Genomic DNA, 144,179 nt, shown 5'->3' with positions numbered 1-144,179 from the left:
TAATATAGACTGGAGTGGGAATAGTAAATTAATTTAGTTCAGTGTCCAGCACCTACCCTAATTTAATATAGGTTGGAGTGAGAATAGTAAATTAATTAAGTTCAGTGTCCAGCACTTATCTTAATTAAATATAGAGTGGAGTGGGAATAGTAAATTAATTAAGTTCATTGTCCAGCACCTACTGTAATTTAATATAGTTGGGAGTGAGAATAGTAAATTAATTAAGTTCAGTGTCCAGCACTTATCTTACTAAAATATTGATTGGAGTGGGAATAGTAAATTAATTCAGTTCAGTGTCCAGCACATACTCTAATTAAATATAGGTTGGAGTGAGAATAGTAAATTAATTAAGTTCAGTGTCCAGCACTTATTTTAATTTAATATAGACTGGAGTGGGAATAGTAAATTAATTTAGTTCAGTGTCCAGCACCTACCCTAATTTAATATAGGTTGGAGTGAGAATAGTAAATTAATTAAGTTCACTGTCCAGCACTTATTTTAATTTAATATAGACTGGAGTGGGAATAGTAAATTAATTAAGTTCATTGTCCAGCACCTACTGTAATTTAATATAGTTGGGAGTGAGAATAGTAAATTAATTAAGTTCAGTGTCCAGCACCTATCTTAATTAAATATAGAGTGGAGTGGGAATAGTAAATTAATTAAGTTCATTGTCCAGCACCTACTGTAATTTAATATAGTTGGGAGTGAGAATAGTAAATTAATTAAGTTCAGTGTCCAGCACTTATCTTACTAAAATATTGATTGGAGTGGGAATAGTAAATAATTCAGTTCAGTGTCCAGCACATACTCTAATTAAATATAGGTTGGAGTGAGAATAGTAAATTAATTAAGTTCAGTGTCCAGCACTTATTTTAATTTAATATAGACTGGAGTGGGAATAGTAAATTAATTTAGTTCAGTGTCCAGCACATACTGCCAACTCAGTCAATTGTGGTGTACCAGAAACTCACCTCAGAACCCAGAACCCAGTCTCTGGCTAGTATTAGTGTCCCATTCGATATCCGAGATTAGGCTCAGAAATCAGAATGAAAAGACAACACAGAACTAGCGACTCAGTATCCTCTCAGGAATGGTGGGAATCCGAAATACCTGTCCGTATATTATTCTCACATCAGTCCACAAGAAGAATCAACAGAGACACGGGGAAAATAAAAAGAGTTTATTTTTATAGACCACGTGTCCTAAAATGCAGTAGGTTGGCTAATACAAGCAGACAAATGATTAAAATCAAAACCATCAGCTTCGTTACAATACCATAGAATATAAAAGGGGTGATCATATTATAATGACAGTGGATAATATCACCTTCCCTTTACTAAGAAGCTAATATTATTATTATGCTAATAGAAGGTCTCTTAGGCTTCAATAGGGGACCCCATACCTCAAAGATCAGCTTAGTGAAATCACATCACAGGAGCATCAGGAGTCTTCTCGCAGGAAGGCTCGTCTTCGGTCTGAATATTAAACATGATGTCTGCATTATTAAAAGCACCAACTTTCAGGTATTCGCAGCTGCCTGTGTGTTATGGCTAAATAGTGGGTCGATCAACCTGGAGTGGAAAACATGCTTTGTCTAACGACCCAGACTGTTTTGTCACGCCATGTACAGACCAAGGTCCCTGCGCAGAGCTCGGGATGGTAATAACAGATTGCTTCCGTGTGAGGCAAAGCTCGAGTCAGCAGTTTGTTTAAGCAATAACATGTAAACGCAGTGTCGTGCGCAAAAGCGGCAAGATGGATTTCTAACATCTAACGCGGTTATGCTAACTTCACAATGTATGTACGTATTAAGGGAGTCCTCACTACATGCCCCCTTGATGGAAGCACTATACAGTAGGCAAGAAAAAAGAGAATGCAAAGTTCAGTTTCGACAGAGCAGAACAAGGTGTATTCAATTAATAAACAATTTATAGTTCAGGCAAAAGCCGAAAACATGAAAATCGAAAAGGGGAGAAAAAAACCACAAACATGTGATGGGAAAAATTAAAAATTGTTTATGTGGACAGCAGTCCAAAGGCACGGGAGAAAAAACATAGAGGACCACAGTTTACTCAATCCATGAACGTATATGCAGCATACGTGGCCACTGCTTCCAACAAGAAATCGTTTGCAGAGCCATGAAAAGTTTCAGCCATCCAATTAATCAAAGAAAAGGAACATACATGTTCTTCAATGAGCGGAGCCTCTAGCACAATCAGAGGGCAACCCAATTGTTCCTCCAGATAGCTCATATTCAAGAAATTATAGGCTGCTCTTGCGATGTCCCAATTACCCAGGATACCATGCGCCGCACCACAGGCCATAATCCGAACACCAGAACAGGCAAACTCGTGAGACACTAAGGGCCTCATCAGTCGATCATAATCCGGCACCGGAGACACCATGTTGGTTAAGCACAAATCAAAAGGCCATTCAAAGGGACAATCTAGGCAGTGAAAGACTGGCTGTACGCAGGTGAAGTAGGAATACCGGAAGGATAATCCATACGCCAGGCTCAAAGTCGCCAATGGTAGCGTACCATAATATTCAAGCATCCTGTCACGGAGAAGATGCAGACGGGACAGGTTGTCGTGTGGCACAGAAAGAGCAGCCATTTCGCAGTATGAAAAGTAAAAGCAGCACTCCTGCCACAAGCGCCAGAATCAGCGGGACACCTCCAAAGATGCTCGAGAAAATAGAGTGAAAAAATGCCGCAATCACACCACAAATAGTTTGGAAAGAGGTCACGAGGCCCGAGCCCACAAGCTTAAAAAAATGAGCTAGGCCAGTCGTGGACGAGGAATTGAAAATTGTTTGGATCAAAGCACCAAAATGTAGGGGGAGGTCAGTATTCAAAAGCGCCTGTACCTCAGTACGCGTATTTGCAACGTGAAGGACAAATGTTTCACCGGAGGAAGTCAATGGCACCTCCTTTTTGGACAATAGCGCCTTTATTCTGCTCATTTTGTTGAACTCTGCTTTCAAGGTTGGAATCTAAGGCCAGATGGAAACATCCAGCAGCCCATGCGGGGGTGGAAATAGAACATTATTGCAGCAGACAAGTCTCTGCGATACAGTCACTATGTAAGGGATTCCCACTAACATCCCGCAGCAAGCTTCATTGTTCAGAATTAAATAACTACCGTTTGCAAGCAGCGTGAAAGATGGCGTAATCACTGACACTGGGATACCTTTCATGACGCAGGCCAAATTTGGAGTTTGTACATTGTATGCACTGTGTAATTGAATGTGTCTATATACTACAGAATGATCAGGTGTCGTTGTACATTCTTCACCTGTCAGAGAAACCTCAGTACCGTCCCTTGTACATCTATACATAAAAGGGAGGGACCAAACATCATGTATGAAAGCGGTGCCCAGCTGTTCATATCTACCCAGAGCATAGTTTTTTATACAGGACGTAAACTTGAAAAGCGCGAATGGGAGAGTGATCAACCCATGTAATAACCACACGCCTGTATCCAATTCCGCTACAGAGAAAGGTAAAGGTTCAAATTTTTCAATATGTAACAATGAATATGTAGCATCTTTCATGGACATTAATTGCTGTTTTTCAGTAAGGTTAAAGGGAAGCAATAAAGATGTTGTATTAAAATAGTCCCAGGGGACCTTCCCTGCCTTTAACGTTTGTAATGTTATTGGTTGTTTTCTGTATGTTGCCTTTCTATTGGATGGTTTGATTTTTTTTTTGTTAATTGGTTTCCTTTTATAGAAAATGCTAAGTAAGAGTATATTTAGTTTTAAAGGAGGAGAGTTTTAAATCATTATATATAAAAAGATTGTTTATAATGTGTAGTGAATGTTTTTTAAATGTGTTCGAAATGCCAATGTGATAATTATTTCAGTGTTTTTTTATTATGTTGTTAAATATTGAGATCGCTATAAATGTTATGTTTATGTTTAAGTAGAATCTCATTTGAAAAATGTATGTTTTGGGAAAATATTGTCTTTATGTTGTTTAAAATATTGGTTTTATTAGTGTTAGAATAGTCGATATTTTTTATAAAAACGATATTCTGGATGTCTATATTTTGGTTATCGATATTTGTGACATGTGTCATATTTATTTACTCATGTCGATATTTAGTATTGCGATATTAATGTGTGCGATATTTGTGTGATCGATATAATTGTATTACGATATTGTAGTGTCGATATTAGTGTAGTTTTTTAAATAAGTATACAATGTCGATATTTTTGATGTCGATATATTTGATGCGATATTTGTGTAGTTCGATAATGTGTCTGTCGATAATATGTCAGAGATCCGCGTTGTGTCTATGTCCCTTTATAGCATATTAGCAGCCTATCAATTTACATTGCTAGCCCCGAAATATCTTGCAGCCTATGGACCATGAATGACCGTCTCTTGGGAACTGTTCAGCCATCATGTAGGTCCAGTAAATGACTGGCTGTTCATTGCACAAACTTTTTATATCATAGATGCATTGCACACATTTCCCTCTACAAATCTAATTTTAAACTTCTCTTTAACTATCAGTATCTTTCCTTCTGATGGAGCAATTCGTTTCTGTCAAAGAATAAATAATCTGCTTTTCATGAGACAGGCGTGTTTCCTTGCGTGAGCAATTTTCGCTGCAAGGCTGAACAGCAGGCAGGGGTTACAAACATTTATAGGAACAATATTAATAGCGTTTTAATTTAGTTTCTGCTGGAACTCTTCCAAAAACATGCCTCTGGGATTTAAATGACAACAGGCGAAAAAGTGAGTATAATACAAAGAAAATGCTCTCTTTTTTAACACTGCATTTCAGAGGAAAAGGTAGGTTTTGAGTGATGGTGCACTTGCCACTTCTTCCTAATGACATGATATCATAACACAAAGCAATGGCACTCATTTTATCGACCTAGAAAGGATGAATGGGTGAGTAGGCCTGCCAGAATTTAAACGTGTGACTGTAAGGTTAAGCACAAATCTTCTGAGCCAGTGAATCCTGATGTACAAATGCAAAACATATTGAAGTTGCGTCCGTTAAATGCCTGTGGCGTTATGGACGCAAAATGCACTTCTCATATAATTGATTGTTTTCATAAAAAGGTAACAATCAATGCAATCAAAAGAAAACATCGAGTTTGTAAAATCAAGGCACATGAGGGAGTTCTACAGACCCTGAAAATCGATGTAGAACATGTCAAACATTTTTAGTGTAGGAAGAAGTAAATGTGAAAATCTTTACCGCTATACTGGTATGGACAAATAATAAATACGTTAAAAAGAAAAGGTGGATTCTGCTTGAATAAACACGAGTGAACTCTATAAAATCTCTGGTTGTCCAATGTCATGAGCTCATCCAGTGTGATTCGCTTCTTTGTATATTGCTTCCTGTATTCTTGCATTTATGCCAAAAGCAAAAATGTAGGAACCAGTGTTGTATTTTAGTCAGCCGTATTGAGGATGAGTGAGTCTGAGATCTCCCGACATTCAACACGCTGTCTTCAAAACCCATAAAAGCTGGTGCTACAATCGTGGTAGGGGATGGATAGGGGTATTGTGGAAGTTGGAGGGTAGCTCGGAGGAAGGGCGATATTTTGAAAAGTAAAAAATTAGTCTTGCCCTTTAAATCTATCAAAGGATTGTGGTGTTTATTTGTTGCATAATTAATTGAAAATAGCTTGAGAAAAATTGGCAAGAGTCAATGATCCGAACAAATAGTGCAGAAACAAGGATATCTGCAAAAGGCAAACTCCAATTCCAATGAAATAGCTCTTAAGGTGCCAGATGTACTAATGCATTTTATTCTCACAAACCATGCGATTCGATAAATCGCAGGACTTGCTGCACAAAAATGCGGACTTCAAATGTACTAAACCCATTTAGCGATTCAGTAACATGTTACTGACATCTCAAAATAGGCGGTAACCCATTCGCAAACAGGAATTTTTGTCTCCAAGAGACCAATAGGAAATTTGGCTACTGGTTGAGGGGAGGGACCCCTGCTGAAGCAGCAACAACAGTTATTCTCAGGTTGGAACACAAGCAAATCCCAAATTAACCTGTGCACAACCCTCTGGCAGCTTGGCACAAGTTAAGTCAAGCTTTACAAGGAGGTAATATATAAAGTTTTTATGTTTAGTTTAGTTTAGCCATTTATAGAGTGCATGGTTACAGCACCGGTGTCCCCGCGCTGGAACAAGCACTCTGAACGGGTATGGAACAACATTATTTTCATATCACCGCTGGTCACTCACTCTGGTCAGCATGCTAGATTTAGTATGCTGTTAGGAATAACCATGTCTTCAGTTGTTTGCGAAAATTAGTTTCACATGGTTCTGTTCTTAGGGTCATTGGTAGAGTGTTCCACGCTTTTGCTGCAAGGTATCTGAAGGAGCGTGCCCCTATTCTGGCTTTAGATATTCTTGGTACAGTCACCAATGCCCTACCCTTAGATCTTAGCTTTCGGCATGGTGTGTACTGTGTTAACAGTGGTTGTAGGTACCGTGGGCTTTTTTCTGATAGAATACAGTGACAGTGGCACATTGCCTTGAACACGATTCTCTTCTCCACTGGTAACCAGTGCAAATCTTCCAGGGCTTTCTTTGCGGAGGCTCTTCTCGGGAGGCTTAGTACCAAGCGAGCTGCCGCATTTTGCACCGTCTGTAATTTGGATAGCCCTTTTCTTATGGCACCTAGGTATAGCACATTGCCGTAGTCCATTTGGGAGGTTACCATGGCATGCACTATCGTTTTCCTAGCATTAGGTGGCAGGAGATCAAGAATCTTTCTCAGGATTTCCATGGTCCCATAGCATTTGCCCGCTACTTTCCGAATCTGCCTGTCAAATGCCAGTTCGGAGTCAAACCATACTTCGAGATTTTTTACTTCTGATTTCGGTGTAGGTAATTGGCCCAGTGTCTCAGGCCACCAGGCTGATGACCAAATGGTTGGGGCCTTGCCCACAATCATCACCTATGTCTTATTCCTGGTGAGCTTAAGGCAGTGGTTGGACATCCTTGCTGCCACCTCTTCTAGACACTTGGAGAATTGGATTGCTGCCTGTTCCCTGTCTTGAGACACTGTAGCTCTTCAAACAGTAATAAAGTCAAAAGATGCGCAAGAAAAATCTCAGAGCAATTTAGAAAAATAGAGTACAATGTAACAAATTATTTGACACCCAAAAAATGTAAATCCAATTAGTAGAATTGGAGATATATAATTTTTTTTATATCAAATAGCAAAATAGTTGGGTGCCATACCGCATCCATACAGGGTATTTCCAAAGCATATTCATTGTAGAGTAAAAAGCATGCAATGCCTGAAACACAATGAGATATGCAATTTTAAAAATGTAGGTAAAAAAAGTGCTTAAAAGCAAAAAAGTGCCAGCTTTTGTGATCAGGGCGCACCGGGGCAAAGTCACAAGTTCAGGCTGACCGCGATGGAGTGCAGTCCTTATACAGGGATCAAGTTAGTTCCGCTGAGAATTGTACCTTAAATCCTGGTTGCGCCCAGCAGCAGTCCTGAGAAGCGATGCAATATTCACATCAAAGATGTTTTGCGCAGGAGAGGTTCCGATGAGCTGCGAGGGATGCGATGCGGGCTTGCACTGAGAGTACATCACATGGCTTCAGTTCCGATGAGGTGCTGCAAAGAGCTGCATCACAATGTGTTGCTTCTGATGAGACCACAGCTGGGCTGGCAGAGCACATTTAGCCCCACTTCCAAGGGTTCAGGACAGGAGGGGCACCAATTGGCAGGGTTAAGACTCACAGCAAGCAGTGTCTAGGTGCAGGGTTCAAGATGGTTAGAGCCTTCTGTCCCTGAGACTGACCAGGAGGTCAGCCAACTAGCGCTTGGAGTCACTCTGATGTTCCTGGGGTCAAGGTGCATGTTCAGTTTATCACACTCAGGCAGGAGGACAGTGGGGCAACAGGGCAGCAGAGACGTCCTCCTTGCAGCAGAGCAGCATAGCAGTCCTTCTTTGGATCTTCCACAGGTCCAGAAGTATACTGAAGATTTGGGTCTGAGGGTCCAATATTTATGCTTGGTGCCAACTTGAAGTGTGAGAAGCTTTCCAAGTTTTCCATTCTCAAAGATGTCTGGAATTTCTTTCCTTGCTGCTCTGGTCCCAGTTTGTCTTGGGGGCACAAGAGACTATTGTGAAACCTTTTATGTGTGTTCTGAGGCAGAGTCTTTGTGATGGGCTTGTGTCGTAAGTGACAGCTCCTCCCGCTCATCCTGACAAAGATGGCCCATACTTACATCACCTATTCCCCCTTTATCTCTGTGTCTGAGAAGAATACACAAAGACCAACTGCGAGTTATACCTAGTCATGTGACCCAGAATATGGGCTGCAGGCACCAAATGATTAGGACCAAATAAAGACCAACTTTTTCCATTTTCAGAACTGTGACTTAAAATCCAACATTACCATTAAAGACGTTTTTAAAATTACAATTATTTTGACACCAAACTCGACCTTATTACCTGCTCCCAATTGAAAGTTATTGCTTATTAAATGTAATAGGGTAACCCAATGCTATCCCATGGGAGAGGCAAGCCTTGCACTAGAGAAAAATGAATTTAAGAGTTTTGCACTACCAAGACAAAAACTTTAAGAACAATGTCCTACTTTTTAAATACATGACACCCTGACCTCTGGGCTGTGTACAGCCTACCGTAGGGTGAATTACATGTATTAACAAGCATTTGCAATACAAAAGGTCTGGCATTTGTGAGAGTTAAAGCAATTGGCGTTGTAAATGATAATGTTTTTACTCATGTATTTTGATTTGGAATGGAGTGGATGTGCATTGTGTGGGGTGGAATTATATGTGTTGGAGCGTAATTCTTTAGTTGTGGAATTGCATGTGGTGAAATTATGTGGTGTGTAGTGTATTTGTCTAGTGGAATTATGTGGCATGGTGAATAGATAGAGGTGAGAGTTTCACAGAATAGTTAGTAAGGAAGAAAGAGAGTGATAGGAAGTTTGTGCATGAAGCGGTGAATGAACTCCAGACAGAGGAGCAGAAAGAGTGTGTTTGAAAGAAGGGGATAGCAGGCTGTTATATCGGCCAATTCGGTCAGGAACACAGGAGACGCAGATGTAATGAAGATGAAGTTTATTTCTTCAGATACAAAGAACGGACCCCAGCCACAGCTGTTCGTCTTGAAAGCCTTCTCTCACTTCACGCAGGGAGCTCACCTCGGAACTTTCGCCATTGTGACATTCTACAGCATGTCACAGTGGTGTCAACCAATGTAAACACAGGGGTGAGTGGCAAGGCCAGGGTTCCCCCAACAGCAGAGGATACCACACATGCCCCTCCTTTACACAACCAAGAACAACTTGAAAACAAAGGAAGAGAATGCACAAGAGTACTTATTTAGTAACGTAATGCTCCAAATACCTCGGGCAGCAAACTCTCCTGTGACTTGTCCTGGGGAAAGGGTTGGCCTGTCCTGGACGGCCCAGCTCAGGCGTATCGCCCCTTTTCTGGGTTTTGCTCCCACCTCCTAGTGTGCTGTCGGTGTCCACCGTGGGAGCAGTGTACCTTACCACTCTCCCCAAATTCCAAATCTTCCCCTCTTGTGTCTTGACAGCATTCTTGAATAACTTTACAATCTTGGTAGGCTTAGTGAACTCGGACCAATTTGCCCTGCCAGTGGGTGCTTTGATTTTGACTAGATCTCCCACCTGAAATCTCACGTCTTTGATGGTATGTAGCCTATCAAACCTGGTCTTCCTATCACTCATGGCTTTGTTTTCTCTGTCTCGCCACTGTGACTCTTTAGAGTGGCCTGTCCAACCTTTGTACCACTTCATCAACCCTGGTACTAACCTTGTGTTGGGTTTTCTAGCTTTAAGCAATTCGAATGGTGTCATGCCAGTGGTTTGATGAGGGGTCAGCCTGTAGGCTTCCAGACGTTTCACGACCTCATCCTTCCAACACAGGCCACTAGCCCTCACTAGTTGGATCTCTTCCTTGATGGTCTTGTTGAATCGTTCGACCATCCCATTCGTTTCTGGGTGATAAAGTGCACACCACTTGTGTACGATCCCATTACTCTCTAAGAATTCACTCATTCCTTTAGAGCAGAGTTGCACCCCATTGTCCGTCAATAAGCTTCTTGGCAAACCTTCCCTGACAAACACTTCTAGTAGAAAGTCTATGACAACCCTTGTGGTGATCTCAGACACAAATTTCACCTCTGGCCACCTGGAGTAAAGATCTATGAGCACCAAGATGTAAGGTGTATGATGTTCCCCAGTCAAGAGACCCACAATATATAAAGCCACATCCACCCATGGACCCACAGGAAGGGGCCTACACTGCATGGGTGGTGTGTGCTGTTTTAGAACCGACCCTTGTCACTGGGGGAGCATGGCTCACAGTCTCTTATTGTCCTCTCGATTTCGATGTCCATGCTGGGACACCAATAGTCTAGCCGCAACCTTTGTTTGGTTTTGGTAACTCCCAAGTGGCCCTCATGGGCCAGGTTGACTAAACTCTCTCTCAAGGTCTCAGGAGGGACCAACCTTGTACCTCTGAACAGAAAGTCATCGGTGAAGAATCCTTTGTTTCTGACCATCCAGAATGGTCTAAGAGACTCTTACCGCTTGTCTTGGTCCATCCAACCACCCTTCGTCTTCTCACAAACTTTCTGTAGGAGCACATCAGCTCTGAGAGCTTCCTTCTTCAATGGCTCCTTGGGTGATGACGCACACGTTCTCCTCCTGCATCTCTTTATCAGCCTCAATATCCTCCTCCACATCGACTGCTTCATAACGACCCTCATTCGCCAGCCGAGAAAGACAGTCAGCTGCCAGATTCCTCACTCCAGGTACGTATTCCACCTCAAACGTGTACTCTTGGACGTTCACGACCCATCGTCTGATCCTGCTCGAGATGGAGTCTAGCCCTTTTTTGCTGAAGACTTTGACCATGAGCTTATGATCGGTCCTCAGGTTAAACTTCATTCCCCACACAAAATCTCAGAATTTGTTTATGGCCCAATACGCCGCTAGTGCTTCTTTCTCGATTACCGAGTAATTGAACTCGGCATTACGAAGCGAGCGCGATGCAAACGCTGTCGTTTCGTCCCCTCTTTCTCCGACTTGCATAAGAACTGCTCCCAATCCTTTCGAACTGGCGTCGGTGGTCAGCATGGTCTTCCTGCCAGGTATAAAAGATTTGAGATTCAGGACTTCAGCTAGTGCCTTTTTCGTATCTTCAAACTCCTTCTGGCACTCCACAGTCCAATCGAATTTCACCCCTTTCTTGGGTAGGTTGCGTATGGCATATGTTCGTCTGGCAAAGTTCTGCACAAATTTACTATAAAATCCCACCATCCCCATGAAGGATTTTATTTCATCTTTGCTTTTGGGTGGTGCAAGGTTGATAATTGTGTTTTGTAGATCTGCTTTGGGGCGAATGCCCTCCGTTGTCACCTTGTGGCCCAGAAACTCTATTTCAGCACTGCCAATCTTGCACTTTTCTTTCTTCACCATGAGTCGTTGTTCTTTGAAACTTTCCAGAACCTGCCTTACCCTGAGCGCATGTTGTTTGCCATCTCCTCCGAAGATCAGCACTCGTCTTGGTAGCACATAACCCCAGGAATCCCCTTAAGGAGGTTGCTCATTATCCTTTGAAAAACCGCAGCGGCAGACACTAGTCCAAATGGCATCCGCTTGAATTTGTATGCCCCCATGGGCGTAATGAATGCTGTGAGTTCTTGTGGGTCGGGGTGGAGCCTGACTTGGTAGTAGGCTGAGGTCATATCCAGTGTGGTGAATACCTTTGCCCCCTCTAACGTGCTCATCATCTGTGAAATGTTCAGCAGGGGGTACTTATCAACTATGACTTCCTTGTTTAACTCTATAAGATCAATGCACAAGCGCACTGTCCCATCCCCCTTCTTGTCTGCAACAATTGGTGCCAACCACTCTGTGGTCTCTACTGGTTTGATCACCTCTAACCTGCACATCTTCTCCAACTCCTCCTTCACAGCCTCCTGTATGGAAATGGGGAGACTCCTAACCTTGACTGAAACGGGCTTGGAATTTTCTTTGAGTTTTATTCTGTGGGCATAGTTTCTGAGGCATCCTAATATCTCTGTGAAGACCTCCTTGAACTCTTCCTCTATCCCCACCAGGGTCTTCCCCACCTCCTGTACTAGTATCTGGGGATTCTTGTTAGACTTGAGGCAGAGGCCTAAGTCTTTTTGGGCCTGCCACCCCAGGATGTTGTCCCCTTTTTTTGACACGTAGATCTTTGCGACTGCCAACCTGTCCCTGTAGCCTACCGTGCCCCAGAAGTAACCCTTCACTTGTATGGGCTGCCCACCATAACCTCCCGGTCGTACATCCATTCTCTGCAGCATCAATTTACCTTTTGATGCTTTCTCAAACTCTTCTGCAGATATAATTGTCAGTTTGGAACATGAATCAAACATTGCTTCAATTTTGGTTTCTTCCACAGCTATAAAATCCTTAGGATTGCTCACTGACTCACCCTGTACCTATAACACAATCTCATCACAGACACGGGTGGTACCATCCCTGTTCTGTTTCCTGTAATTGGCATTGCTTCTGCAGCATTGTCTGAAGTTTCCCTTCCTTCCACACTTGTTGCATGTTGTTTTTAGGGCGGGGCACTCCCTGTCATGTGACCCGGTTTACCACACCTGTAACAGTTTTCTTTGAAACCCCAACTCCCCTTAACCTCTTTCTGTTCCTTTTTTTGCCCTTTGACTGCGAGTAAACTTTCACTCTCCACAGAGACTTCACTCACTTTGGCTTTTTCTTCACTATCCTGCTTTATTTCACTCCCACATTGCATCCTGTGTTCGACTTGTTTCGCCGCGCAGAGGACCTCTCCAAGGGGTGGGTTATCTTTTAGCCATAACTCTTCACGTACACGCTCAGTCTTACAAGTTAAGAGAAATTGGTCACGTATCCGCTCCTCACAGGCTCCCCCAAACTTGCACGTAGCTGCCAATTTACGCAGCTCATAGACAAACTCCTCTACCGTTTCTCCCTCCTTCTGTCCTCTTTTTCTAAAATGGTAATGTTCCATAATGGTGCTTATCTTTGGCAAGAAATGGATGTCTAGTTTTTTCAGACTTATCTTACATTCATTCAACCCCCTCGCATCGTTGGCATTCAGATCAGGAAGATGTTCTAATATCTCTTGCCCTTCAGCACCCAGGTAATGCATCAGCAAAGCCACTTTCCATTCAAGCCTCAAGTTCGGTCCACATACTACTGCATAATTATGGAATACCTTTTTCCATTTTTTCCACTTGAGAGCTGGCTCCCCTGGAGTGGACAGAAAGAATGGCGGAGGTGTGACATTCTGCATGATGACTAAGAGGTGCTGTGTTAAATGACAGAGAAAAGGAGAGAGGGTGCCCTGCGCTGTTTCCCCTGACAATCAGTCAAACCTGCGAAAAACCTCACACTACCAGACTTTCAAACTGCTCTAATCTGATCACAAATATGCAGAGGACAGCAATATATATCATGAATTGAATGAAATCACTTCCAGTAGCATAGGAGTCATTGAAAACAAATTGGGGAAAAATAATAGTAGAAGTCCACCTGGTGGCGCTGTTCTCTAACAGATCTGTTCCTGCGAGTGACAGAGCTCCTCTCACGCTCTGCTCGTCGAGATTGACAGAAAAATTTCTCCCAGAAATCAAGGAAACACATCCAAGTCTCCTTTGTGACTGCCCACCTAGGTATCAGACTAGTTATCCCTGAAGTTTGTCCACACGCTGGTATCCGGAGGTGACAAGGGCTCCTGGAAATGACTCCCCGAGGTGTTGACAGTGCGTACTATGTGACTGTCAACAAAACGTGTGAAGGGAAGGCTGTGCCAGTCAGCGTGACCAGCAGCTTTTCACAACTTCCCTTGGCAGACCCAACAATTGTTTCCCTGGTAAAATCACTTGTAGAGCTGTGCCAGTCAACGTGACTGAACTGCCTTTCTTATTCGCAGCCCACTACCACGAAGAAAGGTGCACACAGAGACCTTTGGCACACACTTCCCGGCCACAGAGTGTCCACCCAGGCAAGGCGAACTTCTCTGAGCTGTCGCAACGGCAGAAGTCACTCCGTGAAGCGCGAAGTGAGCGGAGCAGGGCTCACAGTGCTGCCTCTAAACGAACTTCTCCTCAATACTCCACCGCACTGACTTGGCACGTGCCTGGAAAAGTGCCCCTAACCTCTGTCCTTTCTCCTCAGAGCCAAAGCACCTCTCGCCCAGGTGACAGCACATAGAACTGGCAGTCTGAGATACGAGTGACGAGTAGCCGGTACTTCCTAGGGTGAGATTACCCAGGTCTCTGACAGAAGGTAAGTGAATAACTTTCCTTTTTTTCCCGACTGTAATTAGTCTTCTGCACTCATCTAGTAAAATGTGCTCCACACTTTGCAGCATGCGTTTCACAAAAGGCAACAGGAAACTCACCTCGTAGTACTCACGGTACCATCTGAGTCTTTTCAGCGTGTTGAGGTCACTTTCTTTTGTGCTCCTCTGCTCCCAGATCCTGTCCTCCGTCGCCAGTGTTAAATCTGACAATTCGGTCAGGAACACAGGAGACGCAGATGTAATGAAGATGAAGTTTATTTCCTCAGATACAAAGAACAGACCCCAGCCACAGCTGTTCATCTTGAAAGTTTTCTCTCACTCCACACAGGGAACTCGCCTCGGAACGTTCGCCACTGTGACATTCTACAGCATGTCACAGTGGTGTCAGCCAATGTAAACACAGGGGGGGTGAGTGGCAAGGCCAGGGTTCCCCCTACAGCAGAGGATACCACACAGGCCAGAGACGCATAAAGAAGGAGTGCTTGTGTGTACAGCAGACACCCCAAGAAGAGAAGGAGAGAGTGGATTTAAAGGAGGGAAACTATGAAAAGACAAAGGAAAGAAACTGTGTTCGAAGACCTGAAGTGAATCAAATGAGAGAGGCAGGAAGAGCATGTGGGAGATTGAGAGGGTAAGAGATGGTATGAGAGAGAGAGAGGGGTGAGTGGGAGGGGCACCTTGGGAGAGGTGGACCAGTGTATAGCGTGAGGAGATACAGAAAGGTAGCACTCGTTTTTAGTGTACCCACCATTTCTGTGTTCGACAGATCAGTGTAGGCTGTAGGCAGTAAATAAAGTCAGGTTAAAAGTGAGTGTTTAGCACCTACACAACCTATTGGTGAATGTGCTGTGTGTCCCATGCATAAAATAACATGCACATCATCCATCTTGATGCTGATCACCCCCAAGTCTAAGAGTCAGAAGCCTCTATAATCATGGCATCTTAAACTCTCCATCCATGCTTTACCTATACAACATGCTCCTGTTTATGTTCCAGAGTATGTTATGTTTTGACATGTTATGTTACCTGTATTTTTATAGCACTATCACCCCGGAGCATATCCTAGCACTGAGCAAGTGTGTGCCTAGCCTAACGTAGGGCAGAGGTTTATTTGAAAAGCCAGATCTTCAGCTTCTTATAAAAATAATTATGTACATATATGCCTTCTCGGTCTTTAGACAATAACTTTACCCAGCAGGCCCTTTTATTGCTATTCAATACTGTGAGTTGCGAGTCACACACAGATCAGTACAGTACATACCCAACCTCGGTCCAGATGTCCTAAGATAGGGTTCACAAAAAGTGGCCACCAGTTTCACACTGACTTTTGGTGAATCTGTATTTTGCAAACTGCCCTATGTCCAGTTAGTTTTTACATTATGCATTTTTTTTCCATTACACAACCATACAACATACCTAGTGTAATATAAATTACTATGGTAAGAGCAAAAACTGCTTTTCAAATTGAGAGGAAAGGATAAATAGTCTGCCACTAGAATAGGAACCCACACACAGCTCGGGCATGTTTGCTCAATCACAGCCTAACTCGTTTAGACTCCCTTGGAATATTTTGCTGATTGGCACACCCTGACATGCCCCGACCTGAGAGGCTGACCATCTATAAATGTTGAAAAGGACTGACAGTTGTGCAAAATTGAGGATTGATTTAAGCACTGATGAAGGTATTACACCGAAAAGCGTCTGCTCAATAAATCAGTTTGAAAGACCCCGAGAGTGCTCCGAAGTCTGTGTAGTAGTTGTTGTGGAACAAGACAAACTCACCTGTCGTCTGCAGATGCACCCGCTGTGTGTTCAGCCACCTAGGTGGAACTGTTTTTGGGATGTAATTGGCAGGCCAGAACCACCGCTGCTGGAGCCTGCCGACCTTGAAGGTCGCGGACTATGCAAGTCTGTGGTGCCCCAACCATATGAGGGACACCAGCAGGAGCTGTGAGGAATTAACAGCGGTAGGCGAGGGAGAGATGCACAACCTTACAACTGGACAAAAGAGAAGCTACCAGCTTGGAAACGGTGAAATGAAATTTGAGTAGTTGCCGCAACGACATATTTTCATTATGGATGTTGCATTGTGGGATATTGAGGCCTGTCTCTATCATTATGTATGCCAACGCGAAAAACTATTGCCGTTTCCTGATTGGTGTGAGCCCCACCAAAGAAGTGAATAAATGTCTAAAAGGACTGACAGTTGTGCAAAATTGAGGATTAATTTAAGCACTGATGAAGGTATTACACCGAAACGCATCTGCTCAATAAATCAGTTTGAAAGACCCCGAGAGTGCTCCGAAATCTGTGTAGTAGTTGTTGTGGGACAAGACGAACACACCTGTCGTCTCCGGATGCACCCGCTGTGTGTTCGACCGCCTAGGTGGAATTGTTGTTGGGATGTAATTGGCAGGCCAGAACCGCTGCTGCCGGAGACTGCTGACCTTGACGGACAAGGACTATGCAAGTCTGTGGTGCCCCAACCATATGAGGAACACCAGCAGGACCTTTGTGGAATTTATCAGCGGTAGGCGAGGGAGAGATGCACAACCTTACAACTGGACAAAAGAGTGCTTACCAGCTTGGAAACGGTGAAATGAAATTTGAGTAGTGGCCGCAACTAAATATTTTCATTATGGATGTTGCATTGTGGGACATTGAGGCCCGTCTCAATCACTATATATGCCGACGTGGAAAAACTATTGCCGTTTTCTGAATGGTGTGAGCCCCACCAATGAGGTGAATAAATGTAGAAAAGGACTAACAGTTGTGCAAAATTGAGGATTGATTTAAGCACTGATGAAGGTATTACACCGAAACGCATCTGCTCAATAAATCAGTTTGAAAGACCCCGAGAGTGCTCCGAAATCTGTGTAGTAGTTGTTGTGGGACAAGACGAACACACCTGTCGTCTCCGGATGCACCCGCTGTGTGTTCGACCGCCTAGGTGGAACTGTTGTTGGGATGTAATTGGCAGGCCACAACCGCCGCTGCCGGAGCCTGCACACCTTGACGGACGCAGACTATACAAGTCTGTGGTGCCCCGACCATAGGAGGGACACCAGCAGGAGCTGTGCGGAATTTATCAGCGGTAGGCAAGGGAGAGATGCAAAACCTTATAACTGGACAAAAGAGTGGCTACCAGCTTGGAAACGGTGAAATGAAATTTGAGTAGTGGCCTCAACAAAATATTTTCATTATGGATGTTGCATTGTGGGACATTGAGGCCCATATCAATCATTATGTATGCTGATGCGGAAAAACTATCGCCGTTTCCTGATTGGTGTGAGCCCCACCAATGAGATGAATACATGTTGAAAAGGACTGACAGTTGTGCAAATTGAGGACTTATTTAAGCACCGATGAAGGTATTACACCGTCTGCTGAATAAATCAGTTTGAAAGAGCCCGAGAGTGCTTCGAAATCTGTGTAGTAGTTGTTGTGGAACTAGACAAACTCACCAGTCATCTGTGGATGCACCCGCTGTGTGTTCGGCCGCCTAGGTGGAACTGTTGTTCGGATAGATTTAAAAATATATCAGAATCAAACTTATGGTATTTCTTTTGGGATACTCACAGGACATCCTATTAGAATTTCAGTAGGTTTGCCCGATGTCACTAAATATTGGGGACCAAGATATGGATCAAATCACTACAACTTTGTAATGGGCCATATGGCCTTGATTGTACATATGACAGAAGCTTACACCAGAATGTACTTTGAAAATTGAACGTTACTTATTTTCCTTGCTTATCGGTCTATAATTAGCTGCACTTATGTGAAATAACATACTGTGGCATAAAAGGTACACAAATCTTATAATGATTATTTTTATAGTTAACTAGATTTACAATATGGAATGTATATATTTGTGCAAGAATTTTGTCTGATTTTAGACATGATTCTGGTTTATGTGTATAAAGTGTAACAGTCTGTCTTCTAGCTCCATGCATGAACTAATGCACATTGGTCCTTTTACTATTTCTTGTAAATACACAATAAAATGGTGGATTTGTATATTGCAAAACTGGCTTGTAAAAAAGACCATTCCGGTTGAAATGCGTCGCCAATAATATCTGATTTTGCTAACACGAACCCTGGTGTGCGAGTCCTTTTCTTTGAGCAAACGAGCCTACGGAATTTCCAAATATATATATGTGTAAAGGATTGTGATTTGATGTTTACATTTATATGTGTGGAAAATGAAAGGGAAACTTTTCCATTCTTTGTTTTTGCTGAGAGGTGCACAGTGCAGAGATTCTGTAAAAGAAAATCTGGTGTGTGACTGATATACTTCTTAATCTACAAAAAGGTGAGTTATTTAATTGTGAGGGGATGTATGTAGACTATTTTGATTTTAATCAGACTAATGTATTTCTCCTGCTAAAGTGTAGGGAGTACTTTTTTTCTCTACAATCTTATTGACAGTGTGTGTATGTAGAAACCATTCTGTGATAAGCATTTGTGTTTTTCATGTGTTTGCAGACAGATAACTGTGCTGTTTTTATATTTTGGTAGAATTAGAAAGCAGTCATTGTTTATGAATTTGTGAAATGAGTTATGTTTCTATACTGCAATGTAGTACTCCTTCTAGATGAAGAAATGTGTTTTGGTATAGTGCAAGGGATAGTGTTGTTTGTCTAGAATCACACAGTGAGTATGTGTGCATTTGGGAACCACTGTGAGAGAAGCATGTGGTAACATCGTGTATTTGCTGACAGATAACTGTTTTAAAACCTGTCATGTTGTCAAGTTTTAGTAGCATTAGAAGCCAGTCTTTGCTTATGCATTGAATTGATAAAATAAGTCATGCTTTGACACTAATGTGCTGTACTTTAATATGTAGATTGTGTGTAATCTCCTTACACCTTGCACAGTAGTGAATGAATTTTAGTAAGCTGCTAGGGATAGTGTTGCTTGTCTAGAATCACACTGTGAGTCTGTGTGCATTTGGGAACCACTGTGAGAGAAGCATTTGGTAACATCGTGTATTTGCTGACAGATAATTGTTTTAAAACCTGTCAAGTTTTAGTAGCATTCGAAGACAGTTTTTGCTTATGCTTTGATTAAATGAGTCAGGCTTTGGCACAATAGTGCAGTCCTGAAATATGTAGATTGTGTGCAATTCCCCTACCACTTCCACTGTAGTGAATGAGTTTTGGTAAACTCCTAGGGATAGTGGTGCTTGTCTAGAATCACAGTGTGAGTTAGTGTGCATTTGGGAACCACTGTGAGAGAAGCATTTGGTAACATTGTGTATTTGGTGACAGATAACTCTTTTAAAACCTGTCATGTTGTCAAGTTATTGTAGCATTAGAAGCCAGTCTTTGGTTATACATTGATAAAATGATTCATGCTTTGACACTAATGTGCTGTACTTTAATATGTAGATTGTGTGTAGTCTCCTTACCCCTTGCACAGTAGTGAATGAGTTTTGGTAAGCTGCTAGGGATAGTGTTGCTTGTCTACAATCACGCCGTGAGTCTGTGTGCATTTGGGAACCACTGTGAGAGAAGCATTTGGTAACATCGTGTATTTGCTGACAGATAATTGTTTTAAAACCTGTCAAGTTTTAGTAGCATTAGAAGACAGTTTTTGCTTATGCTTTGATTAAATGAGTCAGGCTTTGACACAATAGTGCAGTCCTGAAATATGTAGATTGTGTGCAGTTCCCTTATCACTTCCACAGTAGTGAATGATTTTTGGTAAACTCCTAGGTATAGTGGTTGTTGTCTAGAATCACACTGTGAGTCTGTGTGCATTTGGGAACCACTGTGAGAGAAGCATTTGGTAACATCAGGGAATTTTCTGGCAGATAACTCTTTTTAAACCTGTCATGTTGTCAAGGATTTAGTAGCATTAGAAGCCAGTCTTTGCTTATGCGTTGATTAAATGAGTCATGCTTTGACACTAAAGTGCTGTACTTAAATATGTAGATTGTGTGCAGTACCCTTACCTCTTCTAGACTAGTGAATGAGTTTTGGTAAACTGCTAGGGATGGTGTTGCTTGTCTAAAATCACACTGTGAGTCTGTGTACATTTGGGTAAGGATTGTGATAGAAGCATTTGGTAACATGGTGTATTTGGTGACAGATAACTGTTTTATAATCGGTCATGTTGTCAAGTTTTAGTAGCTTTAGAAGCTATTCTTTGCTTATGCATTGATAAAATGAGTCAGGGTTTGACACTAAAGTGCAGTACCATGTACTATTCTCTTCACTGTGCCAGAACTGAAAATGTAAAAGTTTTACCAAGGCACTGTCCTAGCAGTAGTCTGATGATTTAGTTAGTTTCCAAGTTCTCATGTTGTGAACCATACATTACCACCTAGACTGCTTCAAATGTCTATGCAGTATGCATGCAGTCTTCTAACATACTATACACTTGTCTTTCACATCTTGAATTCCCTAGTCAGTATCCATACAGTCCAGCAAACACCCTGTCAATCCCTTTGCACTCCTCTAGTGACCCATTCAATACCAAGTACTAATCCATTCCCTGCGCCAAAAGCCTACCACTTATAAATTCACCCAGGCACCCTCCTTGCTGTACTCTAATCATTCAGTCAGTACCCAAGTACTCATGCAGTGAGCCAGGCCTTATCACATAGACTGCTTCAAACCCCCATCCACTATGCATGCAGTCTTCTAACCACCTAGACACTTGTCTTTCACACCTTCAATTCCCTAGTCAGTATCCATACAGTCCAGCAAACATCTTGGCACTCCTTTTGTACTCCTCTAGGGACCCATTCAGCACCATGTACTAATCCATTCACTGTGCCAAAAGCCAAACACTTATAAATTCACCAAGACACTCTCTTTGCAGTACTCTAATCATTCAGTCAGTGCCTAAGTATTCATGCACTGAGCCAGGCCTTAGCACATGGACTGCTTCACACCCCTATCCACTATGCATGCAGTCTTCTAACCACCTATACACTTGTCTTTTACATCTTCAATTCCCTAGTCAGTTTCCATACAGTCCAGCAAACACCCTGTCAATCCCTTTGCACTCCTCTAGTGACCCATTCAATACCAAGTACTAATCCATTCCCTGCGCCAAAAGCCTACCACTTATAAATTCACCAAGACACTCTCTTTGCAGTACTCTAATTATTCAGTCAGTGCCTAAGTATTCATGCACTGAGCCAGGCCTTAGCACATGGACTGCTTCAAACCCCTATCCACTATGCATGCAGTCTTCTAACCACCTAGACACTTGTCTTTTACACCTTCAATTCCCTAGTCAGTTTCCATACAGTCCAGCAAACATCCTGTCACTCCCTTTGCAATCCTCTAGTGACCCATTCAGTACCAAGTACTAATCCATTCCCTGCGCCAAAAGCCTACCACTTATAAATTCACCCAGGCACTCTCCTTGCTGTACTCTAATCATTCAGTCAGTACCCAAGTATTCATGCAGTGAGCCAGGCCTTATGACATAGACTGCTTCAAACGCCTATTCACTCTGCATGCAGGCCTCTAACCACCTACACAGTTGTCTTTCACACCTTCAATTCCCCAGTCAGTATTCATACACTTCTAGCACACACCCTGTTACTCACCCAGTGTGTCTCCTTATAGTACTGTAATCATTCAGTCAGTTAGCATGTAGTCTTTTAGTGAGGTAGGCTTTAGGGCATGAACTGCTTCAAAGTAGTATGCACTATGCATGTAGTGTTTTAACGATCGTCACACTTGTGGTTCAGGGCTATAGTTTCTTAGTCAGTTTTTATATAAAATGTGTTTGTACAGTAATGGAATAGTATAAATTTGAAAGTTATTAATATACATTTATTTGTGATTCTTTTTTACAGATACAGAACAGGAGTGTTTCTCATCTGTTTGCACTCTTCTCGTGCAAGATTGTTTGGATGAAGGGACCTTCGGTGTTTCATCATACTTGCCGTACGTGTATTTCTTGTTAGGATCCTCTTGCAACAGAACTCTTTTGCAAATCTTGCACGTGACCAAGGTGGCATTGATCTTTGTTTGCCCCTCGGGAAAAGTAAAAAATTTCCACACCACTGAAGGAAAATGTTGTGGGCGTGGTGCTTCCACCAAAAATTCATCCTTAGATTCGGTGAATATTTTAAAGCGACAACATTTACAGTTTTTGTAAGTTAAACTTATAACATTTTGTTAGCTGTAAGCATTTTATATATCTGTGATTTGTATCTTGTGGTATTTTGTTGAGAATAGCATGTTGTTTTTTTTTAACAATCTTTCTGATTGTTTTTTTTTTGCCCGCTGTTAAGTGATGAGTACGATTGAAATCACAATTTTTAGTGAAATTCAATATATTCTGAGAACAGCAAAAAAGGCAAACAAATTACTTTGTGGAAATGATGCTGTGTTGTAAAAAATGTATTATTACATGTTATAATTTTTTTTCCCTTTTCTTTCACAGATCCAAATTTTAAAATAAGCAATTTATATGAATTTAGATTGCAATGAAAATCTGAAAAAAATGTATGCCATTTTTTATTCCTATTACTGTGAAGGTAAGTTTAACTAAGTCTCAATATGCAGAATGAGGAGCACTGCATGAAGCTACAAAGTTGAAATACGTTTCTAAAAACACTCTGTTTATACCTATGTAGTTTTAAAATCTGACGATAATCAGATATCATGTGACCTGCAAAAAAAGAGATTTGAGGGGTTCATAATATTTCCCATTGTAGCTATTGAAGGACCGCAATCATTTCAATCATTCTTCTTTGAACATCTTTGCAGACAAAACTCTGTGGTTACCTTCTATCATTCGCAAGGAATTTTAAAACCGAAAATATGTCACTTTTTGTAACATAGTTATTGCGCAAGACACTCTTTTATATTTACAAAGAGAGGAAAAGGCACTCTGTGTACTTTTTCTACTCCATGTAAATACAACCTCATCATACACACCACTTTGCGTTGAAAGGGTGTTCTATAAGTGTTGTTGTGCATGATTGCACTGAATACTCATAGAACAAGATATATCTCTAGATTTATCAGAAATCATAAATCTCGATATGTATGTGAATGCTGCACTATTCTAAAATTGGTGTAGGAAAGTACAATAAGGGAAATTATTTTTATTTCTCCACATTTTTATATCTTCAATGCATGCTAAAATGTTCAGCATACATTGAAGGAGAAAAATGCATTTTCTCATTGTTTTTGTGCAGGAAGGTGTGTCTTCCTGCAGAAAAACAAACAGCACATGACACAGATATCCTTGCACTATGGTGCAAGGGTGCCTGTGTCACCACATGGCTGTAGTTTAAGTAGCCGTGTAGAGAGAAGCACAGATTTGCAACATATTTATGTACATATGTTGCATCCCTGTGCTTCGGAAGTACTACAGCACACTGTAGTTAAAGAGGTTACTCTGTGATGCTGCAGCACTTCCTCATAGTTCTGCACTTATACATTCACCATACGCTAATAATGCATTCATTCGCTCAATTACGTACTACACATACAATCATCTAAACTTTCACACACTAACAAAGAAATTTAGCTCTTTTTTTAAACCAGGAAAGTTAGTTCTTACAAGAACTTTTTTTTTCTTCTTTCTTCTTTTATATATATATTTTTTTTCTAACAATTTGGTGATTTTTTTGGTTTTTCTGGAAAAAAACAAAAAACAAAAAACCAAACAGGAGGAACCAAACAATGAACTTCAGGGAACAAATTTTTTTTTTTTTTAAAACTAGCAAATGTGACTCTTGCCGGCGGCAGATCAGATCGATCGGCTGCTCACCGTAGCACAAAGTCGGATTGCACTTAGTGCAGAGCACTTTTAAAAATTGAAATTGAGGACGATGTCCAAGTTTTGGGCTGATGGATGCACTTTTGAAGTGCTCGGCTGCGATGAGGTGGAAGGCACAGGAGCAGGAGTGTTTCTCATCCGTCGACACTCTTGTCGTGCAAGATTGTTCGGATGAAGGGTCCTCAGGTGCTTCATCATACTTGCCGTGCCGCACGAGTATTTCTTGTTAGGAACCCCTCGCGACAGCACTCTTTTGCAAATCTTGCACGTGACCAAGGTGGCATTGGTCTTAATCTGCCCCTCGGGAAAAGTAAAAAATTTCTACACCACTGAAGAAAAACGTTCTTTGCGTGGTAACTCCTCCAAAAATTCATCCTCAGATGTATGAGGAGATGCAGATAATGCCTGCTGCCCTGAAGCCATTTTTAGTTGAGAAAAGTTAGATCTAAGTGTAAACTTAGTCTAAAAAATCTTCTTCTCTGCAAAGAGATGCTCCTCCAAAGAAGGTCAAAGAAGAATGATTGAATTGGGTGGGGTCTTTCAATAGTTAGAACAGGAAGTGTAATAAACCAATCAAATCTCTTTTTTTGCAGGTCACATGAGATCCGCGCACCCTGCGCTTACGCAGCACGCACCCAGCGCCGATTCGCGAAATTGAATAAAATTTATTTATAGGATTAGATGTAAAAATATATTAGTTTTAAGACTAGTTTAGAGTTTGTCTTCAATTAATATTCACATGAAATACATATATATGTTTATTTAAATGTTAAATATTTCGTGGGATCCACGCACCTACCGCGTCATAGACGCATATCACGCATCGCTGAAGCGCATAAACATCGCGTTACGTACATCGAACATGTCACGTATAGACTGGGAGTCGCGTACCAGTCGCATTGCAATCACGCACTAAACACATACCCGAGAACGGTGCGCATAGGGTGCGCGGATCCAAAAACATGGAAAAAATATATATAAAATAAAGTTTTGAACATATAGTTAAAAATATATTTTGAAAAATATAAAAACATATGTTTGAAAAACCCAATAAATTCAAATAATATTTTTTAATTTTTAAAAGAATTAATTGAAAAAATAAGTTTAAAAAATGGTGATAAAAAAGTATTTTAAAAAAACATAATTAATGAAATTGACACACTGAATTTGAAAAATGTAGAAATCCAATCAAAATCATTAAACATGATATCTTCAGAGATAAGTTAAAGATTGGAATTAGCATTTAAAATTTGAAATTCACTGAAAAAAACATAGGTTTCATGCACGTTATAGTTAGGAATTGGCATTTAAAAAACCTTTGAAATTCACTGAAAAAACCAAAGGTTTCAGGGGCGTTATAGTTAGGAATTGGCATTTAAAAAACCTTAGAAATTCACTGAAAAAAACATAGGTTTCAGGGGTGTTATAGTTAGCTGGACATTTCCCTCTTACAAAACCCTAGAAATTCCCCTGTTATAGTTAGTTCAGCTAACTATAACTCGCGCCCCCGCAATGCACTGCTGATGACGTCACATATTACATCACTCATGACATGGTCAGTGACATCACTCATGACATCACTGATGACATCTCAAATGACATCACGGATGACATCACTGATGACATCATCCATGTGATAAATTAGTGCATCTTCTCACACCCTAATATAACCTTTGATAAACCGACTCAAAATTTCAGACGGCCATTTTGAAAACCATAGATACTCCAATACCAATAACTACATACCCACTCATTAACTCTTAGGTCTATATACACCTCCACTCACTCACCTGTGCAGTCACTAATACTTACAGTCACTCCCTACAAGACTATCATATGCATTTATACACCTATATAGACACTCACACACTGCCGATCATCCATTGAGGTGCTGACACACCTAGTCAGTCGTGCAAGTAATTAAACACAGTCCAATTTACTCACCTATACAGTTAAACACACTCAAGTTTACTTAATCATAAAAATAGTACCACATTCTTATGCTCTTATACAATCATTGATACAAGCACACACTCATCCATACAGTCACTCTCACAATCACACACTCTCACATATACCCACTTATATACTCTTACACACATATATACTGCCTTTCACATATGTAGTTAGTCACACATGTACCACTGAGATATACATTCAATCCCTAATACACCCATACATACACTCACCCAACCATACAGTCCATCACAGATGCACTCTTAAAACCATGCACCCATAGAATCACCCACTCACACATCTATGCATAGAGTCACACACACCCTACCCACACAAACACTCAGGCACCCATACAGATACTCAGACAAGCAATCAATAACCCATATAGACACTCATATAGCTATTCACAAAACCATGCAGCCACCTATACACCTACACACAGACACATACAGACATTCACACAGTTTAGTCACTAGTCTGAAGTAATATACATTTAATGACTCACTTATAGTCAGTTACGCACCTAGAAAATCATCCATTCACACACTTGTACATCCACTCATTCTTCCACAGGCCTTTTACTATAAATATATAAAACATATTTAAACTTTACAGAAACACACAGTCACTGGATGACGTCATCAGTGATGTCATTTGAGATGTCATCAGTGATGTCATCAGTGATGTCACTGACCATGTCATGAGTGATGTAATATGTGACGTCATCAGCAGTGCATTGTGGGGGCGCGAGTTATAGTTAGCTGAACTAACTATAACAGGGGAATTTCTAGGGTTTTGTACGAGGGAAATGTCCAGCTAACTATAACATCCCTGAAACCTATGGTTTTTTCAGTGAATTTCTAAGGTTTTTTAAATGCCAATTCCTAACTATAACGCTCCTGAAACCTTTGGTTTTTTCAGTGAATATATATATATATATATATATATATATATATATATATATATATATATGTATTCGCTGAAAAAACCTTAGGCAATTTGGCCATTATAGGGGCATATTAACAAGGGCTTTATCTCCGCCAAGGAAGCGGAGATAAAAATATCGCCCTATCAACAACAGGGTGCTAACATGCAAAATCGCATGTTAGCACCCTTTTTCACTACACTTCTCTTTGCATCTCTAATGAGATGCAAGGTAGGCGTTCCAGAGCAAAATAATAGGAGAAATGTCGCTAAGCGACATTTCTCCTTTTATCAAGCTTCACGCTAACCCTGTTAGAGACAAAAAAAGCAGTGCTAACCACGGTTAAAGCTGCTTTTTTACGTCTGCTAATTTTCGGACTTAGCCATATAGACACTCATGTAGCTACTCACCAAGCCATACAGCTGCTTACACACTAACTAACAGACTAATAAAGACATTCACAGAGTTTAGTCTCTAACCCATGCATTCAGTAAGACACATTTAATCACTCACTTATACAGTCAGTCACACAACTACTAAATCATCCATTCAGACACTCATACACCCACTCATACTTCAATACACCTTGGCATATATATATATATATATATATATATATATATATATATATATATATATATATATATAACATATTTTTATACTTTATAGGCACACACATTCACTGGATGATGTCATCAGTGATGTCATCAGTGATGTCATTTGAGATGCCATCAGTGATGTCATCAGTGATCTCACTGAGCATGTCATGAGTGATGTAATATGTGACGTCATCAGCAGTGCATTGCGGGGGCTCAAGTTATAGTTAGATCTACTAACTATAACAGCCGAATTTCTATGGTTTTTTACGAGTGAAATCTCCAACTAACTATAACGTCCCTGAAACCTATGGTTTTTTCAGTAAATTTCTAAGGTTTTTTAAATGCTAACTTCTAACTATAACGTGCCTGAAACCTATGTTTTTTTCAGTGAATTTCAAAGGTTTTTTAAATGCTAATTTCTAACTATACCTACAAAGGTAGGACATGTGAAGAAAGAGGAAGAAAAGCTCAAAAAGAAGCAAGACAAATGCAGAAAGAGGCAACAGAAGTCCATAAAGACGAAGAGAAGTGCAGGAAGAAGAAGAGATGTGCAGAAAGAACCAACAGAGGAGCAGAAAGAGGCCTTGTTGCAAAATCATCCTGTGCCCACAACTTTTTCAGACGGGTACTGGTGGTAACTGACTAACCAGGCCTAGAGCCAGTGCTATGCTAAAAGACACTTAGAAAGTGAAAACACCTACATACACTAGGGAACACTATGCGTTTGGGTACCCCTATGATTAGCATGACCTCCTCTGTAAGCCCCTAGTGCATAATAGGGCAGGGGGATTAAAACTACCTCTAAGTCAGTTGTGCAGAAATATGCTACTTTAATTAGTAGTCACATTTGCAGAGTGGTGGAGAAAGGGCTGGGCGTCCAACCATCGCTCAGGAATTCCACTGCGTAGGACTTACAAGAGGTACCAGGAGGGATTCTTGACCCCCAAACTGCCTCAGGGATAAATTGGACTTCATCCCCCATCCCGTAGTCTGCCACGAGGCATGTTTGCAGATTGGTAGAGAAAGGGGGCCATGGCCTTTTAAAGATGTCTTAGGAATCCCACTGTGTAGGACTTAGTGGAGGTAACAAGAGGTAACTATTACCTCCAGTCACTCCCACACAGCAGCATTGGTAAGTACTCGTACCAGGCCATGCCCTCTTCGCCCACCACTCTACAAACGTGCTACCTGACATGCTCTTGGATGGGGATTGAAGTCCCCTTCACTGCTGGGGGTCCTTTAGGGGGCAACTAGCCTACCTTTTACCTCCAGTAAGCTCCACGCTGTGGGATTGGTGAGAGCTAGACAAAGGCCATGCCCCCTTTCTCCACCACTCTGCAAACACACCCCCTGTTGTGTTGTTATTTGTGGGATTAAGTCCCCTTGAATCCTGAGGGTCCCTGGGGTCCAACTAGCCCACCATGTACCTCCAATAAGCGCCACAGAGCTGCATTGAAGAGAGGTGTTAAAAGGGGCGTGGCCTGGACCACCTCTCTGCAACGCAGGCCTGTGGCGCTTACTGGAGGTACCTGGTGGGCTAGTTGGCCCCCAGGGGCCCTCAGGATTGAAGGGGAATTAATTCCCCAACTTAGAACACACCACAGGGAGTGTTTGCACACATGTCACCTCAGTCTCCGCCCCCTCCCTTCACCACTGTGCAAACATGCCCGTGGCACGTTTTAATTTGTGAGATTAATTCCCCTTCAATCCTGAGGGCCCCTGTGGGCCAACTAGCCCACCAGGGGCCCTCAGGATTGAAGGGGAATTAATTCCCTAACTTAAAACGCGCCACAGAGTGTGTTTGCTCACATGTCACCTCAGGCCCGCCCCCTCCCTTCACCACTGTGCAAACGCGCCACATGGCATATTTTAAGTTGGGGGATTAAGTCCCCTTGAATCCTGAGGGTCCCTGGGGTCCAACTAGCCCACCAGGTACCTCCAGTAAGTGCCACAGAGCTGCGTTGCAGAGAGGTGTAAAAAGGGGCATGGCCTTGACCACCTCTATGCTCTCTAGTTAGAAAATCAACAGAACCACCCCAAGATTGTTCCTTTTACCAAGACACCCTTTCTCTGCCCCTCGATTCAAACCAGAGTACAATTTTAGGCGTTATAGCCTAATTCAGTCATTCACAGTCACGGTCTTTGCTCCTTGTCTCGCCAACCGCGAGTTGATGACCCAGGAGCCACTTCGTCGCTGGGATTACCAGAGGGAATTTCTCACGGGGGGCCCAGCCTAGCCTCTTCCGGCTTCTGACGGCCTCAGACGGCCCGCCCTTTGTCCGGCCTTCGTCCGTGCGTGCGTCCAGCATTGCGGGTAACTGCACTCCCTCTTGTAGCGCCTCCAGGTGCTCTTCTGATTACCGGCAGCTGGTGATGGGCGCAAAGCACACTGGATGTCGTGGTCCTCCGGGACCGGACCAGAGCAGGAGAAACTTCATCAAGGGACCCACGCTGCGCGGAACTGCACTCCCTCTTGTAGCGCCTCCAGGCGCTCTTCTGGTTACCGTCAGCTGGCGATGGCCGCAAAGCACACTGGATGTCGTGGTCCTCCGGGACTGGACCAGAGCAGGAGAAACTTCATCAAGGGACCCACGCTGCAGGGAACTGCACTTCCTCTTGTAGCGCCTCCTGGCGCTCTTCTGATTACCGGCAGCTGGCGATGGGTGCAAAGCAAACTGGATGTCGTGGTCCTCCGGGACCGGACCAGAGCAGGAGAAACTTCATCAAGGGACCCACGCTGCGGGGAACTGCACTCCCTCTTGTAGCGCCTCCAGGCGCTCTTCTGATTACCGGCAGCTGGCGACGGGTGCAAAGCACACTGGATGTCGTGGTCCTCCGGGACCGGACCAGAGCAGGAGAAACTTCATCAAGGGACCACCTCTATGCAATACAACGCTGTGGCGCTTACTGAAGGTACCTAGTGGGCTAGTTGGCCCCCAGGGGCCCTCATGATTGAAGGGGAATTAATTCCCTAACTTAAAATGCGCCACAGGATGCGTTTGCAGAGTGTTGCTGGGATGATCGGGGTGTTTTTTTTTAGTTTTTTTTTTTTAGAAGGGGGGCTTTGTGGCCCCTCCTATTTTTCCTTTTTTGGGGCCTTGGGGACCCCGTCCCCCTGGGCCTGACCGCTTTAAAAAAAATATATATGAACGGGAAGGGGCCGCGTGGGCCCCCTCCCGTGGCTAATTCTGGCCCCGGGGACCCCATCCCCCGGGGCATGGCCACATTTTTTTTATTTAGGGTGGCTGCATGGCCCCCCTCCTGAGGCCTCTATTGGCTACTGGGATCCCATCCCCGGGGGCCGGCCTTTATTTATTTACTTTTGGAGAGGGGGGCTGCGTGGCCCCCCTCCCGGGCCACTTCTAGCCCCGGGGACCCCATCCCCTGGGGCAAGCCCTATCCGTTGGGGACTGTGGGGGGAGCCCCAATGCCCCCAGGGTCCCGTCGGCTCCCCGCATCCTTCAGGAGCCGGCATTGCTTTTCCACATGGGGAACTGCTGACATACAGCTCCCCATGTGGAAAAGCAATTCTGCTTTGCTTCATTGAAGTGATAGCAGGTTTCCCTGCTCTCGCTTCAATGAAGCAAAGCATTTTGCAATGACAGGGCGGGAGCCACGCGGCTCCCGCCCTGTCATTTCAAACAGCAGTGTCCTGGGGTGGGCACCCCGGGAGACTGCAGGAGCCGGCCATGGGGGATGGAGGTCCCGAGGGTCATCAAGGGCCCCTCTCCCAACATTGGCAAAGCCCTGGGAGGTGGTAGTCCCCGGGGCTCGGGGGTCCGTTGCGGTCCCCCGCATTTAAATACTTAGTGCCCTGGGGAGGTAGCGGTCCCCAGGGCGTGTGGGGGGGGCTCGAGCCCCCCCACACAGGTTCTTTTTAATAAAAAAAAAGAACACGGGGGGTGGCGGTCCCTGGGGCTGCGGGGGGACTAATCATGCGTGCCTCCAATTAGAAATAAAAGAGAGCCCTTCATCTGGATTGCGATAAGCAAGCCTCTGAAGAGATGCAAATTGTATCAAAACGTGTCAGGCAGTATCTTCTGAAGAACACGGCGGAGAGCAGGTAGATAAAATCCAAATGGTGGACTTTCAGCAGAGTGCCCGCCCGAAACAGCTTTCGGGCATTTGTTTTAAAAAATTATCAACGGCGGCCTACGTCATGGGGGGAGCACCATCTCTAATAAGAAGGACGGTCAATGTGATGGGAAACAGAGAGGCTGTGCCACGAGACTGTCTTATGGCATACAGTGATGAAAGACCGAAGTACGTAGTCTATCCAAAGTGGTCCGAATCCTACTAAGGAAATAATCGCTTTCATAAGTGCAATTCCAGCAGAAACCCACTTAGGGAACATAACACGGCTCTCTTTTGGGACCACAATTCCCAGCATGCAATACAGACTGCACTATGCAAATCCCACTTAGGGTTATTGAACCAATCATGCGTGCCTCCAATTAGAAAAAAAGAGAGCCCTTCGTCTGTATTGCGATAAGCAAGCCTCTGAAGAGATGCAAATTGCATCGAAATGCGTCAGGCAGTAACTTCTGAAGAACACGGCGGAGAGCCGGAAGATAAACGCCGAATGGTGGACTTTCAGCGGAGTGCCCTCCCGAAACAGCTTTCGGGCATTTGTTTTAGAAAATTATCAAGGGCGGCCAATGTCGTGGGGGAGCACCATCTCTAATAAGAAGGACCGTCAATGTGATGGGAAACAGAGAGGCTGTGTCACGAGACTGTCTTATGGCATACAGCGCTGAAAGACCAAAGTACGTAGTCTCTCCAAAGTGGTCCGAATCCTGCTAAGGAAATAATCGCTTTCATAAGTGCAATTCCAGCAGAAACCCACTTAGGGAACATAACACGGCTCTCTTTTGGAACCCCAATTTCCAGCATGCAATCCAGACTGCACTATGCAAATCCCACTTAGGGTGATTGAACCAATCATGCATGTCTCCAATTAGAAATAAAATAGAGCCCTTCGTCTGGATTGCGATAGGCAAGCGTCTGAAGAGATGCAAATTGCATCGAAACGTGTCAGGCAGTAACTCCTGAAGAACACGGCGGAGAGCCGGAAGATAAAAGCCGAATGGTGGACTTTCAGCGGAGTGGGAGTGCCCTCCCGAAACAGCTTTCGGGCATTTGTTTTAGAAATATATATATATATATATATTTTTTTTTTCTCTGAAAAAAACATAGGTTTCAGGGACGTTATAGTTAGAAATTAGCATTTAAAAAACCCTAGAACTTCTCTGAAATAACCATAGGTTTCAGCACGTTATAGTTAGAAATTAGCATTTCAAAAACCTTAGAAATTCACTGAAAAAACTATAGGTTTCAGGGACGTTATAGTTGCTTGGACATTTGACACATATAAAACCAGAGAATTTCACCCGTTATAGTTAGTTGAGCTAACTATAACTCGCGCGCCCCCAATGCACTGGTGAGGCCGTCACATATTACATCACTCATGACATGGTCAGTGACATCACTCATGACATCACTGATGACATCTCAATGGTTTTTTCAGTGAATTTCTAAGGTTTTTTAAATGCTAGTTTCTAATAATAACGTCCCTGAAACCTATGGTTTTTTCAGTGAATGTCAAAGGTTTTTTAAATGCTAATTTCTATCTGTATCGTGCCTGAAACCTTTTTCTTTTCAGTGAATTTCAATGTTTTTTTAATGCTAACTTCTAATTATAATGTTCATTTAGCCTATAGATTTTTCCGACACCCAAGAAGGACACAACACCCACTGCGACAACCCTCAGGACCTCCCCCCCGTACAACCCCTCTCCCTACTACCACCAAGGCAGTGCAGAACAGGACAGCGAACCCTCCAAAAACGGGATGGTCCCTTAGCCATATAATAGCTCAGTGTTGGGAAATGTGGCAATCATTTTTTCAGTGAATTTGAATTTCTTTTTAAATACTAATTTCTAACTTTAATCTTCCTGAGACCTATGTTTGTTTGTGAATTTCAAAGGTTATTTAAATACTTATTTCTAATTATAATGTTCATAAAACCTATGTTTTTCTCAGTAAGTTTGAAAAAAATGTGATATTTTGTAACTTTAATATCCTAAAAAATTTTTTTGTAATTTTTTATTTATTATTTTATGTCTTCTTGTTTTTTAAATATTAAACAACTACATACAGTATGAAAGGGAGCCCAGTCCAGAGCCACATCTGAAGACCAACACATGTCATAGACCTACTTATCAAGCAGCTCCGACACCCAAGAACGCCACAACACCCACCACCACCCCAAGGACCCCCCCCACCACTGAGGCAGTGCAGAACAAGACAGCGAACTTTCCGAAAGCGGCATGGCCCCTCAGTCACTCAATAGCTGAATATTGGGACAGGTGTGAACAAACTATATGTGAAGGAAGCAATTCACCCATGAATAACAATGCACACAATGCAAAGTGTAGCGGTGATGTGCCGGACACATCTCAGTATCCAGAACACACACCTCTTCATGTGAACAAATACTACTGGTGCTTGTAGTGTTGTGGACAGTGGACCCAACCATATTACGTCAAACACTAGGGACGATCTCAGTCATGTAGCTGTATCGTCCCCCCCTGTAAGCATAAGCGTTACCGGAATGGGCTGGTCCAACGTACGCCACTTCAGTGTAGGAGTGAGAATAAATAGGCCGGGGCTCTGGGCGTGGTTCACTTGTGAACTGTGAAGACCAACGACTGTGCCAGAGCGGCAAGCCTCACCCTGCCACGAGGCCCCCTGCAAACCCAGCGGCACAGCACCGCAGACTTATGTCTGTAAAGACTACTGCCTTCGATCTACACTGTGGACAGCAGGCATCACAATTCACATGGAGTAGCGACTGCACATGACGCAGTCCAGTACGCAAGATACATTGCTCCCAGTGCGGCCCTCTCGGACAACGCATCATGGCAGGGTGCGCACACGCTGCGCGCCAAAGGTACCACTAACTCAGTGCACCACTAGTCATCGACACGTGGCCTTACTGAGGCAGAATTCAATAGACAAAAGACATTGCTCCGAGTGCGCCCCCCGGACCACGCATCATTGCAGGCTACGTACACGCTGAGCGCCAAAGGTACTACTAACTCAGTGCACCATAAGTCATCGTACGTGGCCTTATTGAGGCAGAATTCAATAGACAAAAGACATTGATCTGAGTGCAGGCCTCCCGGACCACGCATCATCGCAGGGTACATACACGCTGAGCGTCAAAGTACTACTAACTCAGGGCACATAAGTCATCGCAAGGAAGAGTGAACAGTTTTATGTCAGCAGTGAGGCATACTATCACTCGAAAATCACCCAAAAATACATATAATATAAAAAGAACAGAAGAATCGAAGTACATTAATGATTACAATCCAGTAATTTTGAAGATGTGGAATGCAAATATGGACATACAATATGTTGCAGATAACACAATTACTGTTCCTCGCATACTATCCAAATAGAAGTCCATACCTGGAAAACATATGTCTATATGAAATACTGCAACATTATAGTTTTAGAAAAAATGTTACAGAAAAAATAAATGAAGGGAAATATGCTGTAATTGGATCTGATGGATGTTTCTTAAAGAATGCCAAAGGAAATTTGATTAATCACAGGAAATTAAGCTGTGATACTCCAGATAAGAGAGAGTTTTTCTATTTAGCTCTTCTGCAACTCTTTAAAACTTGGAGGACTGAAATGGAATTACTTGGCGATTTTGGCTGCTATGAAGATTCTTTCAAATCATGTAAAGACATTGCTACCAGTGAGGCCCCCCCGGACCACGCATCATTGCAGGGTGTGCACACGTTGAGTGCTTCAGGTGCCACTAACTGACTGCACCACAAGTCATTGCCACGTGGACTTTTTAAGGCAGAATTCAGTAGGCAAAAGACATTTCTCCCAGTGCAGCCCGCTCGCACGATTCATCATCGCAGGGTGCACACACGCTGAGTGCTTCACGTGCCACTAACTCAGTGCATCACAAGTCAATGTCACGTGGCCTTATTGAGGCGGAATTCAATAGACAAAAGACATTGGTCCAGTGCAGCCCTCCCGGAACACACATCATTGCAGGGTACGTACAGGCTCAGTACCAAAGGTACTACTTGCTCACTGCACCACAAGTCATCGCCATGTGGCCTTATTGAGGCAAAATTCAACGCAAGCCGCAACACATGGTGCCACTAACCCTGTTTAACACAAGCCGATCGATCCCAAATGTGGAACTGTGTCCTGAGTCTTCAGTGGCCCCAAGTCCGTGGCAGCGACCACAGCACCAGACTCCCTTTGATCAGTTAGGCATATTTCCATATGCAAGGCCGGCGACACGTGATTCCACTAACCCTGTACAACACAAGGCGCGACACATGGTGCCACTAACCCTGTTCAACACAAGCAGATCCCACATGTGGAACTGTATCCTGATTCCTGAATGGCAGTGATCCCAAGCCCTTGGCAGCGACCACAGCAGCATGCTCCCTTTGATCAGTTAGGCATATTTCCATATGCAAGGCCGGCGACACATGGTGCCAGTAACCCTGTTCAACACAAGCCGATCCCACATGTGGAACTGTGTCCTGAGTCCTGAATGGCAGTGACCCACTAGGTAAGTAATTAAAAGAGTGAGGTGTCACCCACCAAGTCCTGTAAACATACACCACAGATCTTATTCAGCATTGAATTGTTTTGTTTAGATTAAACATTGCATAAAAACAAGACACTAAGATAAAGACCGCAATTAAATACAAGCATTGGCATAGCCAATAGGTCTCGCCTTTGGGACCTTATAAGTGTTTAGCCATGCAACAGTTGATGATGTTTTACCAATGATATTGTGCTGCATAACTAAATACTTTTAAGGTCCCAAAGGTGCGACCTATTGGCTATGCCAATGCTCGTTTTTAATGTTGTGAATCGTTTTTACAGAGGGTGTCAGTTACATTTGTGTGACAGCCCAAGGTCGTTGATTCTTTTGCAGAAAAAGAATACTTTTTATTGTTGAGCTATCTTATTATAGTTATACGTGTTTTAGTGACATTTTAGTGAGGTATTAGAATTATATGACAGGTACATATTTGCTGCTTGGACAGTTTAGGTAAGGAATTTATTTGACTGTCAGGTAAAAAAATGTTGTGAGGAATATTTAACTTTTAAAATGGATAAAGAGAGGAGAAGTGAAGGAGATGTTGAGGGGAAGGTGCAAGAATGTGTGGATAAGGCTGTTTCTGTCCTGGCTTCCCAATTAGGGAAAAAAACTAAGATGACTATATGGATAGACTTGAAGGAAGATTTGCTAGGAAAGTGGATAAAGAACAATTCTAATTGGTGGAAGAAATACCGATGGTGAGAGGTATGAGCAGGGCCACTGGAATTATGTGACTGTTTGGCTGCACCAACTTTTGCACAATTATACATTTTCCGCATTTACCATATAATCCATCATCTGCTGCATAATCTGCAGATTTGAACAAAAAAAACATAGTTTCTAGCTCAAACAGCTCAAATGTTATCAAAAATGCAGCAACAAGTGTTACAGCGTGGTGGAAGGCCCTGTGTAAACCTAGAATGGTCACCTGTTACTTATTGCTAAATGTGGGTATTAAATTGGTACTAATGTAAACCATTCTTGCTTCTTTTTGCGCCTCTCTTACCTCTTTATGTGGCCTCATATGTATGCCTCCTTCTCTACCCCACATCCCCGGTACTACATCTCAGCTGCTTCTTTATGCTTTTCTCTTAATTGTTTCTGCACCTCTCTTGTGTCTTTCTGCACCTCTGTTGCGTCCTTCTGTACCTCTGTTGGTTCTTTCTGCACTTCTCTTGCTCTTTCTGAACCCTTCACGCCTCTTTCAGCACCTCTATTGCTTCTTTCTGCACTTCTCTTCTTTCCTTCTGCAACCCTTTTCCATCTTTCTGCACCACTCTTGTTTCTTTCTGGATCGCTCTTGCCTCCTTCTCCACCCCACTTCCCCCTTACTACATCCCTGTTGCTTCTTTATGCACATCTCTTACGTGTTTCTGCACCCCTCTTGCAACTTTCTGCACCTCTGTTGCATCTTTCTGTACCTCTGTTGGTTCTTTCTGCACTTCTCTTGCTCTTTCTGCATTCTTCGCTCCTCTTTCAGCACCTTTGTTGCATCTTTCTGTACTTCTCTTCCTTCTTTCTGCCCCCTCCTGCCTCTTTCTGAACCTCTCTTGCCTCTTTGTGCACCTCTTCTATCTTTTGCTGTATCACTCTTGCTTCTTTTTGCACCTCTGTTGGTTCTTTCTGCACAGCTCTTGCTTCTTTCTGCACCCTACTTGCCTCTTTCTGCACTTATCTTGCTTCTTTCTACACCTCTGTTGCTTATTTCAGCAATTCTCTTGCCTCTTTCTGCACCCCTCTTTTCTCTTTCTGAATCTCTCGTGTCTCTTTGTGCACCCCTGTTCCCTCTTTCTGCACCTTTCCTGCATGTTTCTGTACCTCTTTTGCCTCTTTCTGTACCTCTGTTGGTTCTTTCTGCACTGCTCTTGCTTCTAACTGCACCTCACTTGCCTCTTTCTGAATTTCTCTTGCTTCTTTCTACACCTCTGTTGCTTCTTTCAGCAATTCTTTTGCCACTTTTTACACTTCTCTTCCTTCTCTCTGCACCTCTCCTGCCTCTTTCTGTACCTCTCTTGCCTCTGTGTGCACCTCTACTACCTCTTTCTGCACTCCTCTTGCCTCTTTCAGCACCTCTGTTGCTTCTTTCTGCACTTCTGTTCCGTCTTTCTGCACTCCCCTGCCTCTTTCTGTACCTCTCTTGCCTCTTTGTGCACCTTTTCTACCTTTTTCTGTACCACTCTTGCTTCTTTTTGCACCTCTGTTGGTTCTTTCTGCACTGCTCTTGCTTCTTTCTGCACCTCACTTGCTTCTTTCTATACCTCTGTTGCTTCTTTCAGCAATTCTTTGTCCTCTTTCTGTACTTTTTTACTTCCTTATTTCTGCACCCCTCCTGCCTCTTTCTGTACCTCTCTAGCCTCTTTGTGCACCTCTCCTACCTCTTTCTGCACTCCTCTTGCCTCTTTTTGCACCTTTGTTTGTTCATTCTGTACTGCTCTTGCTTCTTTCTGTACCCCTCGTTTCTCTTTCTGCACCTCTCTTGCTTCTTTCTGCACCCCTGTTCCCTCTTTCTGCACCTTTCCTGCCTGTTTCTGCACCTCTCTTGCCTCTTTCTGTACCTCTGTTGGTTCTTTCTGCACTTCTCTTGCTCTTTCTGCACCCTTTGTGCCTCTTTCAGCACTTCTCTTGCTTCTATCCACACCTCTGTTGCTTCTTTCAGCAATTCTCTTTCTCCACTTCACTTGCTTTTTTCTGCACCTCTCTTGCCTGTTTTGGCACCACTGTTACTTCTTTCTGCACTTCTCTTGTCTCTATCTGCACCTCTGACTTAGAGGTAGTTTTAATCCCCCTGCCCTATTATGTACTAGGGCCTTACAGGGGAGGTCATGCCAATCACAGGGATACCCCAACCCATAGTGTACCCTAGTGTATGTAGGTGTTTTTACTATATTCTAAGTGTCTTTCAGCATAGCACTGGTTCCAGGCCTGGTTAGTTAGAGTCAGTTACTACCAGTGCCAGTCAGCAAAATGTTGGGGGCACAGGATGACTTTGCAACAAGGCCTCTTTCTGTACCTTTCTTCGTCTTTCTGGACTTCTGCTGCCTCTTTCTGCATTTCTCTTGCTTCTTTCTGTGCTTTTCTTCCTCTTTCTGCACATGTCCTACCTCTGTAGGCATAGTTAGAAATTAGCATTTAAAAAACCTAAGACATTCACTGTAAAAAATGATAGATTTCAGGGACGTTATAGTTAGGAATTAGCATTCAAACAAACCTTAGCAATTCACTGAAAAAACAAAGGTTTGAGAGATGTTATAGTTAGAAATCAGTATTTAAAAAACCTCTGAAATTCACTGAAAAAAACATAGGTTTCAGGAACATTATAGTTAGAAATTAGCATTTAAAAAACCATTGAAATTCACTGAAAAAACCATAGGTTTCAGGGACGTTATAGTAAAAAATGAGCATTTAAAAAACCTTCGAAATTCACTGAAAAAACAACAGGTTTCAGGGACGTTATAGTTAATTGGACATTTCATTTGTACAAAACCAGAGAAATTCGCCTGTTATAGTTAGTTGAGCTAACTATAACTCGCTACCCAAAATGCACTGCTGATGACTTCACATATTACATCATTCATGACATGGTCATTGACATCACTGATTACATCACTGATAACATCGCAAATGACATCACTGATGACATCATCCATGTGATAATCTGATGCACCTCCTCATACCCTAATATAACCTTTGATACACCCACTGTAAAATAGACTACTATTTTAAAACCATAGACACACCAATACCAGTTAAGACATACCCACTCACTGATTCCTAGATCTACATACACATCCACTCATTCACCCATACAGTCACTAATACATGTAGTCACTCATCAATACAGCACTATCATATGCACTCATACACCTATACAGACACTCACACACCGCCACTCATCCATAGAGTTTCTCACACACCTAGTCAGTCATACAAAGAATCAATCACACTCCCATTTACTCACCTACACAGTTATACACACACAACCTCACTTATTCATACAGATATTAACACATACTTACTCTCTTATGCAATCACTGATACATGCACATACTTATCCATACAGCCACTCTCACAATCACTCACTGTCACATATAGTCAGTTATACACTCCAATACTCATATAGACTGCTTTTTAGGTCTCGCCTGAGCCAGCGCTTTAGCACTGCCCTGGCGAGAGTTTTACTAAGCGGGTTTTGGAAGTGTTAACTAGTGGCTTTTTTCAGGCCTTCACCTACAGTGCATGTGCGCCGGGCGTGTGCACCATTTGTCAGGCTGCGTGATCACATTTGCGGCTGCTTTGAGGTTCTCAGTGAGCCGCGCGGCCACTGAGAACATCAAAGCGGTTTCGAAAGTGCACACCATTTGCCAGCCCGCATGCCTCTCTCCGCCTTAGTGTGCGCGACGTGCCCTACCCCTCCCTTATCCCACTTCCTGCTTGTTTTGGGGGTCGTGCTCCTCAGTAGTTCGCACATACTTCAGTTATGCTTGGATCCACTATCTGAATGATGGAAGTTCTCCCCCTTGCTAAAAAAAATTTGAGTCTGAGATGAGGAATAGACCACCCTTTCGATATCCCTCACACTCTCCCACCTATAAGATGTTACCCCTATGCTTCTTAGAAGAGGAGTGGGCGAGGCTAACTTCTGCATTAAAATAAAACACATCTCTGTATCACGGGCGTGCATCGTGTTCTTGCCCGCCCACGGAGAAAGTCTGCTTCTGACTAGGTTGCTGCAGACATTGCTAGGGGTGTGCCCTCTCTTGAATGAGATGGTCAAAGGACATCTTCTCGCAGCCTTGGTTTTGCAGCCGGTGGTGTTTCAGGTGAAGTCTGCGTAACAATCAATCAACCAGAACTAGGTAAGAAAGCTGCAAATAGAGTAACTGAAGCGTACGGATTCTGCAATCTTTATCGTGATCACTCACATGTGACATGGCTGACACTTTTCAATAGAACGGTAATGGATTCGGCTTTATGCAACCGGTTGTTTTGCGCGCAAAAGAACATTTGATATTACAGTACCCAATATAATGTGCTGCATTTCCTAAATACTTATAAGGTCCCAAAGGCGAGACCTATTGGCTATGCCAATGCTTGTTACATATGTAGTTACTCACACATGAACCACTGAGAAATCCATTCACTAACAACAAACCCATACACATACTCACCAACCCCTACAGCCCTTCACAGATACACTCTTGAACCCATACACCCAGTGAACCACCCACTCACACATCTATGCACAATGTCAAACTCACCCCCAGTCACCCACACAGACACTCAGGCACCCATACAGATTCTCAGACAACCAATCAATAACCCATATAGACACTCATGCAGCTACTCACCAACCCATGCAGCCGCTTACACACCAACTGACAGACTGATACAGACATTCACACAGATTAGTCAGTAACCCATGAATTTAGTAAGACACATTTAATCACTCACTTATGCAGTCAGTCACGCATCTACTAAATCATCCATTCAGACACTCATACACCCACTCATTCTTTAATACACCTTGGCATATATATATATATAAAACATATTTAAACTTTACAGAAACACACAGTCACTGGATGATGTCATCGGTGATGTCATTTGAGATGTCATCAGTCATGTCATCAGTGATGCAAATGACCATGTAATGAATGAAGTAATATGTGACGTCATCAACAGTGCATTGCAGGGGCATGAGTTATAGTTAGCTCAACTAACTATAACAGCCACATTTCTCTGGTTTTGTACAAATGAAATGTCTAACTAACTATAACGTCCCTGAAACCTGTGGTTTTTTCAGTGAATTTCTAAGGTTTTTAAATGCAAATTTCTAACTATACCTTCCCTGAAACCTATGGTTTCTTCAGTGAATTTCAAAGGTTTTTTAGATGCTAATTTCTAACTATAACGTCCCTGAATCCTATGTTTTTTTTCTGTGAATATATATATCTCTATATCTATCTATATATCTATATCTATATCTATATCTATATTCACTGAAAAAACCAAAGGTTTCAGGGGCGTTATAGTTAGGAATTGGCATTTAAAAAACCTTAGAAATTCACTGAAAAAACCATAGGTTTCAGGGGCGTTATAGTTAGCTGGACATTTCCCTCGTACAAAACCCTAGAAATTCCACTGTTATAGTTAGTTCAGCTAACTATAACTAGCGCCCCCGCAATGCACTGCTGATGACGTCACATATTACATCACTCATGACATGTAAGTGCAGCCAATACCTCAGTGCAATACAATACAGGATTTTACTCTTTAGAATAAATCGCAAAGGTGCACCTCGTGTCTTTTTGCACGGGAACGGCTACTCTCCATTTCATTGTCAGCACTTTAACGGAAGTAAAGTTGAGATAAATCTAACACACTATTCAGAAGTTGGTGCAAACTGCAGTGATCACCAGTATTCCAGCGATAAGTGCCCCAAAATTGAACACCATGGTGGACTCCATCAAATAACAGTAATAAGAACAAGAAAGAGTCACACAGCAGTTAAGAGAACAACCAAAAACATTATTAATTTTTTTTCAAAGTTTATTTTTATAATAATAAATATATAAACGATAAACTATTTTCAAACTTTATTGTTTTATTAACATAAATATAAACAATAAACTAACAAACAAAATGTAACAACAATAATATAAAACAACAAGGCGGAACACTCCTGTGGGAAGCACGGATGTCGACGACCGACCTGGAAAATCAGAAAGATTGTTAAAAAAACAACAACATGGTAGTCTCAACAAAATACCACAAGAAACAAATCACAGATATATAAAATGTATACAGCTAACAAAATTTTATAAGTTTAACTTACAAAAACTGTAAATGTTGCCGCTTTAAAATATTTACCGAATCTGAGGATTTTTTTTTGCAGAAGGCACCACGCCCACAACGTTTTTCTTCAGTGGTGAAGAAATGTTTAACTTTTTCCAAGGGGCAAACAAAGACCAATGCCACCTTCTTCATTCGCAAGATTTGCCAAAGAGTTCTGTTACGAGGGGATCCTAAGAAAAAATACTCGTGCGGCACAGCAAGTATGATGAAACACCTAAGGACCCTTCATCCAAACAATGTTGCATGAGAAGAGTGCAAACAGATGAGAAACACTCCTGTTCTGTATCTGTAAAAAAAATCACAAATAAATGTATATTAATAACTTTCAAATTTATACTATTCCATTACTGTACAAACACATTTTATACAAAAACTGACTAAGAAACTATAGCCCTGAACCACAAGTGTGACGATCGTTAAAACACTACATGCATAGTGCATACTACTTTGAAGCAGTTCATGCCCTAAAGCCTACCTCACTAAAAGACTACATGCTAACTGACTAAATGATTACAGTACTATAAGGAGACACACTGGGTGAGTGACAGGGTGTTTGCTAGAAGAGTATGAATACTAACTAGGGAATTGAAGGTGCGAAACACAACTGTGTAGGTGATTAGAGGACTGCATCCATACTGCATAGGCATTTAAAGCAGTCCATGTGCTAAGGCCTGGCTCACTGCATGACTACTTGGGTACTGACTGAATGATTAGAGTACAGCAAGGAGAGTGCCTAGGTGAATTTATAAGTGCTAGGCTTTTCGCACAGGGAATGGATTAGTACTTGGTACTGAATGGGTCACTAGAGGAGTGCAAAGGCAGTCACAAGTGCTGGACTGTATGGATACTGACTAGGAAATTGAAATTGTGAAAGACAAGTGTCTAGGTGGTTAGAAGACTGCATGCATAGTGCATAGGGGTTTGAAGCAGTCCATGTGCTAAGGCCTGGCTCAGTGTATGAATACTTAGGCACTGACTGAATGATTAGAGTACTGCAAAGATAGTATCTTGGTGAATTTATAAGTGTTTGGGTTTTAGCACAGTGAATGGATTAGTACATGGTGCTGAATAGGTCACTAGAGGACTGCAAAGGGAGTGACAGGGTATTTCCTGGAAGTGTATGGATACTGACTAGGGAATTGAAGGTGAGAAAGACAATTGTGTAGGTGGTTAGAGGACTGCATGCATAGTGGATAAGGGTTTGAAGCAGTCCATATACTAAGGCCTGGGTCACTGGATGAGTACTTGGGTACTGACTGAATGATTAGAGTACTGCAAGGAGAGTGCCTGGGTGAATTTATTAGGGTTAGGCGCAGTGAATGGATTAGCACATGATGCTGAATGGGTCACTAGAGGAGTGCAAATGGAGTGACAGGGTGTTTGCTGGAAGTGAACGGATACTGACTGGGGAATTGAAGGTGTGAAAGACAAGTGTGTAGGTGGTTAGAGGACTGCATGCATAGTGGATAGGGGTTTGAAGAAGCCCATGTGCTAAGACCTGACTCAGTGCATGAATACTTAGGCAGTGACTGAATTATTAGAGTACTGGAAAGAGAGTGTCATGGTGAATTTATAAGTGTTTGGGTTTTGGCACAGTGAATGGATTAGTACATGCTGTTGAATGGGTCTCTAGAGGACTGCAAAGGAAGTGACAGGATGTTTCCTGGAAGTGTATGGATACTGACTAGGGAATTGAAGGTGTAAAAGACAAGTGTATAGTATGTTAGAACACTACATGCATACTGCATAGACATTTGAAGCAGTCTATTTGGTACTTAGAAACTGACTAAATAATCAGACTACTTCTAGGACAGTGCTTAGGTAAAACTTTTAAATTTTCAGTTCTGCCACAGTGAACAGAATAGTACATGGCACTGCACCTTAGTGTCAAATCCTGACTCATTTTATCAATGCATAAGCAAAGACTAACCCTGGGCGTAGTTCGCGAAGTAGCACTTCGCGAAGCTACGCAAAGTGCAGTTCGCACTACGCGAGCTACGCGTAGCACTTCGCAAACTGCGTAGTACCTTGTTCGCACTGTGCCAGATGTCGTTTTCAATGATTGCACAGTGCAGACAAGCAACCGGCACTGTGCAATGATTGAAAATGGCATCTTGCACAGTGCGAGCTGTAGTTTTCTGCTGCTCGAGTAGATTTTTACTCGTGCGGCAGCTTTCTCAACGCGAACTGGTAGTTTCTCATCGCGAGCGGTCGCGAGCATACGCGACCACTCCCAATGAGAAACCTGACCTCCTCGCGTTGAGAATCTCGCCGGGAGGTTTATTTTCCATGCTCGCGATCGTCAACTTGATGTTGCTGATCGCGAACAAGGAAAAAGTCTCACCGGGATGTCATTTTGCTTGCTCGCGGTCGCCAACTTGACGTTGAGGACCGCGAGCAAGCAAAAAATGACCGCAGCACTACGCAACACTACGCTACGCATGTTCGCACTGTGCTACGTGCAGTTCGCGTAGTGTGAAGTAGCGCGAACTTCGCAAACTACGCGAGCGTAGCGTAGTGCTTTGCCCAGGCTTAGCAAAGACTAGCTTCTAATGCTACTAAAACTTGACAACATGAGAGGTTTTAAATTAGTTATCTGTCAGCAAATACACAATGTTACCAAATGCTTCTCTCACAGTGGTTCTCAAATGCACACAGACTCACAGTGTAATTCTAGACAACAACCACTATATCTAGGAGTTTACCAAAATGAATTCACTACTGTGGAAGTGGTAAGCGCACTGCACACAATCTTCATATTTCATGACTGCACTTTTAATGTCAAAGCCTGACTCCTATAATCAAAGCATAAGCAAAGACTGGCTTCTAATGCTACTAAAACATCACAACATAACTGGTTTTAAAACAGGTATATGTCAGTGTGGCTGGCTGTCAATAAGGGACGCTACACGAGCTCGTGGAAGTTTAGGTTTTATTGGAATTATCTTCCTCTTTGTCCAACTTGTGAGTCTGTCCCTCGCAAAAGCGGCAGGATCCGTGATGCTTAGGAACCCGTAGGGACTTCGGGTCCTTCTACTTCTCAGGTTCTGTCTTCCTCACCGGTCTGGATGTAGGATTCCGGTTACTCGCCCCGAAACAAAGGAAGACAAGGGACTATATTAACTTAAACAAGAGGATTCGCGGTCCTACCACCAGGGCCCGGGAGTGAGGAGTCACCGTCAGTGTGCACAACTCTTAATAAATGAAAGGCGAGTGGCTCTACAGGTGACAGGGGAGGGGTATAAACTAAAAAGGGAGAAACTTTTGCACGGGTCGGGATTGTTAACGCGGGTGTTCCCACCGTCCTACCCACCCCGCTACTCGGTCCCGTACCTGTCCAAGCCACGCTCCTCCCCTGGGAACGTGGCAAGGCGCTGCACCGGATCCTAAGCCTCCTGGCTTCAATACTCATGGGCTCCTCTTCCCTCCGTTCTCTCTCTCTCTGGCTCCTTCCTCCTCCTCGTCTCCGTCTCCACTCCGTTCGCTCACTTCTCCGCTCCGGGGATCGCCGTCCTCCCACTTCCTGGTTCCTCCCTCTTTTGATGCTCCGAGTCGCGTGACGTCCTCTAGGGGCGGGGTGAGTCCTCCGAGGTCTTCCCAGTTAAAGGGCACCGTACCTGCTACAGTCCCTGGAAAGTGTACATCCGTTTCGCCTGCCCATTCGTCCTGTTGAAAGGGGATAATTTCATGATCACTCGATACCGGGGTCCACCAGTCCTTGCTTCCTTTTTCCCCCTGCTTCGCCGGGGATGGCCCGTCACATACCACCCCCCCGTGCTGCTCCCGCTTGGGGAGAGAAGCGGACCTAGAGAGAAAGTCCGCATTACAGTTATCCCGTCCCCTGCGATGTAGAACAGAGAATGTGAAGGGCTGCAGGGATAAAAACCATCTGAGAACACGGGGGTTATTGCTCTTGTTCCTATACACCCACTGCAATGGGGCATGGTCCGTGTACAGGATGAATGGCTTCCCCTCTAGGTAATAACGTAGTTTGTCTACTGCCCATTTGACCGCTAAACACTCACGTTCTATTGTGGGATATTTGCCTTCTCTGGGGAACAATTTGCGGCTAATATACAGGACCGGGTGTTCGAGGCCGTCGTCGTCGCCCATTTGGGAAAGTACCGCCCCAATCCCTGAATCCGATGCGTCAGTGGCCAGTATAAAACTTTTCTGGAAATTGGGGGATATCAGCACAGGGGCTGACATGATGGTTTTCTCCAACTCCCTAAAGGCCTGCAGCATCTCGTTAGTGGGGTGCCTGAGGGTATAAGTGGAACAATCTTTTCATAGGAGGTCCGTCAAGAGAGATGCCAGTTCTGCAAAGGAGGGGATAAAACATCTGTAATAGCCTATCAACCCTAAAAAACCCCGGAGCTCCCTTTTAGTTGACGGAAAGGGGGTTGCCGCTATATCGTCAACCTTTTTTTCTTGGGGAGATATAATCCCTTCCCCCAGGACATACCCCAGATATTGCACCCGGGGAAAGGCGGCTCTTGATTTACGGGCGTTGATATGTAACCCGGCCTGACGGAGGGCGTGGAGGATTGTTTTGAGGTGTTGAAGGTGGTCTTCCCAAGACCGGCTGTACACCACTATGTCATCCAGATAGGCCGGGCTAAAGGTGTTATAGGGTAACAACACGTTGTTCATCAGTCGTTGAAACGTTGCCGGAGCTCAGTGGAGTCCAAAAGGTAGGACTGTGAATTCAAACAATCCTATGTCTGTTGAGAAAGCGTTTTTTTTCTTGTCTTCTTTCCTGAGGGGCACCTGCCAATATCCTTTGGTTAAATCAAAGGTAGTTATGTATGTGGCGTCTCCAATCTTTTCGATTAATTTGTCTACTCGAGGAATCGGGTAGGCGTCGAATGTCGATATGCTGTTTAAAGCCCGGAAATGCATACAAAATCGGGACGACCCGTCGGGTTTCGGGATCATTACTATGGGGGAGGCCCATGGACTGGTGGAGGGTCGTATGAACCCCAGGCGTAGCATGTCTTCCACTTCCTTCCGAATGGCCTCTCTTTTAGCGGCGGGAATTCGATAAGCTTTTTGTCGTACTGTTTTTCCCGGCAATGTTTCGATGGCGTGTTCCACTAGGTGTGTCTTCCCTGGGGAATCCGAAAAGATGTCTTCGAAAGGACGGAGCACCTTTTGTAGTTGGTCTTTCTGTGTCTCAGGTAGTTCTGTGTTTACCACCAAGTTGCCTACCATAGATGTCTTCGGGTGGTGTGTCGGAATCAGTAAGTGAGCCTCTTTTGGAGGGGGCCCTAGCCACTTCTTCAGCAGGTTTATGTGATAGTTTTGCGTTCGGTAGGGGTTACTTGTATCTTATAGGTTGTTTGTCCTATGGTTTCTTTTACCCGGTATGGGCCTTGCCATTCGCTCTTAAACTTACTGGTACTGGATGGCAACAGTACCAGGGCCCACTCTCCCACTTGTAAAGTTCGGAGTTTCTTTCCCTGGTCGTAATACCGTTTCTGCTTGGCTTGGCTTCTTTCCATGTTGGAGTATGCCAGTTCTCTTAGTTTACCGATTCTAGACTTGAGCTGGCCGGTGTATTCTAATAAGGTACAATGGTCTTCTCTGTCTTCACTTACCCATGCGTCCCTAGTCATCTCTAACAGAGATCGTGGCTGCCTCCCATACAGTAGTTCAAACTCCGAATACCCCGTACTACTTGGTACTTGGGCCCTTAACACATATAAGGCCAGGGGGAGTAGCCTGTCCCACTCCCGTCCTTCCGCCGTAAGCATCTTCTTTAGGGTGGTCTTCAACGTGCGGTTGTATCTTTCCACTAGTCCATCCATCTGTGGATGATATACGGATGTGCGTAACTGACGGATGGCTAGGGTGGCACAAACTTCTTTCATCAGACGGGACGTAAACGGCGTACCTTGGTCCGTCACCACCTCTTTCGGGAACCCGACTCTTGAAAACAGCTCAATCACTTTCTCTGCCACGTTCTTGGTGGTTGGGGCTGTTAGCGGGAATGCCTCTAGAAAACGGGTGGCGTAGTCCACGATAACCAGAGCATGTAAATGGCCTTTCTTAGTTCGGGGAAGAGGTCCTATCAGATCCATACCCACCCTCTCAAACGGAACCCCTTTTATGGGCATGGGTTGTAGGGGGGCAGCAGTAGGTTTATAGGAGGACTTCTTTTGGCATGTCTCACATGTTTTACAATACGTTTCAATATCCTTATATATCCCTGGCCAGTAGAAATATCTCAGCACCCCGCTTGTGGTTTTTTTCTTTCCCTGAATGACCAGCCATGAGATGTGCATGGGAGAAGAATAAGATCTGTTCCCTAAAGGGTTGAGGCACTAGGAGCTGAAGTCATCTGCCTTTCTACGGCCCAGCTAAGTTTCTCTTGTCCTTGGATTAAGTGTTGCAGGAGGGTCTCCATCTTTGGTTGCCAGACGGAGGGAGCTGTTAATCCCACTTCTGACACCAGTTGTGGCGGGCTGTCAATAAGGGACGCTACACGAGCTCGTGGAAGTTTAGGTTTTATTGGAATTATCTTCCTCTTTGTCCGACTTGTGAGTCTGTCCCTCGCAAAAGCGGCAGGATCCGTGATGCTTAGGAACCCGTAGGGACTTCGGGTCCTTCTACTTCTCAGGTTCTGTCTTCCTCACTGGTCTGGATGTAGGATTCCGGTTACTCGCCCCAAAACAAAGGAAGACAAGGGACTATATTAACTTCAACAAGAGGATTCGCGGTCCTACCACCAGGGCCCGGGAGTGAGGAGTCACCGTCAGTGTGCACAACTCTTAATAAATGAAAGGCGAGTGGTTCTACAGGTGACAGGGGAGGGGTATAAACTAAAAAGGGAGAAACTTTTGCACGGGTCGGGATTGTTAACGCGGGTGTTCCCACCGTCCTACCCACCCCGCTACTCGGTCCCGTACCTGTCCAAGCCACGCTCCTCCCCTGGGAACGTGGCAAGGCGCTGCACCGGATCCTAAGCCTCCTGGCTTCAATACTCATGGGCTCCTCTTCCCTCCGTTCTCTCTCTCTCTGGCTCCTTCCTCCTCCTCGTCTCCGTCTCCACTCCGTTCGCTCACTTCTCCGCTCCGGGGATCGCCGTCCTCCCACTTCCTGGTTCCTCCCTCTTTTGATGCTCCGGGTCGCGTGACGTCCTCTAGGGGCGGGGTGAGTCCTCCGAGGTCTTCCCAGTTAAAGGGCACCGTACCTGCTACGGTCCCTGGAAAGTGTACATCCGTTTCGCCTGCCCATTCGTCCTGTTGAAAGGGGATAATTTCATGATCACTCGATACCGGGGTCCACCAGTCCTTGCTTCCTTTTTCCCCCTGCTTCGCCGGGGACGGCCCATCACATACCACCCCCCCGGGCTGCTCCCGCTTGGGGAGAGAAGCGGACCTAGAGAGAAAGTCCGCATTACAGTTATCCCGTCCCCTGCAATGTAGAACAGAGAATGTGAAGGGCTGCAGGGATAAAAACCATCTGAGAACACGGGGGTTATTGCTCTTGCTCCTATACACCCACTGCAATGGGGCATGGTCTGTGTACAGGATGAATGGCTTCCCCTCTAGGTAATAACGTAGTTTGTCTACTGCCCATTTGACCGCTAAACACTCACGTTCTATTGTGGGATATTTGCCTTCTCTGGGGAACAATTTGCGGTTAATATACAGGACCGGGTGTTCGAGGCCGTCGTCGCCCATTTGGGAAAGTACCGCCCCAATCCCTGAATCCGATGCGTCAGTGGCCAGTATAAAACTTTTCTGGAAATTGGGGGATATCAGCACAGGGGCTGACATGATGGTTTTCTTCAACTCCCTAAAGGCCTGCAGCATCTCGGTAGTGGGGTGCCTGAGGGTATAAGTGGAACAATCTTTTCATAGGAGGTCCGTCAAGAGAGATGCCAGTTCTGCAAAGGAGGGGATAAAACATCTGTAATAGCCTATCAACCCTAAAAAACCCCGGAGCTCCCTTTTAGTTGACGGAAAGGGGGTTGCCGCTGTATCGTCAACCTTTTTTTCTTGGGGAGATATAACCCCATCCCCCAGGACATACCCCAGATATTGCACCCGGGGAAAGGCGGCTCTTGATTTACGGGCGTTGATATGTAACCCGGCCTGACGGAGGGCGTGGAGGATTGTTTTGAGGTGTTGAAGGTGGTCTTCCCAAGACCGGCTGTACACCACTATGTAATCCAGATAGGCCGGGCTAAAGGTGTTATAGGGTAACAACACGTTGATCATCAATCGTTGAAACGTTGCCGGAGCTCCGTGGAGTCCAAAAGGTAGGACTGTGAATTCAAACAATCCTATGTCTGTTGAGAAAGCGTTTTTTTTCTTGTCTTCTTCCCTGAGGGGCACCTGCCAATATCCTTTGGTTAAATCAAAGGTAGTTATGTATGTGGCGTCTCCAATCTTTTCGATTAATTCGTCTACTCGAGGAATCGGGTAGGCGTCGAATGTCGATATGCTGTTTAAAGCCCGGAAATGCATACAAAATCGGGACGACCCGTCGGGTTTCGGGATCATTACTATGGGGGAGGCCCATGGACTGGTGGAGGGTCGTATGAACCCCAGGCGTAGCATGTCTTCCACTTCCTTCTGAATGGCCTCTCTTTTAGCGGCGGGAATTCGATAAGCTTTTTGTCGTACTGTTTTTCCCGGCAATGTTTCGATGGCGTGTTCCACTAGGTGTGTCTTCCCTGGGGAATCCGAAAAGATGTCTTCGAAAGGACGGAGCACCTTTTGTAGTTGGTCTTTCTGTGTCTCAGGTAGTTCTGTGTTTACCACCAAGTTGCCTACCGTAGATGTCTTCGGGTGGTGTGTCGGAATCAGTAAGTGAGCCGCTTTTGGAGGGGGCCCTAGCCACTTCTTCAGCAGGTTTATGTGATAGTTTTGCGTTCGGTACGGGGTTACTTGTATCTTATAGGTTGTTTGTCCTATGGTTTCTTTTACCCGGTATGGGCCTTGCCATTCGTTCTTAAACTTACTGGTACTGGATGGCAACAGTACCAGGGCCCACTCTCCCACTTGTAAAGTTCGGAGTTTCTTTCCCTGGTCGTAATACCGTTTCTGCTTGGCTTGGCTTCTTTCCATGTTGGAGTATGCCAGTTCTCTTAGTTTACCGATTCTAGACTTGAGCTGGCCGGTGTATTCTAATAAGGTACAATGGTCTTCTCTGTCTTCACTTACCCATGCGTACCTAGTCATCTCTAACAGAGATCGTGGCTGCCTCCCATACAGTAGTTCAAACTCCGAATACCCCGTACTACTTTGTACTTGGGCCCTTAACACATATAAGGCCAGGGGGAGTAGCCTGTCCCACTCCCGTCCTTCCGCCGTAAGCATCTTCTTTAGGGTGGTCTTCAACGTGCGGTTGTATCTTTCCACTAGTCCATCCGTCTGTGGATGATATACGGATGTGCGTAACTGACGGATGGCTAGGGTGGCACAAACTTCTTTCATCAGACAGGATGGAAACGGCGTACCTTGGTCCGTCACCACCTCTTTCGGGAACCCGACTCTTGAAAACAGCTCAATCACTTTCCCTGCCACGTTCTTGGTGGTTGGGGCTGTTAGCGGGAATGCCTCTAGAAAACGGGTGGCGTAGTCCACGATAACCAGAGCATGTAAATGGCCTTTCTTAGTTCGGGGAAGAGGTCCTATCAGATCCATACCCACCCTCTCAAACGGAACCCCTTTTATGGGCATGGGTTGTAGGGGGGCAGCAGTAGGTTTATAGGAGGACTTCTTTTGGCATGTCTCACATGTTTTACAATACGTTTCAATATCCTTATATATCCCTGGCCAGTAGAAATATCTCAGCACCCCGCTTGTGGTTTTTTCTTTCCCTGAATGACCAGCCGTGAGATGTGCATGGGAGAAGAATAAGATCTGTTCCCTAAAGGGTTGAGGCACTAGGAGCTGAAGTCATCTGCCTTTCTACGGCCCAGCTAAGTTTCTCTTGTCCTTGGATTAAGTGTTGCACGAGGGTCTCCATCTTTGGTTGCCAGACGGAGGGAGCTGTTAATCCCACTTCTGACACCAGTTGTGGTGGGCTGTCAATAAGGGACGCTACACGAGCTCGTGGAAGTTTAGGTTTTATTGGAATTATCTTCCTCTTTGTCCGACTTGTGAGTCTGTCCCTCGCAAAAGCGGCAGGATCCGTGATGCTTAGGAACCCGTAGGGTCTTCGGGTCCTTCTACTTCTCAGGTTCTGTCTTCCTCACCGGTCTGGATGTAGGGTTCCGGTTACTCACCCCAAAACAAAGGAAGACAAGGGACTATATTTGTTTCAACAAGAGGATTCGCGGTCCTACCACCAGGGCCCGGGAGTGAGGAGTCACCGTCAGTGTGCACAACTCTTAATAAATGAAAGGCGAGTGGTTCTACAGGTGACGGGGGAGGGGTATAAACTAAAAGGGGAGAAACTTTCGCACGGGTCGGGATTGTTAACGCGGGTGTTCCCGCCGTCCTACCCAACCCGCTACTCGGTCCCGTACCTGTCCAAGCCACGCTCCTCCCCTGGGAACGTGGCTGGGCGCTGCACCGGATCCTAAGCCTCCTGGCTTCAATACTCGTGGGCTCCTCTTCCCTCCGGTCTCTCTCTCTCTCTGGCTCCTTCCTCCTCCTCGTCTCCGTCTCCACTCCGTTCGCTCACTTCTCCGCTCCGGGGATCGCCGTCCTCCCACTTCCTGGTTCCTCCCTCTTTTGATGCTCCGAGTCGCGTGACGTCCTCTAGGGGTGGGGTGAGTCCTCCGAGGTCTTCCCAGTTAAAGGGCACCGTACCTGCTACGGTCCCTGGAAAGTGTACATCCGTTTCGCCTGCCCATTCGTCCTGTTGAACGGGGATAATATCATGATCACTCGATACCGGGGTCCACCAGTCCTTGCTTCCTTTTTCCCCCTGCTTCGCCGGGGACGGCCCGTCACAGTCAGCAAATACACGATGTTACCAAATGCTTCTCTCACAATCCTTACCCAAATGCACACAGACTCACAGTGTGATTTTAGACAAGCAACACTATCCTAGGAGTTTACCAAAACTCATTCACTACTCTGGAAGAGTTAAAGAAACTGCACACAATCTACATATTTCACGACTACACTTTAATGTCAATGCCTGACTAATTTAATCAACGCATAAGCAAAGACTGGCTTCTAATGCTACTAAAACTTGACAACATGACAGGTTTTAAAACAGTTATCTGCCAGTAAATACACGATGTTACCAAATGCTTCTCTCACAATCCTTACCCAAATGCACAGACTCACAGTGTGAATTTAGACAATCAACACTATCCTAGGACTTTACCAAAACTCATTCACTACTGTGGAAGGGGTAAGGGGACTGCACACAATCTACATATTTAAGTACAGCACATCAGTGTCAAAGCATGACTCATTTAATCAACATATAAGCAAAGACTGGATTCTAATGCTACTAAAACTTCACAACATGACATTTTTTAAAACAGTTATCTGTCAGCAAATACATGATGTTACCAAATGATTCTCTCACACTGATCCCAAATACACACTAACTCACAGTGTGATTCTAGACAAGCACCACTATCCCTATGAGTTTACCAAAACTCATTCACTACAATGCAAGTGGTAAGGGAACTGCACGCAATCTACATATTTCACGACTGCAATTTACTGTCAAAGCCTGACTCATTTAATGAAAGCATAAGCCATAACTGTCTTCTAATGCTACGAAAACTTGACAACCTGACTGGTTTTAAAACAGTTATCTGTCAGCAAATACACGATGTTACCAAATGCTTCACTCCCAATCCTTACCCAAATGCACACAGACTCACAGTGTGATTTTAGACAATCAACACTATCCTAGGAGTTTACCAAAACTCATTCACTAGTCTGGAAGAGTTAATGGTACTGAACACAATCTACATATTTAACCCCTTCTGTGCCACGCCCTTTCCCCCTCCTGTGCCGGGCATTACATTAGTGGGTGGGGTTCATGACGAGATAGTCTCGTCATGGGCACAGCGCGACCGTGCTCCATGACGAGACTATCTCGTCATGGGCACTGAAGAGGTTAAGTATAGCACATCAGTGTCAAAGCATGACTCATTTAATCAACGCATAAGCAAAGACTGGATTCTAATGCTACTAAAACTTCACAACATGACAGGTTTTAAAACAGTTATCTGTAAGCAAATACATGATATCACCAGATGCTTCTCTCACACTGATCCCAAATACACACTAACTCACACTGTGATTCTAGACATGCACCACTATCCCTAGGAGTTTACCAAAACTCATTCACTACAGTGCAACTGGTAAGGGAACTGCACACAATCTACATATTTCAGGACTGCACTGTCAGACTCATTTAATCAAATCATAAGCCATAACTGTCTTCTAATGCTACTAAAACTTCACAACATGACAAGTTAAAACAGTTATCTGTCAGCAAATACACGATGTTACCAAATGCTTCTCTCACAGTGGTTCCCAAATGCACACAGACTCACTGTGTGATTCTAGACAAACAACACTATCCCTTGCACTATATCAAAACACATTTCTTCATCTAGAAGTAGTGCTACATTTTAGTATAGAAACATAACATAACTCATTTCACAAATTCATAAACAATAACTGGTTTCTAATTCTACCAAAATATAACAACTGCACAGTTATCTGTTTACAAGCACATGAAAAACACAAATGCTTATCACAGAATGGTTTCTACATGCACACACATTGTAGAGAAAAAAAGTACTCCCTACACTTTAGCAGGAAAAATACATTAGTCTGATTAAAATCAAAATAGTCTACATACATCCCCTCACAATTAAGTAACTCATCTTTCAAGTTCTTTTGTAGATTAAGGAGTATATCAATCACTCACCATATTTTCTTTTACAGAATCTCTGCACTGTGCACCTCTCAGCAAAAGCAAAGAATGAAACAGTTTCCCTTTCATTTTCCACACATATACATGTAAACATCAAATCACAATCCTTCGCACATAAACTCAAAAGCAAACACACATTTCAATTGGCTAAACATGTCAACCCTTTCCAACTGAAATACATTTCAACCCTTCCCCCAATCTGCCTTCTGCCTGTTACCATAGAAACAGGTAATGGAACACTGAACTGAGCTCACAGGTCACAAGTTCAGCACGCAATGTTCCTACACAAGACAGGAAGTGTGCTTGACTTTTCAACATATCAGCTTATCATATATAATGTTCCTTACAATCTGTTTTTGTTAACCAATAATAATCAATCATACCTTTAAAAAACCAAAATATACACCCTACCTTTCAGTGTAGAAAGTTGTCATACAACCAATGATTTCTTGTCGTTTTTCAAAAAACGTTGCCGTGGATCCGCGCACCCACCGCGAGAGAATCCGTGCATCCAACGCGATAGGATGCGCGCACCGTGCGTGCATTTCGCCGTTTTTTTTTTTAAAAAAGGGGGGACCCCAGGGGGTTCTTCTGGGACCCCCTAAGCACCTCTAGAGGGTCAGAGTATTTCCACTCTGCCCCCTTTATATGTTTTACACACTTATTCCCCTTGCTTCTTCAGCCTCGCTTCTACCGAGGCAGAAAATGGCCGCTAACAGTTCCTGGTTTCGAATGTAGAGAGACACTCGACAGCCAATTAGCATTCAGCGCGCGATCGGGAGGGTGCACGCTCGGTTCGGGGAGGGTGCGCTTACGGTGCGGGTACGGTCCGTGGATCCTCCCCGGCCATAGATATCACTAACTTTTTTACCTTAATTTTCTCAGGAACTACTGAACAGATTCACACCATATATGCAAAAGGCACGAGTCCGAACTGAGGACTACCACTTTGCCAAATTCGGTGTCATTCCGTTCAGCGGTTTGGGCTGTAGCTGCGACAACAGATCCTATGGGAAATTGCATGGGGAAAACGCGTTTTGGACCCCCTTTTTTTTCCGGCCCCCGCTTGACGGATCACCACGAAACTTTTAGGGTAGGAGCAGAGCGGAGCTGGCCAAAAGTTTGGAAAATTTTGCGAGGATTCGTCAACCGGCGCCAAAGATATTCCCAATAGAATGCTGCGGATTTCCTATGGAAAATAGGTCCTAACTATAACTATATACTGGCGACCGCCAGTAGATAATACATATATATATATATATATATATATATATATATATATATATATTCTTTTTGAAAGTGCAAAGAAAAGTAGTTTGGGACAGTGGGTGAAACTAGGAATGAAAAATAAAAGGAGGATCAGGTTTTTAAACTAATGAGCAGGAACAAAGCATTATGGACTGTGTGGTTCTGGAACAACATGAAATAATATACATATGATTGACAGTGCTACAAATGATAAATGGAAAGTACTATACTTGTGGAAAACTACCCGATGCAGATAACGAAAACATTCACTGTCTTAATGTGTCATCTTTGAAAACAAATTTGTAACTATTGATCACTGCCACTTTAAAACATTGCACTGAGCAGGAAACCTGGTCCCTTTTCTCTGTTGATGTGATAATTTATAAAGGGTGAATTTAAACTGCCACCAAGTTCGCATATGATTAAGGTTCATTGGAACCGAAACGCGTTACACCTTTTACAGTTTTTAATCTTGCAGGGAAAAAAGCACTTTTTCAGTGAAGCACGTGTGGTGGGCCTGATTACGCAGCACTGAAGTGGTACGTGTTTTTCTTTTGGAAATATATATATATATATTCACTGAAAAAACCATAGGTTTCACACAAGTTATAGTTAGCTGTACATTTCACTCGTAAAAAACCAATGAAATTCCCCCGTTATAGTTAGTGCAGGCAACTATAACTCACGCGACCGCAATCCTCTGCTGATGCTAATACTGTATTTAGACACTTATTTGCCCATGTCTTCTTCCATTAAATTTTAGCTATACATATATTACAAATATTTTTTTTTCATAAAGACACATATGTCATCAGCAGAGGATTGCGGTCGCGTGAGTTATAGTTGCCTGCACTAACTATAACGGGGGAATTTCATTGGTTTTTTACGAGTGAAATGTACAGCTAACTATAACTTGTGTGAAACCTATGGTTTTTTCAGTGAATTTGCAAGGTTTTTAAAATGCTAATTCCTAACTATAACGTGTGTGAAACCTATGGTTTTTTCAGTGAATTTGTACGGTTTTTTAAATGCTAAGTTACTTTACGCCATTCGTGGCGTGCGCGCCCAGTTAACGCAGTTTGTTCCGTGCGCGCACGGTGCGCTTCGCGCACCGTGCGCGCACAGTGAGCACGCGGTGCGCTTCGCGCACCGCGCGCCCACTTTACGCAGTTAGTGCCGTGCACGCACGGTGGTCACGCGGTGCGCCCACGTTATGCGGGATGGGCCATGTACGCACGATGCGCTTCGTGCACTGTGCGCACATGGGGGACATATTATGCGCATCGTTGTGAAATGTATTCTTTATTAATTTCACCAGTTGAAATATGCCATGCACAACTGGTGCCCTTCGTGCACCATTTGCACACGGGGTGAGGAGAGTATGGATAATTTTTTTTTTTTTTTAAATTTTTACCGTACGCGTACGGTAAGCGTAATCGGCGATTTTTCAAAAAAATTGTTTGGGGACCCCTATATCAATGCTGGGTGGTTATGATCTCAATATACTGCCCCTTTAGACATTTTTTTGGCTTTATTTTTGCTGCCCCACTCAGAGTGCGAGAGAGAAAATGGCGGCCGCCGCTTCCTGGTTTCGACCGATTCGAATGTTTACTTAGATCTAACAGCCAATCAGAATCGCGCTCGCGCACGTCACCGTACGCGTACGGTAAGCGCACCGTAAGCGCACCGTAAGCTGGCTCAGATATATATATTGATTTAAAGGCTATTTTCTCAGAATCTACTGAACAGATTTACACCAAACCTACAAAAGGCACTTCCTTGACCTGTAGACTACCTCTCTGCCAAATTTCAAGGAACTCTGTTCAGCCGTTCGGGCTGTAGCTGTGTCTAAAGGTCCTATGGAAAAATGCATGGGAAAAACGCGTTTTGGGACCCCCCTTTTATCTCAGCCCCCGCTTGACGAATCCCCCCGAGACTTTCAGGGTAGGAGCGGAGCGCAGCGCCCCACCTATTTTGATAATTTTGCGAGGATTCGTCGACCGGCGCCAAAGTTATTCAAAATAGAATGTTGCGGTTTTCCTATGGTAAGAGGGTCCTAACTATAACTACCTACTGGCGACCGCCAGTAGGTAATATATATATATAAAAAACCTTAGAAATTCACTAAAAAACAAAGGTTACTGTGACATTATAGTTAGGTTCGGATTATTCAGACATAAAATCATAGAAATTCAGCAGTTATAGTTATGCATCTTTGGAGGTTTCAATGACCTATAAACAATCAGTGTGGTTTCCTCCACACTCATCCTCTCATCAGGACTGGGTGGAGTGTTAGGGTTTCGGGGTCTGCACATATATTGTAGTAAGTACTTTGGAATTTTCACACTCCGATTTTCAATCATCTATAGGGTTATAGCTATTTCCGCATAATCTATCATCTCGATAAAGATGAGTTTAATCGGGTCCTATCGCGGGATATCTCTCCGCATGCATGCAACTGCATATGGGAACAGGGCACTGTCAAACTTTAATACGTACACACCCCCTTCAATGTCCAATGAATGTACTTTGGTCCATTTATGGGGTTTATATCCACTTGCCCATATTATTTTATGGGAACCGGGCACTGTCTCTCTGAGATTTCTATTTCAACATGAACTTGACCTTTTTACATATTTAAATATTGCTGCTAGTCATTTGATTTCTACCCAATGGCTTTGGGTTTTTGCCTATTTATATGACGCTTTTTCTGGAGAGTAATGATTTCGACACCATTGGAAGACTGTGGTACGAGTTCCTTAACTTAGGTACCTATTTACTATGATTGAAATATAAGCAAGGAGTAACATATATTATAGCGTGCCCCATCGCTAGAATTTCTCTGCCCATGACACGCTATTTAGCTTTTGACCACAGTCACTTGTATACATTTTTAATGTCTATCTTTAACCATGCTTGTCGGATTTCCCTCATTTATCCTTCCTGTGACCAGTAGAGATAGTTTTCTCCTTCAAAAGCCACTGCTGCTGGACGAGGGGCAGATCTATCCCCTTTTTTCTCAAACAACTGTCCAGACTTTAGGATACACAGATCCGATGATTTTCATAATGGAGGAGACATCCTGCATTTTATCATTATCTACTCATGTTTGTCCTTTTTGGTATGTATTTTTAAGAAGTTACTTCCCCACATACCTCCTCTCCTTACCATAAATCTATTCCTTAACCTAGACCTTACTATAGCAGAAAGGTTTGTGATCGAGTACTATACTCACCCATGTGTTTTTTCTTCTTTTTTCATCAGATCAATTATTTCAGGAATTTCTATTTCATTCCTGATGATATTAATGAATGGACTTCTAATCTCTATTTATGGAAGATGAATAGACTTTCTCAAATTTTCTGTGGTGTATTTATTGCTAGTAGCTTAACCTCCTTGATCACCTTGGGTTTCTATCCACTCGCTTCTCATCATGTCACAACGGACTGGGACACCACCTGTTTTTGTTTATTTTTGCCGACTCTTTCTGTCTTTGGCAGACATACTTTGCACAGTGACACTACAGGTGAATGATCTTTAATGAATCGATTAAACTTAATTCTTTATTGTATTCAAAACATTACATGTGCTGTGTTAGCAATAGGAAACAATCGTTTTGTATAGCGATGTGATATTTACGTACAAAGTATGAATACAGTGGCATTGGAATCATTAGAGGACTCATTGTCCGTGTCTTATAATCTATAAATGGGTGTCTTTTTTAAAATCACATTACACTGTGTTTTGTTATGTATGTCGCAGAGTGTCGACATGCATGCTGGCTCTGCTTTTAACATGTTGTATATCTCTTTACATGTGGGTTTTTTGTTCACATGTATTGTCTTTGTTACATGTTTTGTTGCTCGTGTCTATGTTTTATATTTTTATATATATTTATCATGTTACAGCCCTGAAGAACTCCACATTCACGTGGACAAAATGGCTGGCTGATTTTTGGCACCTGAATTAGCATAAAGTGGTGCACCTCTGTTTGTTATTCACAGATGTCATAGAAGATGTTTTGACTAATGCAATATGTGGGGTATTTAGCAGTGCATGGCGAAGGCGTGAGTTATAGTTAACTTAATTATATTTCCTATCAATCAAACATTTGTAAAGCACGGCAACTCACCCGTGATCGTCTCGAGGAGCTGGAGATGTTGGCTGCTGCATGGTGGATTTTCATTCTTACATCCAGGTCTTGAGTTTTTTTCTGAATTTCTGGAGCAACTGGGTGGTCCTGTGGTGCAGGGGAAGGAAGTTCCTTGTTGGCTACCAGGTGTGAAAAAGATTGTCCTCCACTATTGGTTCAACAGACTCTGGGTGTCTGAGAGGAAGAGGGAGGCAGATCAGAGGTGTTTGGTCAGTTGGTGGATGGCCAGGTATTTTTTTGAGATATGCTGGTTCTTCATTTTGTAGGGACTTGTATGTGTAGGTCATCATACTGAACTGGCATCTCTTCTGTATCAGGAGCCAGTGTAGTTTCCTGAGGTGGGGCATGATATGGGTCCTTCTAGGAAGTTCGAGAATGAGTCTTGCTGCTGTGTTTTGTATTGCCTGAAGTCTCTTTAGGAGGTGTGCCATGATTCCTATGAGAGTGTGTTTCCGTAGTCCAGCCTGCTGGTGATGAGGGCCTGCATGACGGTCCTTCTGGTGTTGACTGGGAGACACCTGAAGATCTTGCATAGCACGTGGAGGGTGTGAAAGCAGATGGAAGAGCCAGCATTGACCTGTTTTTCCTTTGGAAACTTGCTGTCCAGAATGATGCCAAGGTTGCTGGCATGGTCTATTGGGTGTGGTGGGCCGAGTTTCACAGGCCACCATTCATCGTTCCAGGGTGAGGTATTGGTCCCAAAGATGATGACTTCCGTATTGTCCATGTTGAGTTTGAGACAGTTGTCTTTCATCCATTTTGCGACGTTCAGCATGCAAGTGTGGAAGTTGACTCTGGTGGTGGAGGGTTCTCTGGTCATCAAGATGATGAGCTGGGTGTAGTCAGCTTAGGAGATGATTCCACGTGATCTGACAGTGTGTATCAGGGGAGTCATGTAGGTGTTGAAGAGGGTGGGGCTGAGGGATGATCCTTGGGGAACTCCGCAGATGATCTTCTTGGTCTCTGATGTGAACGGAGGGAGGCGGGCCCTCTAGGTTTTTCTAGAGGGAAATGATGCAATCCATTTGAGGGTATGTCCCTGGAACCCAATGTTGTGGAGTCTGTCGATCAGTGTATTATGGGAGGCGGTGTCACAAGCAGCTGACAGACCCAGAAGGGCCCTTTGGTCATTGGTGGCTGCTATAAGGACCGTCTGCGTGCTGTGGTTGGCTCAAAATCCAGACTGGAAGAGGTCTAGGAGGTTGTGGTGCTCCAGGTGATGGGTAAGCTGCCGGTTGATCACTTTCTCGTTGACCTTAGCTGGAAATTGGGAGCAAAGAGATAGGCCGGTAGTTCTCAGGTTTGGTTGAGTCAGCGGATGGTTTTTTCAGGAAGGGTCTCACTTCTGCGTGTTTCTAGTCTTCGGGGAAAGAGGCTAATGTGATGGAGGTATTCAAGACCTTTCTGAGTTCATCACTGATTGTCTTGCCTTCAAGATTGAAGATGTGGTGGGGCAGGGGTCTGTGGGTACCCCTGAGAGCACAGAGTTCATGATGGAGATGGTGTCTTGCATGATGAGAAAGTCCCATTGGGTGTGGAGGTGTTCAGGGTTTGTGTTTGTGGGTATGAGCTGGTTGCTACTGTGTTTGGCAGAGGGTTGGGTTTTGAAGTTTTCCTACATGGCTGAGATCTTGTTTTAGAAGAAAACTGCCAGGGTGTTGCACAGTTCTTGAGAGGGTGTGATGTCGTTCTCAGCAGTAATGGTGTTGGAGACTTCCTTCACTATGGTGAAGAGTTCCTTACTGCGGTTTGAGCTGGCTTCAATGCTGTCTGCTAGGGCTTACGTCTTCATTTTTTTTCAGGATTCAGTGGTACTGTTTGAGAGTTGCCTTCAAGGCGGTGCAGTCTTCTGTTTTTCTGCTGATGCACTACTTCTTTTGTAGTTGCCGGCTGATGTACTTGATGGATTGCAATTCCTTGATGAACCAGTTGTCTCTTTTGGTTGGTCCTTGTCCTTTGGTGTTGGCAGTCTTAGTGGAGGCGATAGTGTTGGTGCATTCTGTGATCCTCTCGGAGAAGTTTTTTTTTGCTGCTTGTTCTGGGTTGGGTGTTGAGTTTGGGAGGTGGGAGATGGGAGCTAAGAGCATTGTTCCACTGGTCTTCTGATATCCTAACTATAAGGTCCCAGAAACCTTTTTAATTTTCAGTGAATTCCTATGGTTTTTTAATGCCATTTCCTAACTATGATGTCCCTGTACCCTTTGGTTTTTTCAGTGAATTTCTAGTTTTTATAACATAAAGTAATGGTTAATTACCATACGTTAATCCAACTGCTGCTGTGCACAGCCTTTGAATGTGCATGATGGAGGGGTTGACCACAGGGCCTGGGCTGAGGCCAGGGCCTCTGACTAACCCCCAGCATGCAGCTAACCCGACACTGTGCATGGCCTTTGGCCATGTGCAGTGAGGGCTTAACCACAAGGCTGGCTTGCTTCCTGGCCCTGTGGCCAACCACCCAAAGGCAGCCAACCAGCGGGTCTCATCGCTGGGCCGCTTTTGGCCCCAGAGACACCATCCCCTGGGGCCCAGTGCAATTTTTAGGGGGGCATGGTCCCCCTCCCCAGGCCATTTTGGACCCAGGGACCCCATCCCCTGGGGCTTGCAACATATTTCAGGGGGAGGGGGTACCTGGCCCACCTACCCAGGCCAATCTTGGCCCCGGTGACCCCATTCCCCAGGCTGGCCCCATATTTATTGGGGAGTGGGGGACATGGCCCCGCTCCCTGAGCCAATTTTGTTTTGTGGGTCTGTGAGTGGCTGCATGGGTGTGTGAGTGGTTGTGTGGGTGTTTAAGTGGGTGTGTGAGTGGGTGTGAATGAGTACATGTGTGACTGGCTGTGATAGCCTGTGAGTAGGTGTGTGACTGGCTGTATAGGTTTGTATGTGGGTATATGAGTGGAAAGTTGAGTGCCTGTGTGAGTGATTCTCTGGCTTTGTAAGTGGGTGCGTGAGCGGCTGTATGGGTGTGTGAATACCTGTATGAGTGGTTTTCTAGGTCTCTGAATGGGTGTATGATTGGTTATATGGGGCTATGAGTGGCTGTGTGAGTTTGTAAGTGTGTGTGTGAGCATGTGCTATGAATGTGAGTGGGTGTATAAGTATCTGTGTGGGTCTTTGAGAGGGTGTGTTACTAGCTGTAGGGGTGTGTATGTGATGTGTGAGTGTCTGAGTGGGTGTGTGAGTGCCTGTGTGGGTCTGTGAGTAGATGTATGAGTGGTTTTATGGGTCTGTAAGTGGGTTTGTGGGCAGACATATGTGTGTAAATAGGTGTGTGAGTAGTTTCTAGGTTACTGACTGGGTGTGTGAGTGGCTGTATAGGTGTCTGAGACAGTATGTAAGCAGTTTTCTGGGTCTCTGAGTCAGTGCGTGAGTATCTCTTTGGTAGTGTGAGCAGTTGTGTGGGTGTATAATTGAGTGTGTAACTGTGTGTGGGTGTGTTAGTGCCTGTGTGGGCTGTGAGTGGGTATGTGAGCAGTTCTCTGAGTGGGTGTATCAGTCATAGTATGGGAGGGTGAGTGGGTGTGTGAGTGGCTGTATGGATGTGTGACTGGGTATTTCTCAGCTGTTTTTAGTCCACTGGGACCCAATTCCAGTGGGGCAATTTCATTAGTATAGGGAGGAGGGCATTTGACCCCCCTCCCTAAGCCAATTTCAGTCCTGAAGCCCCATCCACCAAGGCCCAATTTTCATTTTTTCAATTTATTTTTATTTATTTAGCCATAAGATTACTTCATAATAACAACTTAAGATACAAAGAAAATAGGGAAACATCTCATATCAAATATTTAGACAAATATTTCCTAGGAGGAAACCACTATATATGAAGTAAGAAAATAATATTGTTAATTAAAGCTTAAAAAGAAGGAAAAAACATGCCAGGAAAACAGACAGCATCAACATTCAATAATCAATTCCATTGGAGACTGGCCCATATCTTTTTTAATTTAAGCCATGATCGTGGACCTCTAGCTTTAGCTACTGCTAATTCCATTTCGTATATTTGCCTGAGTAAAATCCAAAATTCATTAATACTTGAACTCGTATTTTGAATCCACACTCTAACAATACATAAACATGCACAAATTATAAAAATAGACATGAAAGGTCTCATATAGCTGCCCATATCGCTTACAACCCCTAATACTATTTCCTTCTCACCAATCTGGACATTGTGCCCTATCAACATTATAAGTGCTGAAGTTACCTCCGCCCAAAATGAATTCAAACTTGGACATGTCACAAACATGTGCTTTAGGTCTGCTGCGTACGTTTGACATTTAGTACACTGTGTTTTGGCCAATGATTGAGTAGTGACCCATTTAGGTATACGCTCAGGAGTATAGTATGACATGAATATTGTCCGATGTTGTTGGAGTTTCAGATTAACTGATGTTATAGCTGTATCTATACACTCCAACGAATTCTGTACTTCCTCCTGAGTTATCGCAGTTTGAAAAATCTAACTGAGTTTCTCTGAGGCCTGTAACCCATCATCCTTAGCAGCTGCTAAAAGCTTGTGATACACCTTGCCAATAATTCCTCGGCCAACAGTCATAAACAGTGTTACAACTAATTCTGGGGTGTTTGTCAGCTCATTTGTAGATATTTAAAAACATGTATTATGTTGCAAGCCAAACTCCTCTTTCAAACCTGCAATGGATTGAAACCCCCGTTTATCAAAGAGTTGACCCAGTTGCGAGACACCCTTGCGCCTCCAATTTTTGCAAATGGCATCATGAAATATGTTGGGCAGAGTAGGATTGCCCCATACTTTCATATATGAGTGAAACGCTGGAACTGAGTACTCCTTACAAATATCCTGCCATACCTAATGATGTCCCTTAATATCTTGAACTTGACACGTTTATAGTAATTCGGGTCTGCCATTTTATAAAGGACAAATCCAGTATTAGGTCCATAGGCCAATTGATATGAAAGCCATGCAAAATTAGTATCAGGCCCGTTAAGTAAGCTTCGGATTCGACCAACAAAAGCAGCCCAAAAAGAAAGTTTTGAATCTGGAAGCTTAAAACCCCCTTGCTTATAAGGTAGTTTGATGTACCTGAGAGCTCTTCTTGCACGTCTGTAGCCCCAAATAAAGCTACCTACTACGCTTTCTAACCGCTTAAAAAATATACACGGGACCCTTAAAGGAATTGGCCGATAAAGATACAAAAATGTTGGTAAAATGTTCATTTTGACTATATTACACCTCCCGTAAATACTAAGTGGGAAACGATGCCAACTACGGAGTTTTGCCATTATAGTTTTAAGCAGTGGTTCGTAGTTTAAAGAGACCACTTCTTCCACTCAACTGCTTAGACATATTCCAAAGTATACTGCTATTGTTGTGGTTCCTAACACTTGCGTAGCCGGAATGGGCTGATAATTTAAGATAGTCTGGGTTTTATTCACATTTAATTTATAACCTGAAAATGAGCCAAAACGCTGTGCTTCTTGCATGATTTCTACTATTGCCTCATCTGGAGTGGAAGAAAAAATGGCAATGTCTTCTGCATATGCAGTTAATTCAAGTTCCATGCCACTAAGCATAACCGGGTAGATCCTTGCATTTTGCAACAAGTGTCTTATATAGGGCTCAATATATAATGCAAAAAATAACGGGGATAGCGGACATCCCTGCCGCGTACCCCTACTGATGGAAAAATGACCTGATGTAAGACCATTCAGCTTCAAAGCTGCTATCCGGTTGTTATACAATTTTTGAACAGCAGAGATGAACCTTTGACCAAGGCCGAATGATGACATAGTTGACCATAGTGCTCCCCAAGCAACTCGGTCAAAGGCCTTCTCCGCATCCAACATCTTCATCCCCATTTGCTGATTTAGTTGGCCAGAAACATCAAATTCAGTAATTGCTGTATTAATATGCGCTGCTGTGTCTCTGCCTGGGACAAATCCATGTTTTTGTTCTCATACAAGCTGATGTATTGTCAGGGCCAGTCGGGAAGCTAAAATGTTAGAAAAATGTTTTGCGTCCGCATTAATCAATGAAATAGTGCGATATGAGCCCATTTCCTCTTCTGGTTTCCCTTTTTAGGGAATACTATGATATTAGTAATTTTCCAAGTAGACGGAACATCCTCCCCCTTCATAATGTTATTGAACAGTGTGATAAAAAATTAGTGCAAAAATATCTTTAAAGTGTTTATAAAATTCAAGCGGGATAGTATCTTCGCCAACCACCTTGCCATTTGGTAAAGAGCTCAACGCTAGCTCAACCTCCCCAAGTCCAACATCTCTTTGTAACCCCTCAGAGTCTATAAGATTCAAAACCGGCAGCTCAGATTGTTGAATATAGTCCATAGTTGCTTGCATATCAGTAAGCGCTGGCTCATCGCATAGGTCAGCATAAAAAAGTCTAAATTGCTCAAATATATCTTCTGATCTTATTTAGATTAGACCATCCCCCCTTTGATTGTTTTGATGTATGATCTAGCCCTTTGGTCAGCAATCTGAGTAACTGGCAGGCGACCTATTCTTTCTCCATATTCATATTGCTTAGCCTTATATTTATGATATCTAGTAGCTACTTTATCCACCAACCCGCCATTCAGTTTAGCTCTAATTTCCACCAAGTACAAGTATCTTTGCTGTTCCTCCTTGTCTTTTACTACAATGGCTCTAGCATGTTGTTGCTCTAGCTCTAATAACAACTTATACTCATGCTCCTTCTCCCTGTTGGCCTGCTGGTTCTGCCTTAAAATAAACTGCAGCGTGGCTCCTCTAACATACGCCTTCAGACAGTCCCATACCACTGTGATAGCCGCAGTTCCCATGTTGTTTTCTCAGTATTCCCGTAAAGTATTCCGCATACATTTCCCATACTCAGGGTCACTTAGAAGATGTCTAGGAAATGTGAATTCACATTTCCAATTTTCATTTTTAATGTGAGGGGGTGTGTGTCCCTCCTCTATGAGCCTGTGAGTGGATGTGTAAGTGGGTCTCTGGATTTGTAGGTAGGTGCATAAGTGGTGTATGGGTGTGTGAATGGGTGTATGAGTGGTCCTCTAGGTCTCCGAATGGGTGTGAGTTTGTATGTGTGAGAGTATGTGCTGGGTATGTGAGTGAATGTATAACGGGCTATGCGAGTCTGTGATTGGGTGTATTACTAGCTGTATGAGTGTGTATATGGGTGTCTGAGTGGGTGTGCTGGTGCCTTTGTGGGTCTGTGAGTGGATGTATAAGTGGTTCTCTGGGTCTTTAAGTGGGTGTGTGAGTGTCTGTATGAGTGTGTAAATGGGTGTGTGAGTTGTTTCTGGGTCTCTGACTGGGTCAGTCGGTGATTGTATGGGTGTCTGAATAGGTGTTTGAACAGTTTTCTGGGTTTCTGAGTGGATGTGTGAGCGGCTGTATGGGTGTGTGTGTGAGTGGTTGTGTGGACGTGGAAATGGGTGTGCGAGTGCCTGTGTGGGTCTGTGAGTGGGTGTATGAGTGGTGCTCTTGGTTTCTGTGTATCAGTGACTGTATGGGAATGTGAGTGGGTGTGTGAGTGGTTGTGTGGATGTGCAACTGGGTGCAATGTTGGTTGTGTGGGAGTGTGAGAGAGTGTGTAAGTGTGGCACATGGCCCCCTCCCTGAGCTGGCTATGGCACCAGGGACCCCATCCCCTGGGTCCCAATTTAAGTATATTTGGGAGATGGGCTCACAGCCCCCTCCCCAAGCTGTTTTCGGCTCACGGGGACCTAATTCTCCAAGGTGCAATTTCATTATTATGAGGTGGGGGCATGCGGCCCCTTCTCCCCAAGCTTGTTTCGGCCCCATGGACCCCATTCACCTGGGCCCAATTTCATTGCTTATGGGAGGGGGTGCAGCTCCCCTATCCAAGCCTTTAAAAGGCCCTGTGGACCACATCCCTCAGGGACGTGACTTTATAAAACAAGCTTTTAATGACCCCGGGGACCCCAACCTCAGTTGCTGTTGCATGGGGTGGCCACCCTGGGCACACAGTGGTTTGCTCCCAAATGGCCGGATCATTTTCAAATCTCCCACCAAAAAGTGGCAAACACGAAGCCTGCTCCAAGTTGGCGGGAGCTTTAAAAATTCTCCCACTAACAGAGAGCCTTCAGAGAGCAGGCTTGTGTCCTGTTTCCCTGCCAGCACTGATCAGTGCAGGCAGGGAAAGGGGGTTTGTGTACCCCCTCCCTTTATTAATTACTCAGCCCCCATGCATGGGGTCCCCAGGGCTTAATAAGGCATGGGTGAGGGGGTTCATGTGGTCCTCCTCCCATATATAATGAAATGCGGCCCAGGGGATGTGGTCCGTAGGGTCTGCTAAGGCTCAGGGAGGAGGACCATAAGGCACCATCGCCTTTTAAAAAAATGAACATCTCCAAGGTATTGGGGTCCCCAGGGCCTCCTAGACTAAGGGGAGGGCAGGCTGGATGCCCCCATCCCTTTAGATTTTGGCCCCCGGGTTGCTGTTCCGTCGGCTCAAGAAGGATCAGGGAGGGGTGCGCATGGCCCCCTCCTCTGTTTAATTGTATTTGGCCCTGAGGGGTGGGGTCCACAGGGCCTTTTAAGGCTTGGGGAGTGAGGCTGCATAGCCCCTCCCCATATTATTGGAACTGGCCCCAGGGATGTGGTCCCCAGTGCCAACTAAAGGTTGGGGAGGGGGCTGAATGCCACCTCCCCCTTAATATATATGTTTTGTCCCAGGAGATGGAATCCCCAGGGCCCGAAGGACAACTTTGCACTGCACGCACCGAAGGCTGTGCACGGTGTGGGGTTAGCAGCTTGCTGGGGGTTTGGCAGCAGGCCAAGTCCTGGGCCAACAAACCCGCTGCACACTGCCTAAGGTTGTGTGTAGCATGGTGTTGGCTGTCTGCAGAAGGTTGAAGCAGAACCTGGCAGCAAGCCAGGCACTATGGCTAACTCTATGCCACACATGACCAAAAGACGTGCGTGGCATGGGGTTGGCTGCCTCTGGGCGGCTGCCTGTTGGGAGTTGGAATTTAGGGCTGGCTGCAAGCCAGGCCCTATGGCCAACCCCATGCTGCACTCAGCAAAAGGCTGTGTGCAGCATGGGGTTGGCTGCCTGCGGGGTAGTTGGCTGCCTCTGCATGTGTTGACCGCAGGGCCTTACCACTGCCAAAAGCGATGTGCATTGTGGGGTTGGCTGCCTTTGGGGGATTTGCTTGTGGTCCACCCTCCACTGTGCACGGGCAACGGCTGTGCATGGTGGGGTTTGGCTTTATGTATGGTAATTAAATATTACTTTACATTAAAACAAACTAGAAATTCACGAAAAAACAAAGGTTAAAGTAACGTCATAGTTAAGTGTGATATAAAGATATGTTTGTGTTTAAAAAATTAGAAATTTACTGAAAAAAACACAGGTTAAAGTGGCAATATAGATTGGTGAACATGTCAGTGACAACATTAACGTTTTGAACAAACAAAACGCAGAAACTCACCAGTTACTTATGCCCCCGCGATGCACTGTTTACAACTTTGCATATTACATCACTCATGACATCTGACTATCAGTATATATATATATAAATTCCATCTGAAGAGTCTCTCAATCTTCACCGAGTCACAGACAGGCCAATCCAGTCAAATAAGCAGGTAAAATAGATTTTATTCATAGCAGGCAGTCCTGATAACACAGCATTTCATGTTTCGACCTCCACAGGGTCTTAATCATATGCAAACTAGAGGGTCTAGTAGCTCTGCGCTTTAAGAATGCTCAAATCATCAACAGCAAAATAGGACTCACAGTGCAAACACAACTTTCAAATAAAGTCCATCAATTTTGTTTCTCAGTTGTTTTTCCATGTTAGGATCAAGAGATACTTCGGACAACTAGTACTCTCATGTTGTCTAATTGCTAATGCACTTTTTAAAACAGCAATATTCCAGTTCGGCCATCTCAATCCCCACATGACACTCATGATCGGACTACATTGTCCAGAAGCTTTGCAAGTGTCTCTTCTAATACCGTTGAGTCCTATTTCCTATCAGAACTGTAATCAAGTGTATTTTTGAGTAAAAAACAAAAAGTATGCTCACCCTAACATGCCTCGAAGGGAATCAATTCCATGTCGGGCTGGGCAGCGCATATTTTCCATTTTCTTCAAAGGCACTTCACCTCGTACTTTGTTGTTTTTGGTTATCTCTGTGATAGCCTGCTGTAATTATATCTCCATTTTGAAAGGGCAGGGGTGCACAACCCTTGCACTATATATTCACTTTAAAAAACAAAGGTTACAGGGACATTATAGTTAGGAAATAGATTTAAAAAACCTCAGAAATTCAATGAAAAAAACAAAGGATACAGGGACTTCATAGTAAGGCTAAGATTTCACTCGAACAAAACCAGTAAAATTCAGCAGGTATAGTTACCTGAGCTAATTATAACTTATGCCTCCGCACCTCATGATATGGTCAGTGACATCACTGATAACATCTAAAATGACATCACTGATGACATCATGCACAGAACCACACACATCCACTCACACAACCTAAACCTCTCATATGCCCACTCACAGACCCACACAACCACTCATATACCCATTCACAGATTTTGGCTTCTTTGGCCCTGTGGGATCCCTGTGGGCTCCCTCCCAAAAGGCCTAGGGGGTCAGGGTATTTTTACCCTTCCCTCTTATCTTTAAAAAAAATGTTTTTCTGGGACTCGGCTCAAGCCGCATCCCAAGATGGCTGCCAAAACTTCCTTGGGTGAAGTATTAGCAGCCATTCAAATCTCAGCAAGAAATCGGAAGGGGTCGCAGATCCTCCACACCGCTTTATATACAATTGGAATTTCCTTTTAATACCTCTTCAGCTACTGAATGGATTTACACCAAATCACAAAAGGCACTTCATTGAACCAACATCCACCTTTCTGCCAAATTTTGTGTCATTCCTTTTTGCAGTTTGGGCTGCAGCCATGTCTAAGATGCCTATGGAAAGCCAAGGTGTCACACCCTTAAACGCTTATCATTGTTGGTAGGTCTTTGTAATCCGCTGTGTGCTACTGAATGTCCCTATTGGAGCGTTGTTGTTGGAAATGTTAATTGCGTGCAGCCACTTGCACACCAAAGGAGGCACCCGATCCGAAAAGTGTTCAGCGATCATAATAGTGGCATTTGGTGGAAAAAAAAAATATATTATATATATATATATATACATATATATATATTATCTACTGGCGGTCGCCAGTAGATAGTTATAGTTAGGACCGTGTTTCCATAGGAAATCTCAAAATTCTATTTTGAATAACTTTGGCGCCGGTTGACAAATCCTCGCGAAATTTTCAAAACTAATGGGGCGCTCCGTTCAGCTCCTACCCTGAAAGTCTCGGGGTGATTCGTCAAGCGGGGGCCGAGAAAAAAGGGGGGTCCCAAAACGCGTTTTCCCCATGCATTTTTCCATAGGACCTTTAGACACAGCTACAGCCAGAACGGCTGAACAGAATTACTAGAAATTTGGCAGAGAGGTAGCCATAAGGTCAAGGAAGTGCCTTTTGCAGGTCTGGTGTAAATCTGTTCAGTATTTCCTGAGAAAATAGCATTTAAAAGCATATCAATATCTATACGTGCGCAGGGTGCGCGCACTGTGCAAGCCCTGTGCGCGCACCTTGCCGTGCGCGAGCGTAATTCTGATTGGTTGTTAGATGTTAGTAAACATTCGAATCGGTCGAAATCAGGAAGTGTCGGCCGCCATTTTGTCTGTCGCACTGAAAATGAAAGGTGGAGAACGTGAATAGGGGGCAGAGTAGGGAGTTCTTGACCCCCAAGCCATTGTCAGGGGGTCACAGTAGGACCACGAAGGGCAAAAAAAATGATTTTAATTTTTTTTAAAACATCGCGAGGTGCGCGCACTCTGCGCGCACCCGAAAAAAAACATTTAAAAAAATAGAAATAAAAATCAAGTTTAAGTGTTTAGATATTAGGTGGCTCTAAAAAGAGCCCTTGTGTTCATTGAGTGTTTTTCGGTACCTAAAAGTAAGTACCGATGCAGAGTCTAAAGTTCAAGAGGAAGACTCTGTTCCCTTCATCATTGAAATGTACACCGTCTCCTCTATAAATGTCTTGCATGTTGTTGTGGTATATAGAACCCATACCATAGTCTCTGAGGAAAGCAGAAACAGACTTAATGACGTGCTTTCTTGCTTTGTCAATTTGCGGACAAAATTGGTTGGACCAGTTCCACTTTTGCCTTTGGCATATATTAGAATTTACAAAGGCAGTTTGTGGAAAAAGTGACATCAATTGCAGAAAGGTGTCCTTAATAAGCATTTCCAGACCTTCCCCAGTTAAAGTGCCTAGGTCATTTCCACCACAGTGCACAATAATAAGGTTAGGCTGTGGGAGATGTAGAAAGGTTTTCACCAAAGGCATTAATTGGTGCCACTTTAACCCTCTCTGACCAATCCATTTAATGTCTACATTTGGCAAAGCAAGGTCTTTGAAAATACCTCTTTTTTCTGCATACTTTTCACTCCAGAAGACATAGCTATGACTTACAATCCACACTGTGAACATCTTCCAAGGAGAACAGGATGCACCCAGGAGGTGTCTTTCAGTAGAATGGCAATATGAAAAGAAAGACAGTTGAAAAATGGAGGCATACATACTTTTTATTAATAAAAAGAACTCATTGGCTGATTCAAACCATTTTACAGTTAAAACTAGGCTGTATGTTTAAATTTTTTAAAGCATGTTTTGGATTGGTACAGAAAAATGTGTTCCCACTGAACATTACTTTGGATTTGCTGTTAGGTTTGAAAAGTCAAGCAGTCTTGCTCTTTGGATTTGAAACATTGTGTGCTGAGCTTCTGAACTCTCTGCTCACACCAGTGTTACATGACCTGTTGCTATGGTAGCAGGCAGAAGTCATGTTGGGGGAAGGGATGATTTGGAAAGGGGTTGAAAGTTGCAACCAATAGAAATGTGTGATTCGATTTGAGAAAATGTGGGAAGGACTGTGATTTTACATTAACATGTATATGTGTGAAAAAAGAGAGGGAAACATTGCCATTTACTGGTTGTGGTGAGAGGAGAGAGGTGTACAGCTCTGAGATTCTGGCTTTGATAATCTGCTGTTTGAGTGCCACATTTCTTTCTCAACTAACTCATTTTAAAGGTGAGTTATGAATTTGAGAGGGAATGTATGTGGAGCATTTTGATATAAATAATAGAAATGTGATTCTTGTTTTAAAGTTGTGTTTTACATTTTATGTTTTGGAAGATATTTAACTGCCTTGAACTTGTCAGATAATATGGAGTATGTCTTCACCATAAGTAAAGGTGTATTGGTATCACCCAGGAATAATGTTTTCTGTCTAGAATCACACCATGAGTCTGTGTGCACACAGGAATTGTTATCAGAGATTTAATTCATGTTTCTCTTGCTCTGTTAGCCTTGCACTCGCAGGAAAGGGGCAGTTTGTTTTCTTAAAGTGTGATGGTTAGCATTCAGCAGAAATCACTTTCTCACAAATGAGAGGCAAATGCAAACACATTTGAAAATAGCATGGTACATTTTCCTACCACTTTAAAAGTTGTGTTTTACATTTTATGTTAAGGAAGATATTTAAGTGCCTTGAACATGTTAGATATTATAGAGTATGTCTTCACTATAAGTTAAGGTGTACTGGTATCACCCAGGAATACTGTTTTCTGCCTAGAATCACACCATGAGACAGTGTGCACACAGGAATTGTTATGAGAGATTTAATTTGTGTTGGTCTTGCTCTATTACCCTTGCACTGGCAGGAAAGTGGCAGCTTGTTTTTTGTAATACATGGTCATGGTGTCAAGGAGCTGTTAGGACATGTGATCTTTTCTGCTTGTCTAAAATATAAGAAAAAAGTGTCAGGCTTTCACAGTAATTATTACTTACTCCACCACAGTACTAAATGTGCTTTCAAATTGCCAAACAAAATATCTCTTTGTGGTTAGAATCACACCATGAGTCTGTGTGCACACAGGAATTGTTGTCAGAGATTTAATTTGTGTTGCTGTTGTTTTGTAAAACTTGCACTTTTAAGAAAGGGCAGTTTCTTTTTTTCAACTGTGTTGGTTAGCACTCAGCAGAAATCACTATCTCAAAAATGAGAGGCAAATGCAAACACATTTGAAAATAGCATGGTACATTTTCCTACCAATTTAAAAGTTGTGTTTTACATTTTATGTTAAGGAAGATATTTAAGTGCCTTGAACTTGAAAGATATTATGGAGTATGTCTTCACCATAAGTTAAGGTGTACTGGTATGACCCAGGAATACTGTTTTCTGTCTAGAATCACACCATGAGACAACATGCACACAGGAATTGTTGTCAGAGATTTAACTTGTATTCCTGTTGTTCTGTAAAACTTGCACTTTCAGGAAAGGGCCTGGTATCACCCAGGAATACTGTTTTGTGCCTAGAATCACACCATGAGACAGTGTGCACACAGGAATTGTTGTCAGAGATTTAATTTGTGTTGCTGTTTTTCTATAAAACTTGCACTCGCAGGAAAAGGGCAGCTTGTTTTCTTCAACTGTGATGGTTAGCACTTAGCAGAAATCACTATCTCACAAATGAGAGTCAAATGCTAACACATTTGAAAACCACAGGGTAGATTTTCCTTCCACTCCTGCAATGGGTGAGGTAGTTCCTACATGTTCAAAACTCCAATTAACCTTTACCAAACATGTACTCTTACACACATATCTGCAGTCTTCATGCAGTTGAAAAAGTCTCCATGCAGATCTCTCTTGCAACTGACAATACACAGTCTCCAGAAACACACTCTTTGCACACATGCAGCAGCTTCTCCTACACCCCCATGCATAATACTCAGCTCTGTGTTATGTTTCAGATAGCAGTGTATAATGCAAACACATTCAACGTCACCAAGGCTCATTTCCTTTGCTCTACTCTAATCACTCTCCCTGTAACACATGCTGATGGTCTCAAGTAGCTGTTAGGACATGTGCTCTTTTTTGCCTCTCTAAAATATAAGGGAAATGTGTGAGGCTGTCTCAGTAATTATCACTTGCTCCATCCACAGTATTAAATGTGCTTTCAAATTGCCAAAGGAAATATCGTTTTCTGCCTAGAATCACACCATGACTCTGTGTGGACAGAGGAATTGTTGTCAGAGATTTTATTTGTGTTGCTGTTGTTCTGTAAAACTTGCAGTTTCAGGAAAGGGCCAGCTTGTTTTGTTCAAATGTGTTGGTTAGCACTCAGCAGAAATCACTATCAAAAAAATGAGAGGCAAATGGTAACACATTTCAAATTAACTAGGTAGATTTTCTGCAGTCTTCATGCAGTTGAAAAAGTCTCCATGCAGATCTCTCTTGCAACTGACAATACACAGTCTCCAGAAACACACTCTTTGCACACATGCAGCAGCTTCTCCTACACTCCCATGCATAATACTCAGCTCTGTGTTGTGTTTCAGATAGCAGTGTATAATGCAAACACATTCAACGTCATCAAGGCTCATTTCGTTTGCTGTAGTCTAATCAGTCACCCTGTAACACATGGTCATGGTCTCAAGAAGCTGTTAGGACATGTGCTCTTTTTGGCTTGTCTAAAATATAAGGGAAATGTGTGAGGCTGTCACAGTAATTATCACTTGCTCCATCCACAGTACTAAATGTGCTTTCAAATTGCCAAAGGAAATATCGTTTTCTGCCTAGAATCACAGCATGAGTCTGTGTGCACACAGGAATTGTTGTCAGAGATTTAATTCGAGTTGCTCTTGTTCTGTAAGACTTGGACTCGTAGGAAATGGGCAGCTTGTTTTCTTGAACTGTGATGGTTAGCATTCAGCACAAATCACTATCAGAAAATTGAGAGGCAAATGGTAACACATTTCAAATTAAGTAGGTAGATTTTCCATCAAATCTTGTAATGGGTGAGGTAGTTCCTACATGTACAAAACTCCAATTAACCTTTACCAAACATGTACTCTTACACATATATCTGCAGTCTTCATGCAGTTGAAAAAGTCTCCATGCAGATCTCTCTTGCAACTGACAATACACAGTCTCCAGAAACACACTCTTTGCACACATGCAGCAGCTTCTCCTACACTCCCATGCATAATACTCAGCTCTGTGTTGTGTTTCAGATAACAGTGTGTAATGCAAACACATTCAACGTTATCAAGGCACATTTCCTTTGCTGTAGTCTAATAAGTCACCCTGTAACACATGGTCATGATCTCAAGAAGCTGTTAGGACATGTGCTCTTTTTGGCTTGTCTAAAATATAAGGGAAATGTGTCAGGCTGTCACAGTAATTATCACTTGCTCCTCAACAGTAGTAAATGTGCTTTCAAATTGCCAATCAAATATCGTTTTCTGCCTAGAATCACACCATGAGTCTGTGTGCACACAGGAATTGTTGTCAGAGATTTAATTCATGTTTCTCTTGTTTTGTAAGACTTGGACTCGTTGGAAAGGATCAGCTCATGTGATAGGATTTGAAAAGTTGAAAAAAAAATTGTAATGAATTAAAATTACATAAAGGTATTTTTTTTTAGTTTTTTGCAGGTGTTGCTGAGCAGCAGTGAAAAAATATAAAGATGCCTATAAAGTCAAGAAAGAGAAAAGAAAAGAAACAACAAATATATTTGAAGACAACTGGTAAAAAAAAAAATAGGAGGAGAAGCTTGTGTTGGAAAACAGAAAAAGTCTTCTGATAAGCAAACTAAAGAATTTTTAAAAAATATCTTCCGGAAAAAAAAAATGATCGAAAGATAAATTCAAACAGTGTTTCAAGTACAAAACAACAACAGAGTCGACAGCAAAAACAAAATGCTAATGTAGACTCAGAAGTTAGAAAGAGTGACTTAACACGGAAAATAGATTTTAAAAACATTCGTCGAAAAATGTTTCAGAGAAGAGTGATGTTAAATTTGCAAAAGGATGTGAAAAAATATAAGAAGAAAACCAAATTTTATAAGAAAAAGAAATTAATTGAAAGTATTGTTACCAAGGCATTAGAAATAAAAAAAAACTATTCATTTTAATTTTGAACAGGATGCGTAGATTAGATAAATTAATCAATGCAATGAAGTCACAAAGCAAAATGAAAAGAGAAGTCAAAAAAAAAAACTTTTGTAAAGTGTTCTTAGGAGAATGGAAGCATAGTTCAAGTACTGAACCATTTTTTAATGAAGAGAGTTATCTTCAAAGTAATAGTTTGTTGCATGCAGTCGACACCAATGGTAGAGCATATGAAGTTAAGGATGGTTGTGTAATGGAAAAAGAGAAAATGGTTCCAAGAAATGAGGAAGAAGTGATGGCTGATGAGGTTATGGGGAGACGTCCTAAAGCCCCAGGGTACACTTGGAATTGTAGTAGTATTTGTACTGTGCGTCAGGAATCTATTGATAAATTACGTGACTTTCTAAGAGAATATAGTAAAAAGAGTGTTAAACAGAAAATCAAGGTGCTTCAAAGACTAGATCCATGCAGAGTGAGAGAGAATACTGGTTTGGAAGGACATTCTCTGGCTTGTCTATCTAGCAAAGTGTGTCAAAGTGTTTTTCACCATTTTAGGATGCTGGCTGTTCATCATACTGAAATGAGAAAGTTTGTGAGAACATTGTATTTTGCTAAAAGTCCAGCAATAAAGTTAAATGAGTTGAATAATGCTCTGTTCCGTGGATCTGTATCAGATGTAGTGAAGGTTACTGATGAGATTCAGTTTTGTTACTTTGGTCCAGAACAAGAAAGTGCAGAAAATGACACAGTTATTGATGAAAATGTGGAAGAGAATGTAGAACTTACTGTTAGTAAAAATTTTGAAGATGAAATTACAACATTTACTATCATCTCTAATGAAAGACCAAATATTACTTGTATTTGTTGCCGGAGAAGCCATTATAAAATTCAAACAAGGAATGTTGATCTGTATAAAAAAAGTGAAAATGAAGATAATTATAAGTGGAAAGATTTTGCAACATATATATTTCTGGAAAATTGTTTTGAATTGGGTGAAGATCAGCGTATTTGTAAATACTGTTATAACAAGTTAGAAGAAAATAGAATGCCAGCAAGAGCTGTACATAATAAATTAGAATTGGTTGAAATTCCTCCAGAACTTTCTGATTTAAATACGTATGAGTCTATACTCATTCAATGTGTCCATCCGTTTCAGACCATAGTGCGTATGGAGCCAAAAACAGGTAAATTACCTCCTTCGGATTTACAAAGAGGTTTAAAAGGAAGAGTTGTCTATTTGCCATTGGATTTGAAAAAAAATATGGAAACAATTGATGCAGATACTTTGGAAACTGAACCATTAGGTATTCTGGTTAATGGTGTACCTACAAAGAATAGGAACATTTGGCAGGAGCTGGTGGATGTACGAAAAGTACAAAGAGCAAATTTGTATTTGAAAAAAAATAATAAATGGTATGAAGCCATTTATATGGATGAAGATGAAGAAGAAATACTAGAAGACACAGGAATACCAACTGGGCAAATTGAAAAAGTGGATAAGTCAAAAGAAGAAGAAATTTATGAACATTTCAGCATACATCCTCTTCATTCTAAAGAAGTTATGGGAAACGCTATTGATCTGTTTCAGATGAAGAAAGCAAAAGGAACTCCTGTGAGTGTATGGGAGGAGAGCTTGGAAGCTCGTTGTTTTCCCCAACTGTTTCCTACAGGAGAAGGCGGACGATATGATGAACGTCCAGTACAGATTCCTGCTTCGGAGTATCGGACTACAAGATTATATGCAGAAGATCCCAGATTTCGTCAAAGTATTCCTTATTTGTTCCATCTTTTATTTGAAAGTGACTTGTCTGCACTATCTTATGCAGTAAATCACATTTTGAAAACTGGAGTACATCTACATAATGTGTCAGCAAAGGACTTTCTCAACAAAGTGCAACAGCAAGATGATCATTTGGAATCTCAATTGATCAATTTGATGGCTTGTCAGCGTGGAACTAATGAATATTGGTACCGACGCCATGAAGAATTGAAGTGTATGTTACGGAATTTAGGAACTCCTACATGGTTCCTTACCCTGAGCTGTGCTGAGTACGCTTGGGATGATTTACTGGATTTTCTGCGAGAGGCAAATTCAAACATTAAAAACATACAATACAAGACAGCAGGAGAATTGTGCTCATTGGATCCGGTTAATGTTTGCAGATATTTTAATCATAGATTTGAGGCTATGATGTCCTTCATCTGCAATAAAAAAAATCCACCTCTTGGAGAAGTTGTGGATTTCTTTTGGAGAAAAGAGTACCAAGCAAGAGGTGCTCCTCATATTCATATGCTGTTGTGGATCAAGGATGCCCCAAAATTTGGAACAGATGCTGATGAAGCAGTTTTATCTTTCATTGAAGGATATGCAACATGTGCTATACCTAAAAGCACACAGGAGAAAAACTTAAAAGAGAACGTTTTACGTTTCCAAAGTCATCGATGTGGAAAATACTGTCGACGAAAGTACAAGAGTAAAGATAAATTCTGCACAAAATGTCGATTTGGATTTCCACGACCTGTTCTTTCAAAAGGAAGAGTAAACAGTTTTATGTCAGCTGTGCGACATACTATTACAAGAAAATCGCCTAAGAATACCTACAACCTAAGAAGAAAAGAAGAGTCAAAATATATAAATGACTACAATCCAGTCATTTTATCCATGTGGAATGCTAACATGGATATACGGTATGTGGCTGACAATTCTATTGCTGTTGCTCGGTATGTCACATCTTACATCACTAAATATGAGAAAACGGAATTGAAGGAAATGTGGGAAGAGATTTCTCACGAGAAGACTGTCAGTAAGAAGCTATACAGTTTCAGTTTAAAGAAGTTATCGCATCGAGAAATTGGATCCTACGAATGCTCAGGTTATCATCTGCAAGTCTGTACTCCAAATCCAGAAGAATAATTTGGGTAAGTTTAGGCCTTGCAGGAATGCGAAATCGGGTACTGAAATCTATTAGAGAAATTGAATATTTAGCAGAGTTCAAACCAGAAAGTACAGACATTTTAAGAACAAACATGTTGGACACATATTACCCACAAAGAAGTCATCACCTTGAGGACATGTGTCTTTATGAAGTGCTGCAGAACTTCATTTTTAAACGGAATGCCACAGAAGATATCAACAATGGAAAATATAAAGTCAGTGGTGAGGAGGGATGTTTGGTGAAGCAAACAAAAGGAAGTTTGATAAATCACCGGAAGCTGAGTTGCGACACTCCTGACAAAAAGAAATTTTACTACTTGGCACTTTTGCAGCTGTTTAAACCATGGCGTTCAGAGGACGAACTACTTGGAGAATTCCAGAGTTATGAAGATTCCTTCAATGCTAGCAAAGACAGCATATAATGCAGTACTTTCACAACATATGCTCAAATGTTAAATGAAGAAATTGAACAAGAAGCAACAATTGCAGCTGAAGTAGCTAGAGACAGTTCTCAAGACAGTCAAAGTTCTGGGACATTCAGTCAAGATCCTCTACGACAACCAATCGTAGAAAATGAAGCAGCAATAGCCATGAATGAAGTGGAAACAGCTATGAATCAAGCTCAGGAAGATTTAGTAGACTTAACATATTTGGAGCAACAACTGAATGAAGAACAAAAACAAATTTATGAAGAAGTCAGGAAAAAAATTGATCACGGATTACTAGATGAAAAGAAAGAGTGCTCATGCACATCTTTTGAACCAATGAGAATGTATGTAAGTGGACAAGCAGGAACTGGAAAAAGTTTCTTAATTAATGTAATTAGAAGCTACCTACAGAAGAAAATGGATTCCATTTTGTCTTGTGTTGTTACTGCTCCAACTGGGTTAGCAGCGTATAACATAAAAGGAGTTACCTTACATTGTTTGCTAATGTTACCAGTAGAGCATGAGAACAAAATACAGTACCACAAACTAGCAGGAGAAGCATGCTTGGAAGTTTCAAGAGTATTGAAGAAATTGAAAGTACTCATTATTGATGAGGTAAGCATGGTATCAAATTGCTTGCCTTTGTGCATTTAAGAATGCAGCAAATTCTGAAGACAGAGTATGACGTGTTATTTGGAGGAAAACACGTCATAGTTTTTGGGGATCTTTTGCAACTTACTCCAGTTAAAGGACAACCGGTATTCCATACACTTACACATGAAGACACGAAAAAGTCGTTAGGAAGTATAGGCAATGTAAATATTTTGACATATTTTGAGTATAAGGAACTCATTACCAATATGAGGCAAGCCAATGATGAGGACTATGCAAGTATTCAGAAAGATATAAGAATTGGACTACTCACAGAACATGGCAGAAAAGTATTACAGAGTAGATTGCTGAGTAATTTGTTTACAACAGAAGAAATAGTTCCAGAGAAAATATACAAGAAAATTGCTGAAAAAAATACTGTAATCTGCTTAATGCCAACACTACATGAATGCTCTGTATTCAATCAAGAACTTTTGAAATTGGAAAATGAAGAGATCATAAAACTGGAAGCTGTGGATAAAATTCAACATGAACGAATAACTATTATATTGACAGGCAAATTGGCTACTAAATTGGATTCTCTGGAGAAAAACATTTCAAAAACAGCTGGTTTGGAAAAGAATCTTTATGTGTGTATGAACTGTAGAGTAATTTTAAGACGTAATTTGGATGTAGAAAAAGGTTTAGTGAATGGAGCTATGGGTAAAGCTGTGGGTTTTGTAAAGTACCAGAAAAAAGATGGAATTGAATTCTTAAAAATAAAATTTGATCAGATTGAAGAGGTTAAAGTCATTAGTCGTTGTTCAGTTCGTTTTTTGCTAGTGAAAGACTTATATGTACGTAGGAAGCAGTTTCCGATTTCTCTAGCATATGCTGTAACTATTCACAAGTCTGAAGGATTAACTGTTGATAGTGCTTTTGTAAACATTGGATCTACTGTGTTCAAAGAAGGTATGGCATATGTTGCTTTGTCACGCGTGAAAAAATTATCTGGTTTATTCATGATAGACTTTGATGACTCAAAAGTAAGTGCTGATGCAAACTGTGTAAAGGAGTATAATAGATTAAGAAGAAGCTATGCTCCTCATTTAGGTCAGTATCCTGTGTTTGAAAAACGTGTTGTTTGTCGGAAAAGGAGATTTGAGAATATCTGTAATGAGGATGTACAGAAGAGAAAACAAAAAGACAGTGATGTGACTGCAAGCAAAAAGAAAAAGGACAGTGTGGAAGAGGTTGTTGGTTGTCATTTTGAAAATAGCTCTGGTGTCAACTGCTACGCAAATGTAGTGCTGAATGTTGTATTTTATCTTGAAAGTTTGCAAGAGAAGATAATACTAAATCATGAAAAAAGATTCTGTTCTTTGCTGAGTCTCCTTTATGAGAAGCTGAGTAATGATAAAAATAAAATAGAAAGTGCTTCTGATGTTAGAAATCTTTTAGATGTATGTTCTGGATGTACACAATTTACACAAAATGTCCAGCAAGATGCACAGGAATTTTTGATGTATATCCTGATGGTACTGTAAGATGAAGGAGTAGAAGTAGAACATTTATTAGGTGTCTCTTATAAATGGGAACATTGTTGTGATAACTGTATGAACACAAGCAGTAGTAATGTTGATTCTGAAAGGTTCATATATTTACCATTATCAGAAAGTAAAACAGTGACTTTTAGTAAATTAGTTAAAGATGCTAATCACAACATGGAATGTTCTAAATGTAAATCTGAAATGTTGTCAACGTTATTTTTAAGGAAATATGGACAGTTTGTAATTTTAATGGTACAAAGTTGTAGAGCTGAAGAAACAAAATTGGAAACTTTACTAAAGAAGTTTGTTGGTAATCAATTATCTATATCTGGAAAAACTTTTGCAGCAGTTGCAATAATTTTTCATGATGGTCCTTCTATAACTTCTGGTCATTACACAGTTTATCTTAAATGTGAAAAAGGATGGACACTGTGTAATGAATCTCAATTGATTTTCAAGCAACCTTTGCCTTATGATTTACCCAATTGTTACTTAATTTTTCAGAAACCCAAATTTTAAATACTAAATTCAGCATGTGAAGAAAGCATTATTTAAATTTTAAAGGATTAAAATTGGATATTTCACTCAAAAAGGATTTTAAACTTACCATTTGTCCTCAAGGAAAGGTAAAACAAACAATTGTGGACTTCTTTGACAGATATTATTTTGGAAAATGTTCTTTTGCAACAAGGTTTACAGACGTTATTTCTTGTAAATTGTTATTGTTCTTAAAAGTTATTTTTGACATTTCTATTAAGGTATGTTTTAGTGAGGATACATTTGGGGCTTTTTTAAACAATCTTTCAGATTGTTTTTTTTTTGCCCGCTGTTAAATGATGAATACAATTGATTTCACAATTTTTAGTGAAAATCAAAAAATTCTGAAAACAGCAAAAAAAGGGCAAACAATTGCTTTGCTAAATATGAAAAAAGATGTACTGTTTAATAAAATGTATTGTTGAATATTGATACTTTTTTTTTTTTTCAGAACTAGAAAGAAAATTTAGAAAATGTAATTGAGTTTCCTTGCAATTAAATAAAAACGTTTATTTCTAAATAAGTTACTTTGATGGTCAGGTAAGTATAAAATATCTGTATGGGTCACTGCTTTCGTTTCATGCTTCCTTTTCTTCACCTCTCCTTACTCTGCTTTTCTCATTTCTCTTCTCACTCACTCTTCCTGCTTTACTACTCTTTTGTAACTCCCTCACTCCTTCTCTACTACTCCCCTACATTTACTACCTCAATCACTAATTTTTCATCCATGTTTCTTTCTCTGTATCCATATGTCTTAGTCTTCTTAACTGCCTTACTCCTTCTCAGTTGTTTGCTCTCTGTCTCTGTATCTGTCACTCTCTGTTTGTCTGTTTTACCCTTAATTTCCTTAACATCTCTGGGGCAGATTTACAAGCCACCTGCGCCACCACTACGTCACTTTTCTTGATGTACTAGTGGCGCAGGGTGCTTTTCCATATTTACAAGGAGAGGATAAGCCACTCTGTGTGTCTTTTCCTCTCCTTGTAAATACAGCCAATTCAAACGCAGCACTAAAATGAGCTATTATGTTTTTTGATAGGTTTAGGGTACCTATACGTAAGTACTGATGCAGAGTTTAAAATTTAATAGGAAGACTCTCTTCCCTTCATCTGTGAAATGTACACCATCTCTTTTTTAATTACTTTGCCACTCCCCTCTCTTTGTCAGGGAGTCCCTTAAGCTTTACTAAAGGTGAGAAAAATGTTTTTTTCTTTTTAAAAACGTCATTGGGTGCGCGCAGGGTGCGCGCACCCCCCAAAAAATAATTGACAAATAGATTAAAAAAAGAAGTTTTTATGTTTAGATTTTAGGTGGCTCTAAAAAGAGCCCTTGAGTTAATGTAGGGACAGAGGAAGAGAAAAACTAAAAAAAAAAAATAACAAAACTATGGCCTAGTGCAAGGGTGCTCCTCAAATTTCTTCTCTTCTGAATGAGATCAATACTGCTCTCACCCATAGTAATAAGAGTAGCACAATCCATGCACTGTGTACTCATCCTCCCAAAACAAGGACGAATATCCAGAGGTGTGTTAGAAGGTGAAGGCACCATTGCAGAAGAAGTGCTTGGCTGAGCTGCCGAAGATGTGCTCGGCTGAGCTGCTGCAGATGTCATTGGCTGATCAGGTGGAGGGTTTGCTCCAGAAGCTTGATGAAAAGTCACAGGATGCATTGCCTCAACGTGCCTCATCATAGTGTGAATACTAAAAGAGTACTTCTTATTAGAATTCCCACGTTACAAGGTGCGCTGACACAGTGTGCAGGTGACCTTTGGTGCATTCACCTTCTTTTGTCCCTCAGGAAAAGTGAAAAACTGCCATATAAAGGAGTCTTTCTGCTTCCTCTGCCTCTGTCTCTCAAGAGTGTCCTGCTCACTCTGAGAAGGTGGCTGGTGCTCTGCCATTGTCTCACAAAAACAGAGTATCTCCTTCTCCAAGGGAATCAGAACTAATAATGAGGGGAGTGGGTGTAGTTTTGGAAGAATCTGGAACTGAAAGTACTTTGAACCAATGAAAAGTGATGTTTCTTGATCACATGACTTGCCATGAGGGGATTGGGTGTGGTGTTGAAACAATCTGAAACTGAAAGTAATGAAAAACAATTAAAAGTGTTGTTTTATTAATCACATAACCCGAGGTGCGCGCACGGAGCAAGCTCAGAGCGCGCACCGTGCAATTACGCATGCGCGAACGTGTACACGCGCATGAGTATTATGCGCGTACGTAACGCGCATACGCAGCACGCGAGCATGCATGAACGTCAGCACGCGTACTCTACGCGTATATGCGAGTGTACCGCGTGGAGCACGTACGACGCACGTATGCGTACGTACGCATGCGTACTGGGTGCGCGCTGCGAGTGCGTACTAAAACGTACGTATGCGTACGTATATAACGTACGCATGCGTACACAAAAAACTTATGCATGCGTGCTAGGTGCGCCCTGCGAGTGCGCACTAAAACGTATGTATGCGTACGTAGATAACGTACGCCTGCATACATGAAAAACGTACGCAAACGTACTAGGTTCGCGCTCAGTGCGCGCACCCTAAAAATTTATAAAAAAGAAATAAAGTGGACATAAATAAATCGAAGATAATAACTATGCTGTTCAACTTTATCCATATTCAAAGTGAAAAAAAAATGACCCACACAATATTAAAGGATACAGATAATTTATAAATGTATACGTAGGAAAATTTTTGTAAAAGAAATATATAAAAAATATATTAAAAAAATCCAAAATTAGCATTTAAAAATCCTTTGAATTTCACTGAAAAAAACCATAGGTTTCACACATGTTATAGTTAGGAATTAGCATTTAAAAAACCTTGCAAATTCACTGAAAAAACCATAGGTTTCACACACGTTATAGTTAGGAAATAGCATTTAAAAAACCTTACAAATTCACTGAAAAAACCATAGGTTTCACACATGTTATAGTTAGCTGGACATTTTACTCGTAAAAAACCAATGAAATTCCCCCGTTATAGTTAGTTCAGCTAACTATAACTCGCGCGCCCGCAATCCACTGCTGATGACGTCACATATTACATCACTCATGACATGGTCAGTGACATCACTCATGACATCACTGATGACATCTCAAATGACATCACTGATGACATGACTGATGATGTCATCCATGTGAAAAATTAGCACATCTTCTCACACCCTAATATAACTTTTGATACACCAACTCAAAATTTAAGAGTTCAAATGTCAAAACTATACATACTGCACTACCAATAACTACATACCCATTTATTAACTCTTAGGTCTACATACACCTCCAATCATTCAGCTGTACAGTCACTCATACTTACAGTCACTCCATACAAAACTATCTTATGCATTTATACACCTATATAGACACTCACACACCACCAATCATCCATAGAGGTACTCTCACACCTAGTCAGTCACGCAAATAATCACACTCCCATTTACTCAGCTATGCGGTTATACACACTCAAGTTCACTTAGTCATAAAAAAAGTACCACATTCTTACCCTCTTATAGAATCATTCATACAAGCACACACTCATCCATACAGTCACTTTCACAATCACATACTCTCACATCTACCCACTTATATACTCCTACACGCATATATACTGCCTTTCACATATGTAGTTAGTCACAAATGTACTACTGAGATATACATTCAATCCCTAACACACCCATACATACACTCACTCAACCATACAGCCCATCACAGATACACTCTTAAAACCATGCACCCATAGAATCACCCACTCACACATTTATGCATGGTGTCACACACACCCTACCCACACAAACACTCAGGAACCCATACAGATACTGAGACAAGCAATTAATAACTCATATACACACTTATATAGCTATTCACAAAACCATACCGCCACTTATACACCAACATACAGACACATACAAACATTTACACAGTTTAGTCACTAGTCTGCAGTAAGATACATTTAATGACTCACTTATAGAGTCAGTTACGCACCACAGAAAATCATCCATTCACACACTTATACACCCACTCATTCTTCAACAGGCCTTTCCCTATATATATTAAACATATTAAAATTGTTCAGAAACACATACTCAATGGATGATGTCATCAGTGATGTCATTTGAGATGTCATCAGTGATGTCATGAGTGATGTCACTGACCATGTCATGAGTGATGTAATATGTGACGTCATCAGCAGTGGATTGCGGGCGCGCGAGTTATAGTTAGCTGAACTAACTATAACGGGGGAATTTCATTGGTTTTTTATGAGTAAAATGTCCAGCTAACTATATCATGTGTGAAACCTATGGTTTTTTCAGTGAATTTGTAAGGTTTTTTAAATGCTATTTCCTAACTATAACGTGTGTGAAACCTATGTTTTTTTCTGTGAATATATATATATATATATATATATGGATTAAATTAACAGGATTCTCCGTCCCCATCAGCCTTGCTCACCCTGCAGGGTCGGGGGCCCCAGACGACTGAGCTTTTTTGTTGGATTGAAATAAGGGGGGCATGGTCCGCCTACCCACGGATGGAGATATGGATTTACCTGATACAAACCATTCTGAAGGCAGGAAAGGGAGACAATGAGAGGCAACCGCCTTCTCTTGGCAAGGTTCGGACCCTTTGCACGAATTTTTTATTTTTGGCTGCAGCAAAGTATAACAATGAAATGACTTTCACATTTGAAACATGAACATTTCAATGCCCGTGATTACACTTACGTGAACTTATACTGCAGCGTGGAATAAACACCATTGGGTATGATGCGCATAGCACTGCAGTATACAGAGCATTATGGGAACTGTAGTATTTACTAACTGTCACGTGGCTAGGAACTTATAAACACCTGTGATCTGTGAAGTGGAGTTTCCCTATGATTAAGGCATCTTCGCCGAAACGCGTCAGGGAGTTGCGTGCATGCAGCCTGCAATAGCGAATAAAAGACAAGGATGCTGTGAATGTGAAGTGTTTTACTTCTGGTGGCACTGAGTTTGTTACACCCAATGCATTTTGGCCTTGAACCTGGCAGTTTAGGCCGTCCCATGAGAACTTTAGTGCAATATATAAATATTTATTTAGAACTGTTCTATATAGTGTGAGCACAAAAAGGTATGGGAGTGTTTTAGACAGAACAATGACAAATGGTCTAAATTAAACACAACTGAGAAAAATACATGGGTAACATGGCATCGGGTATAAGAATCAGCTAAAGTAATAGCTGAAAAACAGCAGTATGAGAAGGGAAGGGCAGGCACGACAAACAGAAGAAAAAGCAGCAACAGATGGTAGATTATTTTCCTTAGTCCAACAAATATTGTCCAAAAAGATGCATTTTCAAGTGCTTCAGGACGTATTCTGCTTTTTGTTTGTGGAATATATGTATTCTGAATAGCAATTTTGCTGGACAAGCACCAGGATAATGGCTAACTTCATTTTAGTCAATGAGAGCAGGGTATTAGCCATTTGATTCCTTATACCTTGGCTAACAGATCTTCATTCCAGACAGCCTTTGATGGCATTAAGGACTGATTCACTTCTGCCATGCAAGCTATTAGGGAAAAGTAAAAAAATGCAATTGGTAGCCAAGCATCTTGAATAATTAAATCTCAAGAGGGAAAGGGGGAATGAGAGGAGTGGGCCTTGTCTGATTTCACACTCCCAGCAATATACTTAATATACATACAAGGCACTCAGGACATGGAGGGTGACCCACACTAGCTCTAGAGGTCTTAATGTTTTGAGTAAATGGGTTTAAACAAATGTAAGGCAAGCCCTCACCCGCTAACTGAAGTGGCATACTTCAGTACTGGGCTGCCTAATTCATCCAAAATTATTATAGGGACGACATTCCTCTATTCAGGGAGTACTTTTTTGATGTATGCGACATCCTGATGAATGGAATGTGAAAACCCCTAAAGGACTTCCTACTTATTTTTTATTCATGCAAAGCTAAAGGAATGGGTAAAACTGATTGGAGTGCTGAGGATAATTATTGCTCCTGCATTCTCCTTGCTGAAATGATTCAACCAAGTTGTGGCCCCATACAGGGTCCCTGGTCTTCTTCAGAACCTGTATACCCTATAAGGTATTTGGTGTACTCAGTTGTACGAAGGCATGCAGCTTCGCACTTACACAGCCATGCATTGTGTGCTCTAATATGAAAGTCTTTTGATTGAGTTCACTGTACAGGTAGTTCCTTGTTTTATGGAAATACTGACCACATGGAGGCTGGAAAATTGGGGACCCTGGTAGGCACACAGCCGTCAAGGGGATCAGCTGTCTGTTTTCCTCTATTCAGTACGCCGCCTCCAGATGTTTATGATCTTTCATTATTAAACTGACATTAATAACGCTGGAGTTTGAACCAGCAACATTGTCATTCTATTTTCAAATGTTCTTTTCATCATTCCACACAGTCTTTTTTTAGCTCCCAGCTTATATTTAAACCAAAAGAAATCAAATAATGAGCATTTATTTTGTGACCAGACACCTCTATTGTAAAAGTTACCCCCAGAATTTCAACTTTGCCACTATAATTATTTATTATTATTATTACTTTGAATTTTTGTCTTTTTTTTTAGATTGTCATTAGGCATTAGCATAAATATAAAAGCTTCTTCTTTTAATATTAGGCTTTTTCAATAACTTTCCAAAGAGGAACTGTCTATTTCTCTTATTTTCTCAGCTGTTTAAGATGTGTAAGATGATATATGTCAGGAAATCAAAGAGACAAGCTTGTTATTCTGCCAGACTTGACACAGAATAAAAATAACTGAAGACAACTATTACCACATAAAGAGCTTATGCAATGAAGCATACACAGGAAATTTCGATCTTTAAAAAAATCAACAAATTCTTGACAAGTAGTGCATTGGACTGCTGTTAGTGCCTGAAGTTACCTTTCCCGTGAGGAAAACAAGCTTGGCCGCTTCTGCTTTGATGCACATCTGTGAGGAATACAGCATCACACTGCTGCTGCTTAGTAAGCAAACAACACAGAGCTTTCTCCTCAGGACCCTGTGGTGATGTCCCTGCATCCCTGCTACCCTTATATCCTACACTACTCCCCCTGGACTCTGCTGAAGGTCCCCAGGATCTTCCCAGTCCTCCTTCCGTGGATACTGCACTGCTACGTCTGAACCTGGCACTCCTCACCCAACCCTCCTACTAGTGCTTAATTTGAGCCGGTGGTTGCAGGTGGGGCCAATCCGGGGAACAACATTTATTTTTCGGCTTTTGAAAGTGAAAAGGTATTCTTTCACCATCTTTCACTGATGTACAGCACAGATGCAGAATGGGAAGTAGCAGTGCAGTATTCATTGCAAGAGGGAAATGAACATCTATTATTGATAAACATTGTATTATTGAAGCTTGCAAACGTATTTTCTATATTTAAAAGACAATACAATTGACGTTTTCATGCTGATTTTATTTGTTGTTTAGGTGTACATGGTCTGTGTTGGGAACAACTCTATGTGAATAGTTTGATAATTCATGCCAATGCATTAATGGCCTCACTCAGAGAGGGAGAATTACTAAGAAAAGTGACACAAAACGGCGCAAAATCTTTTTTCCTAATTAACTTTCCAACGCTTAACTTGATTAGCACTGGAAACAACGTAAAAGTAATGCGAAGCTGCGCATTGCGGGGCTTCGCATTACTTTGCGCCATGGGGGCATACCAAGGGTGGTGCATGGGCGTTCCGATGCAACCATCCAAGGTTTCTCACGCTAAACCCAGTTTACTAAAAACAGGAGACTGGGTTTAGAGTGAGAAAACTGCACCCTTTTCAACTAGACACAAGGAAGGAGAAATTCTTTCATTTCTCCTTCCTTTTCTGACTTTGTTGCATGCGTGCTGCACTGTGCAGCACGCATGCAAGGTGGGAAAAGCTTAGCATCATGCCTTGCATAGTATTTTGTACAGGAAGGGTACCCTTCCTGCACAAAACCTAAGCTACACTCATGCACACACCCTAGCGCTATGGCGCTAAGGTGTGTGCATGGTAGCTGAAATCAGCGCCGGAACAAGGTAAAGGGGAGGAGAGAGCCATATCTTTTAAAATATGGCACTCTCCCGCTCCCTCCCTGTCGCGCAACGCAGCGCAGCCTTGCGGGGGGCTGCACTGCATTGCATGATTTTGTAAATCTCCCCCCGAAGTTTCATGTAAAAATCAGGTGCAACAATTTGCCTGGAAAAATATTGTCCCTTCATGGTACTGAGTTGATTGTTTGCACCCGAATCTGAGTTTTTGTCCCTATAACGTGAAAAAACATGTGGGAGTTTCTTTTGCAACTGGTTTCCGGTATTCCCTTCACCGTATTATTTTGACTCTGCAATTTAAAATCCATGTGCAAAAAAAACCAGAAACCCATCCTAAGTGCAGTTTAAGCAAAAGCGGTGATTTGAAATCAGCATAAAAACACCATTAGCACCCCATTGCACCCTACCGAAGCACATTATCGCTTAGCAACGCTTAAGGAGGCTTTTAGTTTTGAACAATTAATACTAAATATTTACTTCAAAATTGGTTAATTGGGTTGGAAACATATAGGTCCAAAATTTTGAAAAATAAACATTTAAAAGTGGCTTTTCAACATCCTCAACCTGGCCATAGCATCAAAGTTGGCCATTACCACGGACAAAAAAATAACAAAAAAACTACGGGGCATATCAACAAGGGCTTTATCTCTGCTTTTTTGGCTTTAAAAGCCAAAAAAGGAGAGATAAAACTAGCGCCCTATCAACAACAGGGTGCTAACATGCAAATTTGCATGTTAGCACCCTTTTACTCTACGCTTCCCCTTGCATCTCTAATGATATGCAAAGGGGGCGTTCCAGAGTAAAATAATAGGAGAAATGTCGCTAAGCGACATTTCTCCTATTATCAAGAATGTCCCTAACCCTGTTAGAGACAAAAAAAGCAGCGCTAACCGCGGTTAACGCTGCTTTTTTACGTCTGGTATTTTTCTGACTTAGCCATGATATCCTATGGAAGGAGGATATCATGGCTAAGGTTGCCTGTCCCTATCAACAAGCTAACGTGAGATTTTCGCTGGGTTTCCAGCGATAATCTCACGTTAGCCTGTTAGCGTGAGGATTTTTATCGCTATTGAGATAAGCGTTGCTAATAGCACGCTATCTCAGCGATAAAAATTCACGCTAGCCGGCGATAATTATCCTAGCGCTAAGTACGCTTAGAGATAATTATCGCCGGTTGTTGTTGATATGCCCCTACGTCCTACCGACATCCTATTCGATATACGAAATAGAATCAACTTGAGGTGATGGCAAGTTGGAATAATCAGCTATTTTCAAACTAAGGGCCTTATTTAGAGTTGGTTGGTAACCTTATAACTGTCAAAAAATGGATGAATGCCCCGTCTAGCTAACTTTTGGTTCTCCCACTTCACCGAGAGATGGGGGAACCACTGAGCTTCTAACAGAGGTGACTCAACCATCTACATTGTCAGAAACATCCCCCTTCCATCCCATCAAACAGTGACAATGGTAACACCGCCTAGATCATGCCTGTCAGCTCTTTTGATGCCTGCTGCAATCATATGTGCAGTGGTGATTCTGGGCATTAAAAATGCCTAAATTCCCCTAAAGTGCTGGGGATTTCTCGGGAAAAAATACCCCACAGTCTTCCATGACACAGCAGACTGACCACTAGTATATTTTTCTATATAGGTGCTACTCTCAACTTATTGGCATTGGGACTTTCAAAACACAAAATCCTTGTCAAGTAGGTGGGGAATTTCGAACATGCTGAGCCAGCCTTTTCTAGACTGGCAGAGTCACCACTCTTGCCACCTCAGCTGCTTAGTAACCATTTCACACTGTTCTAAATTAACCTCCTAAACATCTGCCAGTTTAGCGTTTTTGATATAAAAGAAGCATTCCAAATTATGTTCATAATTAAAGTTTCAAACTAATTGCCTAATATCGTTCAGGCTCATTAAACTATTTCATATCTTGTGGCAGGTTCCCAAAAACCTCGGAATTTTATAATTCAATAACAAGACATCAAGTCTTAAATAACAAGAAACCCGGCCTGCTGGTTTCAAAGTCAAATAACAGCATGTGAAACGTGTTCATTAAAAGGGTGAAGACACAATATGATTTTATTTCATTGTCATTAATGTATGATATGATTGGGGGGGCGTTTCCCTGAAGACGCAGACACATCATAGAAGAAAATTAATGCCAGTAACATCAATAAGTACGAGAGTTAAATGGAAGCTGGCATATTGAAAATAATTAGTAAGGAAAACTGTAACATTTTAATAAAAATGTCAGTTTCACCTCTACAAAATCAATCTTTCATCAGTGGAAAGCTGAATCCTGTTGCCCGTGTGCCATTAGCTGCCTATTCCCAACTTGAGACAAGATTCCGTCTAAAGCCAATTGGTCTTGATTAAAAAAATCAGTTGGGAATTAGCTCTCATAAGTTTTCGTCTATATCTCGATTACATTTCACATTTTTTCAGATTTCACAAAGGTTTCTAGGACAAATCCTGAAGAGCTGTTGCAGTTTTATTCCCTGGAATTGTTTTGTTAATTTCATTTTATCATGAGCAAACATACAGGTGTGTGTTGCTCGTGTTAACACCCCCGAGGACCAGCAGATGCACGTGATAGCAGTTTTTTTTAATCCACATGGAAAATATTTTTGGCTGTGGAGAAACTCCTTCCCTGATACGTTTGATACATTATTCAATTTTGGGGATGTTACCTCCCCATTCCCACCAAGGATGCATATTTACTCCTGCCCTTGACAGGAGTAACCAGCCTAGGAATTCATAATTTATAAAATGTTATGAATACACCCAAAAACTCACAGCTTTGTGGGTGTTCAGATATTTTTCAAGGCTTTCCCATCCTGAGACATGCATTCCGTATACCATGGCACAAATTTAATCACAGCATGTTGGTGTTATATTGCATGTGATCAAATTGTTTTCCAAGTAAATTCAAGAGTTGTGCATTGAAAATATGAAATTGCACTAATACAACATGTCATTTGTGCACCTAAGTTCAAGTGAGATGTACCAATTGCTTGGTGATTTGGGCCCATATTGTGTCTGTAGCAATGTTAAGAATGTCTGCATCACATTGTCTCATGAGTATCCCACATCCAATATCCCCTGATGTGGCGTTATCCCTCCAGATGAAGAATTCACATTACCTCCCGTCCCTCCCTCGCCTTCCATCTTAACCCGTGAGGCTCTCTGCCTCCCCCCAGACCTACCCCCAGCCTTTAAAAAACACTGCCCGTCTCCACCGCCTCCTGTTCTTTTTTTATATCCCTAGGTTGAGACTTACCTTTGTTCTTCTTCTCTGTGGTGGTGCCAGGGAGTCTTCAAGCCCCTTCTCTGCCTTTGCGGTGCTGCTGGCACCGTTCTTCCGGCTGCAAGGTGTACTCCGGAGTCTCCTCATTTCCAAGGGGCGAGGCACTGGCTTGTGGACGCCGTGACAGAGTGGGGTGGTCTTCGTGTGGCTAGGGCTGTTGTTCTGGGTCAAGGTCGCAGTGCGGCCGTATCTCCCAAAGCAGGAAAGTCCTAGAGACCTGGTAGGAAGCGTTGTTATTTTATTATTTTTCTGGCTCATTGGAATTTTGTCGGATTGGAGGGGATTTTAGAGCATGGCCTCATTGGCTTGTGGCAGGGTTTCTCCTAGCCTATATCTAGGTTTCTGTGTTGGGGGATTTAAGTCTGCTTCCAAGGGCCGCAAGAGACTCTTCCTCTTCCTCGTCGGAGGGTTCTCCGGTTCCCCTGAAGAGGCCTAGAGTCCAAGACCATGATGGGGGTGACGTGCCTCTCATGTCCAGGGAGGAGGGTCAGGGTGTGATAGAGGCGGCTGTAGCCAAAGCCCTGCAGGCTTGTCCTTTACCGGTTGGTCCATCCTGGCCTCGGACGGTGAATCCCAGGGCTGAGTTGTCCCCTTAGGATGGAGAAGGGCCTTCTACCTCCTCTGGCGGAAAGTATGTATCCAGGGAGGATATGTGGGATATTTTGGATCACGTGAGGACCAATTTAGGGTTTCCTCCTTTCAAAACGGGAGAGGATGGTGGGACTCATTCTCCTCAGTATGTGAAACCCTCACGGTTGGACATGCCTTTTCAGGCCCCGCTTAAGGAGATGGGGCTGAGGGAATGGTGTGAGCTGGACAAAGTTACGGTCCCTCGTTTCCTCCAGAAACTGTACTTATTGGAGGGGATGACCCCTTGCCCCACAATGTGTGGTTGGACTCGATTCTGGACAAAAAATTGGACTCTGGCCTTAAGAAGGCTTTTGCTGCTGAGAACTTGGCACTGAGGGCTAGCCTTTTTTATGCATACTCTGCCCAGTCCTTGGTGCAGTATTTTGACAGGTTGGCCATGGCCATGCAGGACGGTTCAGAATGCTCTGAATTGCTGCCCGCCATGGAGCAGAAGGCTAAACTGTTGGCCGATATGTCTTTTGATGTTATTAGGGCTTCAGCTATGTCATCTGGGGCCTTGGTGGCTGCCAGATGTTCCTTATGGCTCCGGCAATGGAAGGCGGATCCCGGGGAGAAGGCAGCTTTGTTGAAACTACCCTTTGATGGACAGGTTCTCTTTAGGGACCAGTTGCCAGCCATGATTACTAAGGCTTTCAAGGAGCGAAAGCATGCCTTGCCTTATAAAGGTGGTGCTGCGTCTTCTGGCAAACCTTGGAATAGGTCCTCCAGGTCGCCCCCTAAGCATGAGTCCCGTCAGTCTTTCCGGAGGAGACGATTACAGCCGTGATTTTCTCCTAAGCACGCTGCCCCTGCTCCTAAGTATTCTGCCAAGAAGGGGCCCTGACAATCACAGTCTGGAGGGATCTCTGCCTGTCGGATTCCGGCTCAAGCATTTCCTTCAGGTTTGGCGTCTGGATGTTTTGGTTTGCTGGGTCCCGAACACTGTGGAACATGGTTACGAGATTGATTTTTGGCAGGTTCCCCCAGATATGGGGGTTCCGCTGACTCCTGTTCTGACCGCCAAGCGGCGCATGGTAGCTCTGCTGGAAGGGGTCGGAAATTTGCTTGCCAAGAAGGCCTGGTTCCAGTTTCGGAAATCAGTGCCTACTCCATTTTGTTCTTGGTGCAGAAGGTTTCAGGAGGTCTTTGGCCAGTTCTGGACCTAAAGTGGGTAAACTCCTGAGTTCAGACTGTTTGCTTTCTTATATTGACCATTCAAGCAATTATTCATCTGGTCCGGCCCGGTGAGTTTTTGGCCTCCTTGGATCTCGAGGATGCTTATCTGCATGTCCCGGTCGTGGCCTCTTCTCAGCGTTTCCTGCAGTTCGCAATAGGGGACACCCATTTTCAGTTTTGTGTTCTCCTTTGACCTCAAGTTCTCTCCGAGGGTCTTGACAAAGGTCCTGGCGCCACTCATGGCTATTCTTCATGCGAAAGGGGTGTTCATTCATCCCTATTTGGATGACCTTTTGCTTCATGCAGCAGAGGAGTCTATTATGCTTACTCAGGTCGAGAGGGTCTTGGAGGTTTTTCAGGGATACAAGTTTTTTGTGAACTGGGAAAAATCTTCTTTGGCCCCCTCTCAGGACATGGTCTTTCTTGGGGCTCGTTTTTGGACTCTTGAGGATCTTGTTACTCTCTCCGACCATCGCCTGGCCTCCCTACAAATGCTGGTTCAAACCTTGATGTCCCAGGAGGCTCCTCCGGTGGTGAGTAGTTGAGGGTGCATGGGCATTTGGCTTCTGTGGTGTTTCTTGTGCCCGGGGCCCAGTTTCACCCTCTTTGCCTGGCCAACTGGATTCTGGCGGGTTAGTCTCCAGGGGTCCAGAATCTGTTTTCTCCTCTGCAAATGATGGACCAGCTCTGGGAGGGTCTCTCCTGGTGGCTTTGCCAGCATCACCTTCAGGCTGGTCGTAGTCTCCCCCGGCTCAGCTGGTTGTGACTTCGGATGCCAGCCTGTCAGTTTGGGGGGCTTGGCTGGGGTTAGAGCAGGTTCAGGGGTGCTGGTCTCTGCGGGACTCACAGATGTCTTCAAACTGGAGAGTTGCAGGCAATTTGGCTAGCTCTGCATTATTTTCAGGACTCTCTGCAGGGTCAGATGGTGTTGGTTCACTCGCACAATCTGTTGGTGAAGTTGTATGTTAACAGTCGGGGGGGATCAGGTCCAGGTCCTTGAACTTGGTGGCCAGCGACATTTTCCTGTGGGCTCAGGTCTGCGTTCTGGGTCTGTCTGCTCTATACATTCGGGTGGAGAATGTTTGTGTTGATGGTTTGAGCAGGGACATTTCATCATCCAGGGATTTTCCCTCCTTCCCAGTTTGTTCAGCCAGTTGGTGTTTCATTGGGGCTTCCCGGCAGTGGACCTGTTTGCTGGCCCGGGGAATGCCAAAGTGGAACCGTTTTGTTCTCTGGGTCGGTGTCCCATGGCCTTGGGCATCGTCTGCTTGACTTGTCCTTGGCCTTTGGGATTTCTGTATGCTTTCCCTTCTTTTCAACTGATCCAGGCTTTACTGGTTCGGGGTCAGAAGGAACGGGCATAGGTTGTGTTGACTGCGCCTCAATGGCCTTGTGCGAATTGGTTTCCTCTCCTAGACCTGTTGAGTTGCGACTTTAAGGAAGTTTCACTTGGCGGCCTGGTGGTTGAAAGGTGGGGTTTAGCTGGGTTGGGGGTCCCTGACCATTTGGCTGTGACATTGCAGGCTTCTCGTAGGTCCTCTACGCTTCTCTCTTATGCTAGACATTGGCAAGCTTTTTTGGCGTGGTGTGCTGGTAAGGAGGTTGATCCTTTGTTAGCTGACCTTTTTTTGGTGATGCAGTTCCTGCAGGATGGGGCCTATTTGGGTTTTACGGTGGCTTCTCTGCGGGTGCAGTGGGCGGCCATTCAGGCGGCCATTCAGGCTTTTTGGGGCTGGCGTAATTTGCAGGATGATGGGGGCCTGATGTCTTGTTTATTTCAAGATCTTTTGAAACTGTTTCCTCGACCTGTTTGTTCTTTTCCTTGTTGGAATTTGCAGCTTGTCTTGGATGTCCTTTTGGGCCCTCCTTTTGAACCGTTGGAGGGGCTGGAGTTGAAACTCTTGACTTGTTTTCTGGTTGCCATCAATTCAGCTAGGAGGTTTGGTGAGTTGGGGCCTTTGTCCTTTAAGTATCCTTTCTGCAAAATCGTTTCGGACCTGTTGGTGCTGGTGCTGTCCTTTGTCCCTAAGGTTAATTCAGCTTTTCATCTCAGTCAGGAGGTGATTTGCCTGAGTTTTGTACTGATCCTTCCTCGAAGGAGGATTGTCGTTTACACTGTTAAGCTGTATACTGGACTTTGTTGTGGTATTTGCATGAGGTGGAGTCCTTCCGGAAGGGGGACGCTTTGTTTGTGATCTTTGGTCCTGCTAAGAAGGGTGAGAAGCCATCCACGGCTACGTTGAGTCATTGGATTCAGTCTACGGTTCTTTTGGCTTATATGGATAAAGGGATGGATCCTCCTGTGGGGGAACAGGGCCATTCCACAAGCAGTATGACGGCTACGGTGGCGGAATTGCACGGTACCTCGGCGGTGGAGATCGTTAGGGCTGCGACCTGGTCTTCCCCTTCCACTTTTGTCCAGCACTATGGGATTGCTGGTCTGGAACATTTGGATAATGTCCTGGGCCACAGGGTCTTGTCCTCTATTAAGGGGTAGGGGGTTTGTTGTGTTGTGATTGGGGCATGTTTTTAAATTGGTGTTCTTTTCATTTAGTTGTCAGTCTCTGTTTTTGCTTGCTATGTCTTCACGGGTTGAAAAGGAAGGTGAGGGAGGAACAAGAGGTCATGCGTCCATTACTTACTGATAATGGCATTACTCCTGGTCCTACTCCCTTGCCTTCCTTCTAGGTCCCTACCCCCTCTGGTGCGGTCCAACAGAGTTCTAGCTCGGCTTGTTTACGTACAGGAGGCAGTGGGGCGGGTGGCGTTTTTATAGACTGGGGGTAGGTCTGGAGGAGGCAGAGGGCCTCACGGGTTACGAAGGAAGGCGAGGGAGTAGGACTAGGGGTAATGCCATTATAAATAAGTAATGGACGCATTAACTCTGTGAGGTGCACTCTTTAATGCAGCATGTCTCTGCACACAGGGCTGATATAGCGCCTCCACAGTTAACCTCATTTTCAAACAGAAAGCTGTGCTCGTTGGGTTTTGTGTTCTTGTCAGCGCAAATTCTTTGTTAAAATGCTGCAGTAATTGTCATCTATAAAGAAATATGTGTTTATTTGTTTGTGACTTATTTGGCACAGTCAACAGATTTCAGGCTGCTTCTGAGTGCTAGAAGGAAAGAAGAAATGTATTTAGAAAAGGAGGAAAATAAGAGAGAAAATGCGGGGTAATCATTATATACTCTTGTAAAGTAAAAAAGTATTGCAGGCTTCATGTTGAAAAATGGAATAGAAGCATTGACATGCTGATTTACATATTGTTCATTCATTTCAGTTCTAAGATATATGCTTATACAGATAAAATCAACACGAGAGAACAATATAGACATTGAATCATACAGGTAAACACAACACAGCAAAACGTTGCATTATCTGTGGCATTTAAAAAACAGGCAGCATTCAGGCTAATCACTCCTCACACACATTTGATCATAGGACTCCCACCCTGCTTGACCTGTATTGGCTTCGCAATGTGGTGAACATTCTTTTCAAACTCTATTGCCTGCCTTAGAAAGCCAAACTCCACGACAACCCTCCTTATTAGGTGAAATTTCAGCTGTTTTGTTAGGCTTCAGATGTAGCAATACCCTCCAACTAGATGTACACAAATTTAGGACATCTGCCCTAAAAAAGTCCTTCACTGAAGCTGCTGTTTTCTTTGAACTTGCTACCATGAAGAAAAAACACTCTGTCAGAAGATCTGCTAAATCCCACATGTCCTACCAGATCTTAAACTGACTTCCTTGGGCTTATAATTTGATACAAGCTTTGACCTCTTCTTCAGATGTTGTTACTATAGTGTGCACCCTTTCTGTATAACGTTACGCCATTGTTAACCATTTCCAGTGTGGTTTCATACACGTTTTATTCAGTTTTATGTAAAGAGGCTGAACACCTTCAGATTCAGGTGGATTGCATAACAATGTTAAATAAAAAAAAAATGGATGTTTAGAAAATGTATCAGTTAATAGATTTGATTTTGTTAATATTGCATTACAGAATGCAGCCCAGAGTTATAGACCCCAGCCGCAAGTGATGGCCTTTAGCAAGGGTAATGGATTTTAACAGTCGGTATTGCCTGAGGAAGAAGGACTATAACATTCCACCCAATGACAATAGCATGCTCTAAATTAAAAAGAGTGAAACAGCCAAAAAAGGCTAACCGAAGATACGTTAATAATAAACATGATTTACTTTCAAGGTGGAGAAGTCAGACCACCTCAGACAATCAGTTAGTGGGTTAATGTAGCAAGGTTAGGAGTGATCTGATGAGATAAGGGGAAATAGACAATATATTATGGTGGAACACATTGCACATCACATAACCATTGATGGAATTGGCCCTTTCTACAGGGCCACCCCTAAACCTTTTAAATTCCCCAATCCAGTTTTTCTGAATTTGTTTTTGTTGTCATTAGGACTCTCTCCTTAAAACATGGTAACATTGACTTAAACCCAATTGGCACATGTAATTTACTTATAAGTCCCCAGTAAAGTGGTACTACATGTACCCAGGGCCTGTAATGAATTGCTACTAGTGAGCCTGCAGCACTTATTGTGCCTCTCACTTAAGTTGCCCTTTAAAACATGTCTCAGGCCTACCATTGCAGCCTGCTTTGCAGTTTTAAATGGCCAATCGACCTGGCAAAATGAACTTTATAAACGGCCTAAATCTTCCTTTTTAATGCATATAAATCACAGTTAACGTATGCTCTAACATCCTCGGGCAGCGTGAATTTTACATGAAAAGTAGAACATGTGCTTTTAAATTCTACATGTCCTGGTAGTGAAAGACTTTTCACTACTGTTAGGCCTACATCTCGCATAGGATAACATTGGGGTACCTAATTACATTGTGCAAGTGCTAACCTTTGGTTGGAAACGGGCAGTGCTTAAATTGTGAAATAAAGAATGATGGTGCCCGAAGCTCTTCTCAGAAGCCAGCCGCAGGTGCAATTAAAATATGCGCCCCGAATACCAAGACTGGTAGTCTTTAATCCACTAACAGACAGTGCCTGCCACTTTTTCTTGCTCTTGCAGATTCCTGCTTTTTCCCTTTGTGGCTGTTTTGCTGTTTTTCTCTTCCTCCTCCTTGTCTGTCCTCGTGTCCTCTATAAATATATGATGCGGGGTAGCAAGTGTGGTCCAGCGGGTTATCAGCCTCAAGCACTCAACACCATATACTCACCTGGGCCCATAAAAACATACGTTCACATAGGCTAGTAAATCCACTGGGGGTCATTTTTCTAAATTCTTTTTTTATGAGATTAGTTACCTGTCATTCTTAATTAATCTTTCACTGATCAAAAAGTTCTTTCCTCTGGACAATGGACCTATTAGTTGGAACTAGTTGATGGTGAAATGCCATTAGAGTAATATTCCTTATATATATTGAAATAACTACAGACTCGGGAAACGTTTAAATGTTTTTTCTGATTAAATTAATTTGAGCCAAAATCAAAAATACAGTACAAACTCCATTTCTCCAAGGAAGGAAAAGTCAATTATTTCAATAATCAGTCACCTATATTAGAATGAAGTTTCACAATGACAGTACTCATGAAGGAGAGGATAGAGAGAGCAGAGCAATGACATACTACACAGAAGTATATTTACCTAGAATGGTGTGGAAATCAACCCCTTGGCCAAGAAGCTGGAAGGGTCCCCTGGGAAAGATCAGGTGACAAAGACTTCAGGACAGTTTTCAGAACAGGATAGATGACCCCTTCTAGATCCGACGCCTGTATCACACCCCTCTCTAACACTATCTTCCTCCTCGATTCTTCCGCGAACTTCTTCTAATAATTGTCTTATTCCTTCCTCGATTCTTCAGTGATCTTCTTCTAATTATTTGGCTTAAAATTCTAAGTCTGCCAATTGATTCTTCTTCAGCATTCGCTCAGCTCTCGGACAGCATCCCGATTTCTCAGCATCTCAGCATCTAGAGCCCCTACTAACTAACTAAGCTACCTCAATTATACCTTTCTAATGGCATGTACCACTCCTTAATGTTTCAGTTACCTGAAACCCCTAATTCTGATTGGACAGGCAAAGGGGAATGATCATCACACCATGCTAAGTTTTAATACATTTCTTTGGTTCTTTGTTTAATGTTCCCGACCCTTAATTTTTATTCACAGACTTTATTTCCCACCCGTAGTCACATATTTATCACACAAAAAGTATCCATATAACAATTTGTTCCATTCAATATTCAGGATGTCCAGCAGGTTCCTAGGACATGTTGCACAGACATCCTTGGACGGGATTCAAGAATCACATCATGGCTTCTGGTTTGTTATTACTGTGCCTGGTGGGGGTCACGTGTGGGACAGACCTCGGCTTCTCCCAAAGGCCCAAAAACAAACTAATAGAAAGGTCAAAAAGAAACATATTAATTTCAAATTAAAATAATTTCACTGTTTACCACCTATCTCTACTCTAATTCCATTTACTTATAAGGGCTCTCTCTGCATTAGCACTTAGTAAATAGCTTGTTTTAGTTTTAGCAAAGCAGATGCTTAGCATGTGAGCTTTCAAGCGGCCATTTTAGACGCGTTTGCGCAGGTGCAGAAATTTCCCTCCAAGTGACAGAAACGTCATCCTGCGTAGATGCAGTTGACGCATGCCCAGTACAATTTCCCGCGTTTTGCTGCCATTTTAAGTTGCACTCGGGTTACTTGTTAGTAAGACATGTAAGAAAGCTTCTAAAATATGAAATGTAGTGCATATTAATTATACTATACACAGTTAGTACAGTGTTACAAGTTGTATGAGAGGTTTGCTTCCGAGCATGTCTCTTTTATACGAGTCCTTGCTCCATCAATTGCAGATCCTGGAAAACCAGTAGCAGTGCCCCCATTGGCAGTCACTTGCTCAAATTAAGCACTGGAAAGGTGTAAAGATATCATGTGTGTTCTCAATTGAATTGTAATGAAAATCATCCTTAATGGTAAATTCTGATTTGAAATCACAAATATGAAAATGACACTTTTGGAAAGTTGGCATTTGTCCTAACCATTAAATGCCTGCTGCCAGTGTCCTGGGTGACTTGACCCTGCTGTTAGGCTTTCTGCATTTCTCCCTGAGAGTGAGACCATAAGGCTTAGGTGTGGGCAGGATGGGTGGGAGTGAAGCTGTTCCCTGCACCACTTGCACTTCAATAGTGGCTGCCTCCTGGAGACACAAAGAGACCTAACACTAGTCCTTTGTGACCCTTGATGTTTTGGATCCTTAACAGAGGAAGGAAATAACTTTCCAGAAACTGATGCAGGGGGTTGGCCAGGGATTGCCCCCACTTCAGAGAATGGTGCCAGGTATAAATATTGGACCCTCTGAGCCAAGTCTTCAACACACTCCTGTACACGTGGACATTACAGAAAACAACTGTCTTGTTCCCCAGATGACTGCCCCACTGCTTGAGGCCTGCCTTTTCTCCCAGAAGGCTGCCCTGCTGCTGCCAGAGAACTGCCCTGCTGCTTTGGGCCTGCCTTGATTCCCAGAAGACTGCCCTGCTGCTTGAGACCTGCCCTGTGCTGTGCAAAGGAAGACTGGACCTGCTCGCTTCATCCCAGGCTACCTGAGAGACAAAAAGGCAAAGTTGACGGACCTCCTGTTCTGATCTACAGGAACATCACTAGCTCCAGAGGCCTCCCTGCAATTGCCCAGCTGACCTTCTGCACTTGACCAGCAACTGGACCTGCCTGAGCCCTGCCGGCCCCTGTGAGCGTGAGTCCCTGATTCCAAAGAGGTGCCTCCCCAGGTTCTGGACACTTGCCTGGCATCAGATGAACTACTGTCTTCACTGAAAATTCGAACAAATCTGGCGTGAAGCAATATGAAGCTCCTCAAAGCTGCACCGCACAGTTGAAAGCTTCATTGGAACTGCTGCAAGTGGCACAAAGCCCCACAAATCCTTGTAGCACCACTACAGGTTTCATCGGAACAGACATTGAGTGGTACAAAGCCTCTCACAGCCTCGCCACACAGCTGAAAGCTTCATTGAAACTGACACAGAACACCACAAAGCCCAGCAAAGCCTTGCTACACAGCTACAAACTTCATTGGAACTTACAATCCGGGGCGCAAAGCAGCACAAAGCCTCCCCTCACAGCTAAAAGCTTAATCAGAGCCCATGCGAAATGACGCAAGGCCCGGCAATGCCTTGATGCACAGTTGAAAGCCTCAACAGAACCAACGCAGAGAGATTGGAAGCCTTGCAAAGCATCACCAAGTAGACTTTACACCAAGGGCATAAGGTATAATTTTCTGCAGACCAGACTTGGCCCTCTGCCCGGGCTGCACTTGCTCACAGTCGGCCTGAACAAATACCTGTGTTCGGGTTTAGTGTGACCAGATATACATAATTAGAGCTTTCTGCTTCTTGACACTAACTTTACTTAAACCTTTAAAATTCAATATATCTAAGTCTACTGACTGGATTTATGTTGTTTTGGTCTCATTTTATTTATTAAAATGTATGGGGCAGATTTACAAGCCCCATGCAACACTTGTACGCCACCATTGCACCACTTTTTGTGACACAGCGGCGTTGTAAACAATGTGCCACGTTGCGGACAATTTACAACGTGGTGCATCTAGGGAGATGCGTCACGTTGTGAAGCCCTGCGCCACATTATACCTGTGTCAGGTATAATGTATGCAGTGTGGGCGTTCTCACGCAAAAAAACATGTAAAATGACACAGTGAAATTAACATCATTTCACTGCATCAGTCTACGCCTTCAATGCGTCAAAATCACTACACCTGCTAAGACGAAGTGTAAGGAATAAAGCAGGGCTTTTTGAATGGGACTCACCTATCTGTTGTGATGCAGTTGTGGTGTTGCATCACTTTTATGAGCACTCCAGCAATGAGTCACTTTTGAGCCAAAAGATGCGTCAGAATTTCTGCCGCATCTGTTAATCCTTGCACAATCGAGCACTGTATTGTAAATACAGCGCATCCATGGTGGCGAAAGGACATTTGGTGCTGGCACAAGGAAACTGACGCATCTATGCAGATGCATCAGTTCCTTGTAATGAGGCCTTATGTTTCTAAATTGGTTTGGGATTTTCTTTGTGTTGTATTTTCACTTTATTACTGCTCGTGTGCTGCATAAATACTTTACACATTGCCTCTAAGTGAAGCCAGACTGTTTTTCTGCTAAGCTACCAAAGTGTAAAGCACAGGTTAGTTTAATGACTTTTGTGTTCACTCTGACAAGGATAGTGGTTGTTGGTTGAGAAGGGGTTTCACCCCCTCAACCAATAACTTGATTTCTTACACCCATAACAATCCTAAATTTGTATATGAAATAGTATGCCTCTTTGTAAGCTGGTCGCTATATAAAGGGCGATATGAAAATGAAATGTAATGCACTGTTGGACATACTTTTCATTTGATGTTAATAAGGCTGTGTTGAGGGAAGGTACCAATGAATGTCATGTTTATAATGCTGCATTTAACTTGATATTTTCTATATTGAGTGATTAAAACCCCCCAGGATAATGTTGAACAAAAGTCTAAAAAAGCAAAACAATTATGTTCTATATTTATGACTTCTGTGTCAATTCAATTCAATTCATCTTTCTTCGATCAAGTTAAAAATTATCATAAAAGCACACATAAATACATCATCATAAAATTATTACACAATTCTATTTTTAAAATTACAAATATTTCAGCGCAATTCTAGAATAAAGACAAAAATGCCTTAAAAAGGTTAAAAATCAATTCATATGCTAGGTCTAAGTACTTGTGTTATTATTTAGCGGTCTCATTTGTCTATACACCATCCCCTTCCTCTTCCTCATGCAGACCCATAAAAATGACGCAACTGAATAACAAACCAAAGGGTCCGGTAGTGTTTTTAGAAAATATAGTGCTATCCGGCACTGCTTAAAATTCCTTTTCTTTAAAATTGTTTTGAGATAGACATTCCTTTCATTCTCATATAGCCTGCAGAATAGAACTAGGTGCAATTCAGTTTGTGGTGATAGATTATCGCATGGGCACGCACTTAAATCACAATGATTGTATGTTTTTCAAAGATAACCTAACATGAGGGGAATCAGGTTAGTGCGAAATCTCAGTAATATAAATCTGTGTTGCAACCTATTTGCATTCACTAAGTAGGACAACCCCCCTCTGTTATTATGGGTTAAGGCAATATGCCCGGGCAGCGTGTTTCTCTTTATAGTGTTACTTATGCTTGTACTCAGACATCATCATAAACATGTCACTAAGTTTCTGTTTAGAGACCTTCTTACAGACCAGAGGATCTTTAAAAAGTTTGTGGAGACCAATCTCCCTTAATGCTGACTCTACATAACTAAGCCATCTAGACCTCTTCCACTTCTCCATAGCTAGGCAACTCCTTATTATTAATTGAGTAAGTGGCACTGTGTCTCTCCTCCAGATTGTCATTATAAGGGAGACAAGAAATGCTTATATTTTTATTTCTCAGAAGTGCTGTGACGCTATTTTCCTTTAGATAACTTTATGAAGCTGACACGTGTTTCTCCTTAATTGGCACGCAAGCCTGAGGCTTTCTCAATGCTGTACATTGATATGAATAATTATTGGCTAGTCTCTAAATTTTCATAATTGAACCTCTACATTCATGTAAGGACTCGATAATATGACAACCGCTGGCATGGTTCCGTTTATGAGCTCTATGTCTCTGCAGTCCTCTGCGAAGGCGCTCTTTCTTTAAGTCAAGTCCCAAACACCCCTTAAGTTCTAACTCGTGTTTCTAGCAGCGTACAAGTATGTCATTTGGAAGGTCGGCGGTAAATATGTGTTGACTAAAAAGTACCAAGAGAAAAAATGTTTGGAGAAAAAAACTTTGTGGCATATTGTGTGTCCTGTAAAATCACACCTACACCAGCTTGAATGTTTTTCTGCCCCACTGAAGACTTGATCAATTCTTAGCAAACATTTTGTGCCATCAATGACTCTGCTAGCTGAATGAGAAGCTTGTCTCGAACTTCCCAAAACCTAGCTGCTTTTTTCGATTATGTAGTTTGACTGAGATAAGGAGCACTCATGTTTAATTCCACTGCTGTGACTTCAGATATTTGTACCAACATTTGGTTTTGCCCCAATTCATGATGAAGATTACACATACAAATTGCCATTATTTTGATCCAGGCTCATGGAATTTTTCGTCAAATTTAAGGACAGAATTTAGCGCGTCTTTTTATTAATAAAGCTTTATTGTCAACACCCGAACATAGCCACGAGGAAGTAATGAACAGACATTATTGCCCTTCACGTAAGGCCAATAAAGCTACCAGCACCCACCTCAAACCCAAAAAGGGAGCGCAGTACGTGAGGGAACTGAAGCATGTGACAAAATGGCTCCATTCTCCCGCATCACTTCTCCTGCCCAAAAGCCACAAGAGATGTTGAAAAAATAAACAAACATAGAAAGATGAGGAACTCGGCTAGCTGTTTCTCAAAAGGCAGATGTTGTTGCTAGAAGCAGAATTCTACTTGGGAAAGCTATATGAACTGAGCTAAGCGTAAACTATCCTATCTTTTCAGCAATTAATCTGTAACGAAACTGGGGGCATATCAACAAGGGCTTTATCTCTGCTTTTTTGGCTTTAAAAGCCAAAAAAGGAGAGATAAAACTAGCGCCCTATCAACAACAGGGTGCTAACATGCAAATTTGCATGTTAGCACCCTTTTACTCTACGCTTCCCCTTGCATCTCTAATGAGATGCAAAGGGGGCGTTCCAGAGTAAAATAATAGGGGAAATGTCGCTAAGCGACATTTCTCCTATTATCAAGAATGTCGCTAACCCTGTTAGAGACAAAAAAAGCTGCGCTAACCGCGGTTAACGCTGCTCTTTTACGTCTGGTATTTTTCAGACTTAGCCATGATATCCTATGGAAGGAGGATATCATGGCTAAGTTTGCCTGTCCCTATCAACAAGGTAACGTGAGATTATCGCTGGGTTTCCAGCGATAATCTCACGTTAGCCTGTTAGCGTGAGGATTTTTATCGCTATTGAGATAAGCGTTGCTAATAGCACGCTATCTCAGCGATAAAAATTCACGCTAGCCGGCGATAATTATCCTAGCGCTAAGTGCGCTTAGAGATAATTATCGCTGGTTGTTGTTGATATGCCCCCTGGTGCTCCTGTACAGTGCTCTGATACTCGATTTCTCAGGTCTAGTTCGCGCTTTATAAAACTCGAATACATTTTTTAAAAAAAATAAAAAAATGTGATTGTGGCTTTAATAAACACGCATACAACACTACAACATATATTATATAACAATCATTCCATTCTCTTTCACAATGTTAACCACAACCAATTCGTTTCCCTGAACACAGTATTAGTAGATCCATTGTTGCCAATTATTAATTAACACTAGCGCTTTACATTCTACAATTAATTGATTAATAGATATCCGTGTGCTACAGTCAAAATGGACACTAACTAGGAGACTTCCCAGCATAACTCTTCATAAACACAATTAGGTTTAACTATTGAGAGCTGGACAGTCAGTCAGAATGGTCCTTTTCTTTAGTGAGCTGTAATGGCTCCATTCACTCACAGCATTTCTGCAACTAAATTATCAGTTCAAACTACACCTCTGGTCAGTGCTAAGGCCACAGATATTGAAAGCACAGCAGGATATTGCAGTTCAAAGTGCTAAAGAAATTACATGGGTTGGGAGTACTCAAGCAAATGATGTACTTTGAATTCAACATGGATCAAATCATTCCAGAAAACACATTAAAATAATTTTAAATGGTTTCCCGTTAAGAGTGAAACTTTACTCAGGCTTCAGGAGAAGCGAGATTAAATTTAATACCAATATTTCCTGCCACAGCATAAATAAAATAGTGAAACATACCTGGAGTTTGTTTTTAAAATATCAATACACCTCAGTCTAGGTATTAAGAGTGTTTTCACAGCTGTAATTTATTCCCAGATGATTGACATAAATGGCCATTAGGAAATCTTTTATTTTTAAACATTTAAACATTTAAAGGATTTGCAGGTAAATGGGTTTTGCACAGATAAACTTAATGGAATTCAGGAAATTAATACCCACAGAAGAAGGCGGATGTGCAGAAAACAAAAGAAATGGTCGCGTGTGGCTGGTTGATTTTTCAGCAACTGACAGAATGGTGTACTTTTCTGCCCCTTGGCAGGTAGCCATTTCATTAACTGCTAGTTAAATGCCTGCTAAGAGTATGTTCTTATCTGCTCAGGAGAATGTTTGGAGGTGCTGTTTTCAACGTGATGAATTCTTCAATTAAATTCTAACGTATTTATCATTTATTTTATTTGTCTTTCTTGATGAAAAGTGCTTTGCGCTGGAACACGGTCACTCATCTGGAGGAGAGGGCAAGAAAGCAATGTACTGAATTCTTAGCTGACAAGGCTGTAGGTACTGTGAGCTGTAGAGCTCTGACCTTTAGGAGATTTACTTTTGAATGAAAAATGCGCAAAGCAAAAATGTCTTAAAATGATAAGTCTTGGGGTCAATGTCAGGACTAGGAGCTAGTTTTTCACTTGACAGTTATACACTGTCAGTTCATTTTCTTAGCAGTTCCCTTTTTACAGGTTTAGGTTAGCCCAATATTCATGGGTTTAATTTAATTAGGATTAAGGTGGATCTACATTATAATTATAAATTACCTACTAGTGGTCGCTAGTAGGTAGTTATAGTTAGGACCATGATATCCATAGAAAAATCATTTTTTGACTTACCTATATCTTTTGCTGTTGGTTGACGAACCTCCACAAACTTTTGCCAAAAGAGTGTTATAGTGAGTCTTGTTGTGCATGGAATGTTTTGGGGTGATCCGTCAAGTGGGTGTCAAGAAAAAGGGGTTGTCAAAAATAGTGCGTTTCCCATGTTAATTCACAATGGAGCTTTAGACACGACTACAGACAGAACCGCTGGATGGAATTACATCAATTTGTCTGGAAGGTAGATTTTGGTTCACAGATCACACTTTCAGTTATCTGGTGTGAATTCATTCAGTAGTTGTTGAGAAATGTAAGGAAAATCAAATAAGGATATATGCAATTGTGGCTAATTTGTGACAATATTGCGATTAATCGCAAATGCGCACACCAAAAGGAATGCCATGATTGGTCACTTTCTAGTCTATACGTTCTACTCATTTTTACACACATTTGGTTTGAAGACACCCCATTCTATTGCTCCTCCAGCTCAATTTGTGTCATGTAATTGCCAGCAAGCAAGGAAGAAATCTAAACAGTTTTCTAGATAATCAATTACAAATGCAATCACACTGGTGGCAAAAGAAATCAATGTACAACAGGGCAAACACAACTGTACATCTTACATGCACTTGCATCACTCCATCATGCAACCGTTACAGAACTATCTGTTCAAAAATGACAGCAAACTACTTTCCAAAAGTCACATTCCACATTGTCCACAGACGTGCCATGCTAAATGCAAGTGAATGGACAACAGGCAAACGTTTTCAGCTCCACAATAGCAGTTGCATGCGATACCAGAAGTAATTAACATAACTAAATACATATTAATTTAGTGTTGTGTGCATTGCAGTGGGCCACAGAGAAACTGTAGCCTTCGAAGAATGCACTGCATCCTCTACTTGTTGTTATTTTTCATGAATTCCCTTCACGCCTGTCACTTCTCTCTACTTTTACAGAGCATGGCAGCTGCCAGAAACAGCTGGAAGGAAGGAGGATAGCATTCTGTAAAGATCCAAAATAAACACATCACTCAGGAGATATCTGAGATGTTGTATTGCCACTGGTGAATCCAGCCACCTCACTTTGCTGGCTGATACTCACCTTCAAAGAAGCTGCAAGGAAACAGCTATTTTGGTAGAAGTATTTGACAGCAATTGGTTAGAGAGAAGCCCCCATGTAAAGGAAGAAAGGAGAATTAAGCTCACATTACAAGTCTGGTATTTAAACTGATTTGGGCTGAAAGAGAAATGTCTGACAAAATTGCTATTACATGAACCGAGATAATTATGCATGTGGTAATAATGCATGCGGTATAACTGTTAATAACAAACAAGGGGCTTACACAGATTATACACATGCGTACATGCTCCCTTTATTGATATCAGTCATCCCGCACTAATATATATAAATCAATTAATTAAAAAGAAAAGGTAGGGGCACACTGCCCACCATCAAGCAATGACAGACTTTATTATCCCTTTCCTCTGTAAAAAATCTTCTTTATTCACTTTGTTGACTTGGGATGAAGCGAGAGGTTGGAGTCCATAATAAATCAAAGGTTTTTTACTTCAGTCAAAGTGGTAGTGGGCTGCTCTGGGGCACAAGAGGATATGGGGTTGAAGTTGTTCAATTATCCACAGGTGATTAGTTCTATTTTTGAAGAGTTGAGTTTGAGACCATATTCTAGTACCCATTGTTTCACACTGTTGGACATTTGCCCTTTTTTAGGGCCACCACAGATTTTTGCCTTCTGTTGCGGAACCGGTTTTCTGTTGGTATAGGACTCTGTGCACTTTACCCCTGCTAACCATTGGTTGGGGGCTAGTGCACTCTTCTCTAAACATGTTAAAATTGGTACAAACCAGATTGGGTTATATACTTACTTATAAGCCCCCAATATATCATACTACGTGTACCCAGATTCTGTAAATTAAATGCTACTAGGGGGCTGTATCACTCATTGTGCCACCCACTAAAGTATCACTAATAAGCATTGATCTTGGCCTGTCCCTGCAGCCTGGGTATCTAGTTTAGAACTGCCATTTCAACCTGGTAAAATAAACCTTTTGCCAGACATAAACTTTCCTTTATAATGCTTATAAGTCACCACTAAGGTAGACCCTAAGTACCCATAGGGCAGGGTGCATGGTATTTAAAATTGATGACATGTATAATTAAAGGTTGCAAGCTATGGTTTGATAAACCTCCAAAGTCGTTTTCCACTGTTGCAAGGCTGGCACTCCCATACAAAAGCACAGGGTTACATTATAACATTTATTAGAACATTGGAATGTTGGGAGCTCGATTGTAGACAATGCAGTGCTCCCTGCTTCTACGGGCCGGTAAAGGCCCGCAGAGCAACATTCCAATCTTTTCTTGCTGTATATTTTGGCCAACTGTGCCACATAATGTAGTCCTCGTCTGCTGCGTAATTCCAGTGGCCCTGATAATGCCTAATTTCAGTTTGGGAGAAACTAGAAAAATGATTCAAGGGCTCATTTGAAGAGTAATTCAAAATATACTTAATGATAAAGTCACATTTTATATTGCTATTCAAGAAATGACACTTTTGGAAATTTGTCATTTTCTTATCTAAGACAAATGTGCCTTTCTACTAGTTAGTGTCCAGTGTCACCTGAACCCTGATAGCTCCCCTGGAGTGTTTTATATACTGCTTTTAGACAGTGGGCATAGGGCCTTGGGTGTGGGGAGGGTTGTTCCTCTCGGGTCTGGATGCTGTACCCAGCCCCTTTCTGACTTCAAAGGGGGTGGTCTACCCTGTCAGTGGCAGGTGCAGCTCACACCTAGGCCTGCCTGTCCCTGTCTTTTTAGTCAGGGTGGCACCACACTCAGTGGGGGAAGCAAAACTGATCACCACTGGTTTAGGGGGTGGACAAAGACTTGCCCTCCACCCACAGACTGGCACTGGACATGAAAGTGGACCACACAGAACTCCTCTGAGAACACTCCTGAACATGTAAAGATTGGAAGAAGGGCTGCACTGCTTCCTGAATATTGTAGGAAGGCTGGACCTGTCTGTCACAAACCCAGAACCCAGGAAGGGACTCCATTGGCAGTTGGCTGACCTCCTGTTTGAGCTACAGGGACATAACAAGCTTGCAGAGGCCTTTCCCTGCAATTGCTCAGTTTAGCAGTTCAAACTGGACCTGAACTGATCCTGCTTCTGGCCTCTGTTGGACTGAGTACTAACCCCCAAGTGATGTCTCCCAGGTTCTGGAACCTTGACTGGTGTTATAGTGTACTCCTCCTCTTTGAACTGCAAAAGCTGGACGTTAGAAACGTTTTGTCAACTTTACCTCCAAGGAACCAAAGGCAGACCGGGACCACAATAGAGCCAAAGCTGTCAGCATTGCACTGCCGGTCAGACTGAGATTGCTGGTTTTCCCCGCTGAAGGAGATCTGACTTCTAGAAAAGTTTTGAAGTGCGAATATTGAGGGCCCCATCGGTTTAATGCTGAGCAGCAACCCTTCAACATTAAGACCTTCCTTGGCATGAACTTCGCCTGCTCAGTGCTTTCGTGCCTCGTTGATGCCCGCGTTGAGACACCGATCTTCAGCAAACCATTATCGCCTAGCCCTGCATCGGATTCAGCTGGTAGCTTGCCCCACTGACAGTTTGTTGATGACCACTTTTTTCTCCAGAAACATTTCTAGGTCAGAAGGTAAACTTTTCACTGGGATGAACCTGGTCCCTGCATCCAGCCCGTGCTCCATTGCGGTCAGCCTTAACTAGCCTTAACTATTGACTTTGACCCGGTCTAGCAGGATCACTAACCACAGTTGCCACTTTGTGCCTTTTAGTACTATTTTTAATTCAAGCTTTTAAATAATCATATCTCTGGTTCTTCTCATTGGATGTTTGCTCTTTTGATGCTATTCCGTTCATTAAAATATTCTCTATTTTCCTAAACTGGTTTGAGATTTTTCTTGTGATGTTTTTTTCACTTTATCACTGTTTGAGTGCTGCATCAATACTTTACATATTGCCTGGAAGTTAAACCTGACTGCTTTTGTGCCAAGCTACCAGAGGGTTAAGCACAAGTGTATTTAGTGATTTTGCTGTTCACCTTGACAAGGATTGTGATTATTCTTTGAAGTGGGTTCTCACCCCTCCAACAAATAATCCGATTTATTATACACATGTACTAGACATTCTATGAAACTTGAAGATTTTACCATGAGGTTAGTTCAGTTTTTAAAATGATCTGAACGTCATCCACCTACTTGTATCGGGTAAAGTTGAGAGCTTTCACCAGTTCAGAAGAGGGGCTAGGCAAACTTTATAGAGTAATGGTCTGATACTTGAGCCCTGTGGGGCACCTATTTCACTGTAATAGGATAACATATTTAATTATGGTAGGAAGACAATGTGATGCTTGTCCTTAAGGAAAGATTATAGCCATTGATCTAGTTGTTGGAGTTGAAAAGCTGATGAAAGGTCCATAATTAGTAGTAGAGCAGCAACCCATTGTTATTAACAGAATCTTAATATCAAGCTAACTAGAGATTAGAACTGATTCAGTGTTTCATCTTGGTATGAATTCATCCTATCTGTCTAATGATGGATTGTTTTGTTGGATGAAAGCTGATACCTGGGTAGAGTATGCCTTATCAATACGTTTTCCCTCAGGAAAGTTTGTTTGCTATAAGTAGTTAGATGGCCAGCTTGCTGAAGCCCCATTTTCTTTCAATTAGGTTTAATATGTGATGTGTTCAAGTTGCTTGTGAATTCCCAACTTGATGGCGAGGAGTTGATGATCTCTCTAGCTGTAGCAGCAGATGATGATTCGGGAGGTATTGAGGTAAAGATTTTTGGTGGGCAAGAATTCACTGGGGAACCAGCCATGTTTGTGGGTTTGAATTGGTTGACAGTTTTGTTTTGTGTCAATACACTGAAATATCACAGTGTAGATTGATGATACATAGTAGTCTGATTTGATGGGGGAGGCTTTGAAGAGATGTTACTTGGTTTTGAAAGGAAGAAAGCTTCAAGTTTAGTGGCTTTCTTGTTGAAGGGGAGTGCACGCTATCACAGACTTTATGAGAGGGCTTTACGTTTATGAAGTGCTGGTAGGTTTAGAGATATCATTGATGAGTCTGAAGAGCCCCTTGATTGGGCATGTGATCTCCAGCTGCTTGCTCCGAGTGGAACCTTTTGGCCTTTTCGACTGAGGTTTGATGCATTCTCTCTTGCCTAGGAAGAATCATTGAGGATGAATAGTTTCCAGCAAAGGTTTAGTGAGACCTGTTTCATGTTTTTCCATCGTTTTGCACCCAAGTTGAACTAGATAGCTCTCCTTCTATTGGGTCAAAAGTATTTAAGGTTCAGAGGAACCTCCAAGTCAAAAGCCCCTGTTAACCTTTGGTGGAAATGTTTAATAGACTATTCCAAGCCCAGGTGTGGAGCGGTAGAAAGAGATTTTTGGAATGAATTTACATAAGATTTTGTACACTGTCTGATACGTATAGTTCTCTTAAGGCTTGTAGAATGCTTGCTTGTTGTGGATATGTTCAGTGAGAAAGGGACAATGTGATGATGCTGCTTTTTCTTGTGATCAAGATTAAAGATAGTGGTTCAACTAAAGTGTCAACAGTGTAACCATCAAATGAGTGGGGCTCAAGACCAGTTGCTTGGTCTTCAAGCCAATTGCCTCAAAGTAATGGAGAGAGGAGGCGATCTGGTTTAATACTGTTTCCTGACCCAGATGTTTAAGTCCCTTAGTATTCAAATGTTCTTGTAATCTAAGGAGAGCACATTAGTAAAAGACAGGGCCATGGTTTGAATCCACAGCTCCATCTTTCATCAGACGCAGTGTGGCCAATGTTTAAAGAGTGTGTATGTTACAGCATCTGCCTGCAAGAGCATGCCAGGTGGGACCCTGTTCCACCCGGCAAAGGGGATTTCTTGGGAGGCACACTGACTGTGAGCCACCTCTACATGGTACACAATCAGTGTTTCACCTGACAACTATTTTGCTATTGTGCATATATCTGTAAGATGGTGCAGGCAAATTAGCAAATGTTACATGACATGCATGAGCCCATACAAAGGAGGTTAAGCCCCACATGATCATACCACAGCAAAATGTCCGCTGGAGTAATCTATATTATTGAAGGGGCTACACAAGCATCTGTGCCCTAGGGGTGCAAGAAGTGGGTGGAAACACTCCTGGAGAACTAGCTTCAATAGAACCCCATGATGCTGCTCTGCATGGAGAAGTCATGTGAGTAAGGAGGGTGCTGCTAGCCTGCAGTACATTTACTGTGAACTGGTAGTGGTGGAACCCTGAGTGTACTTTAGCTAGCTCTGTGGGGGAGAATTGCGTACTGTCAGGTCCTGCTCCAGAAGCTATCTTTCTCAGGCTAGGTATGCAAGAGGTCAGAGACAACACTAAAATACTAGAAGACTGCAGCAGCAACCAAAGTTTCCCAATTAACTGGTATGCTGGAAGGTCTTTAGCTGACTTGGTTTCAGTGAGTAAACCTCATGTTGGAAAATATAGAAAGTCCAACACAATTGCTTTTAGGGTAATTTTGAGGAGCTGGGTAAGGTATTTTGCTAATTTATTATTGCACTGAGGTATATACATTGCCAGGACCACTGACAGTGGTCTTGAAAGCAACTTTGTTAGTAGGGGAGTGATTGTGCACACCTGCCTGTATGGTCCTTCTTCAGGCAGGTGGGCACCACACACAGACTCTCTTGCTGGGAAACTTCTTTTGATGCACTGTCAGGGTGGGATTGTGTACTTAACTTAATGCAATTATCATTAAGGTAATTGTATTCTCTGGCCACTGACATTGCTGGACAGCACAAGATGTGCATTACTTACTGTCAGCAAGAGAGCTCTTCAGAGGGCAAGAAACCATAACCAACCAATCAACAGTGAGTGGACACACTCCAACGGAGGTCCTACGAATCTCGTAGTCCACCCAGTCAACCCTACTGGGGTTTTAAAAGGAATCTTACCCGCTGTTGTTCAATTAGTGGCATGTTTCATCATTGAGTCCATGCCCAGATACAGATGGTATCTGGGCAGGGCCAACCTTGAAAATCAAGGGAGCCCTTAGGTATTATTAAAGAGATTTATATGGGGCGTGGCCAAGATGGCTACTATGGCGGACGCGATCTGCTGAGGCTCCGTGAACGGGCTTACACCTCGCCTATTCACGCTGCACCCAGCCGGTACCTGCACACACCAATCGGCACCGGAAAGTGAGGGGCACATGGAGCTGACCCTGAAAGGGAAATCGTGGGCTCGCAGAGCCAGAACGCAGCAATGTAAAACAGCTAAGCGGCACAGACAGCAAGATGGCACCTGTCCCTCCTGCGGACTCCCGTCTCACTGTTTAATTCTGATGCAGCCCTAAAATATTCTGCAGCGGATACTCGGCGCTCTGCAGCCCCCCCAGGTGAGAGGTCAATGATAGGAGGAGACAGCGGGTCGATCATAGCCCAAGAACGAAGGCACTGTGGCTCCGGGGATTGAGAGCACGCCTCAGGAGGACCGGCCCCTCCGCATCTGCAGCGCAGGGGCCCCGATGCAGGCAACAGACAGTGAATTCCTACTGGACCCCCGATGGAACCATAGATACGCCCGAAGACACTGGTACTGGCCCGGTGGACTGGGATCACCGAGACGCATTGTGCCCACGCAATTGGCCTTGCGGATCACGCTGAGGGCCGGAATCTGGTGGGACACTGTCTGCGTCTCCCGCTCGAAGACATCGCCAACAACATACACAGGCAGGTGAGGCCAGGTGGGTTCCCCGCTGCGTTCGTGGGTGCGGAGGGGGCCTTGCCTATGCCTGGGTACCCGTGGAGAAAATAACTGCTGGCCTAACCCTAAGATGGCGCCTCTGTGCCTTTCCTGAGCCTCGGTAGCACGGGGATTAACTGCTCCTCAGTGCTCGCGGCCTGGACTCCTCCTATATGCTTACTGACTAACACACTTGGCCCCATCCCTGCAGCAAAGACGGAAAGAGCCCGCAACATCACCCAGAACCCACCAACGACTGCTCATAAGGCCTGCCTGACCTCAACATGGCACCCGAAAACACGTGTATCCTGAGCACAGCCAAGGTGCACACGAAGTGACGACCCAAAGCAGAGGAGCCTGCGTTGGTGCCGGAGCGCTAGCATAGAGAGCCCGCCAACAGCGTGGGGCAGCGGCAACACAGCGGTGCGTTGGGCAAGGGGACCGTGGAAGATACTGGAAAGGACCACCCGGAGCAGGTGCAGTGGTCTTGCAGCAGCAACCCAGTAAGGCCTGCCCAACGAGACTCCCCAGTTGTGCGGGCCTGAAAACTCCCCCTTCCTGGGACACAGCCCCCTTTGTCCCATCTACTCCCTCCTGTAAGGGACACTAAACAATACTCGGCCACGCCGCGGTAAGATGCGATGCCCACAGAGACAACAGCCCTAACCTAGCGCCTCCGCCGGCCGCCCCCGTGATGCCACAGCTGACACAATGGGGAAACCCAAAGCAGTGGCAGTGACCCAGGGGACTGCCTCGGACGCTTCCACCAGCAATCAGCCTGCCACCTCCAAAGACACTACAGCAGCGACGGATCACTCCCTCTCAGACAAACTGGACAGAGTGCTGGTGCCATAGAACACTCTAGGGTGTCCATGGGGCAACAGCTGGGCACCCTAATGACGGACATCAGCCTCCTTCGTGATGACCACCGTAAACTGGCTGAAAAGGAATCGGACAACAAGAAAATAGTTTCCTCCATACATCCCACAGTGCAGACACACCAGGACTCACTACAAACTTTGATTGGCCGTGTGCCCACCATGGAAGAGCGCATTGACGACCTGGAGGGACGGTCGAGACGTTGTAACATACGCATTCTTGGCCTGCCCAAAGGAATTGAAGGGACTGATGCAGTGGGGTACCTGGAGGCTTGGACAAAATCTTTCACCCCTAATGCCGAACGGACAGCGTTCTTCTCCATAGAAAGGGCCCACCGAGTTCCAGCGCACCGGCCCTTGCCAGGTGCCCCGCCGCGTCCAATCCTAGCAAAATGTCTTCACTTTCGAGACCGAGATGCAGTCCTGAGAGTGGCCCGTCAAGCTGGTCCACTCCAAGTTGAGAACAAAGTCATCATGCTCTTCCCAGACTACTCTTGGGCAGTCCAAAGACAAAGGTCATCCTTCCTAGCAGTGAAGCGACGTCTGCAAACAGAAAAAATACAGTACTCCTTGTTGTTCCCTTCCCGCCTTAAAGTCATACACGATCGCACCACTCACTTCTTTGTCTGCAGAGGAGGCGCACGACTGGGCAGACCAGAAGTGTACCACAGGCAGCAATGCAGAGAACACGCAAGATCTACACGCAAGGGCATCGGGTCCCGGGAGACGCCGCTCACAACGTCGCAACCGTCAAGGAAGCACCAAATCGCTCTTGCGCACTCTGGGATTGCAGGACCTAGAACAAATTGTTCAAGAACGACGTAGAGCCCTAAAGGCAGCGGCGAGCTTCCGGTCCTCCTCCCCTGCAATGGACATTGAACGGGCTTCAGACCTCTTTTCTTCTTCGGAGGAGGAGGTCAGCGAGGAGGCACAATCCGGTGTGGACTCGGTGGCCCTCCCATCGGTCACCCTGCGAACTGCTGATGATCTGATTTAACTGAGCCTATGATGTATCCTGGAGGTAACGGGAGGGGGGCTGCAACTTCCACTCAGCGGAACATGTGGTATCTTTTACGCAAGAGCCCACGTGTAAAACTGGTACTATCTCGCCCTCACAGATTCACATATACCAGAGGGAGACCATAGATAACATGCATAGCCCACACGTTGAGCTTCCTCGCCACCACCCCCACAAAATGTTCATGCTCTCAAACCACACAAGAGCTAGTTTGGACGTATTGCCGTTGACGATAGGTCCCCAGCATTGGGGCTGTTTTTCTCCCCACCTTAGTTCTCCCCTCCTACCGCACACACCTGCACTACACTGTGTCCCCACCACCACACCGCCAAATGGTTGGACAGGCACCCAAACTGCGCAGGCGCCCGAGGGATGCATCGAGACTCGAGTCATACAGGAGAGTTCACATGCCCCCTTATCCCCTTTTGTCCCGCACGCATACTTATGGCACATAAAGGCACCACCACTATCCTCACACTGAACGTGCGAGGCATGCACACCGCGCGCAATCGATACTCAGTGTGCGCTTACATCAAGCGTCACCATGCGCAGATCGCGTTTTTGCAGGAGACGCACCTTACCTCAGGGGAAATACCAAATGCGCAGATCGCGTTTTTGCAGGAGACGCACCTTATCTCAGGGGAAATAACAAAGCTGTGCAAGCGATGGCGGGGAATCCTCTGTGCCACTACATACTCAACCTATGCCCCAGGTACCCTTATATGGGTACGACCTGGCATCCTGTTCCAAGAACAATCCCGAATCATCGACCCAGATGGACGCTATGCCCTTCTACAGGGGCAACTAGACGGTCAACCAGTGCTGTTGGGGAGCATATATGGGCCCAACGCAAACCAAAGCAAATTTTAGGACAGTATCTCTCTACCCTTAAGTACATATACACAAGCCCCCTGGATTCTGGGAGGGGACTACAATTACGTACAAAATATAGCACTGGATAGATCCTATCCTCCTCACCCAGCATCCCTCATTACAGTGCAGGCAAAACGTTTCACAGCATGGGCAGCGCATTGGTCCCTAACGGATGTTTGGTGCTCCCGGAGTCCCATCACCAGACTCTACTCATTTCACTCGATGCCCCATGATCTCAAGGTATGCTTCGACAGTTTCCTTTGCTCTCCCACTGTCCTGCCCACCATTTCTGGCTCAGACTACCTAGGTAGGACCCTGTCGGACCATGACGCCCACACAATCACGCTCCAATGGTGCCTGCCCCACCCCCCTGTCCCCACTTGGCACCTCCCCAAGGACTGTCTAAATGACCCAGTTTTTAAACAGACTCAGGCGGAGCACATACGCAACTACTTCCAGGAGAATACCGGTACGGCCACCACACGCGCAGGGGAATGGGATGCCTACGGGACACATGCATTCAACACATCACAGGGGTCCGTCAGGTCCTGAAACGTGACATCCAAAATACAGAGCAAGCCCTGGCCGTACTCACAAGGGAGACAAACCTAAACAAGGCCCCGCCAGCTCAAATTGCTGATGCCAAGACTGCATACGAGGAGGCGCTGGCGAGCTTGCGCCGCTACAACTTCGCGGCGTATGACTATGCTGCCCGGGTGCACAAAGAAGTAGACAGGGCTCACAACCATCCGCAGTGGCCCAGACAATCTCCTCCACTCGCAGGTCTCTATGCTAGAGGCCTTCCGAAGGCATTACGCACTGCTATACCCAAGCCCCGCTTCAGTACACACAGAAGTCCTTACCCAATTCTTGAGTCGGCACCAGCTACCTCGTATAGATCGCAACGACTGACAGGACCTTGACGAGCCTAACGGTGCGACTGAAATCAGGCAAGCAATGAGAGCGTTAGCCACCTGCAGGGCCCCCGGTTTGGATGGCCTTCTGCTGGAGTTCTATCGCACCTTTGCGCCCCAACTAGTACCTCAACTGGTGACTCAATTTCAAGCGGCCCTCGATGACGGCGCCTTGCCCCAGTCCATTTGCGAGTCGGTTATAGTGTCACTTCTCAAACCGGAGATAGACCCCCACCAACTGGGCTCCTATTGGCCCATAGCCCTATTACCCGCAGACTTTAAAATCTACGGGAAGATTCTGGCGGATAGATATGCCACGGTCCTCCCAAAACTGATCCACCTGGATCAAAATGGGTTTGTGCTGGGCAGGAACACCTCCTATAATATACGGCGACTGTTCCATGTACAGGACCAGATACAGGATCGCTTCCCCCGGGCGGCGTGCCTGGTTTTGGACCTGGAAAAAGCTTTTGATACCCTCTCATGGCCATATTTGCTTCAGGTCCTGCGGTACATGGGGGTAGGGCATCGCCTCCAGGCATACACCAAGCTCATATACTCCACGCCCACCTCCAGAGTGCAGCTAGGACCCCTTATTTCTGCCCCGTTCCCGGTCCTTCGGGGCACCCGGCTGGGATGCCCACTCTCCCCCCTGCTCTTCGCCATGGCGGTGGAACCTCTGGCGATCCACATTCCCGCCGCGGGCAAAGAGTGGGCAATCCCCATTGCCAACTCCATCCATGTGGTATCGATGTACGCAGATGATGCCCTTATCTATGTCCGTGATATAGCAGCGGACCGCTCCCCTATACTACGCATATTGCAGGATTTCGAAGAAGTAGCAGGACTGAAAGTCAATTGGTCCAAATCAACCATATATCCCCTAGTGCAGGCCATGCCTCAGTGCCCTTTGAGGCTGGGCGGCGTCAACATCTCCTTGAGCCCTCAGGCGTTCCGGTACCTGGGAGTCCGTCTATATCACACACCTCAGGACATCTACGAGGGCAATTACCGCAGGGCGATGGCTGGTATCAGATCCTCCATACACTTTTGGAAAGACCTCCCACTGGCTGTCACAGGGAAAATAGCAGTCGCTAAGATGATTCTTGTTCAGCGACTATTGTACTACTTCTCCAACCTTCCGATGGTTCCCCTACATTCCGTTTTTAGTGAGTTGGACACCCTGCTCGGGGCCCTCATATGGGGATCCGGTCGCAGACGCATCGCCCTTGCCAAGCTGCAGCTGCCCATCGATCAAGGGGGACTAGCAGTCCCATCTTTTGAAGCTTACTTTCTTGCCGTCCATACTCCCCCCTCCTGCCGCTGGTTAGGTTTCCCAAGGTTCGAGCACACTACACGGAGCGGATGCTGCACACATGGACTGAATGCTCATTGATGGATGCAGGCACACTATACCTCAACGGACAACTTCAGACCTTTGAGATGTTCATGGAAGACTTCGACCTCCGAGAGGACAGTTTCTTCTGTACAGGCAGCTCATGGTAGACTGCAGCAAAATGTGGCAAAGAATAGATACAGAACCCCCCTACACACCCGGTAATTCACGCGATACTACAGATGGGCCCCAGGCGACACTCAGCCACATGGATATATAAAGCTATACGGATCCTTAAGCAACCCACCCTTGCACCCATCTGGTAGAAATGGGAAACGGACTTCCGTAGGCCACGTCACGATAAGGAATGGATGCGTGCATTAGAATTCACTAAAAAAGTGTCCCGTAACTATCGCTTTAAAAACATACAATTGCATATATTACACCGGGCGTACCTTACTCCTGAAAAGTTACAGAAGTACTTCCCTGAAAGCACCTTCACCTGTCCCAGATGCCCGGAGCCCAATGCCTCATTCCAACACATGTTATGGGATTGCCCGATGCTTCACAGCTACTGGGACACAGTTCACACCACTCTTAGGACGGTCACAGGACTCCCAGATGTATACACTTTGGAAGCTAGTGCCCTTGGTGTCTGCAAACGTCGCAAAAACATGAAAGTGGAAATGCAGTTCGCGTCCTTGGTGCTCCTCCTGGCTAAGCGATGCATTACTATGAATTGGAAGGCCCCTGGAGGCCCCCCTCTAACAGCATGGGTGGGTGCTGTCAAGAAGTGGGGCACAGCAGAAGAGGGAATATTCAGAACAGAAGGGGTTAAGGGAATTCGTAAGCATTCAATCTCTATGCCATGGGCCATGTTACTCCACTCCTTTACACAAGAAACACTGGCGGCACCGGGGTCTCGGACTACCGGTTCTCCTGGGTCACTCGCGGCTCCTGTGGCTGCCCGGGGTGACTCGCAGAGGGCCCTGACACCCAGCGGGTCGCAACAGGCGGCCATGAGCGGACCGTAACTGCATTTTCATATGGGAGTCCTACTACACTCCCCCCTCTCACCTGCGCATGCCTAACTAGCCACCCTGCCATGCTGCAACATTCAGGAGAATACTCCCAAACGGTAGCAATATTAGACACAGTGTACCCCAGTTTTATCTCCCAGGTTTGTTTCAGTTTATATTAATGCTGGCACACCACCACCCCTATGATACAGTGCTAACAGAGAGAGCACGCCTCACATCCCAGTGTACAACAGAGACTACCTCACATGAGTACTGACACTACCCTTCCCTTAGAACCATTATCAACTCTGAGGCTATGCGGCAGGTCATAGACCACGATGTTACTCAACCTCATGCCAAGATGTAAAGTGTATGTGAGATATCTTTTGTATGCCAATGCCATTAGTAATGATGTGATGTACGTAATTACAGAAAATGCCAATAAAAATGTTTACAAAAAAAATTAAAGAGATTTATATATTAAAATTGCCTCGGGTATCCTTAAATCTACTTCCTTCATTCTCGGGCTCCTGGCAAGGTTAAAAGCAAGATTTGTTGCTATTGGAGTACTTTATTTACTCCTGCATCTTGGGTCTACATGTGTCAGCCAAAATATTGTCACAACTGGTCAGTTAACTTTCATCAAGGCCAAGATCCGTTGCTGCAAATCTATATTGGGAATTGTGTCATTGGTTCATACGCCCTCAATTTTCTTATATGTATATTATTTCAACCAAGCAAAAGCTTCATAATTTAATAAGCTGGGCTGCACACAGGTGAGCTACTGAGAGGTAGCTGGAGAGCTACAGTAGCTCACACGATACTGGTTGGAGACCCCTACACAGTGCCATATTACTTCTGCGAGTCCTATCCCAAATTGTGTTTTTGATGCACTCTATTCAGTGTCCAATTACTTTCATTCCATGAGATTCACTCTTTCATGTCACACACTGCAAACCCTTTTGAGGGACTTCTTAGCTTAGAATCTGTGGAAAGGAAGAGAGCATTATCATTATAAGCCATTACAGTTACAAGTTGTAGTTAGCCTAGGTACCATGGGGCAGATTTATGTTAGACTTGCGACACTTTTACGCCGCCGTTGCATCACTTTTGTGACGCAGCGGCGGCGTGAACCATGCGCCATGTTGCGCCTTATTTACAACGTCACGCATCTAGGGAGATGCGTCACGTTGTAAAGCCCTGCGCTACATTAAACCTGCGTCAGGTTTAATGTATGCAGGGTGGGCGTTCCATCGGAAAAAGCCTCGGAAAAGTGACACAGTGAAATCTACAAGATTTCACTAAGTCACTTTTCCGACGCTGCTGCGTCAAAACCTTGCACCTGCTTGAAGCAGGCGTAAGGCATGACGCAGCATGTTAGGTATGGGCAGCCCCTAAACATTGCTGGAGTTGCATCGTGCTTGCGACACGACTCCAGCAATGCGCCGCCCTTACGCCATCAGATGCGTCACGCATCTGTTTATCCTTGCGCCACGATGCGCTGCATTGTAAATGCGGCGCATCTGTGGTGGCGCAAGGGTAAACTTGCGTGACGCATCTTTCCTGGCGCATCCCTGCTGATTTGCAGGGATGCGCCAGGAAACATAAATCTGCCCCCATATGTATAAGAAAGTGATGCAATTTTAGAACCCGTTCATCACTTATCACTTGGATGGCTTAGGTTTGCAGGTTTCTGAGTCTTCAGATATAAACTGGGTTTTGTGGATCCAAAGTTGTGGGTGGGCACTGCCAAGCGGAACATATTTTGTAAAACAATAAGCGCTGGGGCCCAAGCTTCGGCTTAGAAGCCCTCATCCAGTTCCCTAGAAGTTCAAGGTGCTGAATACAAACGTTGCATAGCCCTGGTTCCAACTCATGCCTCTTTCATCCAGCACCAGAGCCAACCAGCCCCATTATCTCACTCTGGCAGGTTCTTTTTTACCCCTGAGTTCTCCCATTGTCTCTGGTTTCTTTCTTTCTCTTCTTCCTCCTTTCCCACTTTTGTGTTTTCTGTCTTGCTGTCGATGATAATCTATTGAAGGTATATAATTGCTGGTCCCCAAAAATGAGTGCTGGTGACTCCCCTGCACCCACCAGCTCAAATTAGGAACTGTTGTCACAAATTACACAATAGAACAAAGAAGCAGTTCACAATAGAAGTAAAAAATCTGATTAGGATTTTTTACAATTCTTGAAGGTAATTTATACTCTCATTTCCAATTTACTTTCCATTTAACCACCATCCTGAAATGGGTCCTTTCCCTCCGGTTTTCTCTCACTTTTTTGACATTCTCTACCTCCTACCATGTTATAAATGCAACTGTGTTTAAGCATCCTGTTTCTCTAACCACTTCACTGTTTGGTGTAAAAACCTAATCCACAAATAAACCCTTGGAATTTGGTTGTCTTTAGGGCTTGATGCCAAAAACACCACTGCTTGAAAGATAGGTTGAGCGGTTGAGAAGGTACACCTACCTCAAAAATAGATTGCATTCTTAAAGAGACTATGTACTGTGATTTATTACAAGTCAGAAATAAAGAAAAAACTATTAAAAAGTATACATTAATAGGCAAGATAACTTGTTTTTACACATAGTTTTTTTGTAGATTCCCAGTAAACAATTTGCTTTACAGAAAGAACTATTTTTTGACTTCAGCCAGATTCAAAAAAGTCCACAACATGTGACATAATAATGGTGATGTGAGGGTTAAAAAACACATATGCTGATCTTCAGGTTCTAAAACGCAATGTTTAACATTGGTATAGGTGCTACTTCTCCAAACAGAAAAAAATATAGTAAGTGCATATCTGTCTGATTTAAGACAAAATAGACGTAGTGAGATATTTTCTTAAAAGACCATCTCTTATCAAACGTTAGTAAAGCTTGGATGTAACAAAATCTAAATCTGTGTAAGAAAAACGTTTTGAGGGATTTTTTGTAATCAAGGCAGGTAGTATTTCAGTCTATGCAGCACTTCCAAGGGCAAATAATTCCTGAATTTACACTTTTTTCAGTTCACATACATCTCTCTTGCTTTGCTAGTCTGATAAAATGCTTTGATATGCGACTGGTAATCAATGAGGGTGTGATGAATAACTTATCCAAAGCTATGAACATCCTCTATCCATTTAACCCAATGGACTCTACTGTGATTTTCAATTTACAGAAGTCAGTCAAAGGTCTCCCATTTCAACACACAGCCAGGTTAGCTTAGTCAGAAATCCATAGCACCATTGGGCCAATATAAATTGATCTTCAAGATATTTTAGGTGAAATTACGCATGCATAGAGATGCTGGGGTTTTATTGAGAGAGGCCCAGCAAATTTGTTTTCAACCCTATTGAAAGTGGTGTCCTTAGAATATCCCCACAGCAGGGTCAAACTGGCCTGTAGGACAATCTCACAGTGCCCAATGAGCTGGTCCTACAGATCAGTGTGTGGACCAGATTGTTTGGCTGTTTTTTGGCCTGTTTTATGTTCTGTTGGGCTGGTTTTCACTGTTAATTACCCTGATGTAAAAACAAACATTGCCTGCAGCAAGTTCAAATCCATGCAGTCTTCCATGACTTGTAAAACACGTATACAGCTGGTCTTTACAAGTTCAGATGTGCCCCAATTTGAAAACATGGCCCACTTTATTAGCCCTAAATCATGAATGTGGCCACTTTTATTCGGTACCCATATCTATTTTCTGTCCCAGTCCTTCCGGGGGCGGCTCCTCCGCTATGGCAGAGGAGCGTCTCTCCACTGCTGGAACCAGCAGACGCACGTAAAATAAAATGATAAAAAAGCAGTTAATAAAACTGCCTTATGATAGAAAAGCAGTTAATAAAACTGCTTTATTATCATAATATTTTACTCTGGAGATGCCGCCAAGTCTTGAGAGCAACGCTTCCGGCAGCAGGAGGAGTGATGGGCTCAGGGCACTACCTGAACGCATGTAGGTTTGGCCGGCATTCCAAGGCCGACCAAACCGACAAGCGCACTTGGATATCCCCAAGCTATTGCTTGGAGATATCTGCAGGGCTCAGGAGCACTGGCTCCCAGTCTCTGCTGGAGCGTGGAACCAGCCCGCTCCACCCATTCCCTATGTTTCTCTCATTCATGCTGGGTAATACCAGCATAAGAGTAGCATCTGGATTTGTGCAGGGCACTCTGGGAGCCTGTGTGAGAATCGTCACTTCAGCAGCTGGAACTGAAGCAGTGGCGAAGTGGCGGACATCAGGATTCAGATACGTTTTTTTTATATATCCTCCACCCAACGATTTACCCAGCTAGCGGCCGCCACTGAGTCCTACCCTCCCCCACACTCCAATTTACTAAGCTGCAATAAACTGGGAGTTTGCAGAATAAACACATAACATTTGGGGTAGAGGAAGTGGTTAATTTATGAAAGAAAGCCTGCCAGTGCCCGAAGCTCTGGCCAGAAGCCCGTGGCTGGTGCAATCAAACCCTTGTGCACCCATTCTTAGGCTGGTAGTCTTAAAATCCACCTCATGCCTCTTTAATCCTCTAACATACACTCCCTGCTGCTTTCTCTCTGTCTTTCAGTAGCCTGTTTTCTCCCATAGTGACATTTTCTCTGTCTATCTCTTCCTCCATTTTTGTGAATTGTGTGTTTACTAAGTCCCTCCCAGGAAACGTATGATAAAATGAGTATAGATGGACCCCACGTGCAACCACCGGCTCAAATTAATCACCGACTAGATGTTTGAATCCAAATCTAGAAGCAAAGAACACTTGAGACAGCACATATCATTATTTCCTTCATTTTAACTGGCCACATTTAAGTTATTCTCAAGTAAAATGCTCGGATAATGAATGTTTTCAGAGACATTGGTGGGTCAATTTATGTACATTGTTTTGAATTACATTTGATTTTGTCAGAACTAACGTGATTTGTGATTTCGTCAAATTGTTGTGAGATCCAAACTATCAATGTATGCAACATAACTTCTAATAAGCTGCTGCAATCCAATTGCAGTCCAAGAAATAAAGAAAAATTGTTTGTGTGAAGCGGAATCAGGTTACATTTTTGCCCGGCTTGGGTGTTGCCCCTGCACTTCCGCTCGGTTTCATTTTCAATTTACTAATATAGGGAGTGAAAAGGAAGGATCAAGGATACACTCCGTTTTGGAGATAAACATATCAGAGCATCCCCCTGGGCAAACCTGACAAAGTTCAACAGACCTCTGTGGACGTGGTTCAGTATGGCTGCAATTTTACGCTATTGGTGCAGTCAAAAGTCATTCAAAGATCAACCTTAGGCTAAGTGGACAGTGCCCTGATGGACCTTTCCATATTTTATTCATTTATTAAAAAATTTAAATAAAAGGCACTGTTCCATGATTCCAAGTCTAGGTCGAATTCTATATTCTGTCTCGACCATTATTTCATTTTCTTTTGTCCAAAACTGTAATAGTTTCATTAGAGGTCTACCCACTGCCTCTACCAATGAGTGCAGTCAAGAAATAGGTGGAGGCCATGAGGCAACTATGGTCACTTCTAGCTCCTTCCTCAAATATTGATGGATAATCAGTCCACATATTGAGTCTCGGACAGAGATACTTTCCTTTGCTTTAAGGGCAGTTGTAAGATGGTTCTCACATTAGTGAAGAAGGAGCAACCACAGTGAACCAGGAGGGATGGAGATGTTGCAGATCGTTAGCCAGACAAGCCTCAAAGATGGAAAGAGGAATGGTACATGGCTCAGTGCTGAACTGGTCTATTGGGCACTCCGGCATTGCCAGATGGGTCAGCTGGAAAGGGCCACTATTTGGGCCGACCTTTTTGGGGCTGTGTGTTGTGATGGGACCAAAAAACACTGGTCCTCACATTGGCCATTTCAAGCCAGGCCATCTGACAAAGTACCAGCCTCATCCAACATCGGGTGCAGAGAGTCATCTGAAGAGAACCATCAAAAGGCAGAAATGAGACAGGAAGGTTCAGGACAGTCGGATTCCTCAAGTAAGTCTCAGCAGTAAGTCGATTTCAATAAAGTTTCACTAGTATCAACCAAAATACGGATCATCCAATAGTGACCAAAGGAAGGTGAGTATAATGTAGAATATTTAAATACGCGTTTCAGTCGGCGCTCAAATTTCAGGATAACATGCCCATAGTCCGGGAAGAATGTTTTGGTTGATACTAGTGAAACTTTATTGAAATCGATAAATTATGCCCTGATGAAGTTCCACTAAATGGAACGAAACGCGTTGGCTGTTGTCTTATGTGCTCCCAAAGGAAATATGAAGAAGAATAAAAAGGATTAATTTTGAATAAGTTGACTTATGCGGACTTATGACTTCTTTCCTGGTGCCGCCTCCATTTTTCTTCAAAAGTTTGTTCTTGGGGCTTCCCAGTGAGACCTATCCGCAGCAGATCTCGAAGACGTCTGGCACAGGAGTTTTACACTTATGGGACTTTTACATTGATGTGCGCAACGATAGTCGGCTGTGGGGTCTTTTGTTTGTCAAACATTCGATTTTCATTTTTGAAAATCAGATTTCAGAAAATAGCGTTCTTAGTGTGAGAAAGTGGATTATTGGTTGGCGTGGACGGTAGTCCTCTTCAAATAATAATCACACTAGTCCTTACTAGGTCAAAATGGGGTTCAGAAATGTAAACCCGGACTCAACACTTAGCAGCTGTAGCACAGAGCACACAGGCTTATGTTAGGAGAAATGTGCAAAGCATTTATCTTTACCAAAACAGTTAAAAAGGACCAAACGCAATACAATAAAAATCCCACTCTAATTTTAAAAGCTGCTAGAAAAATGTTTAATGAGCCAATAGACACCAAAATGACAACAATCTGATGTATTGAACAGGAGATATTATTTTTTAAAAATTTTTATGTGTCTAGTGTCAAAAAGCACGAAGCGCCAACTGAAATGAAGCGTTTGTTGGGTACAGGGACCAGGTTCATCCCAGTTGAAAGTTTGGCTTCTGACTTAGGGATTGATTTATAATGAGGCTGGTGGTCTACTGGTGGTCTATGTTCTTGCTAGGGTGACAAAATAATCTACTCCGCCGCCCTGGCGGAGGTGCAGCCCAGACAGAGGATATTGAGGGTGCCACTTTTAAGCCCAGTGATAGATGTGGGTGGTGGAAACCACTGGCCACTCCCTAACCAATGGGATAAAGGTTCACAGGGGTGCCCCTACCCACATTTGCAGCACTTCTTGTGTGTTTTACTGTAAACTATTGCACAGTGCTCCTCTTTACCTAAAAATAATTTTCAGAATCTTTCTTCCCCTCTGCAAAGCTCTGGGTACAACATTGAGGTGTGTATAAGAAAATGAGAGAACTCACCCTGCAAAGCAGTTCATAGGCAGGTCCCCCCACTCTGGCTACTAGGACAATGGCAGAGGTAGGCCTTGGTGTGAATTACATCTGCCTGTCTCAGCGGATGCCCCATTGAAGCTTGTGCAGTTGGTAGGCACCCCCTAGATCATCCTGCCAGGAGGAGGTCACACCTCCTTTAAGCTAAGGTTCTTTTGCTCCCTTTGCTGGGAGCCATTCTCACCTCCTCGCAGGGGGCCATCAGGCTGACTGGTAACTTTTGAGGATTAACTCTAAAAAGGCTACTAGAGACTTTAGCAGAAAAATAACAACTTTCTAAAAGTGGCATTTGCAAAATAGTAATTTAAAATCTCGCTTGGCCATCACATTGAATTTTAAATTACTATGAATTTTAGTCCATGAACTACAACTTTACTATCTCTCTTGGAGTAAGCTGCAATTCCCATGGTCGCTACATTTTACAATGAAAAATGGGTTATTTGTATTTGTAAGTTGCTGTGACGGCTCTCATAACATGGATGGGTCTACAGGATGGATCTTGCTTCAAAACTCAGCATATCACACAAACACTGAGTGATAGGAAGGATATCAACATCCAAAGCTCAGAACTGCATAACAGGAACACCCCTGATGACTTGGTGGTCATATGTATCCAAAAGTCACTTTCTTCAAGACATCAAGATATTAGGACATTACACAATGACATTAGTAAGACATGACGCATGAACCACCACCGCAAAAGGTCACATAGCTAAATACCAAAGGCTTGAACCACCCGGTCAAGAAAAAGAAAATACTAGACTATAATCACAAATTAAAAGAAGACATGATAAGAATGCACACTTAGTCAAGAATTAGCTTTTTCTCTTAGATACAGTGGATATGCAGAAGTAGCTTGATCTCTCGCAGAAGGGACAAAGAATGGGATAATAACCTTGATCTCTCATACTTCCATAATCAATATGCTATAATCCAGGTAGATGCAGTGGATAATATCTAAAATGTCCTAAAACGGGGCTCACTTCTAGGTTGCTAATGTATATGCTCCGAATGTAGATGATCAAGAGTTCTGGACCAAACTTACACAGCCCTTGTAGCTATCCCCAAGGACTCCTTGCTCATACGTGGAGATCTAAACCTACCTTTAGACCCATCATTGATAGGGATTCAGGGGCTTATTTACAAGCCCGTTTCACCGCCTGTACCAAACCTTTTCCCATTTTAAAGTGGCGCACCATCTGCACAATGGACTTGTAAATAAGCCCCTCAATATGCAAATACCGACCTCCGAAACCGCATAAACTCCTACAACAACTTTGTGACAAATTTAACCTAAAAGATTCATGGAAGCTGCAGCACACTTCAGAAAAGGATTACACATTTTTATCTCCCCCTCATTCAATGTATTCACATATTGACTACATCATGATTTCAGGAGATCATTTGCATAATATCAAACAAACAAATATAGAGCCACGACTGGTTTCGGACAACTCCTGTGTAACCCTAGCACTATCAGGCTTCGAAACTAGAAATAAAAATCCCCTTTGGAGGCTGAATGATGAAATCCTATTGTCCCTCAAACATGATGAGCACGCCATCTGTGCTATAAGAAAATTCCTTAGCAACAATCCCGAATCTGACTGCTCTCCTCTAACTAAATGGGAAGCCCTAAAACAACAATAAGAGGCTCTCTGATTACACATAAGATCAAAAATTAACAAAGAAGCTAATGCAAATGTACGTGCCCTTGAAAAGGAGGTAAAAAGCTTTGAGCACTGCCATACACGCTCCAAAGACAAATCCTGTCTCGAATCCGTTACAACAAAAAAATAAGAATAAAACAAGATCTTAAGCAAATGAGCAGGAACTTGGATAAACCAACAAAAATGTGAAGTCAACAAGACAGGGAAGATTCTGGCAGCCTACCTGAAAAACAAACAGCAGAAAAACAATGTCACAGCCATTAAAAACAAATCTGACAAGATTCTATTAAACCCAATAAAAATATTAGACACCTTCAAAGAATACAATGAAGTCTTACACTCCCCAAAAGCAAAAATCACAGAACAAAAATGTGAACAATACGGATAAAGCTTAGATCTTCCCTCACTCAACGAAGAAGAGATAAAGGTGCTGAATTCTCTCATTTATAAGCACAAAATAAAAAAAGTTATCAACAATCAAAAAACTGGTAAAGCTCTAGCCGGCTTCTCAGCTTTTTTTACAAGACATTTTGCGACCTACTCGATGGTTCCTTTCTCAAGGTGTACACGCAGTTTGCAGAACCAAGTGCGGTTTCGGGCATGCCTGCTGAGGCTATAATCGCAGTCTTACCAAAAGAATGGAAAGACCCATTGGAACGCCCACCGCAACACCCATTGCCCACCCCTTTCTTTCTAAGCATGGCGTGAAAGGATGCCTTATTTACTGGCGCTAAATGTAGCTGCATAGCGCCAACCCAGGCACTCTTGCACCATTGTGCAAGGTTGTCTGCATTGCAGGGAAAGATTGTTTATGTGCAGGAAGGTGCCCCCTTGCTGCACATAAACAATCCAGAATGGCGATTTGGAACGTCAATGTGTGGTGCATTGTGCAGGACACATAGAAGTGTCAAATCATCACTTTTTAAACGATTGTTTGTGTGCTGGAAGGGACAACTTCCTGCACATAAACAGTCATTCATGACGTTTTGCTGTTTCTATGTGTGCTGCACAATGCAGCACACATAGAAACAGCAAAAAAGAGGAGAAATAAAGCATTTCCCCTCAGTTCTCCATGTTAAGATCAGGTTTTTTTGCCTTAATTTTAGCACTGCCTCCTATTTACGCCACCCTTGTAAATAGGGGGGTATGGAAATGAGGGGGGGATTCTATGAGGTTATCAGGGGCCGGAATCAATTAATACTTTTTTGTAAAGCAAAAACCTCTGATACCATAGATCACTCTTTTTACTTGTCTCAGCGAGCCTGTTTAATGACTGCGAGTATTTATCTCTTTTGTACAAGACTCGAAAGCTTTTTAAAGCAAAAATAACATTTCTTCAGTGTGTCAAGTACATGTCCTTTACATAAAACATACACAAAACTTTATGCAAACATTGAGCAATTACTTAACATATAATACATAAACTGAGTGACAAATCTACAAATATAGACAAGACGTGAGGAAATTAAATCTCCACAGCATTCAGATATCCTTCTTTGTTTATCAAAACGTGGGAACTCAAACTTATTTATGCCTCGACGTAAATTACTTTCTGGTCCTATACATGGTTAGAGAGTAGTATTCAAAGGTAGTTATGCAGGGCATTGATTAGATGTCTAGCTTTTGTTCTCCTGGGGATGAAGATGTCTGATTACTGTCCCAAGTAGATCTAATTGTCTGTTAGCCGACGCTTTTCGACCTGTGGTGAAAGTGGACCTATATTTTATTCAAGAGGTCTTCATCAGGGCTCTTATCTGGTTCCAAGTGGACATCTGTCTCCTGTAGGGGTGACAATGTGCCTTATTTTAATGTATGTTAAAATCTTATTTTTTGTTTTTATTAGAAACTTAAAATGTGGAAACTTACGTACTACCAGTTTGTGGATTACTGGCGTCTTCTTTTGCCTATAATACACAAATGGGAACACTCTGTGAGCTGTAGATTTAACTAATAAGCTATACGTTTCAGAGCTGTATAACTTTTGACTTATGTGTGAGTCCTTTTTACATACCTATTGTTTTAGGTCGGTAGGTCAGGGGAAGCTGTAGTCTGGTTCTGGTCTTTTCTTATTTTGGGCTGTCGGATTCCCCATGGGTGCAAATGAAGTGCAACCATTTAATCACATGAGACTAGAGATGAATCGCCGCTAATTACCCCTTTGTGGGTTTACTTAACTATGGGCCGGTTCTTATCTCTTGTGCACTTTGTGTGAGCTTTTTAGTCAACGGTTAAAAAGAGTGGTGAGCGTTATGCCCGAAGGTGCTTGTGACAGTACCAAGCCACCTGTGTCCTGTACGGTTCAAATCAGAATCATCTTTGATCACCGTATCTCGTAGGTGGGCAATCTTGTTAGTGTTACGGGTGAACAAAGTGCGGCGAGCGCGTCAGGTACTTTTTATAACTCAATATCCTGGCGGTGATCGGGTGCTCGTATAGAGGAGGTACTGCTGTTAATGTACCATGCGTGGACGTGCTCTCAAAAGTGCTCGTATAAGGGAGCTGCTGCTGTTAATAAAACATGAGTGGACGTGCTCTCAAACATTCTCTCCCGTGAAGCGGGCTGTGTCTCCGCGTTTTCCATACCTTTTTGATTCAATTCGTTCGTGTGGGCCGGCTCCTCTATTCTGTTTTTCCTCGGCTGGTTCTCCCGCTTGTTGGTCGGTCTTTCCCCTAGCTCAATCTTCTGCCATTGGAGATCCTTTCGTTTCCAAGAAGTGTGGTGATTGGTTTATTACAGTTCTCGGCCTCGTTACGACTGGTACACGTCACTATGCGTTGCTGTGGCAACGGTTGTTGTGGTTGTTCGTTCTTCCGTGTTAGACTTGATAAATTTGTTTTCGAACGGAGGTGGTTGAATTCTTTTTTTCTCTTTATTCACCTCGGGAGAGTATTGACATAGTCTTGTGACATTTGACGGTTTTCATATTATGTTTGTTTCGACAATCGTTTGCCATGTTCAATAAAGTTGTTCTTGAAAGAACGGGGAGTTGTTGATGGAATGGTGTTACCTCTCACTCCTCAGTATCGGAACGCTAATTTCGTTCCTGTTGTTCCTGATCTTTATAGCAGTAATCTTTTTATGTGATTCTCCAGAAACGACCCTGCCCCTGAAGATGGTTTTGTTTATTTCTTTCTATTTTTGATAGATAGTGGAGGGCCTTTGGTGATCTTGCTGCCTTCATATTCTCTGCGTCATGGGGGGACAGGTAGAACTCGTTTTGTTTTTTTAAAACAATTTTTTTTATACCATATGAGACAGTTCTGTCATTTCATTCAATCCGTTTTCGATAGTTCCTAAAAACATGATTGTTTTGGCTTCATGTTTTGAAAGTAAGGCGTCCGTGTTTTTGCCTTGGATATGGCGGAGGACAGTCCGTTTTAGGTCATTTGGGCCATGTTTTTTTTCAATGAAGTGGGCAACCATGGGGGCATTAAGAGTTTTGCACCTGATTCTGGAACGATGTTGAGAAATGCGATTTTTTATCGGTTGTGTAGTTTTTCCAATGTATGCAAGTGGACAAGGGCAAACAATGCAGTATATCACGTTGTGGGTGTTACAATTCGTGAAGTCATCATGGATTATTTATTTTGATCCATACACAAATTTTGTGCCTTCTATAGTGCTGGTGCATGACACACAGGTACCACATTTACGATGTCCTTTTATCGGTGGTAAAGAAAGCATAGATCTCAAAGTTGTTGCTGGTTGTTTGATAAATGTGTTTGCTCTTACAAGTTTCTCTCGAATGCTTGTGTTCTTTTTCAGGGCGAATATTGGACTTTGTCTGAAAGGTGGTATACTTTTGATTGTGTTCCAATTTTTTCGGATGATTTTTTGAACCTCTGTTGTGTGTCTAGAAAACGTGGTGACACATACCAACGATGGACTTGTTTTCTCTGTCTTTGGAGTGAGAAGAGAGTCTCGCGGGGTGTACCAAGCCCGTTTCATGGCCTTCTTGAGTAGTTTTTTGGGATAATTTCTCTTTACCAGTTTTTCAAGTAGTACTGTCGCATTGATGAAATAATCGTCTTTCTTTGAGCAGTTCCGCCTTAACCTCAAGAATTGGCTGAAAGGTAGATTTTCGCGCAGATTTCGTTGGTGAAAGCTGGAATAGTGTAGAAATGTATTTCTGTCCGTCTTTTTTGTATAAAGTGTGGTATACAGATGACCTTCTTCATGTTTAATAAGGAGGTCCAAAAAATTCATTTCCACATTGCTGCAGTTCATCGTGAATTGAATATTCGGGTTTCTGTTGTTCAGCCAAGTGACGAAAGTTCTGAGTTGTTGTTCATCGCCTCTCCATAGGAGGAACACATCGTCGATGTAGCGACGCCAAATTTTTATATGTCCGTCATGATGGTTGTTGTTGTATATCCATTTGTCCTCATAGAGGGCCATAAACATGATGGCCATTTCTGGGGCAAATGGACAACCCATCGCAGTACCCATGACTTGTAGAAACTGGGTTTCGTTGAAGGTGAAGAAATTGTATTTCAGGCAGATTTCAGCCAGTTGTATTAGAGAGGTAGTGGGTACACTGTGTGGACGCATGCGGTTGTCCAAAAATACTTGTAGGGCTTCTAGTGCTGCCTCTTGTGGGATGTTAGAGTAAAGGCTTACGATGTCGAGAGTCACTAGAAGTTCATTTTCTTCGTTAAAGGGAAACTGTTCCAGTAAGGTAATGGCTTGCATGGTGTCTTTAATGTAACTCGGTGTGTTGCAGACTAGTGGTTTTAAAAAAGTGTCTACATATTTTGCTGGTCTTTCAAGAATCGAGTTTACTCCTGAAATAATGGGTCTGCCCGGTGGATTGTTGGGGTCTTTATGCACCTTAGGGAGGAGATACATTATTGGTGTCCGTGGGTTGTCGTTAATCAAATACTGGGACAATTTATTTGTTAGCCACCCTTCATCTTTTCCGATTTGTATGATAGGCAATAGCTTCTCTTTGATTAGTCTATTCCAATCTTCGTTGGTCTTCCGATAGTATTTGCTGTCTGCCAGTTGTGTTTGTACTTCTAGTTCGTATTTCTCCCTGGGCCAGATTACAATTCCTCCTCCCTTATCGGCTGGCTTAATTATGAGGTTTTTATTCAGTGCCAGGTTTTCTAGAGCCTTTTTTCTTCTATTGTAGGGTTCCATTTAATGAATGGTTTCTTTTTTTCTAGTTCGCCTAGATCTCTTAGTACATTTTTTTCAAACGTCAAGAGTTCAATAGGCATGTTGGAAGTGCTTGGAAAGAAAGTCGATGGATTTTTCAACCCTTGTAAATAGGGCCCAGCTCAAAATCAATGGGTGTTGTGGTGAAACGCCCACCCCAACACATCCATGGCCCAACCCTTTCATGCTAAGTATTGCCTGAAAGGGTTCCTTATTTACAAGGTGGCGTTAAGCCAGCTTAAGTGGCTTAACGCCGTCTTGTAAAGAAAGCAAAGCCCTATCACCAGAGGGACGTCGATAAAAGTGACGTTCCTGTGACAATAGGGGCATTTAAATATGCCCCCAGTGCTTTTCCTTGGCAGAGTCAGCCTTGACATGATGGAAAATAACTTTGGAGATTTTTCACTGCCAGGATACATAAAATTTAGGTACTCATGTCCTACTTTTCAAATACCATGCACACTGTCCCATGGGCATTTAGGACCTACCTTGGGGTGACGTATCAGTATTTAAAAGAAAGATTTAGGACTGGCAAAGGTTTTATTACACCAGGTTGAAGTTGCAGTTGCAGGGGCATACCTATAGACATGCTTTGCCTTGTCACTTTAATGGTGGCACAATATGTGCAGCAGTTGATTAGTGACATTTAGCCTACAGGCCCTAGGTGCACACAGTACCAAATTCTAGGGGCTTATCCAGAACTTAAGTATGCCAATCTGGGAGTAGCCACTTCTACATGCTCGTTGCGGTCAAACCATATACATTGGGTGCTGAATGGTAGTGCCTCCATGTTCAGAGTCCATACACCAGCAATAATATCCATAAAAAATGTGTTGGGGGATGACTAGTCAAAAAGGTCATTTTCTTACAATTAAAATTTAATGAACAGCAGCTTCAACGTTTCATTTCTGAACTCATACATTTGAAAATATTCGGTCAAAGTAAAACATCAAATGTTTGCAAAATCTCGGTCTGCCTTTGACACAAGGAGACCAGTGACTTATACACTTTAACCACTACAGAGATGGAGCTTCGTGAGAATATGTTTGTAATGAAATACCAGATTAGGCACTGTACACAAGACAAAAGTTTTAGGGGGAACCCTTCTCCCTCAAATAAATGTCACAGTATGAGTCTGGGGTAGTGGACTCAGAACTACCACTGCATAAAAGGCAGAAGGGCTGAAGACAAAAAACAATAAATTAATTCAAAAGGCGCAAACTGATACAAAGTATGTGAGTAAACCATCTAGGGTGTATGAGATGTTAAATTGGACTATGTTGCTGAATCAGCAATTGGACCCCATCATGAACAAGGCTCCCAGGCACAGAATGCAGTAGTATCTCTGTTTAGAATACAAGTAGATTTCCTAAACGTGAATTACAGTTATAGGGTAATGGTGAGAGTGAGTGCATAAGAAGAAGAGTCTTTATTGTAAATTAAAAAAATTATTACAATCAAGAAATATTTGAAGTACATTAATTTGTTAAAAAATAAAATTATATAAACATAATCCAACAATTGTATTTTCTTTAGTCAACAAATGCAGGACAATACATTACTAATTTTGTAATAATTTTGGGGATAACATAACATAGCTGTAACTGCTATCCATCCCTAAAGTTACATTTCAGTCCGCATTTTATATTTCAATTCATTTATCTTTCTTTGTTAAAACAACACTTCTTTATATATTAATAAAATCTTTTTTAATTCCTGAGTTGAAGTGCCATAGTTAAGATGCCATTACACATCTCATTCAAAAGTGCCATTCTTAATTAAAACAACGTTCTATATTATTATTTATAAGAATAAAATATTTCTCGCGAGTCAACATACACCAAGTCGGTCAAGTAGTTGATAGTTAAGGTTATTACTACTTACTACAATCAAAGAAAACAACATAACATTTCCGCTCCAAAGCCATACTAAACTTCTTCAAAAACTATTTTTATGGAATTACAATTAACGATCAACGTGTTCGTATCTCCCAGCACCTTTTAAAAGATGGAATATCGACAAAACAGATTACTAGTCACTTCAAACTACCCTTAGTATCAGGAGGGTACTCAAAAGTTAATTTTTTTTCTACTATGAGTATGAACTTTACAAACTGTGTTGTCAAACATGCAGATGTCCCAGAAAGGCAAGTTATAATTGCTTGACAACATGTTCTCACCTCATTTTCTTTAAGGATAGACTTTAACAGGGCTTTCCTCTCCTGTAGCAATCATGGACAAATAGATACTATATGCAATAATGATTAATTATGAAAGCTGCATAGTCTACAACTGTTTGATGCCCAGTTTTGTACCCAAAAAGGAATACCGGCGTTTGTGGGATATTGCCCAAATCGCATTGGGAAATAAGACATGGTTGTGCCTCCAATTTATTAAATTAATTAAGGACTGACCAGGCATGCCATTTTTTGCAAACTCCTCCTTATCCAATATAATCAATTAGAAGTTGGCCAATTGATTTAATGTCTGTCTGAACGCAGTTTTGTTTCTAGCTATAAGCTCAAAGGGCTGAGACTTAAATTTATTTAGGCTCTCAGTTAGATAAGATCTCCAACCACTTGTATACTCTTGCTTCAATATTTCCTGCCAGCAATGGTTTGCAAGGGTGTGGGGGTCAGTGGAAAAAAGCGAGTATAAAGATTTTAAAAATGTGGATTGTCTTATTAAGGTTTGTCTTTTCAAGCCAAATTCCAATCTGACGTCGGCATGCTCGACATTCCTTAGAACCCTGAAGACTGATTTAAAAACATTTATTTGTAAATTGTGAAGAATTTTTGAGTCTTAACCTTGGAAAATAACTGACCCATAATCCAAGGAGGGAATCAGCTTTGATTTCATTACCTTGAGTTAATGCTCATGGTTCGGACATACCAACGTATCTCTCAACTTTCTACAAGCATAAGACAATGCGGTAGCTTTCACTTTTAAATTTATAAAGTGCTGTTCAAAAGACAATCTGTCATCAAATGAGATACCTAGATACTTATAAAATGTTACTGTTTAAATCTTTAACCCGTTAATATTCCATACTCTCATATCTAATTTAGTCAAACCTATTGTCATTATTTTAGTTTTTTTAGTATTCATTTGTAAACCATTAACTAGAATATAATTATTAAATGATTCTATCAGTCTTCATAGGCCTATAGCAGAATGACTTAACAATATACTGTCATCTGCATACTGTAAATATTTTATGTTTTGTCTTACAAGGTTATGTGTATGAGCATTAACATTTTTAAAATAAGATGGTTAATCAGCCATAAAAGGGTTAAAAAGACATGGAGCTAAGACACATCCTTGGTTGACACCACCATGTGCTTCAAATTGGCGAGTAGTACAACTGCCTTCCCCCACTTTAACCTGGAACCACATATTAGAGTATAGTAATATAATCATATCTAATAATTTTTTCGGAATGACCCATGCTGATAACTTTGCCCAAAGTAAATTACGGGGAACAGAATTAAAAGCAGCCTTAAGATCTACAAAGCAGATGTATAACTTATGCCTTTTATACTTTGATCTTTCTGCCAATAAGGTCATTGATATCAAGTTTGTGATCGTTGACTGGCCCCTGCGAAACTCAGTTTAGAATATCAATATAATTTCTTCTTTCGCAGCCTAATCTTCCAAGTCCTTAAGGAGACAAGCAGCAAAGATTTTTGCCTCAACATCTGTTATGGCAATCAACTGGTATTTGGCCGGATTGTTTAATGGGCCACTTTTATAGATTGGCTGGATTATACTTCCCTGCCGTGATTCTCAAACCATTCTAGATTTTACAATACCGTTGAACAATGGCGTCAATTTCTGACCAAAGATCTATTTTTGCCTTAAAAACAGAGGTTAGGATCCCTTTGGGGCCTGACGCTCCATTTGCTCTAATCCTGCTCATTGCCATTTTGAATTGTTCTTCTTGCCATAACTCCATTACCAATGGTTTGACTTCATTATGATAATATTAATTTCCCTTTTTCCTGCTACTTTTGTTATTGTCTGAAACAGTGACTGAGGAGGCCCCATATATCTTATTAATGAAGGATGCCCAGCATGATTCAGGGATGTTTGCACTGTTGGCTCTTCTACTGCCATATTGAAGTTTGTTAATTAAACCCCAGAAAGCTTTCAAATTATTCGTTTTGCTACCAAAGTGCAACTTTGTCCATATTTCTTCCTAGTATGTATGTTTTGCTTTCCATATTTCATTTATATATATTCTTCTCAAGCGTTTTAGTGAGCACAGTTTTGAAGATATACAGGTACTGTTTGGGTGTTTAAAAAAAGGTCTGTGTTGCTTTATTAAGTTCCCTTTTTTGTTGGTATAACCCATTTGAGTACCACCTGGATCTTTTTGGCTTTGTAGTATATATACTTGTTATTGTTTTAGCCCGGAAGTGATCAAACAAGGAAGCACAGAGTCAGGCCATATTTTAACTATTGATTTCCCTTGTATGCTCTCAGTTAGTGCTGATTCTATTTCAGATTATATAAATACCCATATCTCCGTTTGATTGGTTGGGTCCCACACTAACGTTTTCAGATTGTAAGCCGTTGGTCCAGTTACCAGAGACCTTGACTCTGGCAGATGATCAACTGTTAACAACAATGACATTGCATGTGGATTATGATAACTTTCTACTCTGGGGGTCACTTGATAATCAGAAAGAGAAGATACAAGATTTTTTGAAATAATGGTGTAATCAATAATAGAATGTTGCCGTGAGTTTCTAAATATTGGAGAGCTCTCAATATTATTTTGGTTAATTTCCTGTATTAGCTTAAGATCACATTTATTTAGCTGAGAACAACACATCTGTATTAAAGCATCACTTGGTTTGTCAGCTCGGTTTTTAGAAAGCAA

Source organism: Triturus cristatus, chromosome 10, assembly GCF_964204655.1.
Source record: "Triturus cristatus chromosome 10, aTriCri1.1, whole genome shotgun sequence".
NCBI lineage: Eukaryota > Metazoa > Chordata > Amphibia > Caudata > Salamandridae > Triturus > Triturus cristatus.
This window is presented reverse-complemented; position numbering follows the sequence as displayed.